Source organism: Bombina bombina, chromosome 1 (assembly GCF_027579735.1).
Source record: "Bombina bombina isolate aBomBom1 chromosome 1, aBomBom1.pri, whole genome shotgun sequence".
Taxonomy (NCBI): domain Eukaryota; kingdom Metazoa; phylum Chordata; class Amphibia; order Anura; family Bombinatoridae; genus Bombina; species Bombina bombina.
The window spans coordinates 1,381,764,057-1,381,904,767 of NC_069499.1; the positions used below are offsets into that span (position 1 = coordinate 1,381,764,057).

Sequence of the window (140,711 nt, forward strand, 5' to 3'; positions counted from 1 at the left end):
TGCCACACTTTGGTTGAAAAGGATCTTTCTAGTTTGCTGTTAGAATAATATCCATATATGCTAGCCATTTTCTCACTTGTAAAGGTATATGGAGAAATATTTAACGAATACCACCATGGCAAGTCGCAGCAAAACTAGCTCTGGCAGAAATAAACCTGGAGCTGACTCCTCAAACGCGGGAGCTAGCACTGATAGCTGCCTAGATAATGTTTCACTTGACGCACACCCCATTGTTAAACAGATATCTTTACTATTTATGCCTAAAATTGATAATTTGCAGAGGGGGGTCGATACCCTCTCAGATGATGTTAAACAGTTCTCCACACGTGTAGCAGAAGCTGAGAATAGAATCTCTGATTTGGAAGATTCTAATGTATCTAACTCAAATAAAATTGAAGCCTTAGAAAGACAAGCCGTCACATTGCAATTAAAATTAGATGACCTAGAAAATAGGTCGAGACGCAATAATGTGCGCCTCTTAGGTCTCCCCGAATCAGTAAAACCAGCAGATATCATCCATTTTGTTGAAAATACACTCCCCACATTACTGAAGATACCTACACAAGACCTCGAGGGTGGGGTGGAACGTGCTCATAGGGTAGGCCCGGAAAGGACTGGCCTAGACAACTTGCCCCAGCCCCGGCCAATTATGATCAAGTTTCTACATTTCCAGACCAAAACAGCATTACTAAGAGCTTACAGAAAAATGGACAATGTGATGTATGAAAATGCACGCTTGCTCCTGTTTCAAGATTTCTCGGCGGATCTTATGAAACGCCGGAGGGAATTTTCACCAATCTGCTCACAACTTCATAGGGAGGGTAGACAAGCCTTCTTACTGTACCCAGCTAGGCTTAAAATTATGACCCCCAGAGGCCCAAAATTTTTTGACAATCCAACTGCGGCTCAAAATTTCTTAGAAGGTGGGGGGGCCCCCCCACACAGCCCACGCCAGAATCATCTAAGAGGGGAGGAGGGTTGAAACTGCAGTAAATAGGAATTCACCTTAGGTTTTCAATCAAGTAGTCTGTTCTGATGGCTACTGAAATAACTGACAATGGGTCCGCAGCTACACGCGGACTTAGAACTTTGAAGTTCAGTTTAAGTTCAGGTTTGAGTTTTATAATGTTATATGTTAACATAGGTTACTTTCTAGGTCCAGGGCACTTAGAACACGTAAGCAAAGGAGTTGGATCAGTTGTGTGGGAAAAGGAGAGGGGGGTAAACTCTTGTAATCCATCGCTCCTAATTCCACCCCAAGCACAGGTTATGTTAGAAAGTACAATGTTGATGAGAGATTTAATATGCTCGCTTGATTATTGGAATGTAACAACCCTTCTGTTAAATGTTTCATGGTTTTTGAACACATATGTATATATGCAGTATTCTCAGATCATAACTCATACAGACATAGTCAGAATGATGGAACCTATTACATCCTGTATGAAAGTTATTACTATTCTCCCGCTACTTTTCCACATGCTTGTTGAACAGTCCACGACTCATTTCAGGGTAATAACTCTTTTATGTTTTTTCAGGGTAAAGCTACTGTTATTTAGTGATACTAATAGAGGCCTGGCGGTGGTTCATAGTGGTGGAAGACTGAACCGGGAGTCTGATCACTACGGTGAGGAATTTTTTTTTTTTTTTTTTTTTTTTTTTCTTTCTTCTTCTTCTTCTCTCCTTCTCTTCTCCCCACCCTCGCACTTGGGACACTATTCACATACTCCTATACAGATACAAAAACAAGATACAGGATCCACTTAAGTATTAAAATTTAACGTCTATTCTTGGAATATTGGGGGCATCCACTCCCCAATAAAAAGAAAAACAATACTCACACTACTTAGGAAAAAGAAAGCAGAGATCGCATTTCTTCAAGAGACGCATCTTTTAGATGTGGAACATGAGAAGTTGAGATCTGACTGGGTAGGGAGGGTTGAATACGCCTCATTTAACTCTGCCAGCAGGGGGGTTGCAATACTTCTAGGCAAAAGACTTGAACATGAAGTTAAAGAAGTGCTTAAAGACCCAGAAGGCAGATATATCATTGTACAAATATGTGCTGCAGAACAAACATATACACTTTGTAACATTTATGCCCCGAACATAAAAGATAGGGGGTTCTGGAATAATATTGTAACAATCCTCTCCCCCTACCTGGGTACACATATTATACTAGGGGGTGATTTTAACCTCACCCCTAATCCTCACTGTGACAGGTTAAGAGGGACACATAGCGGAGAGCCCAGAAGGGTGGCTAAAATCTCAGAAAAATTTGAAAAGGACACTTTTGCTCTACTGGAGAGCTCCCTGGGTGTGGTGGACATATGGAGGCAACTGAACCCTGATGGGAAAGATTATACCTGTGCGTCACGTACCTCACCCTCTATGTCCCGCATAGATATGTTTCTGATCTCAGACTCTCTCATTACACGTACCATAGACACCAAAATAGGGGACGTGGCGGTTTCAGACCATGCACCGATTGCGCTTTTCATAGATAAGAACCCGTCGGTTTGCAATAGACGAACTCTCAAATTCCCAAAATATTTGCTCTATTCTCAGGAATTTCAGAGCCACCTAACTCACTGTTGGGATGACTACCGGGTAAACAATGCACAGCATATGAACACCCCAGAATTATTCTGGGCAACTGCGAAAGTTGTCTTGTCGGGCAACATTGTTGCTTACCTGGCACGTAGGAAAAAGCAATTCACCGAGAAACTAGGGAAGCTGAGAGATCGCCTAGCGGAGAATTACCGCACTTACTGTGCGACTCCCTCTGGCCTCAATTACCGGAATTATATTGACACTAAAAAGGAATATGATGCCTTACTGGCCAATCAAGCCTCACAAGCCCTTCTGCGAACCAGGGGCAAATATTATAGATTCGGGGATAAGTCAGGGAAACTTATGGCGGCGTTAGTGAATATGAGCACATCCTCCAAACATATCACAGCCCTGAAAAGACAGGGAAAACTAGTGAAGGATGCTGATGCAATAGCCGAAGCATTCGCGTCTTATTATACCACTCTTTATACAAGTGAAGGTGCCTCAGACACCGAACTACAAGATAAATTCTGGGACAATATCAACCTCCCACAGATCTCAGACTCTCAATTGGAGAAACTAAATGCCCCCATAGGGGAAGAAGAGATCCAGAGAACGATCATGTACATGGCCCTGGGCAAAGCCTCAGGCCCGGATGGACTGCCGATAGAGTTCTATCGGCTTTTAAAAGATCAGGTCTCTACGACGCTGGCGAGTCTATATACTACCTACTTCGAAGGGGAAAAGACACCGGTGCCAGAATTCTCAGCGGCATATATCACTCTCATACCCAAGCCAGGGAAGGACAGTGTTTTGCCGGAGTCCTACCGGCCTATCTCTTTACTGAACTCCGACTACAAGATACTAACTAAACTTCTGGCTGAGAGACTTAAATTTATATTACCTGATATCATCCACATGGATCAAACAGGATTCATGTACGCAAGATCGTCAGTGGTCAATGTCCGCAGGGTTCTACAAGTTATCCAACACTTTTGGCCCAAAAGGAAGGGCGATGTAGTGAGAGATGAAGAGGAGGCCTTCCTGCTGTCACTTGACGCAGAGAAGGCCTTCGATAGAGTGGAGTGGGACCACCTCCTCTACACCTTGGCTAAGGCTCGCTTCTCCGGCCCATTTCTGACTTTTATCAAAAACTTGTACCGTGCCCCCCTAGCTAACATACTAGTTAACAATATATTCTCGGCGAACATTTATCTACATAGAGGCACCCGACAGGGCTGCCCCTTATCACCCCTCCTCTTTAACATTGCCCTGGAACCGCTGGCTATCAAGTTAAGACAGATTTTTCCTGGCATAGACTTGGCAGGGCATCCACAACATCTGGCGCTATATGCGGACGACATGCTCTTGTTTGTACAGAACCCCCGCACTTATATACCGCATATACTAGAAACCCTCACCGACTTTGGCCGATTTTCAGGCTATAAAGTCAATATGCACAAATCCGAGATCCTGTGGCTTCTCGGAAAAACCAACTCAAATGGGGAGTTTCCGTTCTCGGTGGCTAAACATGACATCACTTACCTTGGCATTAAGATTTCTGCTAACCCAAATAAGCTATACTCTAATAATTTGACACCCATATGCGCAAAACTACAGGCGCAGATGGACAGCTGGAGATGAGAAACTGACAAGAGAAAGGCGACGGCACTACTGATGCTGTGTCTCACTGGTTTTTAAATTTCTTCTCTAAATATGAGAGATACCTATAGTGATTAGGGAGACCGGGTGCTGTACATAGGGAAAGACTAACTCACAAATATCAATTGCCTTAGGCAATTGCAAGAATGTACTTGTGTAGCACTCACCAGCAATTGATCTATTTTGGTCCAATGCTACCTTAGGTAAAGAAGCCCAAAGAGGGGCGATTAAAACTTAACTTTTATTTTGTTAGTTAAAATCTTTACAACACATTAAAATCCACAAACAGTGTGGGGTGAGGGAATGTTGTTCCAAAAAGGAATAGACCATTAGTACATTTTTGGTAAATCCAAGGGAAAGTACCCTCACTAATATGGGGTGCTACAATATACCTCGGGTGTCACCCTTTTATATGTAGGGTCCTGAGTTATATCTCAGGTGTAGCTAATCCCCCAATAGTTGTGTGTAGTCCGCAATGTGGGGAGTGTGATTACTAGTTCTGGTTTGTGTTTTATTTCGGTTTTTATTTTAGAAACCAAAATGTAACGGTCCCGTACAGATCTTTGCCACTCCTTTGTTGAAGGATAGGATAGAATTATCACCAGACTGGCTGTGCTAAGGAGTCTATCAGCGGCTTAGTGATGGATTGGATGGATATGCTTATATTGTGGAGATTATAACTGGGGGGTGACAATATAGCACGTTAATGTAGAGAAATTGTTTAACCCACTTATCTACGAGGGTTAGGAGGTATTCTCCTGTTTATATGTGGGATCAGGTTGATCGTGCTACAGTATTGATCTGATATTACAGATATTCTTAACTGTTGTATAGATAGCCCTGTGGGGTAATTAGAATTATTTATAGTTATCAACATATGTTATTATAATTCCATATAGAGAGCTAAATATACCTATACGTTAAATACGCTGTCAATTTGTACTGAATATCTGTTATAGTGTGCGGTGCTTCTACTCGTTTTGTAATACTTGGTATATAGAGAGCCTGAATGGCGAAAATGAGCGGAGCTTAACTGTCAAAGGACAGTAATAGTATTCAGAAAAAATTAATTTCCTGTAGGTCAGAATAGCTGGTTTCTAAACCGGTGATATCAAAACCTGCCCCTGCTTGATTATCTATATATAGGTTTTCTTAGTATTGCGGATGCACCTTTAAATTCCTTATCGTAAAGTAGGACTTATCAGTATACTTCATCAGTCATTACTGTATATATTAACCCCCCCGTTTTTTTCGGGTTTTGCTCCCCAATATACTATGTAAATGAGATTAGTTTAGCCGGAAGTTTTCAGTAGTCAGCGTTAATGTAGTGGCTAAACAATTATAATAATCTAGATGGTAAGATTCGAGTTGCCGTTTGGCCTTCCCAGCTTATAGTATAAACACACAAATATCAATCCCTTACCATTCAGGGTTGTAGTACCCTCTAACCATAATATATTAATTTCGTTTTGTCTATTTTTGCGGTAGTGATTAGTAAAGTACTAATACTGGCTATTGACAGCTTGTCTGGCTAGAGGATCTCAAGTTCACACACGGTTCACACATGTACCATTTTAAATTATTTTTCTAATTAAACATTCATACACCAAGTCACACTGTTTGAAAAGTTTAAAAAGGAGAAAAGTTCTCCAGCTGCCCTGACATGTTTCGCCACAAAGGCTTTGTCAAAGGTGGGGCGCCCGCCGAACTTGGGGCTTTTTATTGGCTGGCCGGTGGGAGGTACTCCCTCGTCGGCTGTTGTGATTGGTTCCCAGTTTCTCCTATCGTATCTGTAGGAGAGGGGGGTGTGTTGGGAAACGTCATTTCTGTAGCGCTTGTTGTGTGCCTATCTCTGATTCTCAGAGTCCGATCATGGTATTGGGGCATCTTATAGAGGTTATATACCTAAATGAGGTGGGACACAGCAGGGGATATTAGATAATACGCTTGCTGGATTACTGTGACTAACATCATCCAGATAGGCTTGTCTTCCTTTTTTAGGGTATATATTAATGATTGGATCGCCACCAAAATATAAAACAATAACAATAAGATTGGACAAAGTAAATACATTCCCTGCTTTGCTGTGAGATCTCGAGTAACACATAAAGAGGTTGAGGGAACTTAGTGCAGGACCAATTATATGTGTGAGATTGGAATGTGGTGTGGTTATAAGTGGTGATGTCGAGTGCAGGGAAAACAGAGGTGAACAGCAACAGAAAGGGTTAAAAACTAGTGCCAAACGTGAGACTTTTAGTCTAGTGTCCCATTGTTGAACATACTGGTATTCTAAATCCCAGAATGTGAGTGTGATGTAAAGGGTATGTTCATCATGTGTGAGTGGAAGCCCGGAGTCAAATTGTCCTGGGCTGTCTAGATAATTATATAAAGAATAGTGACAACACTATGTAGGTGTGAGCTTCATAAGCCTATGGGGACTTAAATTTTTAGTGTCCTGGGTGTGCTGGCATCATTAAGTGTGCTGGTGAATTGTAAAGTGCAACATTTAGTTTACTTTAAACAGTGAGGGGTAAATGGATATTTATCAAGTTTGTAATTGGGTATAATAGATAATCAAAGTGAGTGGGACCTGTTCATTTCTGGTTCCCATTATGTATTACTATGAAATTCGATGGTTCAATTTCTTTTAAGTTTCAGGTGATTGGTGCGCCATTTTACTCAGGCCTTGTGAGAATTGACGTAAAGTTATGTTGATTCTATTATGTATCATTCTTGAATTATAACCTTTTTTGGAAAAAGTGAATTCAGGTAATATTATGTGTCATTCTCACATCCCAAGGTGTCCCATATGGATCTGTTTAGGTGTGTATCTTTAGGATGGTTTCTGAATTAGTTTATTTTTACAGAAAACAGTAATAATTGTTTTGTTCATTTAATCCCTTAGGATACACACTGTCTAGCAGATATATCCACCTGCACTCTGCTCTTAGCAGGGCTTGTTCTATGTTGCCCCCTCTGATGCCTAAGGATATTTTTTCTATTCCTTGGCACTTTAGCTCTCTTGGATTGGAGAGATGACGTTTAAAGAAATGGTGGGCCACTGAAGTTATGGTTTTCCCATCTTCAAGGTCCTTAGCGGCATTTTTAATGTTCCTTACATGCTCCTGTAGTCTGACTTTGAGCTGGCGGCTGGTCATACCAATATAGATCTTGGGACAGCTGCAAGATAGTGCATATATTATATTGTCTGTTGTGCAGCTGATATAATTCTTGACTTTATGTGTGTGGCCAAACCTATCTTGAATCATATCCGTTCTGCGGATATATTTACAGGAGGAGCAAGTGCCGCAGGGGAAAGATCCTGCCCGGATGGCAGTCCTGGTTTTCCCCACTTGGTAGTGGCTGCGGGATACCCTATCTTTTATGTTCTGGGTTCTCCTGTATCCTATTTGTATCTTATCTCCTACAATTGGCTTCAGATCTGGGTCTAGAGTGAGAATGTGCCAGTGTTTGTTCAGTATGTCATTGACAGCATGCACTTGTGGGGTATAAGTTAGGATTAGTCTAGTTTGTTCATCCTTAGTCTTGGATTTCTTATGGAGTAATTCTGTTCGATTGGTGTGTAATGCCCTGTTTTTGGCTCTTTTGATATTTCTTTTACTGTATCCTCTGTCCTCTAATCGTTGCTCCAGTATTTTTGATTGTTCTTTGAAAAGATGTGTATTGCTACAGTTCCTTCTGATCCTCAGAAATTCCCCAACCGGTAGCGATTTGGTGGTTCCGGGGGCGTGAGAGCTGCTGTTATGTAACAAGCTGTTAGTTGCTGTTTCTTTTCTGTAGAGATTGGTTAGTATTCTTCCCTCCTGGTCTTTGAAGATTGTGAGATCTAGAAAATCTATCTCTTTTTGACTCATTTTGTAAGTTAACTTGATGTTTAGATCATTCTGATTGAGATTACAGAGGAAAGTTTCTAATTCTTGCTTGCTTCCTTCCCACATGAACAGAATGTCATCTATATATCGAATCCAGAACGGTATTTTGTCTGTTTCCGTGGAGTGCCTGTCATTAAATACCACATGTTTTTCCCAGAAACCCAAGAACAGGTTGGCGTAGGTAGGGGCACAGGCCGTGCCCATCGCCGTCCCTTGAACTTGTAAGTAAAACTGGTTGGCAAAGGTGAAGAAATTGTATTTGAGGACAAATTCCAAAAGTTTTAGGATGAACAGGTCGTGATCCTCCTCTTCCGAGGAGCCTTGACTAAGGAAAAATTGAACAGCCCTGAGTCCCTTGTCATGTTCTATGGAGGTGTATAGGGACTCAACGTCCGCTGTGACTAGCCATGTTTCTTTTCCGGCGTTGCTGTTGTCCAATCTTTGTAGGACCTCCATGGTGTCTTTGACATAAGAAGGGAGGGCTTCCACAAATTCTCGTAATCTGTGGTCCACATATCTACTGGCATTTTCTGATAAACATTCGTTGCCAGAGACAATGGGCCTACCCGGCGGATTAGTGATATCTTTGTGAACCTTTGGGATGAGATAAAAGGTAGCGATTTTGGGGTATCTGACTGTTAGGAACTTTTTTTCATCAGTATTTATTATTCCTCTACTACTGCCTTCATTGATTATGTTGTTATAGATCTTGCTATATGTTTCACTTGGATTGTTAAATAGTTTCTGATAGCATTGTCTATTTTTTAGTTGTTTTTCAACTTGTTTCAAGTACATTGGTAAAGGCCAGAGGACAATGTTGCCCCCCTTATCCGCTTCCCTTATTATTATGTCGTCCCATGTCTGGATTTCTTTGAGAGCCAGTTTTTCGGTTTTTGTGAGGTTCTGTTCCGGATAGCCCACTTTTAATTGTGAAATTTCTTCACAGACCACCTGGTTGTATATTTCCAATTGCGTGGATAAGTTATATTTAGGTACAAATGTGGATCTAGCCTTCAAGTTTCGTCTCCAGGATTTGGATTGGGACTCATTATCCTCTAATAAGCTTTCTAGATCTTGTAGGCTCATCCTGTCAGCTTCTGACAAGGTGGGATCAGATTTTTTGGCAAAGAATTTTTTTAGGTTAAGTTTTCGTATATACAGCTGTATGTCTTTAATTATTTCGAATTTATTAAGTTGTCCCGTGGGACAGAAAGATAGACCTTTGGATAGTACAGAGATATGATCTGGAGTTAAGGAGTGCTCTGACAGGTTTATGATTTTTAGTGATTTAATCTCATCTGTGAGAAGGGACTCGGGGCTCTCTGGTGTTGTCTGCCCCTCCGTGGTGTTCCTCTCGGGTAACCTCTTGCCCTGGTTGGTTTTTTGTTTGTACTTCTGGCCTCTTCTGGAGGTTCTGCCTCTTCTGATGTGCCCTCGTCTAAAAAATTCTTTCTCTTATTTCTGGTTGGTAAGGAGAAAGTGGCAGTAGAAGTACTGGGGGTATCTCCATTGTTGTCATTCATTGCATTGTCTTCCCCATCCGTGTCAGAAATGTCACTTTGAATTATATTGGGATGGTTGGTTCTGGGGTTACCTTTATAGAAATTTCTTCTTCTCCACTTATAGATCTTTTTCTCTTTGTAGTCATTAATATCTCTAAAAAGCTTGCCTTGTTTCATGTCTCTTAACTCTTTAATGTATTGGTCTAACTCTTTCTGATATGTTTTATACATCTTTTCAAAATCCGATTGTAGTTCATATTTTTTAAGTTGTGTATATTGCTCTTGAATAGTTGTTTCTAATTTGTCATATTTTTCTTTGTCATGGCGTATTAGGATGTTCATGAGTTTAACGGAGCATTCCGATAAGGCTGTTTCCCAGTCTTCTGTTAATACTGGATTCTCAAATTCAAAGGCCGGGAACAACTGGATTCTTAGTCCTCTAGGGATTAATTTTTGTTGAATATATTTGTCAAAAAATTGTTGATCCCACCACACTTTTTCCTGTTTGAACATATTTTTGTGTACCTCTTTCAGTAGGGTCTCTAGTGATCCAATAGGGGTATAGTCATCCGTAGCACTACTTTTGAACATATTGTCCAAATCAGTGGCTCTTTTAGAGTGTCTATCTGATCTTGGGGAGCAAAACCCGAAAAAAACGGGGGGTTAATATATACAGTAATGACTGATGAAGTATACTGATAAGTCCTACTTTACGATAAGGAATTTAAAGGTGCATCCGCAATACTAAGAAAACCTATATATAGATAATCAAGCAGGGGCAGGTTTTGATATCACCGGTTTAGAAACCAGCTATTCTGACCTACAGGAAATTAATTTTTTCTGAATACTATTACTGTCCTTTGACAGTTAAGCTCCGCTCATTTTCGCCATTCAGGCTCTCTATATACCAAGTATTACAAAACGAGTAGAAGCACCGCACACTATAACAGATATTCAGTACAAATTGACAGCGTATTTAACGTATAGGTATATTTAGCTCTCTATATGGAATTATAATAACATATGTTGATAACTATAAATAATTCTAATTACCCCACAGGGCTATCTATACAACAGTTAAGAATATCTGTAATATCAGATCAATACTGTAGCACGATCAACCTGATCCCACATATAAACAGGAGAATACCTCCTAACCCTCGTAGATAAGTGGGTTAAACAATTTCTCTACATTAACGTGCTATATTGTCACCCCCCAGTTATAATCTCCACAATATAAGCATATCCATCCAATCCATCACTAAGCCGCTGATAGACTCCTTAGCACAGCCAGTCTGGTGATAATTCTATCCTATCCTTCAACAAAGGAGTGGCAAAGATCTGTACGGGACCGTTACATTTTGGTTTCTAAAATAAAAACCGAAATAAAACACAAACCAGAACTAGTAATCACACTCCCCACATTGCGGACTACACACAACTATTGGGGGATTAGCTACACCTGAGATATAACTCAGGACCCTACATATAAAAGGGTGACACCCGAGGTATATTGTAGCACCCCATATTAGTGAGGGTACTTTCCCTTGGATTTACCAAAAATGTACTAATGGTCTATTCCTTTTTGGAACAACATTCCCTCACCCCACACTGTTTGTGGATTTTAATGTGTTGTAAAGATTTTAACTAACAAAATAAAAGTTAAGTTTTAATCGCCCCTCTTTGGGCTTCTTTACCTAAGGTAGCATTGGACCAAAATAGATCAATTGCTGGTGAGTGCTACACAAGTACATTCTTGCAATTGCCTAAGGCAATTGATATTTGTGGGACAGCTGGAGATCCCTTCCTCTGTCACTCTCAGGTAGGATCAATCTTCTTAAAATGGTGATACTTCCCCGCCTTCTATATCCGCTTCTTATGCTTCCCCTACTATTAAGTAAGGCTGATGTCAAAATGCTAAATGCGGCGGCGACCCGCTTCATTTGGAAGGGGGGTAAGCCACGGATCTCGAGGGAAAAACTGAGCATGGGTTTTCTTAATGGAGGCCTGGCTTTGCCAGACTTCAGGCTGTACAATTGGGCAGCTCTGATTCGCCTGGTGCTTGACTGGCAAGTGGGAACTCATCATTATTGCCGGTCCTCTGTGGAACAGGCCACTCTGGGGGATGTCTCCCTGGCATACCTACCACATGTCTCAAACATGAGATCGGTGAGGGCTCTAGGCCTTAATATGTTATTTAGCGAACCACTAAAGGCCTGGCATCAGGCTCATAAGTTCCTCAAGAAATCTTGTCATGCCTCAAGCTACCTGCCTATTATCAAAAATCCAGATTTCCCGGCGGGTTCGGAAACCCAACCTTTCGTGGTCTGGGAGCAGAAAGGACTGACCTCACTTAAACAATTATTAATCCCGCTAACAAAAGAGGTTAAAACCTTTGGTGCTTTACAGAGAGAGTTCGGGATACAGAGAACACATTTCTTTGCCTTTCTGCAGGTACGTCACTACATCAACTCTTTAATTCGGAGCACACCTGAATTTTGGGAGGGCTCCCCCTTCCGCATCTCACAAACACTATACACCATGGGTAGGTTCTCCTTATCGGAAATCTATCAAACACTCATACAACATAGAGCACAGAGCACAAGGGATTCGATACAGACAGGGTGGTCCCGTATGGGAATTGAGGGTATTACTTGGGAAGACATAAGAAGAGGCCTCGAAAGAACCAAATCAGCCACATTGTCCGCCATGTACAGGGAGTCTCAGATACGTTTCCTCCATAGGGCCTATCTCACACCAAGAACATTAGCCAAATGGGCTCCTACGCACCCTAACCAGTGTGTGAAGTGTGCAGCAGAGGCACCTACTCTCTTACATTATATGTGGGAGTGTCCGTCAGTCAGACAGTACTGGAATAAAATACAATATTGGATCAATAAGTCCTTACAGATACACCTCACGCTTAGCCCAGAAACTATTCTATTTTTGAATTGGGAAACACAACATAGGCAACAAGACGCAATATTAAGCCTGGTAATTCTATTAGCTAGAAAATGTATCTTAAAAAAGTGGACAGTAAGGAAGGGCCCTTCCTTTGTGGGCTTTAGGAACCTACTTAGAACACAAATATTCACGGAACAAATGGATGTTAGGATGGATATTCAGAACAGGCTGGGTTTATTCTTGCGCAAATGGCGTAGACTCATACTTACATTCGAGTTGGAGATTCAGAGACTTATTCTGACCCCCTTTAGGGACTCAGTTCTTTTCATAGAAGCGGGACTGAGAGGGGAGTGGGCACATTTATTTTAAAACGACAATTGTCTCATAGGGGACCTGACTCCCCCCCCTCTCCTCCCTCACTTCCCACAGCCTCCCCCCCCCACTTTCCCCTCTTCTCTTTTTTTTTTTTTTTTTTCTCCTCCGCCGGGCCTCAAGGATTTATTTATTTAGGTTATTAGTTAGAATAGGTTACTTAAGTGTTTAGTTGTAGGTATGTTAAAAAGAAAATGGAAAAAGATTATGTCGGGGAAGTGCAATCACTCAGACCAAGTAAATATCATGTAAGATAAGAACGTAGTGTGGTCAAGTGAAGAAAATATTCCACCTCTCATAATGTGACATTGCTATGTTTCATACTGTGTTTAATTTTGGATCTACAATGTAAATCTTGTCACCAGACATGATATCCGCACAAAATGTAATAACTGGAATGTGTGTATTGCTTTACCTGACAACAATAAAAAGATATTTGAAAAAAAAAAAAAATATGAAGATGTAAAGCTCCTGTAATATGTAACAGCACAAACACAAAAGCTAATCAAGTGATTACTCTGCAGTAATCAAATTCAGTACAGCATGGTGGAAACTGGTGCAAATGTATAAACTTAAGAATTTTATTGAACAAACAAAAATACAAGCACAAAAAAATGGTTTATTACTTAAAACGATTGTGATGTGTGAAATATTTGTAGAAAAAAAAATCCATTGGCTTCTGTAATACCAGGACATTATGGTATCATTTATTGTCAGCTGCTGCAGCAACTCGGTACTCATCTCATTCTGTAGTATTTGTAATGTCCCCAACTAGTCCTCCATCATTTTACAGATCAAGGGAGAACAGTACAAAGAAAGAAGCCAAGAGCTTACTCCAGACAGATAAATAAAAGGAGCAATGTGTACTTGTGTGAGGAAGAGGGAATCAAGACACGAGCACGCCAGCAGAGCCAGACTTGGCATTGGACTCATCTCCGCCATCTTTGGGTGGTTGCTTCTGATCATTTTCCCCCATGAGCCGGATGTTATGCTTTTCTCTGTACTCATTCAGCTCTCTCCCCTTTACTTGTAGTTGTGCGCTCAGAGACTCAATGATTTTATTAATCTGTTTAAAGCAGAGACAGGAAGTCAGAAAATCAGCAGAACATTATGTGCCTACATATATAGACAATCATAAAAGAAATAACATTTATCCACTTGTACTACATAGTCTGCTACTTGGACTACCATCCAGCAAAATCTCAGATGCAAAATGATTTTCTGACTTTAATTATAAATCATTATCTATGTTTATAGGATTTGAGTTTTGCCACTCACTGGGTATACAAATATTCTATTCTATTTGTGGGCACCAAATATGAAAACTGATTTCCCATATAAATATTAAGCTTACCATATTGGTTTCAGGAGAGCTCTAACTTCTGAGAATCAGAAATGATCAGTGATCATTAATGGCTATATTTGATAAACTGAATATTAGTTTCAGAAATAGGTTTAAATGATAGAGATAGATCAGCTTGCTGAAGCCTTTGTTGGCAATAACTACTGCATATAATGGAAATGGAAACCAACAGCAATGTGGACAAGAAAGCAAAATATGCAGTTCTTCCCACAAATAACTCCTTGAAGGCAATGTTGCATGTGACAAAATATCATAGCAGCAATGTTGCCATGGCCAGAATGTGTGATTAGCAATGTCACAATGTCACCAGTATGGGGAACTGCCACTCAATAGCATCCATAATAAGTGAGATTTTGGCATGTAATCTCGTGGTCAGTGATCTCCCAGCCTCAACATAGCCACTAAATACCCAGTTAACAGATTTCATCACTGTAAGAAATTATTATTACTGTTATCTGCAGTTTTGGAAAACTTTAGTAATTTGAGATTTTATACACGTATATTTAAGGGACATGAAACCCAACATTTTTCATCCATGATTTAGACCATTTTAAAAATACTTTTCAAATTACTTCTATTATCAAATTGACTTTGTTCTCATGGTATTCTTTATTGAATAAATAACTAGATAGGTAGGCGTGCACATTGCATTGCAGTAAATAACAGGAAATGCTACTGCCACCTACTATTCTCAGAAATGTATAAGTTCTAAAACTGTTGCCATATATTGCTCCAATCACATGCACACTCCTACGCCTTTCTACCTGCTTTTCAACAAAGGATACTAAAAGAATGAAGTTACATTGATAATTTTTTCACATGTTACACTATCGGAATCATGAAAGATCTCTGGGGGGGGGGGGGGTTATGTCCCTTTAAAATATACTCTTAAGTACAAACACTACCTGTAATATATTTCTACGTATTTACAGTAACATTTAAAGGGACAGTCTAGTCAAAATTAAACTTTCATTATTCAGATAGGACTTGTTATTTTAATCAACTTTCCAATTTACTTTTATCATCAAATTTGCTTTGTTCTCTTGGTATTCTAAGTTTAAACTAACCCTAGGTAGGCTCATATGCTAATTTCTAAGCCCTTGAGGACTGCCTCTTATCACATGCTTTTTAAATTGCTTTTCACAACAAGAGACTGATAAGTTCATGTGGACCATATAGATAACACTGTGTTAATGCCCAGGGAGTTATTTAAGATTTAGTAAAACACAATACTAAATGCAACTCAATAGATTTATGTAGTCACAGTCATGTGATCAGGGGGCTGTCAGAAGATGCTTAGATACAAGGTAATCAGAGGTAAAAAGTATATTAATATAACTGTTGGTTATGCAAAACTGGGGAATGGGTAATAAAAGGGATTATGTATCTTTTAAAACCATAAAAATTATATTGTAAACTGTCCCTTTAAATTTTAAATGCATATAAGTACATTTCAAATTTAATTAGAAGGATAATTTGCATCTATGTATATAAAAAAAATTCTTTCAGTAGAAAACATTCTACTAAAAGTGATTGCTGCTTGAGTCATAAATGTTACAGTGGCCATGGCCTGTGGGGCATACATTTCCCAGTCATGCAAGTTCCACGTGATTGACACTGACAATATGCAAGTGTAACCTTCAACCAGAAGCATTTTTTGTAAACAGAAGCATACAGCAAAAATGTTTCTAAAGCACTTAAATTATTTAAATGTATGTCTTCCAATTGACTAATGTACATCTATTTAAGTGATCATTTTGATGTAGAATCCTCAATATGCTACCTGCTCTTTGTTCTTCTCAAGGGCAGGCAGAACTTCCTTTACAGTGCGTTCCACCAGAACACCACCAACCATGCGGTAACACTTCCTGCCCTGATCTACATCCTTCAAAGTGTCAATAACCAACCTAGAGACATAAAAAGGAAAATGTTAGCAATGCTCAAAATTGTCTTTAATTCATAAGCTATATATGTGGTACATATGGGTCCTGGAAAAAAATAATGTATAGTCTAACCAAATATAAGGATGTGGCAGTGCAGTGGAACCTATGTTACACTGCAGGTATCTGAAGGGGAGTTACTGCACATGCGCAAATAAATCAGCTCTGGAATGCGGTACAAACTAGATAACAACTTGGCGGCAGCCATGACTAGAGAGAGGCGGGGAATAACAAAGTTATAAATAATAAAGACATTTACTGTGAGTCAGTGATTACTTTTAGGCAAAATTGCCCCCTGTATGTGCTCTAGGCAATTAAAAGGGACATAATACTCATATGCCAAATCACTTAAAACTGATGCAGTATAACTGTAAAAAACTGACAGGAAAATATCACCTAAGCATCTCTATGTAAAAAAACAGAATTTATGTTTACCTGATAAATTACTTTCTCCAACGGTGTGTCCGGTCCACGGCGTCATCCTTACTTGTGGGATATTCTCCTCCCCAACAGGAAATGGCAAAGAGCCCAGCAAAGCTGGTCACATGATCCCTCCTAGGCTCCGCCTACCCCAGTCATTCGACCGACGTTAAGGAGGAATATTTGCATAGGAGAAACCATATGGTACCGTGGTGACTGTAGTTAAAAAAAATAAATTATCAGACCTGATTAAAAAAACCAGGGCGGGCCGTGGACCGGACACACCGTTGGAGAAAGTAATTTATCAGGTAAACATAAATTCTGTTTTCTCCAACATAGGTGTGTCCGGTCCACGGCGTCATCCTTACTTGTGGGAACCAATACCAAAGCTTTAGGACACGGATGAAGGGAGGGAGCAAATCAGGTCACCTAAATGGAAGGCACCACGGCTTGCAAAACCTTTCTCCCAAAAATAGCCTCAGAAGAAGCAAAAGTATCAAACTTGTAAAATTTGGTAAAAGTGTGCAGTGAAGACCAAGTCGCTGCCCTACATATCTGATCAACAGAAGCCTCGTTCTTGAAGGCCCATGTGGAAGCCACAGCCCTAGTGGAATGAGCTGTGATTCTTTCGGGAGGCTGCCGTCCGGCAGTCTCGTAAGCCAATCTGATGATGCTTTTAATCCAAAAAGAGAGAGAGGTAGAAGTTGCTTTTTGACCTCTCCTTTTACCAGAATAAACAACAAACAAGGAAGATGTTTGTCTAAAATCCTTTGTAGCATCTAAATAGAATTTTAGAGCGCGAACAACATCCAAATTGTGCAACAAACGTTCCTTCTTTGAAACTGGTTTCGGACACAGAGAAGGTACGATAATCTCCTGGTTAATGTTTTTGTTAGAAACAACTTTTGGAAGAAAACCAGGTTTAGTACGTAAAACCACCTTATCTGCATGGAACACCAGATAAGGAGGAGAACACTGCAGAGCAGATAATTCTGAAACTCTTCTAGCAGAAGAGATTGCAACTAAAAACAAAACTTTCCAAGATAATAACTTAATATCAACGGAATGTAAGGGTTCAAACGGAACCCCCTGAAGAACTGAAAGAACTAAATTGAGACTCCAAGGAGGAGTCAAAGGTTTGTAAACAGGCTTAATTCTAACCAGAGCCTGAACAAAGGCTTGAACATCTGGCACAGCTGCCAGCTTTTTGTGAAGTAACACAGACAAGGCAGAAATCTGTCCCTTCAGGGAACTTGCAGATAATCCTTTTTCCAATCCTTCTTGAAGGAAGGATAGAATCTTAGGAATCTTAACCTTGTCCCAAGGGAATCCTTTAGATTCACACCAACAGATATATTTTTTCCAAATTTTGTGGTAAATCTTTCTAGTTACAGGCTTTCTGGCCTGAACAAGAGTATCGATAACAGAATCTGAGAACCCTCGCTTCGATAAGATCAAGCGTTCAATCTCCAAGCAGTCAGCTGGAGTGAAACCAGGTTCGGATGTTCGAACGGACCCTGAACAAGAAGGTCTCGTCTCAAAGGTAGCTTCCAAGGTGGAGCCGATGACATATTCACCAGATCTGCATACCAAGTCCTGCGTGGCCACGCAGGAGCTATCAAGATCACCGACGCCCTCTCCTGATTGATCCTGGCTACCAGCCTGGGGATGAGAGGAAACGGCGGGAACACATAAGCTAGTTTGAAGGTCCAAGGTGCTACTAGTGCATCCACTAGAGCCGCCTTGGGATCCCTGGATCTGGACCCGTAGCAAGGAACTTTGAAGTTCTGACGAGAGGCCATCAGATCCATGTCTGGAATGCCCCACAGCTGAGTGACTTGGGCAAAGATTTCCGGATGGAGTTCCCACTCCCCCGGATGCAATGTCTGACGACTCAGAAAAACCGCTTCCCAATTTTCCACTCCTGGGATGTGGATAGCGGACAGGTGGCAGGAGTGAGACTCCGCCCATAGAATGATTTTGGTCACTTCTTCCATCGCTAGGGAACTCCTTGTTCCCCCCTGATGGTTGATGTACGCAACAGTTGTCATGTTGTCTGATTGAAACCGTATGAACTTGGCCCTCGCTAGCTGAGGCCAAGCCTTGAGAGCATTGAATATCGCTCTCAGTTCCAGAATATTTATCGGTAGAAGAGATTCTTCCCGAGACCAAAGACCCTGAGCTTTCAGGGATCCCCAGACCGCGCCCCAGCCCATCAGACTGGCGTCGGTCGTGACAATGACCCACTCTGGTCTGCGGAATGTCATCCCTTGTGACAGGTTGTCCAGGGACAGCCACCAACGGAGTGAGTCTCTGGTCCTCTGATTTACTTGTATCTTCGGAGACAAGTCTGTATAATCCCCATTCCACTGACTGAGCATGCACAGTTGTAATGGTCTTAGATGAATGCGCGCAAAAGGAACTATGTCCATTGCCGCTACCATCAACCCGATCACTTCCATGCACTGAGCTATGGAAGGAAGAGGAACGGAATGAAGTATCCGACAAGAGTCTAGAAGCTTTGTTTTTCTGGCCTCTGTCAGAAATATCCTCATTTCTAAGGAGTCTATTATTGTTCCCAAGAAGGGAACCCTTGTTGACGGAGATAGAGAACTCTTTTCCACGTTCACTTTCCATCCGTGAGATCTGAGAAAGGCCAGGACGATGTCCGTGTGAGCCTTTGCTTGAGGAAGGGACGACGCTTGAATCAGAATGTCGTCCAAGTAAGGTACTACAGCAATGCCCCTTGGTCTTAGCACAGCTAGAAGGGACCCTAGTACCTTTGTGAAAATCCTTGGAGCAGTGGCTAATCCGAAAGGAAGCGCCACGAACTGGTAATGCTTGTCCAGGAATGCGAACCTTAGGAACCGATGATGTTCCTTGTGGATAGGAATATGTAGATACGCATCCTTTAAATCCACCGTGGTCATGAATTGACCTTCCTGGATGGAAGGAAGAATAGTTCGAATGGTTTCCATCTTGAACGATGGAACCTTGAGAAACTTGTTTAAGATCTTGAGATCTAAGATTGGTCTGAACGTTCCCTCTTTTTTGGGAACTATGAACAGATTGGAGTAGAACCCCATCCCTTGTTCTCTTAATGGAACAGGATGAATCACTCCCATTTTTAACAGGTCTTCTACTCAATGTAAGAATGCCTGTCTTTTTATGTGGTCTGAAGACAACTGAGACCTGTGGAACCTCCCCCTTGGGGGAAGTCCCTTGAATTCCAGAAGATAACCTTGGGAGACTATTTCTAGCGCCCAAGGATCCAGAACATCTCTTGCCCAAGCCTGAGCGAAGAGAGAGAGTCTGCCCCCCACCAGATCCGGTCCCGGATCGGGGGCCAACATTTCATGCAGTCTTGGTAGCAGTGGCAGGTTTCTTGGCCTGCTTTCCCTTGTTCCAGCCTTGCATTGGTCTCCAAGCTGGCTTGGCTTGAGAAGTATTACCCTCTTGCTTAGAGGACGTAGCACCTCGGGCTGGTCCGTTTCTACGAAAGGGACGAAAATTAGGTTTATTTTTTGCCTTGAAAGGCCGATCCTGAGGAAGGGCGTGGCCCTTACCCCCAGTGATATCAGAGATAATCTCTTTCAAGTCAGGGCCAAACAGCGTTTTCCCCTTGAAAGGAATGTTAAGTAGCTTGTTCTTGGAAGACGCATCAGCCGACCAAGATTTCAACCAAAGCGCTCTGCGCGCCACAATAGCAAACCCAGAATTCTTAGCCGCTAACCTAGCCAATTGCAAGGTGGCGTCTAGGGTGAAAGAATTAGCCAATTTGAGAGCATTGATTCTGTCCATAATCTCCTCATAAGGAGGAGAATCACTATCGACCGCCTTTATCAGCTCATCGAACCAGAAACATGCGGCTGTAGCGACAGGGACAATGCATGCAATTGGTTGTAGAAGGTAACCCTGCTGAACAAACATCTTTTTAAGCAAACCTTCTAATTTTTTATCCATAGGATCTTTGAAAGCACAACTATCCTCTATGGGTATAGTGGTGCGTTTGTTTAAACTGGAAACCGCTCCCTCGACCTTGGGGACTGTCTGCCATAAGTCCTTTCTAGGGTCGACCAAAGGAAACAATTTTTTAAATATGGGGGGAGGGACGAAAGGAATACCGGGCCTTTCCCATTCTTTATTAACAATGTCCGCCACCCGCTTGGGTATAGGAAAAGCTTCTGGGAGCCCCGGCACCTCTTGGAACTTGTCCATTTTACATAGTTTCTCTGGGATGACCAACTTGTCACAATCATCCAGAGTGGATAATACCTCCTTAAGCAGAATGCGGAGATGTTCCAACTTAAATTTAAATGCAATCACATCAGGTTCAGCCTGTTGAGAAATGTTCCCTGAATCAGTAATTTCTCCCTCAGACAAAACCTCCCTGGCCCCATCAGACTGGGTTAGGGGCCCTTCAGAGATATTAGTATCAGCGTTGCCATGCTCTTCAGTATCTAAAACAGAGCAGCCGCGCTTACGCTGACAAGTGTTCATTTGGGCTAAAATGTTTTTGACAGAATTATCCATTACAGCCGTTAATTGTTGCATAGTAAGGAGTATTGGCGCGCTAGATGTACTAGGGGCCTCCTGAGTGGGCAAGACTCGTGTAGACGAAGGAGGGAATGATGCAGTACCATGCTTACTCCCCTCACTTGAGGAATCATCTTGGGCATCATTGTCATTATCACATAAATCACATTTATTTAAATGAATAGGAATTCTGGCTTCCCCACATTCAGAACACAGTCTATCTGGTAGTTCAGACATGTTAAACAGGCATAAACTTGATAACAAAGTACAAAAACGTTTTAAAATAAAACCGTTACTCTCACTTTAAATTTTAAACTGAACACACTTTATTACTGCAATTTGCGAAAAAACATGAAGGAATTGTGCAAAATTCACCAAATTTTCACCACAGTGTCTTAAAGCCTTAAAAGTATTGCACACCAAATTTGGAAGCTTTAACCCTTAAAATAACTGAACCGGAGCCGTTTTAAACTTTAACCCCTTTACAGTCCCTGGTATCTGCTTTGCTGAGACCCATCCAAGCCCAAAGGGGAATACGATACCAAATGACGCCTTCAGAAAGTCTTTTCTAAGTATCAGAGCTCCTCACACATGCGACTGCATGCCATGCCTCTCAAAAACAAGTGCGCCACACCGGCGCGAAAATGAGGCTCTGCTTATGCTTTGGGAAAGCCCCTAAGGAATAAGGTGTCTAATACAGTGCCTGCCGATATTCTTATATCAAAAAAACCCAGATAAAATGATTCCTCAAGGCTAAATATGTGTTAATAATGAATCGATTTAGCCCAGAAAAGTCTACAGTCTTAATAAGCCCTTGTGAAGCCCTTATTTACGATCGTAATAAACATGGCTTACCGGATCCCATAGGGAAAATGACAGCTTCCAGCATTACATCGTCTTGTTAGAATGTGTCATACCTCAAGCAGCAAGAGACTGCATACTGTTCCCCCAACTGAAGTTAATTGCTCTCAACAGTCCTGTGTGGAACAGCCATGGATTTTAGTTACGGTTGCTAAAATCATTTTCCTCATACAAACAGAAATCTTCATCTCTTTTCTGTTTCTGAGTAAATAGTACATACCAGCACTATTTCAAAATAACAAACTCTTGATTGAATAATAAAAACTACAGTTAAACACTAAAAAACTCTAAGCCATCTCCGTGGAGATGTTGCCTGTACAACGGCAAAGAGAATGACTGGGGTAGGCGGAGCCTAGGAGGGATCATGTGACCAGCTTTGCTGGGCTCTTTGCCATTTCCTGTTGGGGAGGAGAATATCCCACAAGTAAGGATGACGCCGTGGACCGGACACACCTATGTTGGAGAAAGAAAGATATTTGACCTCACAATTTCCTCAGCTAAGCAGAGTAAGTTCTGTGTAAAAAGTTATACTTAAAGGGACAGTCAACACCAGAATTTTTGTTGTTTAAAAAGATAATCCCTTTTTTTTTTACCAATTCCCCAGTTTTTTGCAAAACCAACACTGTTATATTAATACACGTTTTACTTCTGTGACTAACTTGTATCTAAGCATCTTCTGACCTCCCCTAATCACATGACTTTTAGTTAGTTTGCATATAGTTGCATTTTAGCCAATTAGTGCAGTGTCTGCCACTAGCCACGGGCATGATCACAATGCTATCTATATGGCCTACATGAGCTTGCTCTCCCCTGCTGTGAAAAGTAAATAAAATAGAGGCGGCCTTCAAGGGCTTAGAAATTATCATGTGTCTTCCTAGGTTTGCTTTCAACTAGAATACCAAGAGAACGTTACTTCCCAGCTGCAGGTAAAAAAAAAATAAAAAAAAATGAAGAAATGAACAGCAGCCAATCAGCATCAGCAGTGCTGGGGTCATGAACTCTTTTACTGTGATCTCATGAGATTTCATAGTAAACTTCCCTAAACGGAATAGGGAAATAAGATGAGTGTGCACGAATGCCCGCTCCTTTCGCTGTCCCGGACAGACATACTGATTTGCTGCTTAGAAATCCTTTACAATGGGAGGTGGCTAGAGGAACTTTTGAGGTAAAATATCTTTCTTTTTTACATAGAGATGTTCAGGTGATATTTTTACAGCTATGCTGCATCACTTTCAAGTGTTTCAACATTTGGGTATCGTGGCCCTTTAAGCAGCTGGATGACACATGTATGAGAATGGAGAACATAGAAAGTTGAACGCCTACTGTAGCAGAGACCAAACAAAGATTTGGAGAGTGCACAATGTAGACAATGGAGAGGTTGGGCCCTAAAACCTTTGTGGAGCTGAGGTGTCTATAAGCGAGTGTTTGCCTTATGTATACACTTTCACAATAAACACCATGAAGCTCATTTGACTTCGCGATTTGCTGATTTGAATGTCAGAAAAGAAATCATACATCGAACTTTAACAAAACTTTAAAAAATAAATAATTTGAGATCCTTTTCTCATGTCATTTATTACGTTTGATTCTATTTTTTTTTTTTTTTTTTTTTTTATAAACTGATAAAATGTTTGTTTTCTTGTTCATAATTTAGTGCAAAATTATTTTAGCAGATATTTATTGGAGGTTGCGTCCGACTAACCTACTAGGGGTGGCTGAGACGCGTTTAGAAACACTGGTATAAAGTACAGTTATGTATACTAACACAGCTTTATAATCTGCCATTAAAGAGACAGTCTACACCAGAATTTGTTTTTAATATAGATAATCATTTTATTACCTATTCCCGAACTTTAATTTTGAATTGGCTGTCCCTTTAAAGGGGCATAAAAGCTCAAACAGCAACCAAGCACAAGAGGAGCTCATCTACTAATACAACACCATGTCAATCAGGAGAAATAGCAAACCATGTTGCACATCTAAACCAGCAGCAGCAAGTATCTTCTTTAAACAACAGAAAGGCGATAAGGTATTTGACAAGGAAGATGAGATAGAAGAGGAAGAGATGGAAGACACAGAAATTAACCTCCCAGAAAACAGTAATAAGCCAATAACTAAATCGGATATTAAGAATCTTGTTTCCAAGCAGGACATCACCTCTGTATTCGATAAAATGTGGGAGAAAATGGACGCCCTACAGAGCACGGTTACAAATAGCCTCACAGAAATTAAACAGAACATCTCAGATTTGGGCACTAGAATCGAAACGCTGGAGGAAAAAGAAGAAGCAAGGGAGGAAGATATCACCAACGTCAAACAACAACTAAATGACCATCAACAAGAGCTGGCGGACGTGAATGACAAATTAGAGGACCTAGAAAACAGGAGTCGGAGGTGTAATATCCGACTGAAGGGCATCCCAGAATCGATCACTTCACCAGCTATAGGGGACTATTTACGTCAACTATTCCAAGCCATCACAGGGGAGTCGTCTGAGGAGAAATTCCAACTAGAAAGGGCTCATAGAGCTCTCAGAGCTAAACCTAAAGAGGCAGAACCCCCGAGAGATATAATTGTGAAACTTTTCCGCTTTCAAGAGAAAGAAGAGATTATGTTAGCGGCAAGGAAAAACCCCACCTTCAAATTCAAAGGATCGATTATACAATTCTATCAAGACCTTAGTGTCAAAACCCTCCAGCGGAGATATACCCTGCGTCCGCTGACGCAACTATTAAGGAAAAGCCAGATTACATATAGGTGGGGATTCCCCTTTGCCCTACACGTACTCCATGAAGGCAACAGCTACACTATCAAAGAACAGCAAGACATTCCAGGACTCTGTCAATTACTAAAGTTAGAATGTCCAGAGATTCCAGAAACCTCCCAGGACAACATCAAAGCCAGACCACTACTAACAAAAGGGACTATTCAGAACGGTCGGTGGACGAGAGTCTCTAGGAGGAAACAGAGACCATGAACAATATACAGGACTGGGAAGATTGAAAATGACTTTCTAGAAATATATAGTAGTTTTGCCTTCTCTAAGAGGAGAGAATATGTCATAAGCATTAGAGATAAACTTACTAGCGGTTATTAAGATACAGGAAGTGTTAAAAATACCTTACAGCTAGTAGCTTTAATTAAGAAAGAATTTATGTCAAGAACTGGTAGAAAAACTGAGGGCTGGATCTGTTGATCGTAGAGAAGTAACTATGTAAAATTTACTTAGTCAGATTCATACCCCAGAAAGCTATCAGTATTAGCAAGAAACAAGGACACTCTAACATACTTGATTTGTTTATAGAAATGTTGAGCTCTTAATATTGTAATATGAATCTTATATGCACGCTTAGTTAGATAGGGAGAGTTTAGGAAAACTCAAAGAAAGTTCTCTGAAAGAGAAGTTAAGCTTTCTATCAATAAGTTATTATGTTTAAATTTAATGTTCATTTTTGTTTTTATGTTTCCAAGCTAAACACCGTCAAGCAGTGGTCCAGAAAGTTTCTCCATGCTGGAGGTGGCCTGAAGGGGGCAGGAGTCATTCAGGAAATAAAGAAAGAGGTAATACTGAGCAGGTATGTGAGAGGTGGAAGTAGTGGATGTAATGGGCTCTAAAATACAGATAATCTCACACAACGTAAGGGGGCTGAACACTAATGTGAAGAGGAAAACAGCACTCACTCAATATAGAAACATGAACTCTAAAATAATATTCCTACAGGAGACGCACTTTTCACACAATCAATATCCTACTTACTGGGACAAACATTTTAAACAACACTATCATGCCACATCAAACAAAAAAAAAAGAGGGGTATCAATACTTGTACATGATTCTATCCAATTCGTAAAGGAAGAAGTGATTAGAGACGAGGAGGGCAGATATCTCATACTGAGAGGCACTGTACAGGGTACACAATTAACACTATGCAACATCTATGCACCAAATGAAGGGCAACATGAGTTTTTCAAGAAACTATCACACCTACTAACACAGTGGTCTCAAACACTATTGATAGTGGCAGGAGACTTTAATGTTAATTTAAAAATTCTTCGGGATACTGCCACAAAGTCTTACTAACAAACAAAAACACATCAACTCTATCACCAAGTCAATTAGGGAAGAGCTAGAGGCACACAACATAATGGACACTTGGACGACTTTATATGGCCAAACAAACGACCACACCTACTACTCACCCGCCCACAAAATATACACTAAATTGGAATATATATATATATATATATATATATATATATATATATATATATATATATATATATATATATATATGACAAACATTGATACCTAGTTTAATTTCCTTGTCTATACACTCATCGGTGTGGTCCGACCACTCCATAGTACAGATTCAGCTGCAAGGTTTTACTGACCTCAACAGACAGAAATCCTGGACTTATGACCCCTCGCTACTAAAACACATAGATATCCAAACTAAAGTCTTAAATAATCTAAATGAATATTGGAGGTTGAATGTTGATCCATCCATAAGACCAGTTATCGTGTGGGCAGCTCACAAGCCGTATATTAGGGGATTGATCATTAAAGAGAAAGCTTTGTATATGAAAAGAGTCAGGTCAACGATAGATACACTACAGCAGGAAATAGAGACCTTAGAAAGATCACATCAGGCGACCTTATCCCAAACGGTTTTTACTACCTTGACTACTAAAAGAAAGGAACTCGCTAAGATACTAACCGACAATTCCCTGAGAGCCATAAACAAGTTAAAATCATTCTATTTTTTATATGCCAATAAACCCGATAGGTTTTTAGCCAATAAATTAAGAGAAAAAACAAAATCCTTCACTATCGCTCACTTGCAAAAATTAGACGGCACACTAACTTCTAACCCACAGGAAATTGTAGAAGAGTTTGCCAAATATTATGAAACATTATATGACGGTAAGAAAGTCTGCCACTCACCAATGACTGAAAAGCTTAGAGAACAAATATTAATGAAGGCAAATCTACCTAAATTAAACACAGAAGAGGCAAACTCACTAGAAGCAGATATCACCCTACAAGAAATAGCAACAGCTATAAAAGATCTTAAAAGAGGCAAGGCCCCAGGCCCTGATGGGTTTTCAGGGGATTACTATAAGCTATTTAACACTGATCTGACCGCCCATTTACACAAATTCTGTAATGACATACTGAAGGGCTCCTCGATCCCGACAGAGCTTCTTCAAGCCAAAATAGTTGTTATACCTAAGCCAGGGAAAAACCCAACTATGACACAAAATTACAGACCGATTTCGCTCATTAATCAAGACATAAAAATTCTCACAAAAATTTTGGCAAATAGGCTTAAGCAATATTTACCCACACTAATCCATCCTGATCAGGGGGGCTTTATCAAAGACCGTGAAGCACCTGACAATATAAGACGCACACTAGCTCTAGTAGAATATCTGAACGCTACAAGAACGCCTTCTCTGCTTCTATCTCTGGATGCGGAGAAGGCGTTCGACAGGGTGGATTGGGGATATATGTTGGCGGTTCTGGAACATATGGGATTTGGCAATAGGTTCCTAGATGCGATTAGAAGCATATATTCACGCCCTACTGCAACAATTAGGGCGGCAGGCTATCAGTCAAGAACCATACAGATACTAAATGGAACCCGTCAGGGGTGCCCACTTTCACCATTGCTGTTCGCCTTGTGTGTGGAACCTCTGGCCGCATGCATACGAAATTCCACAGACATACATGGGATCAAATTGAACAAGGGGGATTACAAATTAACATTGTTTGCGGATGATATCCTGCTTTCTCTCACAAAGCCTGTGCTCTCTCTGCCCACCCTCTATCACCTACTAGACGAGTTTTCCAAAATTTCAGGTTTTAAAATTAACTCTGAGAAATGTGAAGCACTCCCCTTACACATACCAAGACATACACAAAAGCTAATAGAAGCTAACTGGGACTTTAAATGGGCTAATAAACCTATCAAATACCTAGGAATATATATCACAAACACATTGGAATCACTGTATAAGGTCAACTACAATCCAATATTTAAGAATGTAAGGAAAGATTTATCCAAAATGGAAAAAAGGCAACTTCTCATGGCTAGGTAGATTGTCGGCTATAAAGATGAACATCCTACCGAAATTGCTATACCTATTTAGAGCTCTACCGATCAAAATTCCATTAAAAAATCTAGATGATCTACAAGCCGAACTCATTTTATTTCTCAGAGGACATAAAAAAGCCAGAATAGCTGCACACATCTTAAAGCAACATAAACAATTAGGAGGACTGGGAGTCCCAGACCTCCGAAATTATTACCAAGCAGCCAGACTAGCACAATGTGCATTACTAAGCAAAAAATGTCAGGGAATGATATGGCCTATGGTGGAGACAGACATTAGGGGTCTGGCGGAGCCAGGGGAACTCCTATGGAATTCCAGCGACACAAACATCGGCCGGCTAGCACAACTTAAAATCACTGACGACACTAAAGCAATGTGGTCTACATTAACTAAGACACTAAAACTAATTTCACCACAGACTATCATTAAACCTATGGGGATGTTACTCCCGACTGACTTCCAAAAACAATTAAGCAAATGGGAGAACAAGGGTTTGTACAGAGTGGCAGATTTCTTAGACGGGGGGAAAGTATTGACGTTTAACCAATTGAAAGACAAAATTTACCCAGACACTTTACATTGGTTCATGTACTTCCAACTCTCGCATGCCATAAACAAGTACAGACAGGGTTCCCCTAACACTAAGAATACTGTTTTGGAACAACTTATAATAACTCCAGGCAGACACAAAAAAATGATCACACATTTATATTTAGCCATTCAAACAGCGAAAAACACAACAAAACCGAGGCTTCATAATAGTTGGGAACAAGACTTAGACATAACCCATAATGAGGATGAATGGAGACAGATTTTCTCTGAGCTCAGTAGAGGACTGATAGGAGCAGACCTGATAGAAAACTCAATTAAAACAGCTTACAGATGGTACCTGACTCCGCTAAAGACCTCACACTACACACCTGAATGCAATAGATTATGCTATAGGGGATGTGCAGAGGTGGGTTCTTATCTACACATGTGGTGGGACTGCCCAAAGATACAACCAATCTGGGATAAATTGCAACAGTTAATTAGGAGAATATTGGTTGATTCATTTACATTATCAATTTCAAAAGCCCTACTGCATACACACATAGATACCCTAAATTCAGCCTCCAATAGATGGATTAATATAGTATGCACAGCTACTAGATTATGCATAGCTAAGAAATGGAAAATGGGAGCCCCGGATTGGAACGAAGTACTAGATAAGATAGAGGATGTTTACAAAATGTCGGAATCGGCAGCATGGATGCAGGGTAATGTAGAAAGCTTTCATAACATCTGGATCTATTGGACCTTGAATAAATAATTATGGGCATAACCAAACATTGAGGCAGTGGGAGACTCGGGTCACTCTTTAAGGTCACAACAAATAAATAAAAAAAATGCATATTTTAATGGGCACTGCTTGACGGAAACGGTTTAAGGTTTTTAGTTATATGAAGTTCAGAAGTTTAAGAGTTAAAGAGGGATTTGGGAGGAGGGGGAGGGGTAAGGAAGGGGGATTTATTTAAATAAACAAAAACAAAATGGGACTGGAGATGGTTTAGTATGTCACATCTTGGTTTATGATTTTGGCTAACCCGAAGTAATGTATGTGTACATTCTACCCTGTCATGATATTTCTGTTGTGAAACTTTAATAAAAAATATTTCAACATAAAGGTGCCTAAAAGTCCCAAAAGAAACTGCTCTAATGTGTTATATGCAAGCAATAGTGCAATAATAAAATGATCTAACTGTAAAGGGCTTAAACACATAGTTAAAGCCAGTTCCAGTGCAGCAATGAACTACCAAAACCTAGCAGAACACATCTGGTGAGCCAATGACAAGAGTCATGTGTGTACAGTTACCAGTCATCAGCTAGATCCTAGCAGTGCATTGCTGCCCCCTAAGCCTATCTAGGTATGCTTCTCAAAACAGATCAATGAAACAATTTAAGTTTGACTTTAAAGTATCTTTAAAGGGACAGTCAAGTCAAAATTAAACTTTCATGATTCAGATAGGGCATGCAAATTTTGAAAAACTTTCCACTTTACTTTTATTATCAAATTTGCTTTGTTCTTTTGGTATTCTTTGTTAAAAGCTAAACTTAGGTAGACTCATACGCTAATTTCAAAAACCCTTAAAGGATGCATCTTCTATCAGTGCATTTTGACAGTTTTTCCACAGACAATGCTAGTTCATGCGTGCCATATAGATAACATTGTGCTCACTACCATGGAGTTATTTAGGAGTCAGCGCTGAATGGCTAAAATTAAATTCTGTCAAAAGAAATGAGATAAAGGGGCAGTCTGCAGAGGCTTAGATACAAGATAATCACAGAGGTAAAAAATGTATTAATATAACAGTGTTGGTTAAATAAAAGGGATCTTTTTTTTTTTAACAATAAAAAAAAGTTCATATAGACTGTCCCTTTAACTTTACATTCAAATGTCCCAGAAAGCCTCAATCAGTTCTTACTCACGTGTGTTCGTTAAGCTCCATCTCCAACTCAGTTAGTTTGGAAGCCAGACTTCTCTGCTCTTGCCTTAGCCGATTAAAACCTGCCACCACCTGTGCAGAAAAAAAAACCCATATATTAAAGGAAAATGTCAATTTACAGCATAGTTTCAGCTCCAGTGTATTAGAAAAATAAACCAAGGGAGGTGGGAGTTGGAATTTTTTTATTTATTTTTTACTTGTTCCATTAATCCACCTTACCCTTTATTGTGTTTATTACCAAAAGTCTCCTGAATAAAATAAAATAAAAATGGTAGTGTCTATTCCAAAACATTTCTTCAGTGTGAAACAAAAATATTAAAAAAAAAAAAACAACACAACTACTTCTACAGGAACCAAAGTAGGATTTCCAATATGCTCAAAATAATTTTAATAGCTTTTACTACATTTTTTTTTCAAGAACTAAAAATTATCCCCAAAAAATAACTCCATGAAACAAAAGACAATGGTTGGTGGATAGGTTTTACTAAAACAATATGTTATTAGACATACTAGGATTTGGGTGTATGCTTTTATCACACACCATTCCATCCATGCTTCGAACGCTATCTGTGATCAAAGAGCAGAATGGCGCTGGAGCAAAAGTCGTTCAAATTTTTTGTTTTCTTTTGGATTTGAATACAATAATGAACATGTGTGCTTTGTGTGTTCTTCATGATCAGAGATAGGACATGGTCATTTGGCTTCAGTTGGTAGCAAGTCATTAGGCATGGTAACAGCAGCCCCTAGTGGTCACTCCTTGACATACATACTGAAATGCTAGGGGTGGAGTGGCATTACTGACAGAATGACAACTGTCATGTATGCATTCTATATTTAATTACTAGATAGTGTGTATGTAAGTGTGTGTATATATATATATATATATATATCTGCACCAGAACACTATAGAAATAATTAAGTCATAAACTGCTAGAAATATAATGGCAATGGGGGAGCACTGCTGCATAACATACATCAAATGTACACACCAGCAGCAGTAATTTAAATACTTGATTGCCAGAAAAGCTCAACTGGCCAGAACACACACAAGCGAAGAGAAGAGTCATACTGCCAAAATAAATGACAAGCAATCAGAGAAAAATAATGTCCAGACCTGGCTACACCACCATGCCTCATCACTGGACAGACATTTAGGGATGATTTAGCAGGTTCCAGAGACGCATTTCTAATTTTGAGCCCTAGTCACATTTAGAGCATGGGATCCCTAGACTAATTCCCCAAAGGTTCTATATCTCTAAATAAGCAAAGTCTCTATAATAATTATGCATTAAAGTTGGTTACTGTATCTGATTGATCTTAAAGGGATACTGAACCCAAATTTTTTCTTTCAGGATTCAGACAAAGCATGAAATTTTAAGCAACTTTCTAATTTACTCCTATTATCAAATTTTCATCATTCTCTTGGTATCTTTATATGAAATGCAAGAATGTAAGTTTAGATGCCGGCCCACTTTTGGTGAACAACCTTGGTTGTTGTTGCTAATTGGTAGATAAATTCATCCACCAATAAAAAAGTGCTTTTCAAAGTACTGAACCAAAAGAGAAGCTTAGATGCCTTCTTTTTCCAATAATGATAGCAAGAGAACAAAGAAAAATTGATAATAGGAGTAAATTAGAAAGTTGCTTAAAATTGCATGCTCTATCTGAATCACGAAAGAAAAAATGTGGGTTCTTTGTCCCTTTAGTTAATACACTATCCATGAGAGTCACAATTGTCATAACCATAACCGTTTCTTCTCGAACCTTCATAATAAGGGACATGATTAAGGATGTAAATCCGAAACATTGTCGCTATTTTTTGATATGTTGGCTTAAATAAAATCCTCAAACATTTTATATTGGTGGTGCAGCTATCTACTTATAGGAATCTGCATTTATTTGGGACTGAGGTGCTGGTCTCTGACAGCTTGCACACCTACATACCTACCTGTAATCCTTCATTAAGGAGTTACCTTGGTGCTGGAACATTTGGGACTTTTCTAAATATTCCATACAAGGAATTATGTGGAGCTCTAACACTTTCATTTTATCTCAATCTATATGTTGATTTAGTAATAATACAAGAAGCCGTTGTATTGAATATGTATTTAACCTAGACGCAATAAAAAACAAATCTGTTTTTAATCAGATCACCCCATATACTGGCTAGCTCGGTACCTGCTCGGCAGCAATCTGTTTAGCGGCCGCTGAAGCCATCACGTTTTCTCGCTGAGCAACTGGCACGACCCTACAAACCGGAAGTTGTCTGACAGCGTGACGTTATTTCCGGCGTTTTGGTACTTGGGAGCCATATTGAGTAAGGGAAGCAGAGAAAGGCTTCTAACCAATGACGTTTGACTTCCAGAAGTTGTTGCGTGCGGTGTACGTCATCGCCAGGCACTGGTGAGTGTCGTCACATATACTGTTTAACTGAGTTCTCTATTCAGGAGTAATTATTATTATTACTATGGTACAGAGATAAACCTTTGAGAAATAACACATAGATGGTAGGGACATGTCCTCCCCATTTACAGAAAAATATTTTAAAAAGTGAGATTACAAAATTGAATGCGCATAGATTTTAATGGGAGATAAAATGAAATGTGACACAGAGACAAACCTTTGAGAAATATCACATAAATGTTTGACACATGCACTCCAGTACAGTAGAATATTCTGAGATTGAATGGGATTCTAGCTTTGTACACTAGCTATGCCTATAGGATTTAATAGAAGAAAATTAATGGTAGCATATAGACAAAACTTTGAGACGTATCATATTGATGCTTGAAATATTTCTTCCCATCAAGCGCTATTGCTATACTGGGCAAAAAAATTGAGACCCACCTGAAGTTAGACACTTTTTCGTTATTCATTATTCAAAATCTAATAGGGATTTCCATGTTAAAGGAATGGTAAAGTCAATGTAATGTGAGATGCAAAAATCTAAACTATATATCAATACAAGTTGAAAAGCTATGTTATTTATTTTTTATTTACTTGCATTATCTTATGTTATCCAACTCCGCCCCATGTTCTTTTTTTTTCTTTTCTTCTCCGTGACGTATGCAGCAGTTCCACCCACTGTATACGTCACTGCCTTAGTGCGTTCCAGATATGGCAAGTAAAAAGCACATGCACAAATTCGGAATTGTCAATGAACAAAGTAAACATTCAATCACAAGATTCAATTTTTACTTTGTTCATGGATAGGGAACAAGAACCCTGTGTAGCTTATCTTACCCCTAGAACAAACTACAGGCCTTACAGTTAAGATTGTTCGGTATACGCATGCGCTAAAAAATTATGAACGAGCATTGTGTAGAAGTAATGGCTTGTTCGTGATTTGCTGAAGGTAATGAATGACGTTGGCGCATGCTCATATCTAACCGCAGCGATAGTGCCCTCCCATAATGACATATGCAAACAAGTCCGTAGACATGTATTTTCATTGGACGCGTCAGATCCATTGATTTCTTCTAGCGTGGGGTGCCGGCAGGGAACGTGAAGAACATTGAAGTAAATTATAGATTTACATATACTTCATTTGGAGAAAATATATATGCTAATTGATTGTGGTACAAACTATTGGTTAATGAGAGATAACAGAACAGAGTTTACCATTCCTTTTAAATAAAAACAAAGAAAAAATATAAAAAATAAGCTTTGTGTCACTTAATGATTACTACCCAACCATAACCTGACTGAGCATAACAAAATAATATCAAAGTTAGGATTCTAACTTGGGGATTTGACCCCTCAGGAGCCCCCTGAATGCACTGTCCCTATCCACTCTCATAGATGATATAGAAAAAGCATGCATCATATAAGCATCTGCCCTATTGAAACTAGTCTTTGTGTCACTTAATGACTATTATTCAAGTAAACCCCAGAGAGAGCACAATCCAATTACATCAAAGTTAGGACCCCGCAAGAGCCCCCTAAATGCACTGCCACTATCCACTCCCATTGGTGATACATACAGCATATAAACATCTGCCTTATAAAAACTAGGCTTTGTGTCACTTAATGACTACTACCCAAGTATACCCCAGGTTGATCAGAATCAAATGACACTAAAGTAAGGACATCATATAAAGAGCTGCCCTTTAAAAACGAGGCTTTGTGTCACTTAATGACTACTACCCACATATACCCCAGACTAAGCAGAATCAAATGACTCCAAAGCTAAGATCCTAACTTGGGGATAGGACCCCACAAGAGCCCCCTAAATGCACTACCCCACACACTCTCATAGGTGATAATGGCAAACACATACATTGTATACATCTGACCTATAAAAACTAGGTTTTGTGTCACTTAGTGACTACTACCCATATATACCACAGACTGAGCCTAATCAAATGACACCAAAGTTAAAGCCTTAAATTGGGGATAGGACCATTAAGAGCCCCCCTGAATGCACTGCCGATATCCACTCTTATAGGTGATATGTACATCATATAAAGAGCTGCCCTTTAAAAACTAGGCTTTGTGTTACTTAATGACTACTACCCACATATACCCCAGACTGGGCAGAATCAAATGACACCAAAGCTAAGACCCTAACTTGGGGATAGAACCCCTCAAGAGCACCCTGAATGCACTCTCCCTATCCACTCTAATTGGTGATAATACAAATCCATACATCATATAAACATCTGCCCTATAAAAACTAGGGTTTGTGTCACTTAGTGACTACTATCCAAGTAGGGCTGCAACTAACGATTATTTCCATAATCGATTAATCGGACGATTATTTTTTCGATTAATCGGATAAAAAGAGAATCAATAATAGTTTTCTATGTTTTAAATAAAATCCACATAATGAGTGTTACAAATATAAACTTCAGACTAAAACTTTACATTAACACAACTGTTTCTTCAATTTTTAAGCAGCAGAGCACAGTTTTATAATTAAACAAAACAAAACCACAAACTGTTTGAAAAGAGGTAGAACTAGAAAGAGTTAGACTATCACTGTTAATAACATTCTGTTATTCACTCTTTCAGAAACTTTGCATTGAAATGCAAACATCTCAACATGTCCACATGCTTCTGGCTAAGGCTGGTTCTCTGTTGGCAGCTATATTTCCTGCAGCAGAGAAAAGGTTGTTGAGGTGTATAAGTAGGGTTTTGCCAATTTCACCAAAGTGGGATATTTATCTTTTTTAGCTCTTCACCAATGCTAAGTGTTTTCTACCTTGGCAAGGGGCCTCTCAATAAAGTAACCCTTAACTTCATTCTAACATAAAAATATCTTGAATATCTATATGCAATGGTAAATAACCAGCTATAAGGTTAGGGGAAATATCTAGTCCACTCTAAAAATAACGGATATATACTTATAAAGGTTTAATCTGGTACATATTATCAAAATTTATTAAAAATATAAAAAAAACAATAAAAAACAAAATCAAAAGCGCTAAGGACTGTATATCAATAACAGGACAAAGCCTTACACATTTATTTATACAGTACATATAATCAGCAATAGCAAGCAATACGCTAATAATTGTGCAAACAGATAATAGTGCACATCAATTTAAATAACTCCCATCAATCTAGGGGCAAGGTGTAAACAACAAGCTCAGCACTATATCATGAAAAGCATAGTTCCAAATCACCTGATTTAATATAAACAATCCAAATGATGACTATTATATCTGGGTTGCACATAAGCCAGGGGTAGTTGTAAACGTATACTGTCCTGAAAAAGTGAAAAGTAGACGTCTGTAGATGTCCTTTAGGCTAAGGACATAACCATAAAACACAATACCATGTGCAGGAGTTCATTGGAGTGAAGCAGCTGGTGTTGTGCACAGACCAACTAATTGCAAACCAACTAATCAATTAATCGATTATGAGATTCGTTGACAACTATTTTCATAATCGATTATTATGGATTATGACGATTAGTTGTTGCAGCTCTATATCCAAGTAAACCCCAGAGAGAGCAGAATCAAATTACATCAAACTTAGGATCCTAACTTGGGGATAGGACCCCTCAAGAGCCCCCTGAATGCACTGTCCCTATCCACTCTCTTAGGTGATAATGTCAAACACATACATTGTATAACATCTGACCTATAAAAACTAGGCTTTGTGTCACTTAGTAACTACTACCCAAGTATACCCCAGACTAAGCAGAATGAAATGACACCAAAGTTAGGACTCTAACTCGGGGATAGGACCCCTCAAGAGCCCACTGAATGCACTGCCCCTTTCCACTTTAATTGGTGATAATGGAAATGCTCACATCATATAAACATCTGCCCTATAAAAACTGTTATTTGTGTCACTAAGTGACTTCTGTCCAAGTAAACCCCAGACTGAGCAGAATCCAATGACATCAAATTTAGGACCCTAAATTGGGGATAGAACCCCGCAAGAGCCCCCTAAATGTACTGCCCCTTTTCACTCCCATAGGTGAAAATGGCAAACACTTACATTGTATAAACATCTGACCTATAAAAACTAGGCTTTGTATCACTTAGTAACTACTACTCAAGTATACCCCAGACTGAGCAGAATCAAATGACACCAAAGAGTGGATAGAGGCAGTGCATTCAGGGGGCTCTTGCGGGGGCATATCCCCAAGTTAGGGTCTTAACTTTGGTGTCATTGGATTATGCTCAGTCTGGGGTACATTTGGATAGTAGTCATTAAGTGATACAAAGCCTAGTTTTTATAGGGCATATGTTTATACAATGTATTTATTTGCATTATCACTTAAGAGAGTGGATAGGGGCATTGCATTCAGGGGGCTCTTGAGGGGTCCTATCTCCAAATTGGAGTCTTAACTTCAGTGTCATTCAATTCTACTCAGTCTGGGGTACATTTGGGTAGTAGTCATTAAGTGATACAAAGCCTAGTTTTTATAGGGCACATGTTTATATGATGTCTTCATTTGCAATGTATGTATTTGCATTATAACCTATGAGAGTGGATACGGGCAGTGCATTCAGGGGGCTCTTGAGGGGTCCTATCCCCAAATTAAAGTCCTAACGCTGGTGTCATTTGATTCTGCTCAGTCTGGGGTATACTTGGGCAGTAGTCAATAAAGGGACAGTCAACACCAGAATTTTTGTTGTTTTAAAAGATAGATAATCCCTTAATTACCAATTCCCCAATTTTGCATAACCAACACAGTTATAATTATACACGTTTTACCTCTGTAATTACCTTGTATCTAAGCCTCAGCAGACTGCCCCCTTATTTCAGTTCTTTTGACAGACTTGCATTTTAGTCAATCAGAGCTGTCTCCATGGTAAATTCACCTGCATGAGCTCAAGGTTATCTATATGAAACATGTGAATTAATGCCCTCTAGTGGTGAAAAACTATCAAAATGCATTTAAATTAGAGGCGGCCTTCAAGGTCTAAGAAATTAGCATATGAACCTTCTAGGTTTAGCTTTCAACTAAGAATACCAAGTGAACAAAAGCAAATTGGTGATAAAAGTAAATTGGAAAGTTGTTTAAAATTACATGCCCTATTTGAAACATGAAAGGTTTTTTTTTGGACTAGACTGTACCTTTAAGTTACACAAAGACCCAGTTTTTATAGGGCAGGTGTTTATACGATGTATGTGTTTGCATTATCACCTAAGAGAGTGGATAGGGGCAGTGCATTTAGGGAGCTTTTGTGGGGACCTATCCCCAACTTAGGTTACTAATTTTGATGTCATTGGATTTTGCTCTCTCTGATGTTTACTTGGATAGTAGTCACTAAGTGACACAAAGTCTACTTTTTATAGGGCAGATGTTTATATGATGTCTTCATTTGCATTATCACCTATGAGAGCTGATAGGGGCAGTGCATTCAGGGGGCTTTTGAGGGGTCCTATCCCCAAGTTAGGGTCTTAACTTTGGTGTCATTTGAGTATGCTCAGTCTGGGATATATTTGGGAAGTAGTTACTAAGTGACACAAAGCCTAGTTTTTATAGGTCAGATGTTTATACAATGTATGCGTTTGCCATTATCACCTATGAGAGTGGATATGGGCAGTGCATTTAGGGGGCTCTTGTGGGTTCCAATCCCCTAAATTTGATGTCATTGGATTCCACTCTCTCTGGGGTTTACTTGGATAGCAGTCATTAAGTGACACAAAGCCTAGTTTTTATAGCGCAGATGTTTATATGATGTCTTCATTTGCATTATCACCTATGAGAGTGGATAGGAGCAGTGCATTTAGAGGGCTCTTGCGAGGTCCTATCTCCAAGTTAGGGTCCTAAGTTTGATGTCATTGGATTCTAAGGCCGATGAGGTAGCTCAGTTGGTAAATGCCCTGACTACAAAAAAATAAAAGCCTGTTTAAAATCCCGGCAGGGCCGACTCAGCCCTTCATCCTTACGAGGTCAATAAATGAGTAGCATTAAATTGGGTAATAATAACAACTATTACTATTCAGCTGCCGATTTGGTTAAAAGGGACACTGATCCTAATTTTTTTCTTTCGTGATTCAGATAGAGCATGCAATTTTAAGCAACTTTATAATTTACTCCTATTAATTTTTCTTCATTCTCTTGCTTTCTTTATTTGAAAAAAAGGCATCTAAGCTTTTTTTTTGTTTTAGAACTCTGGACAGCACTTTTTTTATTGGTGGATGAAAGTATCCACCAATCAGCAAGGACAACCCAGGTTGTTCACCAAAAGTGGGCCGGCATCTAAACTTACATTCTTACATTTCAAATAAAGATACCAAGAGAATAAAGAAAATGTGATAATAGGAGTAAATTAGAAAGGTGCTTAAAATGTCATGCTCTATCTAAATAGTGAAAGAAAAAAATTGGGTTCAGTGTCCTTTAAGTCCGAGAGCGAGCGCTGAAAAAGCACTTTGAGTCCCACTGGGAGAAAGGCGCTATATAAATACTAGTTATTATTATTATTACTCTCTCTGGGGTATACTTGAGTAGTAGTCACTAAGTGACACAAAGCCTAGTTTTTATATGTCATGTTTATACAATGTATGTGTTTGCCATTATCACCTATGAGAGTGGATAGGAGCAGTGCATTTAGGGGGCTCTTGTGGGGTCCTATCCCCAAGTTAGGGTTCTAAGTTTGATGTCTATTTGGATAGTAGTCACTAAGTGACACAAACCCTAGTTTTTATAGGGCAGGTGTTTATACGATCTATGTATTTGCATTATCACCTATGAGAGTGGATAGAGGCAGTGCATTGAGGGCGCTTTTGATGGGTCCTATCCCCAATTTAGGGTCTTAAATTTAGTGTCATTTGATTCTACTCAGTCTGGGGTATACTTGAGTAGTAGTCACTAAGTGACACAAAGCCTAGTTTTTATAGGGCAGGTGCTTATACGATCTATGTATTTGTATTATCACCTATGAGAGTGGATAGGAGCAGTGCATTTAGGGGGCTCTTGTGGGGTCCTATCCCCAAGTTAGGGTTCTAAGTTTGATGTCTATTTGGATAGTAGTCACTAAGTGACACAAAGCCTAGTTTTTATAGGGCAGCTCTTTATATGATGTGTGCATTTGCATTATCACCTATGAGAGTGGATAGAGGCAGTGCATTGAGGGCGCTTTTGATGGGTCCTATCCCCAATTTAGGGTCTTAAATTTAGTGTCATTTGATTCTACTCAGTCTGGGGTATACTTGAGTAGTAGTCACTAAGTGACACAAAGCCTAGTTTTTATAGGGCAGGTGCTTATACGATCTATGTATTTGTATTATCACCTATGAGAGTGGATAGGAGCAGTGCATTTAGGGGGCTCTTGTGGGGTCCTATCCCCAAGTTAGGGTTCTAAGTTTGATGTCTATTTGGATAGTAGTCACTAAGTGACACAAACCCTAGTTTTTATAGGGCAGGTGTTTATACGATCTATGTATTTGCATTATCACCTATGAGAGTGGATAGAGGCAGTGCATTGAGGGCGCTTTTGATGGGTCCTATCCCCAATTTAGGGTCTTAACTTTAGTGTCATTTGATTCTACTCAGTCTGGGGTATACTTGGGTAGTAGTCACTAAGTGACACAAAGCCTAGTTTTTATAGGTCAGATGTTTATACAATGTAAGTGTTTGCCATTATCACCTAAGAGAGTGGATAAGGGCAGTGCATTTAGGGGGCTCTTGAATGGTCCTATCCCCAAGTTAGGGCCTAACTTTGATGTAATTAGATTCTGCTCTCTCTGGGGTTTACTTGGATAATAGTCACTAAGTGACACAAAGGCTAGTTTTTTAGGGCAGATGTTTATATGATGTCTTCATTTGCATTATCACCTATGAGAGTGGATAGGGGCAATTTATTCAGGGGGCTTTTGAGGCGTCCTATCCCCAAGTTAGGGTCTTAACTTTGCTCAGTCTTGGGTATACATGGGTAGTAGTCACTAAGTGACACAAAGCCTAGATTTAATAGGGCAGATGTTTATATGATGCATGTATTTTCAATATCATCTATGAGAGTGGATAGGGGCAGTGCATTCAGGGGGCTTCTGAGGGGTCTAATCCCCAAGTTAGATTCCTAACTTTGATATTATTTTTATATGCTCAGTCAGGGGTATGCTTGGGTAGAAGACATTAAGTGGCACAAAGCTTATTTTTTATATTTTTTTCTTTGTTTGTATTTAACATGGAAATCCCAATTAGATTTTGAATAACGAATAACGGAAAAAGTGTCTAACTTCAGGTGGGTTCCTAGAGAGGCTGAAAAGCAACATTTGAAGACCAGGTTTTGAAAAAGTTGCCTATACCAGCTATATGATTTTCAGCATTAGCATTTTATGGAATTTGCCATATTTGCCATATTTATAGAAAGTGTGGGATAAGCACAATTCTACACAAATCCAAGAAGTGTTTAATGTCCTTTCAATGTGTTTCCAGTGCATAGTTATACTGCCTGCATGATAGTAAATGTATAGGGAATGTCTCCTTTAAATTCTGAAGAATATGCAAATTCAAATGGACTGAGCCTGCAGGAAAAGTAGACCTTATCTTACCACTTTCTTAGACATCCTGACCTAGACAAAGGTTAGTAGTTATGTTTTTTAAATTTTCATTATAGGTGATGATTTTAGTAAGCAAAAACATCTATTTCATTTGCAAGAATAAACCTATATTTGCAGTTTCCAATATATTTAGTACTAAGCAGTTGATATAATTGGGAGTACATTAAAGGGACAGTGTACTGTAAAAATGTTCTACCCTTTAATTTGTTTCCAATTATCCATAAGTAATACAATGTTAATTTTCAGTTGTTCTCTGCAAGGGCTTATTAATAAAAAAACTCGCCGGCATAGAGAGAAACCACGCATGATATTGTAATGCCGGTGTCTCTCCTTCATGCACAGTACTCTGCATAGCTAGATAAACAGCTCACAATGTAAAATCTGTCTTTATAGAATTATTCGAGGAACCTCACAGTACTGATGAGAATTCTTAGATTATCTCGCCAGAGAGGAGAGCTTAAGATCATTCAGTATTGGGCTTAGGGGTATACAGAAAGAGATTAAATTGTGAAGCATGTGTGTACATAGAAAGTGATAAAATACGTATATCTTGTTTCCCTAAAGCTCAACCCATTTTAATGGGTTTGGTTTAAAAGAGTAAAACCAGTTATTTCATATACAAAATAAACCTGAAGGAGCATTTTCTCATACATTTATTCTCTGCAGCTGGTATAGCAAGTCATTGGAAACACTTAAGGGGAAAACAACTTTACAGTACAATATATATATATATATATATATATATATATATATATATATATATATATATATATATATATATATATATATATTGTATATATACAGTTGTATGCAAAAGTTTAGGCACCCCTGACAATTTCCATGATTTTCATTTATAAATAATTGGGTGTTTGGATCAGCAATTTCATTTTGATCTATCAAATAACTGAAGGACAAAGTAATATTTCAGTAGTGAAATGAGGTTTATTGTATTAACAGAAAATGTGCAATATGCATCAAAACGAAATTAGAGGTGCATCAATTTGGGCACCCTTGCCATTTTGTTGATTTGAATACCTGTAACTACCTTTCACTGATTAATTGGAACACACAATTGGTTTGGTGAGTCCATTAAGCCTTGAACTTCATAGACAGGTGCATCCAATCATGAGAAAAGGTATTTAAGGTGGCCAATTGCAAGTTGTTGTTCCCTTTGACTCTCCTCTGAAGAGTGGCAACATGGGGGCCTCAAAACGACTCTCAAATGACCTGAAAACAAAGATTGTTCAACATTATGGTTTAGGGGAAGGCTACAAAAAGCTATTGCAGAGATTTAAGCTGCCAGTGTCCACTGTGAGGAGCATAGTGAGGAAATGGAAGACCACAGGCCAGAAGCGGCAGGCCAAGTAAAATATCTGAGAGGCAAAGGATGGTGAGAACGGTCAAAACAGCCCACAGACCACCTCCAAAGACCTACAACATCATCTTGCTGCAGATGGTGTCACTGTGCATCGTTCAACAATTCAACGCACTTTGCACAAGGAGAAGCTGTATGGGAAAGTGATGTGGAAGAAGCCTTTTCTGCACACACAACACAAACAGAGTCGCATGAGGTATGCAAACGCACATTTGGACAAGCCAGCTTTATTTTGAAAGAAGGTGCTGTGGACTGATGAAACAAAGATTTAGTTATTTGGTCATAACAAGGGGCGTTATGCATGGCGGCAAAAGAACACAGCGTTCCAAGACAAACAGTTGCTACCCACAGTAAAATTTGGTGAATGTTCCATCATGCTGTGGGGCTGTCTGGCCAGTGCTGGTACTGGGAATTTTGTTAAAGTTGAGGGTCACATGGATTCCCCTCAATATCAGCAGATACTTACGAATAATGTTGAGGAATCAGTCACAAAGTTGAAGTTATGCGGGGGCTGGATATTTCAACAATACAACGACCCAAAACACTGGCATTTATGCAGAGGAACAAGTACAATGTTCTGGAATGGCAATCCCAGGCCCAAGACCTGAATATCATTGAAAATCTGTGGGGTGATTTGAAGTGGGCTGTCCATGCTTGGCAACCATCAAACCTAACTGAACTTGAGTTGTTTTGCAAGGAGGAATGGTCCAAAATACCTTCATCCAGAATCCAGACACTCATTACAGGCTATAGGAAGCGTCTAGAGGCTGTTATTTCTGCTAAAGGAGGCTCTAAATATTGATGCAATATTTCTGTTGGGGTGCCCAAATTTATGCACCTGTCTAATTTCGTTTTGATGCATATTGCACATTTTCTGTTAATACAATAAACCTCATTTCACTACTGAAATATTACTGTGTCCTTCAGTTATTTGATAGATCAAAATGAAATTGCTGAACCAAGCACCCAATTATTTATAATTGATAATCATGTAACTTGTCAGGGGTACCTAAACTTTTGTATACAACTGTGTGTGTGTGTGTGTGTATGTATATATATATATATATATATATATATATATATATATATATATATATATATATATATATATATATATATATATAAATTTTGTTTTTTGTTGTTGTTTTGCAGTATATCCAATTACCTGTCAAAAAACATTAAATGCTCCTCAGTAATCCAATATGAGAAATACATGTTCTGCTATAAATACAAAAAACTGTAATACTCAATGCTAGAGGGATGTCCCATTTGATATCTGGGATAGGATATAAATGAACTAATATAGTGGATAGCCTTATTCATCCCTTGTTAAATTAACATTATGAGCGTGGTTTGTAGTGATAATTTAACACCTTGATTGCCTACGTTTGTTGTGGCCAAGCAAATGTTAAGAGACTGCTGCAGGGGGTGTTTGGGGAAATTGGAGGTCAATACATTGCTAAAAGTGTTATACAGCAGCAGTGGTTTAACCTATTGATTACCTGTGCATATCCTGGGCAAGCAAGGAGTTAAATCACTACTAAGAGTGTCCAGTTGATGATTTACACATGCCATTGCTTATTACATAATACTTTAACTGATGGAAGCAGAGGCTAACTTTTGAATTAATCATTTTAGTGAGATAAGAAACTCCTGCATTTCCCTCCTGTTGTCAACAGTAAGTCTGCAGTAAGATGAACATTATGCGTTTCTTATTTAAATTAATAGCTTTAGATTTTCTAGTGATTGATATCTGTATGTTTTTGTATTTTTACCATATAGCTTATGGATGAAACTGATTGTCTTTTCTTTATATTTTTGAAGCACTAGAAACATGACCACTTTGCAAGAGGTTTCCAAACCTCTGATTGCTGTTTGCCAGATGACCTCCACTTCTGACAAGGAAAATAATTTTTCTACTTGCTTGCGGCTAATTCATGAAGCAGCTTCGCGTAAAGCTTGTATGGTGTTCCTCCCTGAAGCCTTTGACTACATCGGGAGCAGTAAAGAGGAGACCCTGAGCTTGGCTGAAACACTGGAAGGTGACCTTATCCAGCGCTACACTAACCTCGCCAGGTATGTACACAGACGAAAGCACCAATGGTGCCATATATCAAAGAAATCATAGACAAATGGGTCATAGATATTCACTGAATTAGTCACAAGGTAGAGAGAACTCCAGTCTGACCTTTCAAACTTTGTAAATGGCTGCACTAGAGTGAACTTTTCTTTATCTTCAATTTGTAGCAAGGACTCAGAGATATGTATTTGTTCCATAATAAAGCAACATTATTTATTGACATCTTGTAGCTCACGTATTGTTGCATCCTGTGACAGAAGCAGTGCACTTTCACACTGTGATGTTACTAACTTTTTGACAGCTGTACTTTACTTCAGTTTAGCTCACACATAATAGAGGGTGAAACTGTTATATTTTTGCAGTTCTTTATGCACAGTTTAAAGTTACATAACAAATATAAACTCTTACTTTGAAGACAGCTGTAGGCACAGGATAAAAAGCAATAGCTGGGTGTGTAGAAACAATGCTACTGTAGTTGTACTCAGCAGTTTAATGCCCCTTAAGTTCCAGAGCAGCAACATCCTACTGGGAGCTAGCTGAACTCATCTGGTGTGCCAATAACGAGATGTGTGTGTAACTACAAATCACCAGTAGTCCATTGCTGCTGCTGAACATATATACATATGCTTTTAAACAAAGGATACCAAGAGAGCAAAGTAAAGTTTATTAAAATAAGTTAATTTAAAAGAGTCTTAAAGGGATAGTTAACATGTTACATAATTCTGCACCACCAATCGGCAAGCGCTACCCGGGTGCTTAACCAAAAATGGTTATGTGAAAAAATGGTTATGTAAAATAATTAAAGCTACTTACAATTGCATGCTTTATCTGAATCATGAAAAAAAAAATGTTTGAGTTTCATATCCCTTTAAGGGCTCCTTTTTTGTAGTAAATTGGATAATAGAAGTAAACCTTAAATTTGTTTAAAATTGTATGCTCTATCTGAATCATAAAAAAAATAAATTAATGTATGCCCCTTTTAAGGTCTTTTTCTCAACTTTTTGCTGTGAATAAGGGGCACATTATTTCTGCAGACACAAATTCACAGTTTTGAGAGCTACAAAACCAAGAATATATTATAATATCTTCAAGATTGAAAAAAGTACAAAATAATCTTGCAGAAACCTATAGGTAACCATGACATTGTGAATGGATTAATGGAACCAATTTACCAAAACAAAAATAAACATTACAGCTATGAATATAAAGCCTCATGCCACATAATTAAAAACAAATCTATGTTCAGGCTGAATAAACTTTGAATTCTAATGAATCCTTAATTAGAAAGCTATCTATAGATAGATTTTTCCTCCAAAAGCATTTTATTTTTTTTTAAAAAAAATCCTATTTAAATAAAAAAAAAAAATCTAATTTAAATAAACCTAGGTTTTAACATGGTAAAAAAAAGTTAAATTACTGGAGGAAACAGAAAAAATATTGGAAGTATATTGTAATGTGTTTTTACTGCATGTAAAAAGACAAGAAGAGACAGATGCGCCACATGGCCCAATATTGTTTGATCCAGAACAGATTGGTAAGCATGTAAGGTGAGCATTTATGAAAGCACCTCAATCAGTGCTGTAGAGACAGTCTGGGATCTATTTCAGTCACCCAGATGACCAACTTCACGCATAGAGTGTGATGTCTGTATAAAAACAGTAAGAGAGACACAAGGTGTCTATATGGCCTAGTATTGTTGGGACAATGGTGAACAAAGACCGAAAGTAAGAATGGTACTCACAATAGTGGTAGCATCTCCATTGATGCTATAAGAGCAAGATGGGGTCAATACAGTCACCCAACAAACTTGGTACAAGGCACTCAGGATAAAACAATGATTCCGAGATCAAACGGCAGTCAGGAAAATCCAAAAGAATCCTCAGCACAGGGGACCAGGTCCCAGAAGGAAGGCAGCAAGTGTTCAAAATAAAAAATTACTTTATTTAAAATATTAAAATCACAGGCAACGTGTTTCTCAGCCAATGGCTGTTTCATCAGGCTTCCCCTCAATTTTTGTTGTTTTTACTGCATGTAATTAAACATTTTATATTAAAAAGTCAAAGTTATTGTCCATTTAAGATTTATTTAGATTTAGTTCCATTATAGGTATAACTTGGGTGTTGGTTGTTAAAAATGATATGCTTGTGGATTTTATGGTAATGCAGTTTATCTAAGTCTTTTTTTATTTGTTTGTGTGTTGGTAGGGAACTAAAGATCTGGCTGTCCCTTGGAGGATTTCATGAGAAAGGACCCAGGTGGGATCAAGACCGTCGAATCTACAATTCTCACCTTGTACTGGATGATACAGGTGAGGTGCAGCTCACAGCATATCTACATCAGTGTCTCCAAATTTTAGGCCTCAAAGTATAGTTACTTTAATTGAGGTTAATCACGAGATGGACGCTCCAGGGTGCACGCCATGATTGGAGGAAGCCGGTTTCGTCATTGCTGAGGTAAGTACAAAGAAGCTGCAGGCGAGATATTGCTGGTCTGGGTTTCTTAAAGAAAAAGGTAAGGATTTAAAAAAAAACTCCCATGAGCCTCTACTCAAATCAATGCACATTTATTCACTTCAGGTGCTAACTATTTTCACAGTGATCACCAGGCTAGTAAAACTTATACTTCTTTAACAGATGGACTTCTAAGCTTTAAAACAATTGGTCTTCGGGGGTCTGTAGGGCTTTTTGTTGACCTAAGTGCCTAGAGAGCCTCTGAATTTAAAAAAAAAAAAGGATTCATTTTTATTTTTTTTAATTGAACTTTATAGCCCCAAGATGCACAGCAGGCAGTTGCCTCTCAAATGGTGGGTCTTAGGGGGTTTCTACGGATTAATGTAGCTGAGATCAAGTGGTTTAAATACACCTCCCCCCCAGCTCCTTTAATCTCTGCAGCAGTCTCGCACTTCTGGGTTTCCTGGCTTGTGTGGTGACTTCATATGCACCCTGATTCTTCTGTCAATACTGGGCAATTTAGCCACCTTGTATCCTGCAGTAAGTGATGGTTGGTTGCACTTAAAGCATTTCGTATAAATTCATATACCAATATTGTAGAGAGATCATTTTTTAACCAAAACATATCTGAGAAGTATTTAATTTGCATTCACAGATACAATCATGTCCGTTTAAAGAGACACTTTTATATAAATGAAGTCCACTTGTCATACCTGCCTCATTGAAAATACCATCCTATACACCGAATCACATAAGATTGCCTGGTTCCCTGAGCTTTCCCTTACTGCAGAAACACTGCATTTGTTTTGACCTCAAAATGATTATGTTTACACTCTAATCTATTAGAAAACCAGTACAAAGTGATTTGCACAATTTTTAAATTTAAGACTACTGTAATACATTTTTTTCCAGTTTACACCAATCCATAATGGCTGTTCGCTGACATTTTTCAATGTTGAATTTCTTGTGCATGGTTGTGTATTTGACATGTAGGGTAAGCCTGGTTACATCTCATGCACCTCCCTCTAATTAAGGGTGCTGCCATTCGAGAACCTAGTTTACACTGCAGGTGTATGAAAGAGAGCTGCTGCACATGTGCAATACAGATTTTTGCAGCATAACTAATTGATTGGATTAAGGCCTAGAATGGATGTTATTATTTTATCATTTCAGTTTGTTTAATTTGATAACCATTTAATTTATTTATATTTCTTTCCTAAGATATGGTGAGTCTACGGCTTGAGTAATTACTGTTGGGAATATCTCTCCTGGCCAGCAGGAGAAGGCAAAGAGCACCACAGTTAAACTGCTAAGTATCACTCCCTCACCCACAACCCCCAGTCATTCTCTTTGCCTTCGGTGCATGGGGGAGGTGAAGTTTCTCAAAGTTCCATCCTTCAAGATGGAGACTATACGCTCCATTCTTCCTTTAGAACAAGATGGTCAGTTCGTGACAACCATAGACCTAAAGGATTCATATCTTCATGTTCCTATTCACAGGGACCATCACAGATTCCTGAGATTTGCCTTTCTGGACAAACATTTCCACTTTGTGACCCTTCCATTTGGTCTAGCCACGGTTCCCAGAATTTTTTCAAAGGTTCTGGGGGCTCTTTTGGCAGTGATCCGTTTTTGTGGAATTGCTGTGGCACCCTACCTGGACGACATATTGGTTCAGGCGCCATCTTTTCAACAAGCAAAATCTCACACAGAGATATGGTTGTCTTTTCTTCGTTCCCACGGTTTTAATGTGAATTTGGAAAAAAGCTCCCTTTCTCCAACATAGGTGTGTCCGGTCCACGGCGTCATCCTTACTTGTGGGATATTCTCCTCCCCAACAGGAAAGGGCAAAGAGCCCAGCAAAGCTGGTCACATGATCCCTCCTAGGCTCCGCCTTCCCCAGTCATTCTCTTTGCCGTTGCACAGGCAACATCTCCACGGAGATGGCTTAGAGTTTTTTTGGTGTTTAAATGTAGTTTTTATTCTTCAATCAAGAGTTTGTTATTTTAAAATAGTGCTGGTATGTACTATTTACTCTGAAACAGAAAAGAGATGAAGATTTCTGTTTGTAAGAGGAAAATGATTTTAGCAACCGTTACTAAAATCGATGGCTGTTTCCACACAGGACTGTTGAGAGGAATTAACTTCAGTTGGGGGAAACAGTGAGCAGACTTTTGCTGCTTGAGGTATGACACATTTCTAACAAGACTTGGTAATGCTGGAAGCTGTCATTTTCCCTATGGGATCCGGTAAGCCATTTTTATTAAATAAGAATAAAGGGCTTCACAAGGGCTTTAAAGACTGGTAGACATTTTTCTGGGCTAAAACGATTGATTTATAAGCATTTTTAATAGTTTATAGCTGTGAGGAGTTATTTTATTCTTGGGAATTATGTTAAAGAAACGGCAGGCACTGTATTGGACACCTTTTTCACTGGGGGCCTTCTCTAATCATAGGCAGAGCCTCATTTTCGCGCCACTAATGCGCAGTTGTTTTTGGGAAGCAAGGCATGCAGATGCATGTGTGAGGAGCTCAGATACATAGAAAAAGCTTTCTGAAGGCGTCATTTGGTATCGTATTCCCCTCTGGGCTTGGTTGGGTCTCAGCAAAGCAGATACCAGGGACTGTATAGGGGTTAAATATAAAAACGGCTCCGGTTATTTTAAGAGTTAAAGCTTTCAAATTTGGTGTGCAATACTTTTAAGGCTTTAAGACACTGTGGTGAAATTTTGGTGAATTTTGAACAATTCCTTCATACTTTTTCACATATTCAGTAATAAAGTGTGTTCAGTTTAAAATTTAAAGTGACAGTAACGGTTTTATTTTAAAACGTTTTTTGTACTTTGTTATCAAGTTTATGCCTGTTTAACATGTCTGAACTATCAGATAGACTATGTTCTGTATGTGAGGAAGCCAAGGTTCCTTCTCATTTAAATAGATGTGATGTATGTGACAAACAATTTAGAGAAAATGATGCCCAAGATGATTACTCAAGTGAGGGGAGTAAGCATGGTACTGCATCATCCCCTCCTTCGTCGTCTACGCCAGTCTTGCCCACACAGGAGGCCCCTAGTACATCTAGTGCGCCAATTCTCCTTACTATGCAACAATTAACGGCTGTAATGGATAATTCTATCAAAAACATTTTAGCCAAAATGCCCACTTATCAGCGAAAGCGCGACTGCTCTGTTTTAGAAAATACTGAAGAGCATGAGGACGCTGATGATAATGGTTCTGACATGCCCCTACACCAGTCTGAGGGGGCCAGGGAGGTTTTGTCTGAGGGAGAAATTTCAGATTCAGGGAAAATTTCTCAACAAGCTGAACCTGATGTGATTACATTCAAATTTAAATTGGAACATCTCCGCGCTCTGCTTAAGGAGGTGTTGTCTACTCTGGATGATTGTGACAATTTGGTCATTCCAGAGAAATTATGTAAGATGGACAAGTTCCTAGAGGTCCCGGGGCCCCCCGAAGCTTTTCCTATACCCAAGCGGGTGGCGGACATTGTAAACAAAGAATGGGAAAGGCCCGGCATTCCTTTTGTCCCTCCCCCTATATTTAAGAAATTGTTTCCTATGGTCGACCCCAGAAAGGACTTATGGCAGACAGTCCCCAAGGTCGAGGGGGCGGCTTCTACTCTAAACAAACGCACTACTATCCCTATAGAAGATAGTTGTGCTTTCAAAGATCCTATGGATAAAAAATTAGAGGGTTTGCTTAAAAAGATGTTTGTTCAGCAAGGTTACCTTCTACAACCAATTTCATGCATTGTTCCTGTCACTACAGCAGCGTGTTTCTGGTTCGATGAACTAGAAAAGTCGCTCAATAAAGATTCTTCTTATGAGGAGATTATGGACAGAGTTCACGCTCTTAAATTGGCTAACTCTTTTACTTTAGACGCCACTTTGCAATTAGCTAGATTAGCGGCGAAAAATTCAGGGTTTGCTATTGTGGCGCGCAGAGCGCTTTGGCTAAAATCTTGGTCAGCGGATGCGTCTTCCAAGAACAAATTGCTTAACATACCTTTCAAGGGGAAAACGCTGTTTGGCCCTGACTTGAAAGAGATTATTTCAGATATCACTGGGGGTAAGGGCCACGCCCTTCCTCAGGATAGGTCTTTTAAGGCTAAAAATAAACCAAATTTTCGTCCCTTTCGCAGAAACGGACCAGCCTCAAGTTCTACATCCTCTAAGCAAGAGGGTAATACTTCTCAAACCAAGCCAGCCTGGAGGCCAATGCAAGGCTGGAACAAAGGTAAGCAGGCTAAGAAACCTGCCACTGCTACCAAGACAGCATGAGATGTTGGCCCCCGATCCGGGACCGGATCTGGTGGGGGGCAGACTTTCTCTCTTCGCTCAGGCTTGGGCAAGAGATGTTATGGATCCTTGGGCGCTAGAAATAGTCTCCCAAGGTTATCTTCTGGAATTCAAGGAGCTACCCCCAAGGGGGAGGTTCCACAGGTCTCAATTGTCTTCAGACCACTTAAAAAGACAGGCATTCTTACATTGTGTAGAAGATCTCTTAAAAATGGGAGTGATTCATCCGGTTCCATTAGGAGAACAAGGGATGGGATTCTACTCCAATCTGTTCATAGTTCCCAAAAAAGAGGGAACATTCAGACCAATCTTAGATCTCAAGATCCTAAACAAATTTCTCAAGGTTCCATCGTTCAAAATGGAAACCATTCGGACAATTCTTCCTACCATCCAGGAAGGTCAATTCATGACCACGGTGGATTTAAAGGATGCGTATCTACATATTCCTATCCACAAGGAACATCATCGGTTCCTAAGGTTCGCCTTTCTGGACAAGCATTACCAGTTTGTGGCACTTCCATTCGGATTAGCCACTGCTCCAAGAATTTTCACAAAGGTACTAGGGTCCCTTCTAGCGGTGCTAAGACCAAGGGGCATTGCAGTAGTACCTTACTTGGACGACATACTGATTCAAGCGTCGTCTCTACCACAAGCAAAGGCTCATACGGACATTGTCCTGGCCTTTCTCAGATCTCACGGGTGGAAAGTGAACGTAGAAAAAAGTTCTCTATCTCCGTCAACAAGAGTTCCCTTCTTGGGAACAATAATAGACTCCTTAGAATTGAGGATTTTTCTGACAGAGGCCAGAAAATCAAAACTTCTAAGCTCTTGTCAAGTACTTCATTCTGTTCTTCTTCCTTCCATAGCGCAGTGCATGGAAGTAATAGGTTTGATGGTCGCGGCAATGGACATAGTTCCTTTTGCGCGAATTCATCTAAGACCATTACAACTGTGCATGCTCAGTCAGTGGAATGGGGATTATACAGACTTGTCTCCGACGATACAAGTAGATCAGAGGACCAGAGATTCACTCCGTTGGTGGCTGACCCTGGACAACCTGTCACAAGGGATGAGCTTCCGCAGACCAGAGTGGGTCATTGTCACGACCGACGCCAGTCTGGTGGGCTGGGGCGCGGTCTGGGAACCCCTGAAAGCTCAGGGTCTTTGGTCTCGGGAAGAATCTCTTCTCCCGATAAATATTCTGGAACTGAGAGCGATATTCAATGCTCTCAAGGCTTGGCCTCAGCTAGCAAAGGCCAAATTCATACGGTTTCAATCAGACAACATGACGACTGTTGCGTATATCAACCATCAGGGGGGAACAAGGAGTTCCCTGGCGATGGAAGAAGTGACCAAAATAATTCAATGGGCGGAGACTCACTCCTGCCACTTGTCTGCAATCCACATCCCAGGAGTGGAAAATTGGGAAGCGGATTTTCTGAGTCGTCAGACATTTCATCCGGGGGAGTGGGAACTCCATCCGGAAATCTTTGCCCAAATAATTCAATTGTGGGGCATTCCAGACATGGATCTGATGGCGTCTCGTCAGAACTTCAAGGTTCCTTGCTACGGGTCCAGATCCAGGGATCCCAAGGCGACTCTAGTGGATGCACTAGTAGCACCTTGGAGCTTCAACCTAGCTTATGTGTTCCCACCGTTTCCTCTCATTCCCAGGCTGGTAGCCAGGATCAAACAGGAGAGGGTATCAGTGATCTTGATAGCTCCTGCGTGGCCACGCAGGACTTGGTATGCAGATCTGGTGAATATGTCATCGGCTCCACCATGGAAGCTACCTTTGAGACAGGACCTTCTTGTTCAAGGTCCGTTCGAACATCCGAATCTGGCCTCACTCCAACTGACTGCTTGGAGATTGAACGCTTGATTTTATCAAAGCGAGGGTTCTCAGATTCTGTCATTGATACTCTTGTTCAGGCCAGAAAGCCTGTAACTAGAAAAATCTACCATAAAATATGGAAAAAATATATCTGTTGGTGTGAATCTAAAGGATTCCCATGGAACAAGATAAAAATTCCTAAGATTCTATCCTTTCTTCAAGAAGGTTTGGAGAAAGGATTATCTGCAAGTTCTTTGAAGGGACAGATTTCTGCTTTATCTGTTTTACTTCACAAAAAGCTGGCGGCTGTGCCAGATGTTCAAGCTTTTGTTCAGGCTCTGGTTAGAATCAAGCCTGTTTACAAACCTTTGACTCCTCCTTGGAGTCTCAATTTAGTTCTTTCAGTTCTTCAGGGGGTTCCGTTTGAACCCCTACATTCCGTTGATATCAAGTTATTATCTTGGAAAGTTTTGTTTTTGGTTGCAATTTCTTCTGCTAGAAGAGTTTCAGAGTTATCTGCTCTGCAGTGTTCTCCTCCTTATCTGGTGTTCCATGCAGATAAGGTGGTTTTGCGTACCAAACCTGGTTTTCTTCCGAAAGTTGTTTCTAACAAAAATATTAACCAGGAGATAGTCGTGCCTTCTTTGTGTCCGAACCCAGTTTCAAAGAAGGAACGTTTGTTGCACAATTTGGATGTAGTTCGTGCTCTAAAATTCTATTTAGAGGCTACAAAGGATTTCAGACAAACATCTTCCTTGTTTGTTGTTTATTCTGGTAAAAGGAGAGGTCAAAAAGCAACTTCTACCTCTCTCTCTTTTTGGCTTAAAAGCATCATCAGATTGGCTTATGAGACTGCCGGACGGCAGCCTCCTGAAAGAATCACAGCTCATTCCACTAGGGCCGTGGCTTCCACATGGGCCTTCAAGAACGAGGCTTCTGTTGATCAGATATGTAAGGCAGCGACTTGGTCTTCACTGCACACTTTTACCAAATTTTACAAATTTGATACTTTTGCTTCTTCTGAGGCTATTTTTGGGAGAAAGGTTTTGCAAGCCGTGGTGCCTTCCATCTAGGTGACCTGATTTGCTCCCTCCCATCATCCGTGTCCTAAAGCTTTGGTATTGGTTCCCACAAGTAAGGATGACGCCGTGGACCGGACACACCTATGTTGGAGAAAACAGAATTTATGTTTACCTGATAAATTACTTTCTCCAACGGTGTGTCCGGTCCACGGCCCGCCCTGGTTTTTTAATCAGGTCTGATGATTTATTTTCTCTAACTACAGTCACCACGGTATCATATGATTTCTCCTATGCAAATATTCCTCCTTTACGTCGGTCGAATGACTGGGGAAGGCGGAGCCTAGGAGGGATCATGTGACCAGCTTTGCTGGGCTCTTTGCCATTTCCTGTTGGGGAGGAGAATATCCCACAAGTAAGGATGACGCCGTGGACCGGACACACCGTTGGAGAAAGTAATTTATCAGGTAAACATAAATTCTGTTTTCCCCTGCTACAAGAGTAGTGTTCTTAGGGACCATAATAGATTTTCTATTGATGAAGATTTTTTTGACAGAGGTCAGGAAAAATAAAATAATTTCCTCTTGCCTCTCTTTTCAGGCTATTGCTCATCCTTCAGTGGCTCAATGTATGGAGGTAATCAGTCTGATGGTGGTTTCCATGGACATCATTCCTTTTGCTCAATTCCATTTGAGAGCTCTCCAGTTGTGCATGCTAAGACAATGGAATGGCGACCATGCGGATCTATCTCAGAGAATAGATTTAGATCAGTCGTTAAGGGACTCTCTCCCGTGGTGAATTTCTCAGGAACATCTGTCTCAGGGCACATGCTTTCGGAGACCTTCCTTGGTGATTGTGACAACAGACGCCAGCCTGCTAGGCTGGGGAGCAGTCTGGAACTCGTTAAAAGCTCAGGGTCGTTGGACTCGGGAGGAATCTGCTCTTCCCAATAACATCTTGGACCCCAAGGCAGAACACTGTGCGATGTGCGATCTCATCGCAGAATCTGTAGTGTGTCTGCAGAAAGACCGGACGTGACAGTAAAAAAAAAAAAAAAATAGCCTGCACTTTTAATTTTTACCTGCAGGTGTCACTGTTCCATTCTATCTCGGTGTAAATATTTACTAAGTTCCTTTGTTTTCAATTTCCTCTCCCTGAACTCAAGTGCGGTACAGGGTAACAGATTGCAGAAAAGGTAAGTCAGGGCTCAAAGGGACATTATACACCCAAGTTTTCTGTGTGCTAAAGTTTTTAATCTATCATGTTATACATGTAAGTGAATTGGTAAACTTATTGGAAGTGTGTGTATATATTTTTTTAATAATAAATATGCCGTTTTTCATATTGCTCTCCCAACCCAAGCTGCTTGCTTAGAGACGATCCTCATACCTGACTTCCCACTCCCTTCTCTGTCTGCGCACCTTCATGCCTGTCATTGACATTCATTGCTATATTATCTAAAGCACTGAATAATAATATGAAAGCAGTCCAGTCTGTCCAGAGTTGTAAAATCTCAGTACCGGCCGATGTATGCAGGGAGTTTTCACTACATTTCCTGTCTGAGCACAGCCTTGGCACCACGCTACAGTGTAGTAGCATTCATCTGCAGTGTTTTGCCTCAATTTTGGATTATTTGCCTGCCACAAGTTTACTGTGGATCGCTAGCTGGACCTGAAGCAACTCTACTTGTTTCACTAGATGAAGACTGCATATGTATGTAACCCCAGTCCATCCTCCATTCCATTTAAACGGCAGTCTCTCGGTGCCAGACAGAACACTGTCTGTGGAGCAGCTCCATATAACACCGGCAATGTGTGTTCTACGCAGCAGCTGCCTATGTCATAAACTCAGATTAGATGAAGACTATATCGTGGGCTCCGTGACACGCTACAGTGTAGCAGCGTTCAGTTGCAATGTTTTTCCTCAATTTAAATTATTTGCCTGCCCACACAAGTTTACTGTGGATTGCTGGCCAAACCTGAAGCAACTCTACTTGTTTCACTAGATGAAGACTATGCTTCACATTCTGGGGCTCCTTGCACAGACCTGCCCCCTCATCAGTGCACAACATGGTGACTCGCAAGATATTATATACCAGAGACCAGGTAATGTACAGCATAAGAATTTCTGAACTGGTATCTGTTTGGCCATTTCAGCATAAAAACCGGAACGCAGCCATTACGAGTCTTGTCGGTATAGCTATACCGCAAGCATTTTAGCCTGTAACGCAACGTCAGTCCCGCACTCAAAAAAAATTACGTTTTTGCGTGGGATTTCCATAGCGCTGCCATTACAGGTTTTGCGGTGAGGCTAAAAAGCTTGCGTTACAGCCTATACTGACACGATCCGCTCCGCAATCTGAGACCAGTAGTTATACGTTTTGCGCCACAAAACTGTTACACAAAACTCATAACTAAAGTGTTACAAAGTACATTAATACCCATAAACTACCTATTAACCCTTAAACCGAGGCCCTCCTGCATCGCAAACACTATATCAAAATTATTTACCACTAATTTGCCGCTCCCGACATCGCCGCCACTAATAACATTTATTAACCCCTATATCGCCGCTCCCCGACATCATCACCACTATAATAAAGTTATTAACCCCTATTCCCTACATCATTCCGCGCTTCAGGTGTTGTCATTGATGTCTATGGGGAAAGCGTGCACGAGCATGTCAATGCAGCGCTTGGATTTTGTGCGGTATGGAGCTCATCGCCACCATATCGCACGCACAAGGAGGCTTTTCAAAAACTTGTAATGGCAGCGCTATGGAGGGTGAAATAACGCAACTTTTGTTGCGTTCGTTTCGCACCCTCTATAACGCAAAACTTGTAATCTAGGTGTAAGTTAGGTTTCCTTGCTAAGGTTGTTTCTAATAGAAATATCAATCAGAAAATTGTTGTTCCCTCTCTGTGTCCTAATCCTTCTTCTTCCAAAGAACATTTGTTACCCAATTTGGATGTTGTACGTGCTCTTAAATTCTACTTACAGACGACTAAGGATTTTCACCAGTCCTCTGCCCTCTTTGTGGGAAACGTAAAGGTGAGAAAGCTACTGCTACCACTCTTTCTTTTTGGTTGCAAAGTATAATTCGTTTGGCTTAGGAGACTGCTGGACAGCAGCCTCCTGAGAGAATTACGGCTCATTCCACAAGAGCTGTTTCCTCTTTTTGGCCTTGCAAAAATGAAGCTTCTGTGGAACAAATTTGCACGTTTTTTTCCAAATTTGATACTTTTGCCTCAACTGAAGCTTCTTTTGGGAGAAAGGTTCTTCAAGCGGTGGTGTTTTCTGTTTAGGACTGCCTGTCTTGTCTCTCCCTATTTATCTGTGTCTTCTAGCTTGGGTATTGGTTCCCAACACTACTCAAGCCGTGGACTCACCATATCTTAGGAAAGAAAAACAGAATTAATGCTTACCTGATAAATTTGTTTCTTTATGGATATGGTGAGTCCACGGCCCCACCCTTTATTTTAATACAGTTGTTCTTTTGACTATAACCTCAGGCACCTCTACACCTTGTGTTACTCCTTTTTCTCCATTTCCCTTCGGTCGAATGACTGGGGTTTGTGGGTAAGGGGGTGATAGCAGTTTAACTGTGGTGCTCTTTGCCTCCTCCTGTTGGCCAGGAGAGATATTCCCAATAGTAATTACTCAAGCCCTGGACTCACCATATCGGGGGAAAAAACAAATATATCAGGTAAGCATAAATTTAGTTTTTTACCTGACGATTGCCTGTACTGTATATGTTTTAATTGTGTATCTGTTTTCTAATATATTTTCCTCATTATGGTTTACACAGGTCACATTGTATCTGTATACCGTAAAACGCACCTTTTTGATGTAGATCTTCAAGGCAAAGTGTCTTTGAAAGAGAGTGATTTCACGATCCCAGGTGAAGGGCTGGTCCGTCCTGTGTCCACTCCAGCAGGAAAGGTAGGATGACCTGAAGGAAACTTAAAGGGACAGTGTGCAGTAAAATTGTTTTTTTCTAACTTCAGAGTACTTGTTAGATCAGCTGCAGAGTTTAAAACGTATGGGACATTGTTCTTTTGGGTATGTTGTTGTGTATGAAATAGTTGTTTCTACTAACTTAAACCACAACCCAATATAGTGGGCTGATCTTGTAGGGAGAGAATACCTCATTATCTGATCTAATTATTTACACAAAGTCCTCCTTATCTTCATTACTGTTTGCTCAAAGGCCAATAATGAAAATGTTAGTACCCCTCTGTCACAGCCCTCATTTGTGGAGCTCTTCTAATATTAAGTTCAGAAATGTTCACTATAGGTGGGTGCCCAATAGGCAAGATCAGCTATTTCAAATGAGAAAATAAAGATGAAGGAGCTGTTTGTAAACTATTTAATACACTCCAGAAGGAAGGAAATATTAGAGTACACTGCCCCTTTAAGGTTCATGAACATCATGTTTAATAACCAAATGATTCACTGAGGAGAGTTGTTTCCTTAAAGAGACACAGAGCTCCCAAACTATTTATATGTTTTCACCTTAAATGTGACATAAACTTTAAAATGCAAATGGGCCCATAAACAGTTTTAAGACGAGGATGGGAAATGGCTTAGCAGGAACGTGGTTAAATATATGTGGCCGTATTGATCTCAGAAACAGAGTGATGTACTTTGTAATTTTTGTCACCTACAACTTAAAATCAATGTACATCAGTTTTCCTTATTGCCATGTTTATAAAGGTAAATCAAGATCTGTAAACTCAGGGATAAATATTTAATAAGAGTAGAGAATGCACAATGCATTTCCTGTACAATAACTCTCTTTACATGCTGGAGACCTTCAATAACTTTTGTATATATGATTCCTAGAATAACATGATAGCTGTGAAGGCTTCTATCAGTCCGTCTTACTTATTCAGTGTTGTGCTGTAAATGAAATCCCTACGTCATCTCAATGTTGCAATTCGATTTCTAATCTCTTAACTAAAAGTAGCATTCTAGGGTTACAGATGGTGCAAGGTATGAGTGTTTTGTCTTCTTTATAGGTTGGTCTAGGTGTATGCTATGACCTGCGCTTTCCTGAAATGTCCTTAGCACTGGTCCAAGAAGGAACACAACTCCTTACCTATCCTTCAGCATTCACAGTCACCACTGGGCTTGCACACTGGGAGGTAAGTCTTCTGTCTAAAGGCATAGGGCTTGATGATGGCAAAAGTATATAAGAAGTTGCATCAGTAATCTTGAGGTCCCTTAAATTTTTTGGAAATGCACATTTTGGCTCGAGAGTCATTTATGAAGGGTTTTAGATTTTCAAGAAGATACACCTACATTAGAATATAATGCTCAAAAACAAAGCCCAAAGATGTCCATGCCAGCAAGTTTTTGATCATCAGGCCCTTAGTAATTATCTCAAGTGTTTTATATCTAAACCCAAAACAGTAAGCTATGTTATTTTTTTATATATATATGCAGCTCTGATAAAAATTAAAGGGGCAGTCTAGTCAAAATGAAACTTTCATGATTCAGATAGGGCATGGAATTTTTAACAATGTTTTAATTTACTTTTATCATCAAATTACCTTTGTTTTCTTGTTCTCTTTGTTGAAGGCTAAACCTATGTAGGCTGATATGCTAATTTCTAAGCCCTTAAAGGCTGCCTCTTATATCCGTGCATTTTTACAGTTTTTCACAGCTAGACAGTGCTAGTTCATGTGTGTCATATAGATAACATTGTTCTCACTCCTGTGGAGTTATTTATGAGTCAGCACTAACTGGGTAAAATGCAAGTTTGTCAAAAGAAATAAGGGGGCACTGCAAAATTATCAGTTTCTCTGGTTTTACTATTTATAGGTATGTGTTTGAGTAAAATGAACATTTTTGTTTTATTCTATAAACAACTGACATTTCTCCCAAATTCCAAACAAAAACATTGTCATTTAGAGCTTGTATTATATTATATTCTAATATATTATATTATGTATACCACTACTATGGACATCACTATCCTCTTGCAATAGGACCAGCTGGATGGCAAAACCAGTGCTAGTAGTAATTGGAATAAAAAAAATAACTTGACCATGCTAAAAGAGTTGAAAAGGAAAGTTTGGAGTGAGGAAAAAAAGGTCCTATAGGGATACAGTGAGCTTTAGGTTGCTTCCATCCTTAAAATTTAAAAAACAGCAGTTCATAAGAACAAGGTCAAGTAGCAGACATTGGGGACAACAAAGCGTCAGAGGGTGAAAACAACTCTCCACTGCTTGGGATGACCGTCAAGTCATTTGAATGTTACTCAACAACCGTAGTGACCTACAAAAAGAATGGCAGTTGGGGTGAAGTGCACGGCGAGGACGATTTGGAAACAGGCTCCTAGGGGCAGGGCTGAAGTCGTGCAAAACTAGAAAAAGGCCCTTCATCAATGAAAAGCAAAGAGCCAGACTGAGGTTTGCAAAAGACCATAAGGATTGGATCAAAGAGGAATGGAGTAAGGTCATCGTCTCTGATGTCTCTGATAAGTCCAATTTTCAGCTTTGCCCAACAGCTGGTTGTCTAATGGTTAGACAGAGACCTGGAGAGGCGTACAAGCCACAGTGTCTCGCACCCACTGTGAAATTTGGCGGAGGATCGGTGATGATCTGAGGGTGCTTTAGCAAGGCTGGAATCAGGCAGCTATATCTTTCTGAAGGACGCATGAATCATGCCGTATACAAAGTGCTCTGACAATGTTCCCAAATGCTGAGGATTGTTTTTTCCAACAACACAATGTTCAATGCCACACAGCCAGAAAAAAATTGGGTTCAGTATTACTTTAAATATTTACAGAACAAAAAATATTTATACAAAATATTTATATATAAAAATATTTTACAATCATAGAATCATCCTGTATCAGATGTATGTTGTATTCACGGCATGTTCTTATATATAAAATTCTAGAGAATAATAAAATATATAGTGATAAAAATGATGGGTGCTTAAGAGAAAATTGTCATTAGATCCTTAAAAAACAGGTTCCATCCCTTATTTGGATCAAACATTCATCAAGACTTAGTTTTGCACAAATATAATATATATCAGACGCTAGCCGAGTCTCAAATTACTTCCACTTCATGTAATTTATGTGTGTCTGGTATTTTGCATAAATACAGGGAGTGCAGAATTATTAGGCAAATGAGTATTTTGACCACATCATCCTCTTTATGCATGTTGTCTTACTCCAAGCTGTATAGGCTCGAAAGCCTACTACCAATTAAGCATATTAGGTGATGTGCATCTCTGTAATGAGAAGGGGTGTGGTCTAATGACATCAACACCCTATATCAGGTGTGCATAATTATTAGGCAACTTCCTTTCCTTTGGCAAAATGGGTCAAAAGAAGGACTTGACAGGCTCAGAAAAGTCAAAAATAGTGAGATATCTTGCAGAGGGATGCAGCACTCTTAAAATTGCAAAGCTTCTGAAGCGTGATCATCGAACAATCAAGCGTTTCATTCAAAATAGTCAACAGGGTCGCAAGAAGCGTGTGGAAAAACCAAGGCGCAAAATAACTGCCCATGAACTGAGAAAAGTCAAGCGTCCAGCTGCCAAGATGCCACTTGCCACCAGTTTGGCCATATTTCAGAGCTGCAACATCACTGGAGTTCCCAAAAGCACAAGGTGCGCAATATTCAGAGACATGGCCAAGGTAAGAAAGGCTGAAAGACGACTACCACTGAACAAGACACACAAGCTGAAACGTCAAGACTGGGCCAAGAAATATCTCAAGACTGATTTTGATGGATGGGCCCGTGGCTGGATTGGTAAAGGGCAGAGAGCTCCAGTCCGACTCAGACGCCAGCAAGGTGGAGGTGGAGTACTGGTTTGGGCTGGTATCATCAAAGATGAGCTTGTGGGGCCTTTTCAGGTTGAGGATGGAGTCAAACTCAACTCCCAGTCCTACTGCCAGTTTCTGAAAGACACCTTCTTCAAGCAGTGGTACAGGAAGAAGTCTGCATCCTTCAAGAAAAACATGATTTTCATGCAGGACAATGCTCAATCACACGCATCCAAGTACTCCACAGCGTGGCTGGCAAGAAAGGGTATAAAAGAAGAAAATCTAATGACATGGCCTCCTTGTTCACCTGATCTGAACCCCATTGAGAAGCTGTGGTCCATCATCAAATGTGAGATTTACAAGGAGGGAAAACAGTACACCTCTCTGAACAGTGTCTGGGAGGCTGTGGTTGCTGCTGCACGCAATGTTGATGGTGAACAGATCAAAACACTGACAGAATCCATGGATGGCAGGCTTTTGAGTGTCCTTGCAAAGAAAGGTGGCTATATTGGTCACTGATTTGTTTTTGTTTTGTTTTTGAATGTCAGAAATGTATATTTGTGAATGTTGAGATGTTATATTGGTTTCACTGGTAAAAATAAATAATTGAAATGGGTATATATTTGTTTTTTGTTAAGTTGCCTAATAATTATGCACAGTAATAGTCACCTGCACACACAGATATCCCCCTAAAATAGCTATAACTAAAAACAAACTAAAAACTACTTCCAAAACTATTCAGCTTTGATATTAATGAGTTTTTTGGGTTCATTGAGAACATGGTTGTTGTTCAATAATAAAATTAATCCTCAAAAATACAACTTGCCTAATAATTCTGCACTCCCTGTATATATTAAGTATTCAGTTACCCTTGTTCCTGTTATACCATATGTATAAAAATATATAGTATAAAGGCACCTTAATATCCTATTCTATTTATTTAACAGTATATTCTGTAAAAAGGAAACAGGGGCGCCACAATGGCCTAGTACTACCAAAGCAAAGGGTTATATGAATGAATCAAGTATCGTACTCACAGTACATTACTTGCGTTATTCATATTACCCTTTGCTTTGGTGGTACTAGACCATTGTGGCGCCTCTGTTTCCTTTTTACAGATCATCTTTCACCAGGATTTGACCGTCCTTTGACAGAGAGCTGCCTCATTTTGGATTATATTGACTTTCTGTTTGTTTTGTATTTGTTTTATTGATGTTATACTATTAGGTAGGAAGCGCCCCTATGGGATTAATTGTGCTTTTATCTCATTTATATTTAATAGTATATTAGTAACTGATTTCATTCCCATTGTTCTTACTAAATGTGAAAGTGTCTGTGCTCTGCAAGCAGTGTGTCCACTCTGTCAAGTCTCTGTCAGGTGACTGATTCTGCCCAGTCTTAGTCTAACTCTATGTCTCAATGAGGTTTCTCACAGTGCACACTCTAATCTAAAAATCACCAGTTCGACAGCAGACTCCAGGGTGGTTTGGTTTAGTAATTTCTACCACTCCTTCACCACATGTGGTTGCTCTATGCAGACTTCATTATGCGGTATCTGATTACAGCGAAACGTTCGCTTCTGCTGCACACACACACACACATATATATATATATAGTATCTAGGGCAGAGCTTTCCAAACTTTTCATGTCGGTGACACACTTTTTAGACCTACATCATTTCGCGACACAGTAATTCAGTTGTACTAGCAAACAGGAGGTTAAGCTCACTTGTTTTAAGAGATACGGACACATACAATGATATAATTATGAAATGTATTTAAGTAACAGTATGTAAGTAAGTGCAAGAATTAAAAAAACAGTTTAATAACACCAATAGCTACTTACTATTTTAATGGGATGTATGAGGTTGATGGGATGAACACAGTTTATGAATATTTGGTGGAATATTAGACACTCGCATTTTTAAGCTTCCCCTTCCTATCCATATATCAAGAGCAGGAACAGCAATGCACTACTGGGAGCTAGTTGCAAAAAAACCCCCACTGACTTCTGACTTCAGCTCAGCATTTAAGCTGCCGCCCTCAGAGCTCGGTGAGTGCGATTGACTACTGCCCGCGCTGCAAACGCACTGCTGTCCCACTCACTGACTACACATGCAGTCACGAGCCAATTAAGGAGACAACACGTGCAGTCAGGAGCCAATGTGCCGCCAAAGCCACCAATGGGAATAGTTTCAGTTCCCACTGAGCTGCGCCAATAGGTTAAGATGATCTGTGACCCCCTAGGTATCAATCACATGTCAACCATGTGATATGCGTAGCAGGCAGGCGGAAAGTAAGAAACCCAAAAACAATTTTTTAAAAAATGTTACATTAAAAAAAAATTATGCTGAAGCAGGGACACACCTACACACTGCTGCCGACACACTAGTGTGTCCCGACACACAGTTTGGAAAGCACTGATCTAGGGGGTTCCAAACTTTAGCGCTTGTAGAAAGGGAGTAACATAAAGGGGAGCACAGTTTTAAGGTGTAACACAAATGTACTGATTTACTGCAAGGTATAAAGAAAAAACTTTTTTGTGGCTCACCTTTTTGCCTTTGAGTCTGAGCAGTCTATGTAGTGTCTTTGCTTCTCCTCTGTAGAGTATGGTAGTATTTAGAAATCAAAGATGATTGGCATCTGTGTGGTGCCAGTAGATGTATTTCTCTTGCAAGGTGTATCCAGTCCACGGATTCATCCATTACTTGTGGGATATTCTCATTCCCTACAGGAAGTGGCAAAGAGAGCACACAGCAGAGCAGTCCATATAGCTCCCCCTCTAGCTCCACCCCCCAGTCATTCTCTTTGCCGGCTCTAAGCACTAGGGTCTCTCTACGGGAGGGTAAAGTGAATGTGGTGTTATGAATTGTAGTTTTATATCTTCAATCAAAAGTTTGTTATTTTTAAATGGTACCGGTTTGTACTATTTACTCTCTGGCAAAAAAAAGATGAAGAATTCTGCTGAGAGGAAGATGATTTTAGCATGTTGCAACTAAAATCCATTGCTGTTCCCACACAGGACTGAGGAGTACCAGAAAACCTCAGTTGGGGGGAACAGTTTGCAGGCTTGACTGCAATGAGGTATGTTCAGTCATTTATTTCTAGACAAGACTGAGATAATGCTAGAAGACTGACAATATCCCCATGTGGGGAGGGTAAGCTATGTTCTGAGACTTAGTAAATAATTGAATGCTTACATAGCAGGGCTAATTATGCTGGTTGACATTTATTCAGGGCAATCGATTATTTGGTTTAAGAAATACTCGTTGGAGACACTTTTAAAGCACTTTGGAGTGTTTTTTCTGGGGTTATTAACCACATGGCTAAAATTTTTTCACTTGGATGTGATTTTTGTAGACCTCACAACTCCGGAGTGGAGTGGGAGGGGTCTAATTTCGCGCCTCAGGTGCGCAGTTAGAATTGAGAGACAAGTTCATGCTGCTTCACATGGAGGGTCCTGCTGCTGTTTGAAGGCCTAAAATAAGCTTTATTCCCCCAAATCTGATCCCTAAGGGCAGGTAGGGCCACAGCAGTAAGCTGTGGCAAGGTGCTGTAGTAATTTAACCGGTTGTTGTCTTTAGGCTGATCCGGTTTGGGCATTAAGGGGTTAATCGTTCTGTAACTTGTGGTGCAATCTTATTAAGGCTTTAAGTACATGCTGTGAAAATTTCAAAAGGATTGCTGCATTTTTCACTGTTTTGTAAAATTGTGTGCTCTTTTTATTCCTTAAAGGCACAGTAACGTTTTTTCAAATTGTGTTTTTTATTTGATTAAAATGATTTCCAAGCCTGCTTGTGTATACTACTAGTCTGTTAAACATGTCTGACACTAAGGAAAATCCTTGTTCAATGTGTTTAGAAGCCATGGTGGAACCTCCTCTCAGAATGTGTCCCAATTGCACTAATATGTCTATACACTTTAAAGATCATATTGTTGCACTTAAAAGTGTGGCCCTAGATGATTCTCAGACTGAAGCTAACAAGGATAGTCCGTCTACCTCTCCCCATGTGTCACAACCAGTTACGCCCGCTCAATCGATGCCTAGTACCTCTAGTGCGTCCCTATTACATTGCAACAACTAGCGGCAGTCATGGATAATTCCCTTGCGGCCTTTTTATCTAAACTGCCAGTTTTCCCTGCAAAGCGCGATAGCTCTGTTTTAAGAACAGATTATGAGCAGTCTGAAGCTTTGGTAGCCTTATCTGATGTGCCCTCACATCGCTCTGAAGTGGGGGCGAGGGATTTGATGTCTGAGGGAGAAATTTCCGATTCAGGAAAGGTTTCTCATCAGGCAGAGTCAGATACATTGGCGTTTAAATTCAAATTAGAACACCTCCGCGTTTTACTCAGGGAGGTATTAGCTACTCTGGATGATTGTGACCCTATGGTGGTCCTAGAGAAATTGTGTAAAATGGACAAGTACCTAGAGGTTCCTGTATACACTGATGCGTTTCCGGTCCCTAAGAGGGTTGCGGATATTGTTACTAGGGAGTGGGATAGACCAGGTGTCCCTTTTGTCCCCCCCCCCCTATTTTTAAGAAAATGTTCCCCATATCTGACCCCATGCGGGACTCGTGGCAAACGGTCCCTAAGGTAGAGGGGGCTATTTCTTCACTTGCTAAACGCACAACCATACCAATTGAAGACAGTTGTGCTTTTAAAGACCCTATGGATAAAAAGTTAGAGGGTTTACTTAAGAAGATTTTTGTTCAACAAGGTTTTCTTCTCCAATCTATTGCCTGCATTATTCCTGTAACTACTGCAGCTGCTTTCTGGTTTGAGGCGCTGGAGGACTCGCTCCAGACGGAGACCTCATACGATGAAATTATGGATAGAATTAAGGCTCTAAAGCTGGCTAATTCTTTTATCACAGATGCCGCTTTGCAATTAGCTAAGTTAGCGGCAAAAAATTCAGGTTTCGCCATTATGGCGCGCAGAGCGCTTTGGCTCAAGTCCTGGTCGGCCGATGTGTCGTCAAAATCCAAATTATTAAATATCCCTTTCAAAGGAAAGACCCTCTTCGGGCCAGAATTGAAAGAGATTATTTCAGAAATCACCGGGGGAAAGGGCCATGCTCTCCCTCAGGACAAGCCCTTTAAGGCTAAAAACAAAGCTAATTTTCGTTCCTTTCGTAATTTCAGGAACGGTCCCGCTTCAGCCTCTACGGCTGCAAAGCAAGATAACGCTTCACAGCCCAAGGCAACCTCGAAGCCTTACCAGGGCTGGAACAAGGGTAAACAGGCCAAAAAGCCTGCAGCTGCCACCAAGACAGCATGAAGGGGTAGCCCCCGATCCGGGACCGGATCTAGTAGGGGGCAGACTCTCTCTCTTCGCTCAGGCCTGGGCAAGAGATGTTCATGATCCCTGGGCATTAGAGATTGTTTCCCAGGGATATCTTCTAGAATTCAAGGACTCCCCTCCAAGGGGAAGGTTCTACATTTCTCGTCTGTCTACAGACCAGACAAAGAAAGAGGCGTTCTTACGCTGTGTAGAAGATCTACATATGATGGGAGTGATATACCCAGTTCCAATGGCAGAACAAGGACTGGGTTTTTACTCAAACCTGTTTGTGGTTCCCAAAAGAAGAAGGAAATTTCAGACCAATCCTGGATCTAAAAATTCTAAACAGATTCCTCATTCAAGATGGAGACCATTCGGACAATCTTACCTATAATCCAGGAAGGTCAATATATGACTACCGTGGATCTAAAGGATGCGTACCTGCACATTCCTATCCACAAAGATCATCATCGGTTTCTCAGGTTTGCTTTTCTAGACAAGCATTATCAGTTCGTGGCTCTTCCATTCGGGTTAGCCACTGCTCCCAGAATTTTTACTGGGGTCCCTTCTGGCGGTTCTAAGACCGCGGGGCATAACAGTGGCGCCTTATTTGGACGACATCTTAATTCAGGCGCCGTCCTTTCAAAGAGCCAAGTCTCACACGGAGATTGTATTGGCCTTTCTGAGGTCTCACGGGTGGAAAGTGAACGTCAAAAAGAGTTCTCTATCCCCACTCACAAGGGTTCCCTTCCTAGGAACTCTGATAGATTCGGTAGAAATGAAAATATTTCTGACGGAGGTCAGAAAGTTAAAACTTTTAACTACTTGCCGAGTTCTTCATTCCATTCCTCGGCCATCTGTAGCTCAGTGCATGGAGGCAATCGGATTAATGGTAGCAGCAATGGACATAGTCCCTTTTGCTCGTATACATCTCAGACCACTGCAACTATGCATGCTCAAACAGTGGAATGGGGATTATGCAGATTTGTCTCCTCAAATTCAGTTGGACCAGGAGACCAGAGATTCTCTTCTCTGGTGGTTGTCTCAGGATCACCTGTCCCAGGGAATATGTTTCCGCAGGCCAGAGTGGATCATTGTAACGACCGACGCCAGTCTGTTAGGCTGGGGTGCGGTCTGGGACTCCCTGAAAGCTCAGGGCTTATGGTCTCGGGAAGAATCTCTTCTCCTGATAAACATTCTGGAACTGAGGGCGATATTCAACGCGCTTCAGGCATGGCCTCAACTAGCTGCGGCCAAATTCATCAGATTTCAGTCGGACAACATCACGACTGTAGCTTACATCAATCATCAGGGGGGAACAAAGAGTTCCCTAGCGATGAAGGAAGTAACCAAAATAATCAGGTGGGCGGAGGATCACTCCTGCCATCTCTCAGCAATTCACATCCCAGGAGTAGACAACTGGGAGGCGGATTTTCTAAGTCGTCAGACTTTTCACCCGGGGGAGTGGGAACTCCACCCGGAGGTATTTGCCCAGCTGACTCGGCTATGGGGCACTCCAGAGTTGGATCTGATGGCGTCTCGTCAGAACACCAAGCTTCCTCTCTACGGATCCAGGTCCCGGGACCCCAAGGCGGTAGTGATAGATGCTCTAGCAGCGCCTTGGTCCTTCAATCTGGCTTATGTTTTCCCACCGTTTCTTCTTCTCCCTCGTCTGGTCGCCAGAATCAAGCAGGAGAAGGCTTCAGTGATTCTGATACGACTGTAGCTTACATCAATCATCAGGGGGGAACAAAGAGTTCTCTAGCGATGAGGGAAGTAACCAAAATAATCAGGTGGGCAGAGGCCCACTCCTGCCATCTCTCAGCAATTCTCATCCCAGGTGTAGACAACTGGGAGGCGGATTTTCTAAGTCGTCAGACTTTTCACCCGGGGGAGTGGGAACTCCACCCGGAGGTATTTGCCCAGCTGACTCAGCTATGGGGCATTCCAGTGTTGGACCTGATGGCGTCCCGTCAGAACACCAAGCTTCCTCTCTACGGATCCAGGTCCCGGGACCCCAAGGCGGCATTGATAGATGCTCTAGTAGCGCCTTGGTCCTTCAATCTGGCTTATGTTTTCCCACCGTTTACTCTTCTCCCTCGCCAGAATCAAGCAGGAGAAGGTGTCTGTGATTTTGATAGCGCCTGCGTGGCCACGCAGGACTTGGTATGCAGACCTAGTGAACATGTCATCTGTCCCACCATGGACACTGCCAATGAGGCAGGATCTTCTAATACAGGTTCCGTTCAAGCATCCAAATCTAGTTTCTCTACGTCTGACTGCTTGGAGATTGAACGCTTAATTCTATCGAAGCGTGGTTTCTCTGAGTCAGTTATAGATACCCTGATTCAGGCTAGAAAGCCTGTCACCAAGAAAATCTACCATAAGATATGGAGGAAATATCTTTCTTGGTGTGAATCCAAGGGTTACTCATGGAGCAAGATTCGGATTCCCAGGATATTGTCCTTTCTCCAAGAAGGATTGGAGAAAGGATTGTCAGCTAGTTCCTTAAAGGGACAGATATCTGCTCTGTCTATCCTTTTACACAAGCGTCTGGCAGAGGTACCAGACGTTCAAGCGTTTGCACAGGCTTTAGTCAGAATCAAGCCTGTCTATAAACCTGTGGCTCCGTCATGGAGTCTAAATCTAGTTCTTTCAGTTTTTCAAGGGGTTCCGTTTGGACCTTTACATTCCATAGATATTAAGTTGTTATCTTGGAAAGTTTTGTTTTTGGTAGCTATCTCTTCTGCTCAAAGAGTTTCAGAATTATCTGAATTATCTATTATTTTGCGTACCAAGCCTGGTTTTCTTCCTAAAGTTGTTTCCAACAAGAATATTAACCAGGAAATAGTTGTTCCTTCTCTGTGTCCTAAACCTTCTTCGAAGAAGGAACGTCTGTTGCACAATCTTGATGTAGTTTGTGCTCTAAAGTTCTATTTACAAGCAACTAAGGATTTCAGACAAACATCTTCCTTATTTGTTATCTATTCTGGTAAAAGGAGAGGTCAAAACGCGACTGCTACCTCTCTTTCCTTTTGGCTGAAAAGCATCATCCGTTTGGCCTATGAGACTTCTGGCCAGCAGCGTCCTGAAACTGTTACTGCTCATTCTACCAGAGCAGTGGCTTCCACATGGGCTTTTAAAAACGAGGCTTCTGTTGAACAGATTTGTAAGGCACCGACTTGGTCTTCACTGCATACTTTTTCAAAATTTTACAAATTCGATACTTTTGCTTCTTCGGAGGCTATTTTTGGGATAAAGGTTTTGCAAGCAGTGGTGCCTTCCGTTTAAGGTACCTGTCTTGTTCCCTCCCTTCAACCGTGTCCTAAAGCTTTGGTATTGGTATCCCACCAGTAATGGATGAATCCGTGGACTGGATACACCTTGCAAGAGAAAACAGAATGTATGCTTACCTGATAAATTACTTTCTCTTGCGGTGTATCCAGTCCACGGCCCACCCTGGCAATTAAGTCAGGCAAAAATTTTTGTTTAAACTACAGTCACCACTGCACCCTATGGTTTCTCCTTTTTCTTCCTAACCTTTGGTCGAATGACTGGGGGGGTGAAGCTATATGGACAGCTATATGGACAGCTCTGCTGTGTGCTCTCTTTGCCACTTCCTGTAGGGAATGAGAATATCCCACAAGTAATGGATGAATCCGTGGACTGGATACACTGCAAGAGAAAGTAATTTATCAGGTAAGCATAAATTCTGTTTTCTTTTCAAGAAATAAAATATCCCTGTTGGAAAGGGGTTAAGTGACAGGCTTCCCCTCTCAGGGGTATGGTAGATGCCTTCCAATAAAATAAATAAATAAAGCAAATGCCAATGATTAGTGCAAATAAAATCTCCTTTATTTTAGCACAAAACACACCGGTGTTTGTGCTGGTGAATTAAGTCTCTGGGTGTTGTTGAGTTAAAACTTTGTGGTATTTAACTTCCAAAACAGGCTGTGATGGTTGTTGCCTTGATTTTGCACAAACAGTGTACAGGATTCCTTGAAGATCCTTGTCTCCGGATGGTTTTGAGTTTAAGGTTTATGCAAAATTTTGGGGTATTTACCTTCCCAAACAGGCTGTGATGGTTGTTGCCCTGATCTTGCATAAACAGTATAGAGGATTCCTTGATGATCGCTCTTGGTTTCTCTTTTTGTAAAAAGTAAAAAGTTCTGTTTTTTTACTTTGAAGAAAATAACGATTCCTGAAGGTTCCTGTGTAAATTGTAGAAGAGGTGAGGTGTTTTGTAACCTCCACAGGTCTTTCCTGTCTTAGGATGGCGTTGGATACACTTGTGCTTGACAAGTGATCTGGAGTGTTGCGGTCTCGCCGGACCGGAAGTGACGTCACACGTGGGCGTGCCCTTACACGTTTCGTGAAACTGTCTTTACTTCGTCAGAGGGATGCCCACAGATCTGTTTGGGAAGGTAAATACCCCAAAATTTTGCATAAACCTTAAACTCAACACCATACGGAGACAAGGATCTTCAAGGAATTCTCTACACTGTTTGTGCAAATTCAAGGCAACAACCATCACAGCCTGTTTGGGAAGTTAAATACCCCAAATTTTTGCACAAAATTTTAACTCAACAACACCCAGAGACTTAATTCACCAGCACAAACACTGGTGTGTTTTGTGCTAAAATAAAGGAGATTTTATTTGCACTAATCATTGGCATTTGCTTCATTTATTTATTTTATTGAAAGGCATCTACCATACCCCTGAGAGGGGAAGCCTGTCACTTAACCCCTTTCCAACAGGGATATTTTATTTCTTGAAAAGAAATACCTCTACTGGCACCACAGAGAAGCCAATCATCTTTGATTTCTAAATACTACCATACTCTACAGAGGAGAAGCAAAGACACTACATAGACTGCTCAGACTCAAAGGCAAAAAGGTGAGCCACAAAAAAGTTTTTTCTTTATACCTTGCAGTAAATCAGTACATTTGTGTTACACCTTAAAACTGTGCTCCCCTTTATGTTACTCCCTTTCTACAAGCGCTAAAGTTTGGAACCCCCTAGATACTATCCATATTTGTTTGTTCCATTTTGATGATAGTGGAATCACCAGACTAAGCTGCTCAGAAACACATCAGGAAGAACTGTATATTTAAGCAAATGAATTTTTTGCATTAAAACACAGCACAAGCCTAAACAATTTTACCTTTTTATATATATACTGATTCTAGGCAGGCATACACTGGCTAAGGCGGCCATTTTATCTAGTGACAGCCTTAGCCAGTGTATTATTTATTTTAGTGATATGTTTGTGATGTGAGTAAAAAAATACAGGTTATTTTACTTAGTAGATATCAGGGTGGATAAAAAATCTATTATTTAAAATAAAATAAAAAAAATATTTTTTTTTTAATTGAATAGGATTTTTTTTTTTTTAAATAAAATGCTTTTTGAGGAAAAATCTAAAGATAGTTTCTATTAAAGATATTAATATAGATTTTTTTTTAATTATATAGCAAGATGATGTATATTCATGACTGTAATGTTTAATTTTTTGGGAAATTAATCCCATTAATCCAATCACAATTTCCTGCTCTCTCCCAGAGGTTTTCTGTCAGATTATTTTTCTATCTTAAAGATATTATCACATATTATTGGTTTTGTAGTTCTCAAAACTGTGAACTGTGAAAATTGTTAAAAATGTCATGTTCTTTCTGAATCGTGAAAGTTTAATTTTGACTTTACTGTCCCTTTAATGCCATTGCTCCCCTGCAAATCTATGTATAAACAATCAACCCATACTAAGTTTCAAGAAGCTCACTGAATAGAAGATTGTTTGGAGTGCAATAGATCTGCACAAGAACCTAAGTGTGAGGAGGGAGGGGCAAGCATTAAAAATGAAATAGAATATTATTTTAGTTAAACGATTTCAATTGTTATTATTAAGGTACTCATTATTTTTCTCCCTCCAGTAAAGTACAGCTGAAAGGTTGATCAAATATGAATGATTAACCTATCAAACTGGAGATAGTTCACCTCCCAATTATTTAAATGATCTATCTATGCATATTTAATGCTATATAACCAAATCAGTAATGGTCTGATATAACCGGAAAATTAATCTGAAAAATTATTATTCTAAAAATGAAAATCATAATTTAAATCAAATCCACCCTGGCAAATATGCAGAGAAAAGCTAGACCCAAGAGGACATGTTTATCTCGATCTTTTGCTGCATGAGAGGGCAGTAGTGATTGTGTTTCTAAATAGTTTATGTTAAAATATAACTACAGTTGCTTTGTACCTTTATAGAGAATATTTCTGTATTCTAGGTTCTCCTGCGAGCTCGTGCAGTGGAAAATCAATGCTACGTTGTTGCTGCAGCACAGACGGGTAGTCACAACCAAAGACGAACTTCATATGGTCATGCCATGGTAGTGGACCCATGGGGTTTGGTTACTGCACAGTGCCAGGAGGGGGAAGGCTTGTGTTATGCAGAGATCAACCTTCCCTATCTAAATCGTATTCGACAGGAAATGCCTGTGCAATGTCACAGAAGGACAGATTTGTATGGTAAAATTACCATGAAGACTTCTAGTTGATTCTTCTTTGTTTTTGTGGGTTTTGTCTCAGCAAGAAATAACATTCAACAACTGTATTAATAAATAAAAAAATTCTAATTAGTTGCCACTATTGACAATTATTATAAAATATTAAACAGTTAAAATTCAGACTCCAATAAAATATAATTAACAAATTAAACAGATTATAGACACCAGTAATATCATTGTGTAAATGGAAATCATTTTAGTACAAAGAACAACACAAACACTTCAGTCATTTAATGTAGTGAAATCATTTTGCAAATTGTACATATTTTTAATATACTTGAAAAAAGCACTTTTGTTTTCCTTATTTAACAATGGTTCTGGAAAGTGAAAATAGGCAATCTTGGCTTTCTCAAGTTCCTTTAAGAGACATTAGAACAGGAAGCCCAGAACCTCAACATTCCACCTCCTAGTACATTAGTTGGCCTGTGGACAGGTTGGACAGTTACCAGATCCTTTTTGTCCATCACTGCTGTCAATAGCATACCTCCACACTTCCAGAACTGGGAAGTCTAGGCTACATCATGGAGACTTGTGGATGGGATTGTGGCTATTTTATGCATCGGCCAATAATCAGCAGGGATGAAGGTGCTGACATCCACTAGTCAGGAGTGGAGTTTAGGCAGGTTGTGGACAGAGTTGTGGTTTAACGTTGTAAACCAGGACACTTCTAAAAAAGGGAAAGCTGCAGGAGGGACAACTGGAAACAGCTCCCAAGCCATGACAGTCCAACAATATGTTAGATTGCTGAGAGCTCTGCAATAACCTTATGGCTGATGCCATCATATACTCCAACAAGTGCAACCAGCATTATCAGTTGAAGCAGCAGTGTGAATGAGTATTGGGGTTGCTGCTTGTTGTTTATTAAGGTGGTAACATACTGCTTGGGGCAAACAGACAGTAACAGATTTTCATATGGGATATGGTGCAAATATTGTAGTTTTATTGTAGACAACAGAGAAAGAATGGCACGGTTGACTCCAATGCTCATTCCAGATGACTATCCTGTCAGCAAAGTTGTAGAGGCACAGGATTGCCAAGTTGCTAATCATGCTTTTGCTTTATTTAATATTGAGTAGACCAGTAATTCTCCCCTTTCATATTTAAACTTTAGTGACATTCTTATACATTTCTTTAGGAGGAATGGTGTCAGGCTGAATACGAGGGTCAGCACTGTAAATATGACTATCTTGAGTGATTGAACATGTGCAAGCTAGAAAGGCAGGACCAGTATAGAAGCCTGATTGGCTTGGGGTATGAGCCAAGATTTAGAACATCTCTGTATACTGGAATTCATTTAAATTATGTTGGCTCATCCTAGTTAGTACTCACCAAAAATTTAACAATTTTCCAAAGTGGTGCAAAGTAAGGGTAGGTAACTAAATTGTTGCATTTATTAACTCGGGTAAATAAAATGTATGAGGATAAAGAACCATAGGAAGTACTCTCTTTTTAAAAGCTATCAACTTCTGTTTTGTGTACGTTCAACACATAGGGCGCCATCCGATAAACGGCGTAGTTTGCGGCGCAAGCGAGGGAACCCGCGTCGCCCGCAGTTTCAGCTCGCAACTCGAGCTATCCCATATATGGCGCCGTCAGATGCTAAAGTGCCGTAAGTCTGACAAACCAGCGATGTCCAGAAATCTGCGCAAGTACAAATTTCTGGCGTCGCCAGTAACTTACGGCACGTTAGAAACTGCCGGCGCCTACAAAACCTGACTAAAGTCTAAATCACCCGCACTGTCTAACACGCCTCCCTAACATAGCCCGACACGTCTAACCCTCTATCCGCTATCCCCCCTCACTATCCTAACAATAAAATATGTATTAACCCCTAAACCGCCGCTGCCTAATAAATTTATAAACCCCTAAACCGCCGCCAGCTATATTAAATCTATAACCCCCTAAAGTGAGCCCCTAACACCGCCGCCATCTACCTTACCTACCCCCTAAAGTGAGCCCCTACCCCGCCGCTATCTATTTTAAAATTATTAACCCCTAATCTAATCCCCCTACCCCGCCGCCATCTATATTAAATTATTTAACCCCTAAAATACTAAACTATCCCTACCACTAAACCTAAGTCTAACCCTAGAAATAGCCCTGAAAAGGGCTTTTTGCGTGGCATTGCCCCAAAGTAACAGCTCTTTTGCCAGCCCTTAAAAGGGCTTTTTGCGGGGCATGCCCCAAAGAATTCAGCTCTTTTGCCAGCCCTTAAAAGGGCTTTTGGCGGGGCTTTGTCACAAAGTAAACTGCTCTTTTGCCTACAATCTACATCCCCCTACACCGCGGCCACCTATAATAAATGTATTAACCCCTAATCTAATCCCCCTACACCGCCGCCACCTATATTAAACACATTAACCCCTTTATCCAAGCGGCAGCAAAGTCTTCTTCTATCCGGCAGCATCTTCCATCAAACGGCATCTTCAATCTTCATTCGTTGCTCCTCCGACGATTGGATGATTGGTTCAGCCAATCGGATTGAACTTGAATCTGATTGGCTGATTCAATCAGCCAATCAGATTTTTCTACCTTAATTCCGATTGGCTGATAGAATCCTATCAGCCAATCGGAATTCGACGGACGCCATCTTGGATGACGTCATTTAACGGTACCTTATTCGTCGTTCAGTCGTCGGCCGGGATGGATGCTCCGCGTCGGAGGAGCGACGAATGAAGATTGAAGATGCCGTTTGATGGAAGATGCTGCCGGATAGAAGAAGACTTTGCTGCCGCTTGGATAAAGACATCGCCCGGATCGGATGAGCAGTTCGGCCCGGTGTGGTGAAGACAAGGTAGGGAGATTTTCAGGGGGGTAGTGTTAGGTTTATTTAAGGGGGGTTTGGGTTAGATTAGGGCTATGTGTGTGGGTGGTGGGTTGTAATGTTGGGGGGTGGTATTGTGTTTTTTTTTCAGGCAAAAGAGCAGTTTTCTTTGGGGCATGCCCCCAAAAAAGGCCCTTTTAAGGGCTGGTAAGGTAAAAGAGCTTTGAACTTTTTTTAATTTAGAATAGGGTAGGGAATTTTTTTTATTTTGGGGGGCTTTATTATTTTATTAGGGGGCTTAGAATAGGTGTAATTAGCTTAAAAATCTTGTAATCTTTTTTTTTATTTTTTGTAATTTAGTGTTTTTTTTTTTTGTAATTTAGTTTAGTTTAGTTTAATTGTATTTTTAGATAGATATTTGTAGTTTATTTAATTTATTGATAGTGTAGGTGTATTTGTAACTTAGGTTAGGATTTATTTTACAGGTAATTGGGTAATTATTTTAACTAGGTAGCTATTAAATAGGTAATAACTATTTAATAGCTATTATACCTAGTTAAAATAATTAACAATTTACCTGTAAAATAAATATAAACCCTAACATAGCTACAATGTAATTATTAATTATATTGTAGCTATCTTAGGGTTTATTTTATAGGTAAGTATTTAGATTTAAATAGGAATATTTTAGTTTATAATATAAATTAGATTTATTTAATAAGAATTTAGTTAGGGGTGTTAGGGTTAGATAGAGTTAATATAGTTAATATAAATACTATAGTAACTATATTAACTATATTAACCCTAATATAATTAAGGTTAATATATATAATGTAATAACTATATTAACTATAATATACTTAGGGTTAATATAGATAATATAGCTGGCGGCGGGGTAGGTAGATTAAATTAGGGGTTAATAATTTTAATATAGATGGCGGCGGTGTAAGGGGCTTATATTAGGGGTTAATACCATTAATATAGGTGCGGCGGTGTAGGGAGGGCAGGTTATAGGGCAAAAGAGCTGTTAACTTTGGGGCAAAGCCCCGCAAAAGGCCCTTTTAATGGCTGGTAATAGAGTTTATTACTTTATGGATATTAGATTAGGGGTTAATAATATTAATATAGCTGGCGGCGGTGTAAGGGGTCAGATTAGGGGATAGATCAGGTAGATGGCGGCGGTTTTAGGGGCTCACAGTAGGGGGTTAGTTTATGTAGATGGCGGCGGTTTAGGGGTTAAATACTTTATTAGGGATTGTGGCGGGGGATCGCGGTTGACAGGTAGATAGACATTGCGCATGCGTTAGGTGTTAGGTTTTATTTAAATTTAATACAGAATATAAGTGCGCAAAGTTGATGCTAAAGTATACAATTAAAAAAGGGGATTTTTGAATGTAAACTCAGATTCTGAAAGTTTAACCATGTGCAAAAATTCATATATATTCTGATGCAGAGAGATTTTATAGGTCCTCACACCAAAGGGTTAAAATTAATTCCCATATAATTCGATTTAAATTAAATTGGTGGTGAATACAAACATGAAACAAAACACATATGATTAAAATGTATATTGTATTTTATAATGCTTAAAAACATGAAATGAACAATTTGAAAATACTCTTTCTAAAAATATAGTTATAAATCTAATATTTATTAATACAAATTGGTAGTGACCGGCCCTAACTTATAAAACACATCTAAATTAATAACAAATACATCTAAATTAATAACAAATAAATTGATAAAAGGACTAATATGATCACAAAATAAGATATAAGTTTTAGGACTCAAATGGAAACTTTGTAATTAGCCCCAAAAAGGAAAGTCCCAATCGATGTCCTTCCCAAGCTTTCCACAAAAGCACAATGCACGATGATAGGCAAGAAAAGTCTTCTGATTCCTCCCAGCTGGTCCTGAACAGCGTCTAGGTGGGAGACAGAAGCGTCCACTTGAAACTGGTGTATATAGTTTATACAACAAACAAATATCGGTACTTACACATAGGTACCGAAAGATCAGCGCCGCGCCCGACTCTCATCAAACACAGGTGTCCCGGTGTGTATAGGATCCACACAGGCTCTTCTCACAGCCTTAACACCAGCTTACTGATTAACGTAGACTGGTCAGTCCAGTTTTTTCCTTAACCAAACGAAGCCAAAACTAGTCAAACAATTAGAAATTGTTTAGAAATTAGAATTGGGGCTTTTCTAATTGTTTGACTAGTTTTGGCTTCGTTTGGTTAAGGAAAAAACTGGACTGACCAGTCTGTTTACACTACGAGAGCGAGTTAGGATTGCATATTCCTTATATGAGTGCGTGTGAGTATCGGACACAGCCTTGGGAGTCTACGTTAATCAGTAAGCTGGTGTTAAGGCTGTGAGAAGAGCCTGTGTGGATCCTATACACACCGGGACACCTGTGTTTGATGAGAGTCGGGCGCGGCGCTGATCTTTCAGTACCTATGTGTAAGTACCGATATTTGTTTGTTGTATAAACTATATACACCAATTTCAAGTGGACGCTTCTGTCTCCCACCTAGACGCTGTTCAGGACCAGCTGGGAGAAATCAGAAGACTTTTCTTGCCTATCATCGTGCATTGTGCTTTTGTGGAAAGCTTGGGAAGGACATCGATTGGGACTTTCCTTTTTGGGACTAATTACAAAGTTTCCATTTGAGTCCTAAAACTTATATCTTATTTTGTGATCATATTAGTCCTTTTATCAATTTATTTTTATTAATTTAGATGTATTTGTTATTAATTTAGATGTGTTTTATAAGTTAGGGCCGGTCACTACCAATTTGTATTAATAAATATTAGATTTATAACTATATTTTTAGAAAAAGTATTTTCAAATTGTTCATTTCATGTTTTTAAGCATTATAAAATACAATATACATTTTAATCATATGTGTTTTGTTTCATGTTTGTATTCACCACCAATTTAATTTAAATCGAATTATATGGGAATTAATTTTAACCCTTTGGTGTGAGGACCTATAAAATCTCTCTGCATCAGAATATATATGAATTTTTGCACATGGTTAAACTTTCAGAATCTGAGTTTACATTCAAAAATCCCCTTTTTTTAATTGTATACGTTAGCATCAACTTTGCGCACTTATATTCTGTATTAAATTTAAATCTTTGTCTTTTTGGAAGTAATATTGGGAATCTTCCTTATATATAGGTGCTTGTATTCAATTCATTTTGCGCTGGTCTCTAATTGTTTTATTTTCTTCTAGTGTTAGGTTTTATTTAGCAGATCGCATTTGACAGGTAGATAGACATTGCGCATGCGTTAGGTGTTAGGTTTTATTTAGCAGATCGCGGTTGACAGTTAGATAGACATTGCGCATGTGTTAGGTGTTAGGTTTATTTAGCAGCTAGTTTAGAGAGTTACGGGGCTCCAATAGTCAGCGTAAGGCTTCTTACGGCTGCTTTTTGTGGCGAGGTGAAAATGGAGTAAGATTTCTCCATTTTCGCCACGTAAGTCCTTACGCTGTATATTGCGCGGGTTTGGTATACCTGCCTATGGCCCAAAAAACTATGGGCGACGGCAGAAATATACGCGCGTAACTTCTAGGTTATGCCGTATATAGGATACCAAACCCGCGCAAATATTGGCGTCGCCAGCTTTTGCGGGCGACGATTTTTATCGGATCGACCCCATAATGTTAGAGGAAAGTATAACATGCCTGCCTGAGAGCAGCTTTACACAATTCAGATAGATTAGTATCATACTCAGCTGGCCTACATTAAGTGAATGTTATAGTAGTGTGAGCCTTAACTCCTTTACGGACTAAAACCTTTTTGGACATAGTAAGAAAACATTTACCAATCTACTTTGAAAGTGTAGTCTAAGCAGGAGCATTTCCTTTTATGTTTTTATTAACGACAAAGATTTTACCAGACAGTCTGAAATCTGCAGTTCTGTTTCGGTAAAACTGTAAACATCTCATTAAATCTATAATGTGGACAAAGGATTATCTTTCACAAAATAATGTTCTTTGCATGAAGGTCTGAGACAGCTTTAGATAAAAAAAAAATAGGAAGAACAACTTTATCTATTTCAAATGTCAGATGAGGTTCCTTAGAGGGACATTAAACACTTTGAGATATTAATATAAAATGTTTAATTATTTGTAGTAAAACAAAAGTGCAGACACAGCTGTAATCCCTACAGTCATTGGTTGCACACTCTAGTAAGACATTTATAACTGTTCTTAATTTGCCTTAGCAGAAAAAAGAAACCTAAGTTACAATATGGCGGCACCCACTGCTTTATGGACATTAGAATGTTACCATTATTTTTTCAATATTTCAAAAAATAATGTAATTTAAAAAAATACATATATATATTATTCTCAGGCTAATAGCTGATATAAATACATTTTTTTATCAATTATTTATTTAGGACTAGATTACAAGTGAGACGCAAATGGTTTTGCGCTAGCATAATCGTGTTTTTGCAAGGCGTTTTCATTGCGCTGATATTACAAGTGGAGCAAAATTGCGCTTGCACAATTGCCATTTATGCTCTAATCCTTACTGCTATCTCAGAGCTCTGGTTAACTGTTTTCCGAAACAAAAAAGTTGCACAAAACACTTCAAAAATACACAACAAAGTACTGTTACAGTCCTATTAAAATTATTTTTAAAAATATTGCACAAAAAAGTTATATGGGCCCAAAGATATGAGCTCTCGAGTGTTAGAATAAAAAAGGCAGGCAAACGACTTTAACCCCTTAATGACAACTGACGTACCAGGTATGTCATGCATTAATAAGCAGTTAATTAAAATAGATGTACCTGGTACGTCAGTTGTCTAAAAGAGTGTTGGAAGCGATTGCGATCGCTTCTAGCAGCTCTGAGGGTATTGCAGTGATGCCTCGATATGGCCCTCTCTGCACCGGAGCGTCGTTGGTGGGTGGGAGCAAAGAAGGGAGGCGGGTGAGCGGCCTGCAATGGGCCTGTGATGTGGAGGGGGGCCGGATCGGAGGCGGGAGGGTCAGGGGGCGCGTACGGGGCGGGAGCGGGTGGGAACCGCTACACTACAGAATAATGGAATCCAAAATTAGGAGAAAAGGGGGGGATTTTCATTTCTAAAACAATCGAAGGGTTCTGGGAGGGGGGGGGAGCTACACTACAGAAAAGGGCAAACAAATAATGAAACCATTTTTTTTTTACTAAACTGGGTACTGGCAGACAGCTGCCAGTACCCAAGATGGCACCCATTAAGCTAGAGGGGGAGGGTTAGAGAACTGTTTGATGAGGGATCCGTGAGGTTGGGGGCTAAGGGGGGATTCTACACAGCAGCATAAATATGCTTAAAAAACCCCCAAATATACCTTTTATTTTAGTACTGGCAGACTTTCTGCCAGTACTTAAGATGGCGGGAACAATTGTGGGGTGGGGGAGGGAAGAGAGCTATTTGGGAGAAATCAGGGGGTCTGATGTTTCAGGTGGGAGGCTGATCTCTACACTAAAGCTAAAATTAACCCTGCAAGCTCCCTACAACCTACCTAATTAACCCCTTTACTGCTAGCCATAATACACATGTGATGCGCAGAGGCATTTAGCGGCCTTCTAATTATCAAAAAGCAACGCCAAAGCCATATAAGTCTGCTATTTCTGAACAAAGGGGATCCCAGAGAAGCATTTACAACTATTCGTGCCATAATTGCACAAGCTGTTTGTAAATAATTTCAGTGAGAAACCTAAAGTTTGTGAAAAAGGAAACAATTTTTTCTTATTTGATCTCATTTGGCTGTGAAATGGTGGCATGAAATATACCAAAATGGGCCTAGATCAATACTTTGGGTTGTCTACTACACTACACTAAAGCTAAAATTAACCCTACAAGTTCCCTACAAGCTCCCTAATTAACCCCTGCACTGCTGGGCATAATGCATGTGTGATGCGCAGCGGCATTTAGTAGCCTTCTAATTACCAAAAAGCAACGCCAAAGCCATATAAGTCTGCTATTTCTGAACAAAGGGGATCCCAGAGAAGCGTTTACAACCATTTTTGCCATAATTGCACAAGCTGTTTGTAAATGATTTCAGTAAGAAACCTAAAATTGTGAAAAATGTAAAGTTTTTTTTTTTATTTGAACGTATTTGGCGGTGAAATAGTGGCATGAAATATATAAAAATGGGCCTAGATCAATACTTTGGGTTGTTTACTACACTACACTAAAGCTAAAATTACCCCAAAAAGCTCCGTACATGCTCCCTGCTGGGCATAATACACGTATGTGCGCAGTGGCATTTAGCGGCCTTCTAATTACCAAAAAGCAACGCCAAAGATATATATGTTGCTATTTCTGAACAAAGGGGATCCAGAGAAGCATTTACAACCATTTATGTCATAATTGCACAAGCTGTTGTTTGTAAATAATTTCAGTGAGAAACCGAAAGTTTGTGAAAAAATTTGTGAAAAAGTGAACGATTTTTTGTATTTGATTTAATTTGGTGGTGAAATGGTGGCATGAAATATACCAAAATGGGCCTAGATCAATACTTTGCGATGTCTTCTAAAAAAAAATATATGCATATCAGTGTCCCAATGTAACTATTGCTAATTTTGAAAAAAAGTAGTATGGAAATAGCAAAGTGCTACTTGTATTTATGGCCCTATAACTTGCAAAACAAAACAAAGAACATGTAAACATTGGGTATTTCTAAACTTAGGACAAAATTTAGAAACTATTTAGCATGGGTGTTTTTTGGTGGTTGCAGATGTGTAACAGATTTTGGGGCTAAAAGTTAGAAAAAGTGTTTTTTCATTTTTTCCTCATATTTTATAAAAAAAATTTTTATAGTAAATTATAAGATATGATGAAAATAATGGTATCTTTAGAAAGTCCATTTAATGGCGAGAAAAACAGTTTATAATGTGTGTGGGTACAGTAAATGAGTAAGAGGAAAATTACAGCTAAACACAAACACCGCAAAAATGTAAAAATAGCCTTCGTCCCAACGGACAGAAAATGGAAAAGTACTGTTGTCATTAAGGGGTGAACATTGAGACACAAACATATACATGTCTAAAGATGTATTTGTTTGTGTGTGTGTATATATATATATATATATATATATATATATTAATGTATTTATGTGTATATATGTATTTACAGTCATATATACACATATAAAAACATTAATATATATGTACACATATATAGACATATATATAAGTGCATTATAGCCTTTTGTCATTAAGTAGCTGAAAACATGATAACATATTTATCCAATACTCGTACTTAAAGGGACAGTCTAGTCTTTCATGATTCAGATAGGGCATTCGATTTTAAACAACTTTCCAATTTACTTTTATTATCAAATTTGCTTTGTTCCCTTGGTGGTATTTTTGAAAAGCTAAACCTAGGCAGGCTCACACTGATTTCTAAACCGTTGAAAACCGCCTCTTAGCTCAGAGCATTTTGAAAGTTTTTCACAGTTAGACAGTACTAGTTCATGTGTGTCATATAGATACACAGCAATAACTGTGCTCACTCCCGTGGAGTTATTTAGGAGTCTGCGCTGCTTGTCTAAACTGCATGTCTGTCAAAAGCACTGAGATAAGTGGGCAGTCTGTAGAGGCTTAGATACAAGGTAATCACAGAGGTAAAACATAACTTAATATAACATTTGCTAATGCGAATATGCTATGTTGTTTGCACGACGGGTGTTTTTTTTTTTTTTTTTCAAGGATTCTTTTTTCTCCATTGACTTCTATGGGGAATTCGAAAATGCGATGGAGTTTGCGTGATCTTGGGTGTTAATTCCCCCCCACACACACACTTTTTCTCCATTGATTTCTATGGGGGAATACATGCACGCAAACATGGAAAAATGTTAGTTTTTTTGGCGCTATTCAGGTTATCACTAGTTCAAAAAGCTTAACACAAGCAGAGTTTTTGCGATTGCGGGGAAAAAATATACTGTGCCACTTGTAATCTAGCCCTTAGTGTTTAATGTCCCTTTACTACACAGTGCTTGTACCTTAGAGGCTTGTTTTGTAGTTGTAGTAGCCACAAGAAAGTTATAAATGCATCCAAGAAAAGCAATAAATCCTGAGATTTAGGAAAGATATAAGCCAAAGCCTGAAATAATTGATAATTAAATGATTTTGAGCCTGGTGCTATAAATGATACTGATATTACTGAGACTTGAGATGTAAGTCTTGTGGCTTGTAGGTATTCATCATGTAAAAAATGATGATTGTAAATTTCTCTTTGAAAAATTATGCTGCACCGTCCATGTATAAAGGGTGTCCCAAATTCTATAATAAGCAAAGGATGTTGAAGATTCCCTCACTTTAGACATGATCTGAATTAATACCTCTGGAATATGCAACTTACAGAGATGCAACTATTTTGTAGTCAGGCAGCTAGTTGCAACCAGGAAGAACAGGAATCTTCTACAGAGATTTCAAAGCTAACCTTTTTATTATTTTTATTATTATCATTTATTTGTATAGCGCCGCCAAATTCCGTAGCGCTGGGTACAATGATAGGGGGTATACAATGACAATTTAGTAGAGAATAGGGACTTCTGTGCTAAAACAAACAACTGCTATCCCTTCATATTTTCTTTCTGAGTTCTAAAAATGAATGTTGGAATCACTGCAATTCTAGGAAACGCAAAGTCCAGTTTTGCATCCCACTTATGCAGAAGAACATCTGTGGCTAGTTTATAGTAATATTAATGAAGAATTGAGGTACTTGCTTGTTATTATCTGAAGCCAACAGATCTGTCTTTGGCATTCCTCAACACAAACTCTGTTCTGTGCAGTGTTAATTTTGACGGCAAGTTTCAATTTAGTCTTAGTTTTAGTCTTTTGACTAAAATGCCATTTTAGTTTTAGTCATATTTTAGTCATCTGAATTGTTTTAGTTTTAGTCTAGTTTTAGTTGACTGAATCTCCAATACATTTTAGTCGACTAAATCTCCAGTAGATTTTAGTCAACTAAAATCTAAGGGGTTTAGTTAAAGTGTAATGCATTATTTAAGCATTTCTCTATCATTTGCAAACTGATTACATACTCCAGGAGTAAACATAACACCTGTTAATATTTATGGTATTAAGGTTTAAACATGCAATACAGACACAGATTTAGCCGTTGTGATATATAACATCTTTATTAAACTTAAAATGAAATAAAACCAAGTTTCATAAACAAACAAAAGTGCAACTATAAAATATAAAAAACAAAACTGTATTGGCTGTATTGCACATATTACCCAATATAAAAACTTTAACAGTTCTCTGTTAATAATTAAAACAAGTATCAAGAAACTCAACACAACAAAAAGTTTCTGCAGCTAGCACAGGCACAGCATAACTTAAACCCATATTCGTGGTTTATGCTTATTTCTATAGGAATTGATTGTTCACAGATTCAAAAACGTTTCGGCAACAATATTAGCACTGCTCTAGAACTTCCAAACTTATTATAAACTCCTGGAGTAAAGGTTTATTAACCTGTTTTTATTTATGGTATTAAGGTTTGAACATGCAATACAGATTTAACAGATTTAACTGTTGTGGTATATAACATGTCTTTATCTTAAAATTTAATAAAATTAAGTTTCGTAAATTTTACAAAAGAGCAGTAATTGAATATGGATTGATTATAACAACTTGCATAAAATGTTTTTGTCAGCAAATTTTGATTTAGTTTTAGTCATAGTCTTTTGACTAAAATGTCATTTTAGTTTTAGTCGTATTTTAGTCATTAGAATTTCTTTAGTTTTATAGTCATTTTAGTCGACGAAATTAACACTGGTTCTGTGCAGTAACCATTCTGTTGAAAGTATTTGATGTCTGCTGTGAGTGCATCTGATGAGAGTTCTTAAAGCAATGATGATCTACTGCCACAAGATGTACCAAACTGGGTGTATACTTCACCTCTTAATAAAGAAGCTAAGATGTTTTGGAGTTTTAGTTCTCTTCCTCAAGACCATTTAAATAACCTGAATAGTAGAAGATAGAGAATTTTTAAAACCAAAAAATGGGAATTACGAATCTGCCCTAGATTTCACGCTCCTAGCATAATCTTTATTATGCTGGAAAATATGCACCTAACTAAACTTTTACAGAGGTGTGTCCTGAAACCAATGCAGACTTCTCAATTGCTGGGCTATATAGACCTGCTTCTTTGTTAAATCAGGATTATAAAATTCAGACATTAATCGTTGCTAATAGGTTGATACAAGAGCTTATTCAGTTTATCAGTTTGGATCAAACTGGATTTATGAAGGTTCATTCTTCTGTCCAGAATTTTAGAAAGCCCTGCTAATAACTCTATCATGCTACTAATTCATTTGGATTCTATTCACAATGAAATTGATTTTCTGCTTGCATTAAATGGTAAAATAATGTTATTTAGGAATATAATAGCAACTGACATACAACAGTAAAGTTATGTCATTATTCATTATTATACACAGCACTTAATTATTGAAAGTTCTTAAATTTAGGAACTTTTGTTTTATCTATGATTTCAACATTCAGGCAATGCAATACAATCACTTTATATCAGTTGCTTAAAACAAACTATTGGATCTTGTTTAGCATGAAGGGTATGTATTGCATAGCCTATAACTGGTATATTAATATCACCATCAATGTTGTTAATATTGTAAAAGTATCATATTTCTGATATTGACTTCTATTATAATACGTATATGTTCTAAATAAAAATAAATATAAAAAAGCTCTAACTAGACTAGGCTGCAAAGTTATCAAAATTCAGTTTTTTGCTTTGTCATTAAGGGGTATGGAGTGTAGATTGATGCGAAAAATAAATTAAACCAACAAAATGTGAAAAATTGAGGGATCTGAATGCAGTGTATGTATGTGTGTTTGTGTGTATGTATGTATATATATATATATATATATATATATATATATATATATATATATATATATAAATAAAAGGAAAAAGGGGATAAACCAGTATAGACCACTTTCAATAACTTAAGGTCCAATAATAGATTGTGTACCAATTGTAGCCGGTATAACAAACAGTTTCTTTATAGACACACCACAACCATCCGTTCAGTTACCCCACATTGACACATGTCCCAAAGCAATCCACAATATGTAGAGACCAATGTACACCAACCTCCAAAAGCAAGTGCTGACAGAGCCGCTTCAGGTGGGACCCAGCCGGCTGGAATTAACCCCAAACGCTATATTGCGTTTACCGTAAGCTAGGTTCACTCACCACAGTAAGGCCGCACGCTTCCTCGCTGCTCCACAAGAGGAGAGGTACATCCCTGGTGTCTTGGACAAAGTTCCGTAATCACGTAGTAGACGATCCTGTGTCTCAACTAGCCAAAGGGGGTGGAGGTGTGTCAAGTTGAAAGATGCCGGTATATTTCAACCCAACACAGCAAAAAACTGCTAACGATATACACAGCTACGATAGTGCATGTGCCAACGATCTGTCCTGCTGGTGTATAGCAAATTACTGAAGAAAGTTCGGACAGTCCTTGGTTAAAAAACAAACTTTATTTACCAAATTAAAACAGGAACAGGTAGCATCCAGAGAGTAGGCATACCACCTAGACTGGCTTACGCGTTTCAGCGTTTGCCGTAATCATAGCCATAGGTGTTAGGACTCCTCCCAATCCTTATATAACACAAACTTAAAAACAATTGGTTAAACATAATAGATAAAACCAAAAGCACTGGAAACCAAAAGAAAAAGACCAATGGCACTACTATATATTAGGGCCGACTATTGCCTATTAGTAACTGCTGGTAAATTCCCAGGATGGTGCTGTGTATAGAGAGAATACTGAGTAGAGACAGCAGTTGGATAGACACACTATCCAACGAAAAGTATACACTAAATAGCACTCCAAAGTCCTGATCAATATAAGGCACAAAAACAAGACAACGTCTTGTAATGAGTCAATAAAGGGGGGGGGGGGGGTCAGATAGGGTAAAAGTAAAATATAACTTTTATTAATAGTATTAAAAACAACCTAAACATACAAACACATACAATTAAAACTACGAATTGGAGGTGGTCAGCGTGTGTGTAATAGTGGATGCTAAGATAATAGCACCACTGGGGTCCAAAAAGTGTGAAAATGGGGCCTATTACTGTTGGAACAACAAATAATAAATATATATAAATGTTGTACAAAGTATATCCAGAGTAATAGTAAGTGGCTCAGCTAGTTAAATATATTTATTATGCGTGGGAAAGTCTGACAAGTTATGAGCAGTCTAATAAGTGCCAAGGTAAAATAGGCACCAAATAAAGTGTTCAGTCAAAAAATGAGTCAACTGTTTTCATTAAACCCAAATTCAACAATAGTTGAATAATTCGTAAATATACGTATGCTTAGATCTAGAAATAGAACCACATGTGTAGGTCTAAGCAAAACTGGTGATTTATATTGAGCCTATGACAAAAGGAAGTGAACTAAAACTACACAATAATTGCCGGATCAGTATAAAGGTAGGGTTATATGCTTATATGACTACTGGAATAAGCTGTCCCATGGGATTGTTAAATTAAGCTAGTATTAAAGTTTGTAAAGATTTTATCAAACTTGGGTAGGTAAAATGCTTACCAGTTGTAATGAACCTCCTAGATAAATTATTCACAGAAGTAAGTCTAAAAAACCTACGAAATGGAGCAAAATATGTAAGGAACAGTATATGCTACTATTCGTGAGGAGATTATATAGGTAGCAATGCAGTAATAGTTGTATCCTTAAAATGGATTATAGTAGGTTAAATACATGTATCAAAGAGGTACCAAAGACTCTTGGTATAGCTGAAAATATACAGCTGAATGCTTATCAGCATATGTGAAATACCTCCTCCAAATATCTAAATCTGATAAATATGGGAAAAGCTGCTTCCATTAAGCATAAATCACACCAGTTGCCCACCATAAATGTTAGATTAAAATATTATATAGATAACCTTAGTTAAATGTCTGCTTCTGATAGCGTAGTCTTAGTTAAAGGCAAGGTGTGTTGTCCCAAAACCTTGGTAAAAATACAGTTTACAAGTAGTTAATTAGTATATTTTTATATACTGCAGCTCAACGATATTTACTAAATGATGGCCAAGGAAGTTGTCTTATGGGTTAATGATATGCTTGGACAGTAATGAGAGTTGTCTTGTGAGTTAATGATGTGATTCAACAGTAATGTGACTTGTTTTTTTAAAACCACAATTCCTGTAGCAGCAATGAACACAACGTTGTAGCTAGGTGGAAGTAAGATTTCCTGATAATGAAATAGTATATTGGTATTGCTACAGCTGCACCGGGATTTGCTAGATAATTAGCTGTGCTATATAGATTCAGCTGGTCATTGTCGCTAAGATATAGTTTAACACTTGATAATAGTCAGTTATTCATACATTTATCTTAGTATGACATATGCTGAGAGTATTATAGTAGCATTTAAACATGGCTAAAGGTTACCATTAGTGAGTACACACTGAGGAACTCGGCATATAGCAGGTTAAATAACCTCTAAGTATAGAGTTTGAATATGGCTTAATGGCGGGTATTACCGCAACCGAGTTATTCAGAAGAGATGAATATGTCAGCTAGGTAGCCAATGAATAGTGCTACAAATTCGTGCCCCAAGAAAAAGTTTAGTAAATAGAACCATATAAAGTAAGGTCACGCTGACCGTGCCTCCAAAGAGCTACCTAAAACACAGGAGTTCACTAGACTCCTCATCATAGCCATAGGTGTTAGGACTCCTCCCAATCCTTATATAACACAAACTTAAAAACAATTGGTTAAACATAATAGATAAAACCAAAAGCACGCCTACTCTTGTAGTGCTGAACCAGTACACTTGACACTATCATATACTATAATTAACTACATAAATTCTCAGTAGTTAAACATTGTGAAATCATAATATAGTCGCAAAATATGACGATTTGAGAAAAGCAAAATAGACGATACATTATAATATGTTGCCTTGTAACTTATAACCTAATATTGGTACCAAAAGGTTTGCTTTATACAGTTGCAGTAATAAACATATCAACATTGTCATAGCAATATTTCATCCTGTTTGCAATGACAACATAGTATATTACCTTATAACTTTGAACCTAATTATAGTACCAAAGGGTTAATTTATTTACAATAAACTTTACAACAAAAATGCAGCAATATTTCTATCTACTTTGCAATAAATGGTATTTTTCAACAAATAGTACTCATATATGTATATGAGGACTGGATATAGATTGAAACTCACAGGACATACCATAGCTAACTATATACCATTATTAAAAAGGCTAATATGAAGATATATGCGAATTTAACAATGAACAACATAATATCATAGTACGATGGGCTGTTCTATATATAGTAAATTGTAAATAGCATGTTAAAATGGTCTATAATGAATGGAATTTCAAAAATAGATATTAACATATGCAGAAAGTGATATTTATAAGATGTATGATACACTAAAAGAGCAAGATGGATACAATGGATAGCTATATATAATAGAATAACTATCACAAATGTATATACTATTCCCAAAAATTGATGAGGTCATATTTGGAATTAAGACCTCTTGGGATACGTGTCCCCAATTTAAATATCCAATACATCTCCCGTTTGGCCAGAATCTGCTCTAAATCTCCCCCCCCCCCCCCCTTTTTGGAGGTTTTACTTTTTCAATGGAACACCATCTCCGTGAATCTATTTTGCCACCATGTTGTGTGGCAAAATGTTGCACTAATGGTGTGGTTAATTTGCTTTGTGATAATGTGGAGAAATGTTCACGGATACGTGAATTAACATCCCTTCCAGTGAGACCCACATATTGAAGTTGGCAAAGTGTGCACTCAAGGAGATATATAACAGAATCAGCTGTACAGTTTAGACAGGATTGTATGTCAAATGTCTCTCCTGTCACATAAGAAGTAAAATTCCTTGTGATTAAAACAAAATCACAAGGCTTACACTTCCTATGTCCACATCTGAACATACCAAGATGCCTTAGCCATGAACTAGTAGGATTACTGTGTATTGGCCTGAGCTGTGTAGGTGCCAACAAAGACCCCAGAGTGTGGCTTTTGCGATATGAACATCTGATACCCTTTTTAACTGTCTCATTTATTCCATCATCGGCTGCAAGGAGGGCAAAATGTTTCTTAATGATTGAACAGATTTGTGTATACTGAGAACTGTAACCTGTTACAAAATATACAGCATCATCAGTTGAAAATTTACTAGTTAATCTATTGTCTGAAATTAACGTTTTTCTGACAATGGTTGTGATATACCTTTAAAGTATATCCCTCCCATCTGCTTCCTTTTGCTATTTAAGCTTCCTTTGCTCACTTGCTAACTGCCTGATAATTGAAGTGATACCTGATACAGTTCTTGCGTTAGGTTTTTGCTAATATTTATTTCTCAGGTCACCTTTTGGTTTATTGCTAAAGATTTGTTGCTCTCCAAACTTTTTACCTTCTATTAAGAAGAATTTGCTCATTGCTCTTTGAGAGATTCACTTTAAGTAATTTCCCTCTGCACAAACTGCATCCCTGCAGTCGGAGATTCAAAGAACTGATCAGCTGGACGTCGGCTCATTGAAACGAAACCGGAAGTCAGTCACGCTCACACTTTCGGCTCAGCCTCACTCGCAAGCAGCCAGGTAACGCTCACACACGCCAGACCCCTCACAAACTGTGACCAAACGGACTAAGGTACTTATGTGACTTCATTCTGCTACTGCAAGTTTTGTGATACGCTTTATACCAGTTTATTCCTGTCACTGTCTCAGTTAACCGTCATACTACAGGTCTGAGCTTAAGCGTTACATTGTATATAACTTTTGCTTATCCTTGCTTTTATTTGAGTGTATTTTACAAAGTGTGAGTGTGTGAAGATTGAGTGGACATATAATTATAACGGACATCTTAGACATAATATCTAGAGGAATTACAACTTGTTTAAGAACTCTGCTTAACCTCTCTAATTGGAGAAAACCTCTCAGCTGAATATACTTCCCTCACCTCAGCATATTGAAGGTGTCAGCTTCATTTTGTGGTTAGCTTTTAAAGAATTATATACCTGATCCTAGAAATCAACCACTATTAGTTATTTGAGGCAGATTACAAAAGAGCAACAAACACTTATTCTAAAAAACTGCAGATACATTCTAGAACACACAAAAACCATCAGGTGTTATCAGGCCCAATACTCTGCTTGTAATAACATGGATCCAAATGAAATTAAAAATGAGTTCACCAACATCCATCAAAAATTAGACTATTTGGCCCATAGATTAACAGAAATTCAAGCGGAGAACACTTCTCTAAGAGCTCTTATAAGAGTGTTTAACCCCTATAGTGCTAGAAACATCTGAACCGCAAATCCAACCACCCACCCCTTTTTCAGGCAAACGTGCAGCCTTTAGGGACTTTAGAAATGCATGCAATTTACATTTTTCCCTCAAACCCAGGACTTACCATAGTGAGAGAATAAAAGTATGCACCACAATTTTTTATCTATTAGGTGAACCCAGAACATGGGCTAATAGGCTGTTTGAATCCAATGATCCTATATTAGATTCCTTACAGGATTTTTTCTATGCCATGTCAACCTTAGACACAAACACCCAGATTAATGCAGAATCCAGGTTAAAGGGAAGAGAATGGTCGAGGAATACATCACAGATTTTCAGATGTGGGCTTCAGACTCACAATGGAATGAGGTCAGTCTCAGAAATCAATTCCGGCTGGGACTATCTGAGAACCTTAAGGATGAACTATAATGTCTAGAGATGCCTGAGACCCTACCAGCTCTTACTAAATTGTGTATAACTCTGGATCGAAGATTGAGAGAGAGAGAAAGGCAGAAAAAATGGCTTATGATAATACCCCAAAACGTACCTATTCCACACCTTCAACTCAAGACAAATATCCTTCAACTTCTGTCCCTATGGAGATTGGAACAATTAGAGGACCACTTACTTCAGAAGAGAAGACTAGGAGGAGAATGTCAAACCTGTGTTTGTATTGTGCAAATAAGGATCACACCGTAAGCGGTTGTCTATTACTAGCCAAACAGAAAAAGGGTAAGAAAGTCACACTTAAACACATAATATCACCAAGTCAAATCAACTAATCCTAGCTCTCTCTTTACAGTGGGATCAACACAGTCTACTGACTAACGCTTTAATACAGTGATTTTTTTTTTGCTGTGGCACACTTTTTTACATTAAAAAATCCTGTGGCACACCACCATCCCAAAATTTTACAAAATCACACATTGGTTGAAAAACACTGCTTTAATAGACTCTGGGGCATCTGGTATATATATTGACACAGAATTTGTAGATGCAAATAAAATTCCCACGGTGTGCAAATCAAATCCTGTGTTTGTCAAATTAATTGATGGTACTTTCATCCAAAAAGGACCAATCACACATCGTACCATACCCCTTCTAACAACCACTTCTTTGGGACACACTGAATATTTATCATTTGACATAATACCAATAGCCCAACACTCAGTTATTTTAGGCTACTCATGGTTAGAAACCCATAATCCATTAATTGATTGGACACTACATACTCTAACACTCAATTCAACGTATTGTACCAAAACATGTTATCCACATTGTACTCTATCTAGTTTGGAACAGGGTATACCTGAAGTTTATCAGGATCTGGCAGATGTGTTTAATCTAAAGGAAGCTGAGAATCTTCCTCCCCATAGGGTGTTTGATTGCCCTATAGACACTATTCCTGGTTCGCAAATACCACACGGAAAAATTTATCCAATGAATCAAAAAGAGCTCCAAGATCTACGAGCTTATTTGGATGACAATTTAAAAAAGGGTTTTATATCCCATTCAACTTCTCCAGCAGCTGCTGGGATCTTCTTTGTTAAAAACAAAGATGGTACGTTACGCCCTATAATTGATTACAGAGCTTTAAACATGATAACAATAAAAAAACGATACCCTCTACCCTTGATTCCTGAGATTCTAGAACGACTAACCGGTGCCAACATTTTCTCAAAACTAGATCTAAAAGGTGCATATAATCTGATCCGCATAAAAAAGGTGATGAATGGAAGACCGCGTTCAGGACCAGATACGGTCTATATCAATATAACGTAATGCCTTTCAGATTATGTAATGCTCCGGCAACTTTCCAGCATTTTATAAATGAGATTTTCCATGATCTGATTGATGTTTGTGTTATCATATACTTGGATGATATCCTAATTTATTCCAAAAATCTCAGTGACCATGAAAAACATGTACGCTGGGTGCTGACATGACTCAGACAAAACAAGTTATATGCCAAATTAGAGAAATGCATATTTCATGTAACTCAGATCAAGTTCCTAGGTTATATCATTTCACCCAACAAGATTGAGATGGACCCACAAAAGATCAACACCATCATAGACTGGCCCAAACCTACAACTATACGGGCACTTCAAAGATTCCTAGGACTTTTCCTCTATCGTGAAACCGCTCACTCAATCAACTAGTAAGAAACATAGGTTCACGTGGACGGAGGAATCCCAGGCTGCTTTTACGAAACTAAAACAATTGTTTACCACTACACCAATACTAACTCTACCAAACTATGACCAACCATTCATTTTGGAAGTGGATGCTTCTAATACAGGAATTGGTGCAGTACTATCACAACTAGACAAACAAACAAAACTGATGCATCCCATAGCATTCTATTCTTAAATCTTTTTACCGGCGGAAAGCAATTACACTGTTGGTGATAAAGAATTGCTAGCCATAAAACGAGCTCTAGAACACTGGAGACACTTATTAGAGGGCACTAAGGAACCTTTTCTGATATATACCAATCACAAGAACTTGGAATATCTAAAAAAAAAACAAGATCCTCTCATCCCGTCAAGTTTGCTGGGCACTTTTTCTGGATCGATTCAATTTCCATATAACATACAGACCAGGAACCGCTAATATAAAAGCTGATGCCTTATCCAGACAACATGAACTCCATCTAACTCCAAATAATCCGTCCCCGATGATACCGGAAGAAAATTTTTTGGGGACACTCACAAATCTAGAAATAGAAATCCTATCGGCACTTAAAAAGGAAACCAACTTTCCCGATAGTTGTGAAAAAGATACCACAACTGGGTTGTTTTATCACAAAGGAAAGTTATACATTCCCCACTCACTTAGGAATCTTATTTTAACATATACCCATGATAGTTTGTTGTCGGGTCATACAGGTATTCAGAAAACAACTGAATTGACCAGGAGATATTTCTGGCGACCCAAGATGGAGCATATTATAGGTAACTACATAAACAGTTGTGATACTTGCGCCAGGAATAAGGTAGAACACAAGAAACCAATTGGATATTTAACGTCTATGCCAATCCCTGATAAGCCTTGGAATACTATTTCCATGGATTTTATTGTTGAGTTGCCAGCATCGCAACGCCATAACACCATCTTTGTTGTAATAGATCATTTAACTAAACTGGCACACTTCACTCCACTAAAAGCATTACCAAGTGCTAAGGTAACAGCCAAAGCATTCATTAGGTCTATTGTACGACTACATGGTTTACAAACCACTATAATCACAGATCGCGGGACTCAATTCACTTCCGCTTTCTGGAGATCCCTTTGTAAGTTATTAAAGATAGACACTAGGTATTCAACTTAATTTCATCCTCAGACTAATGGGTTAACCGAAGGCCTAAATCAAGCATTAGAACAATACCTCAGGTGTTACATAACACACCTGCAGGATGATTGGGTCACATATCTTCCTATGGCGGAATTCTCTTATAACAATTCCATCTCTGCCTCAACTAAAATGACACAATTTTTTGCCACCTATGGCTACCACCCAACTTCTATCACCATATCAAACACAACAGTAAATTCCCCAAGTGCTTCAGCCTACCTCACTACTTTCTAAGACCGGTTAGATAACCTCAAAACCCATCTTACTGAAGCAAAAAACAGACAGAAACATTATTATGACCAAAAACATAGACCAACATCTGATTATAAAATAGGTGATCAAGTTCTCCTATCCACTAAATACCTCCGTTTACAAACACCAAGTAAAAAGCTAGCTAACCAATTCACAGGACCTTTTTCCATTGACAAGGTTATCAATCCTAATGCTGTCAAACTGAACCTACCATCTCATTACAAGATACATAATACCTTTCATGTCTCCTTACTGAAACCTTATGTAACAGACCGTCAAAGCTTGAATCTGGCACCTCCACCCCCTGTACTCCTTGACAATCAAGAAGAGTTTGAGGTAGAGAGGATTTTGGACTCCCGCATCAGGAGACGAAGATTGGAATATCTAATCCAGTGGAGGGGTTATGGTCCTGAGGAGAATTCTTGGCAGTCCCATTCTGAGATTCATGCCCCTGTACTCCTGAAACATTTTCATCGACGTTACCCTTTCAAGCCTCATCCAGGAACACCAGGGGTGCTCCCTTAATGGGGGGGGGGAGATGTGATATACCTTTAAGGTATATCCCTCCCATCTGCTTCCTTTTGCTATTTAAGCTTCCTTTGCTCACTTGCTAACTGCCTGATAATTGAAGTGAGACCTGATACAGCTTCTTGCATTAGGTTTTTGCTAATATTTATTTCTCAGGTCACCTTTTGGTTCATTGCTAAAGATTTGTTGCTCTCCAAACTTTTTACCTTCTATAAAGAAGAATTTGCTCATTGCTCTTTGAGAGATTCACTTTAGGTCATTTCCCTCTTGCACAAACTGCATCCCTGCAGTCGGAGATTCAAAGAACTGATCAGCTGGACGTCGGCTCGTTGAAACGAAACCGGAAGTCAGTCAAGCTCACACTTTCGGCTCAGCCTCACTCGCAAGCAGCCTGGTAACGCTCAGACACGCCGGACCCCTCACGAACTGTGACCAAACGGACTAAGGTACTTATGTGACTTCATTCTGCTACTGCAAGTTTTGTGATACGCTTTATACCAGTTTATTCCTGTCACTGTCTCAGTTAACCGCCATACTACAGGTCTGAGCTTAAGCGTTACATTGTATATAACTTTTGCTTATCCTTGCTTTTATTTGTGTGTATTTTACAAAGTGTGAGTGTATGAAGATTGAGTGGACATATAATTATAACGGACATCTTAGACAGAATATCTAGAGGAATTACAACTTGTTTAAGAACTCTGCTTAACCTCTCTAATTGGAGGAAACCTCTCAGGTGTGTTACAATGGTGTCCACTTCATTACGTGCCCTTTTAATCTCTCTTCATGGATATTTCCTCTCCAACAACCTCCTTTCAAGATCATCAGCCGCCATAGAATAGTCAGAAGAAACACTGCAGTTACGTTTTATTCTTGAAAACTGGCCTTTGGCGGCATGAAGGAGGGTGTTGCCCAAGATGGGCTTACGGTACACCCCCGAGACAATATTAAAAAATAGTGAGATATCTTGCAGAGGGATGCAGCACTCTTAAAATTGCAAAGCTTCTGAAGCGTGATCATCGAACAATCAAGCGTTTCATTCAAAATAGTCAACAGGGTCGCAAGAAGCGTGTGGAAAAACCAAGGCGCAAAATAACTGCCCATGAACTGAGAAAAGTCAAGCGTGCAGCTGCCAAGATGCCACTTGCCACCAGTTTGGCCATATTTCAGAGCTGCAACATCACTGGAGTGCCCAAAAGCACAAGGTGTGCAATACTCAGAGACATGGCCAAGGCAAGAAAGGCTGAAAGACGACCACCACTGAACAAGACACAAAAGCTGAAACGTCAAGACTGGGCCAAGAAATATCTCAAGACTGATTTTTCTAAGGTTTTATGGACTGATGAAATGAGAGTGAGTCTTGATGGGCTAGATGGATGGGCCCGTGGCTGGATTGGTAAAGGGCAGAGAGCTCCAGTCCGACTCAGACGCCAGCAAGGTGGAGGTAGAGTACTGGTTTGGGCTGGTATCATCAAAGATGAGCTTGTGGGGCCTTTTCGGGTTGAGGATGGAGTCAAGCTCAACTCCCAGTCCTACTGCCAGTTTCTGGAAGACACCTTCTTCAAGCAGTGGTACAGGAAGAAGTCTGCATCCTTCAAGAAAAACATGATTTTCATGCAGGACAATGCTCCATCACACGCGTCCAAGTACTCCACAGCGTGGCTGGCAAGAAAGGGTATAAAAGAAGAAAATCTAATGACATGGCCTCCTTGTTCACCTGATCTGAACCCCATTGAGAACCTGTGGTCCATCATCAAATGTGAGATTTACAAGGAGGGAAAACAGTACACCTCTCTGAACAGTGTCTGGGAGGCTGTGGTTGCTGCTGCACGCAATGTTGATGGTGAACAGATGAAAACACTGACAGAATCCATGGATGGCAGGCTTTTGAGTGTCCTTGCAAAGAAAGGTGGCTATATTGGTCACTGATTTGTTTTTGTTTTGTTTTTGAATGTCAGAAATGTATATTTGTGAATGTTGAGATGTTATATTGGTTTCACTGGTACAAAATAAATAATTGAAATGGGTATATATTTGTTTTTTGTTAAGTTGCCTAATAATTATGCACAGTAATAGTCACCTGCACACACAGATATCCCCCTAAAATAGCTAAAACTAAAAACAAACTAAAAACTACTTCCAAAAATATTCAGCTTTGATATTAATTAGTTTTTTGGGTTCATTGAGAACATGGTTGTTGTTCAATAATAAAATTAATCCTCAAAAATACAACTTGCCTAATAATTCTGCACTCCCTGTATATATACACACAGTATATATACAGTACTGTGCAAAAGTCTTAGGCCACCATTAGATTTGTTGTTTTTTGCAATGACTATCCTAATATAGAAAACCAGGGTTGGTTACTCTGTTTTTTTTTTTTAATCTACAGGTCTATGTCAGTGAAGATTCTGTCACACCTGTTGTTGTACCTGCCCTACAGCGGATCCACAGGTAAGTGCTTTTACCTTCTAGGTGAGAAGGATGCAGCACTTAGGAGTTCCTTGTTTACAAAAAAAATGATATTTAAAGAACAAAGTGGACCCTTATGGGACTGAATATCCCTTTTAAGATTGGGGGATTTGTGGGCAGCAGTTCTTGGCACTGTTCTGTCATAAGAAGGTTTTTTTTTTTGGCTATGAGGATTTGTTTGCACAGTTTCCTTTATTTTTTAATTTAGGGTGATATCTCTTTAAGGAGTTTGTTGGCGGTTCTTTTTACCGCATCTCACTTTTGACTTTTGTGATGTGACCGCTCAGTTTACTTCCTGAGTGCTGAGCGGTTTGTTTCTAGTTGGCTGTTTGGAAGCCGGATTACAAGGGGACAGAGCGGATTTTCTGGTGTTGTATGTTTTTTTCTGCCTGTCGCTTCTCTCTGATGCTTGCAGCTTTCTAGGATCTGCAGTTTAAACAGGATTGTTATAGCTGCTGGCGTGGATTTGATTCCTGGTTACCGGTTATTTGAATCTCTCCAGCATGGATGGGGTGTAGAGGTGTCGGTTATAATAATTTTATATTTATGTAAAAAAAAAATCAAATTATTTATATAGAAATTAGAGTATAAGGAAGAAAAAAGGGGATATTTAATCTGCTATGGATACCGATCCTAAGCTTTCTCTGTCCTTTGACAAATGTCTTTATTGTGCAGATGCCCAGGTTATACCTCCTGTGCAATATTGTTCCCCTTGTCTTAATGAGGTTTTATTATCTAAGGATAAGGATTCCCTATCGGAGCCTTCTTTTTCTCAGGATAATGCTGTTCAGGGTTTGTCTCAGCCTTCTTCTAACATGTAGTGTCCTGCGGTTCCCCTCAGTCAGTCGCTGGGAGTGTTTGTTTGCCTAAAGGTTTTACCTAGTTCTGGTAAAAGAAAGAGGAAATCTAAGAACATTTCTATGGGTTCTGATGCCACCAAGACTAATTTGGTTAGTCTTTTTCAGTTATCTATCGAGGATCATTCTTTGCAGCTTCTGAGAGCGAGATCTGATTCTAAATCTGCGGTTCTTAGTACAGTAGATTCTGAGGAGGTTAATTTTAGATTTAAACTGGAGTGTCTCCGTTTACTTTTGAAGGAGGTTTAAGCTACTTTGGATGACTCTGAAACAATTGCAAAGGTGCCTAAAAAGGCTAATAAACTGAACAGAGTCTTTGATGTCAAACCTAAATCTGTGGAGGTTTTCCCTGTTCCAGATCGCATGTCTGACATTATATCTCAGGAATAGGAGAAGCCGGGGGTTCCCTTTAACCCGTCTCCTGTGTTTAAAAATATGTTTCCTGTGGCTGATTCAGTGCAAGATCTTTGGCGCACTGTTCCTAGAGTAGAGGGCGCTATATCTACCTTAGCCAAGAGAACTACTATTCCTCTTGAGGATAGTTCCTCTTTTAGAGACCCTATGGATAAGAAACTGGAGGGTTATTTAAGATGTTTCTTCATCAGGGTTTGCAATGGCAACCAGTTGCTAGTATTGCGACAGTTGCTGGTGCAGCCTCTTATTAGTGTGACTTATTGTCTGATCTAATCTCAGAGGAGTCTACTATAGAGGAGATCCAAAATAGGACCAAGGCTCTAAAGCTGGCTGATACTTTTATCTGTGATGCCAGTATGCAAGTAGCCAGGCTGGGAGACAAAATTTATAGTTTTGCGATTCTAGCCCGCAGAGCCCTTTGGTTAAAATCTTGGTCTGCTGATATGACTTCTAAATCCAAGATTCTATCTCTACCTTTTAAGGGTAAGACTTTATTTGGTCCTGGTCTGGCGGAAATCATTTCCACGGTTACTGGTGATAAAGGAGTTTTTTTACCACAAGATAAGAAGAATAGGTCCAAGGGTCGTCAGTCTTCTAATTTTTATTCCTCTCGTAACTGGACAGAAATCTTCCTCGTCTTCTAAACCTGAGCAAGCGAAGACCTCTTGGAGACCTAGCCAGCCCTGGAATAAGGGTAAGAAATCCAGAAAGCCTTCCGCTGACGCTAAATCAGCATGAAGGGGCCGCCCCTGATCCAGTTCTGGGGCAGGCTTTCCTTTCAACAGGGTTGGATTCGCAACGTTCCTGACCCTTGGGCAGTGGATAATGTCTCCCAGGGATACAAGATAATATTCAAATCTTGTCCCCCCAGAGACAGATTTCTACTATCAAGATTATCTGTAAACCAGGTAAAGAGAGAGGCCTTCTTTAACTGTGTAAATGATCTGTCTTCTCTGGGAGTGATTGTCCCAGTTCCTCTATCAGAACAGGGTCAGGGATTTTATTCAAATCTTTTTGTGGTCCCCAAAAAGGAGGGTACTTTTCGACCCATTCTAGACCTCAAGTCTCTCAACAAGTTCCTCAAGGTTCCGTCCTTCCAAATGGAGACTATTCGTTCTATTCTCCTTCTGGATTAGGAGGGTCAATTTAAGTCCACCATAGACCTGAAGGATGTGTATCTTCATGTGCCTATCCACAAGGAACATTTCAAGTTCTTGAGGTTTGCCTTTTTGGATAAACATTTCCTCTGTCTGTCCTCCCTATAAATATCCTAGAATTGAGAGCAATTTTCAATGCTTAACAGCATGGCCTTAACAGAGTTTAGTCCGGTTTATCAGATTTCAATAGGACAGGTTTACTTTGGTGGCCTATATCAACCACCAAGGAGGAATTCTGAGCTTATTAGCTATGAAGGAGGTGACTCACATTCTTCAATTGTCATCTCTCTGCCATTCATATCCCAGGGGTAGGCAACTGGGAAGCGGATTATCTGAGCAGACAAACTTTTCACCCAGGGGAATGGGCTCTCCATCCAGAAGTATTCTCAATGTTAACCCTCAAGTGGGGAGTTCCAGAGCTGGATCTGATGGCATCTCATTTTCATGCCAAGCTTCCAAGGTACGGTGCAAGATCAAGAGATCCTCAAGCAGCTCTGGTCGACGCACTGGCAGTGCCATGGGACTTTGGTCTAATTTTTCTATTCCCTCTGGTTGCCCTCCTTCCTCGGGTGATAGCCAGTATCAAGCAGGAGCAGGCTTCGGTAATTCTTATAGCTCCAGCGTGGCCTCGCAGAACTTGGTTTGTGGACCTAGTGAAGATGTTGTCATTCCCCCCTGTGGAAATTTCCTCTGAGAAAGGATCTTCTTCTTCAAGGTTCCTTCCTCCATCTGAACTTAGTTTCTCTGAAGCTGACTGCTTGGAGATTGAATGGTTAGTCTTGTCCAGATGAGGATTTTCTGTGAAGGTTATTGAGACTATGATTCAGGCTTGTAAGCCTGTTACACGCAAGATTTATTATAAGGTAAGGTGTAAATACCTTCATAGGTGTGGATCTAGGGATTAATTCTCCGTATTCTGTCCTTTCTTCAGGAGGGTCTGGAGAAAGGTTTATCAGTCAGTACTCTAAAGGGTCAGATTTTGGCTCTGTCGATTCTTTTGCAGAAGCGTCTGGCAATTTTGCCAGATGTTCAATCCTACTTGAGCCTTTAAAAAGTATGCTTCTATGGAACAGATTTGCAAGGCAGCCACTTGGTCATCATTGTATATTTTTTACAAATTTTCCAAATTTCATGTTTTTGCCTCAGCTGAGGCTTCTTTTAGGAGGAAGGTTCTTCAAGTGGTGGTGCCTTCTGTTTAGGTTCGCCTGTCTTGTGTATCCCTCCCTTCCATTCTGTGGACTATTGGGTATTGGTTCCCAATAGTAATTGAATGGATTTGTGGACTCTCCATACCATTGGAAAGAAAATATAATGTATGCTTACCTGATAAATTATTTTCTTTCCTGGCATGGAGAGTCCTTATGTTAATTTTAAGACCGCATTTGTCATTTTTTAAACCTAAGGCACCTCTATACCCTTTGTGTCTTCTTCTCTTTCCATGATTCCTCTACTTAAGGACTGAGGATTGTGGAAAGTGGGAGGATACTTGAAGCTTTGCTGGGGTGTTCTTTGCCTCCACCAGGTGGCAAGGAGTTGAATTCCCACTAGTAATTGAATGGATTTGTGGACTCTCCCTGCCAGGAAAGAAAATAATTTATCAGGTAAGCATAAATTATATTTTTTGTTTGCTAAAAATAACTTAACTCATAAAGCCCTTCTGTAACTGGGACCTTGTAGACATTGTGGTGACAGGTTTTAACCCTGGAATATTGAGAACGTCCTTTATTGTGTAAAATTAGCATTTCAATGGGACCTTGTAAATCCTGTGCTATACACCTCTTAAAAAGAAAACTAGATTTTATTTACATTGAAAGTCTATTAAGATTTATTTTTTTGTTTTAACTGTTATCTGCTTTGGGGGAAAACTATATTTCTGTTGTTAAGTGTATCCAGTCCACGGATCATCCATTACTTATGGGATATTCTCCTTCCCAACAGGAAGTTGCAAGAGGATCACCCACAGCAGAGCTGCTATATAGCTCCTCCCCTCACTGCCATATCCAGTCATTCTCATGCAACTCTCAACTAAGATGGAGGTAGTAAGAGGACTGTGGTGTTTTAGACTTAGTTTATTTCTTCAATCAAAAGTTTGTTATTTTTAAATGGTACCGGAGTGTACTGTTTATCTCAGGCAGTATTTGGAAGAAGAATCTGCCTGCATTTTTTATGATCTTAGCAGAAGTAACTAAGATCCTTTGCTGTTCTCACATATTCTGAGGAGTGAGGTAACTTCAGAGGGGGAATAGCGTGCAGGTTTTCCTGCAATAAGGTATGTGCAGTTAAAATATTTTTCTAGGGATGGAATTTGCTAGAAAATGCTGCTGATACCGAAGTAATGTAAGTAAAGCCTTAAATGCAGTGATAGCGACTGGTATCAGGCTTATTAATAGAGATACATACTCTTATAAAAGTGTATTTTAAAACGTTTGCTGGCATGTTTAATCGTTTTTTTATATATGTTTGGTGATAAAACTTATTGGGGCCTAGTTTTTTCCACATGGCTGGCTTGAATTTTGCCTAGAAACAGTTCCTGGAGGCTTTCCACTGTTGTAATATGAGTGGGAGGGGCCTTTTTTAGTGCTTTTCTGTGCAGCTAAAAATACTGACAGAAACATTCAGCTTCCCTCTGCATGATACAGGACATCTCTGAAGGGCTCAAAAGGCTTCAAAGTCGTGTTTGAGGAGGGTAACAATCACAGTAGACTGTGGCAGTTGTGACTGTGTTTAAAAAACGTTTTTGTCATTTATTATTCTGTTTTTGTTATTAAGGGGTTAATCATCCATTTGCAAGTGGGTGCAATGCTCTGCTGACTTGTTACATACACTGTAAAAATTTCGTTAGTGTAACTGCCTTTTTTCACTGTTATTTCAAATTTGGACAAAATTTGTGTTTCTTAAAGGCGCAGTAACGTTTTTTATATTGCTTGTAAACTTGTTTTAAGTGTTTTCCAAGCTTGCTAGTCTCATTGCTAGTCTGTTTAAACATGTCTGATACAGAGGAACCTACTTGTTCATTATGTTTGAAAGCCATGGTGGAGCCCCATAGGAGAATGTGTACTAAATGTATTGATTTCACCTTAAACAGTAAAGATCAGTCTTTATCTATAAAAGAATTATCACCAGAGGGTTCTGTCGAGGGGGAAGATATGCCGACTAACTCTCCCCACGTGTCAGACCCTTCGCCTCCCGCTCAGGGGATGCACGCTAATATGGCGCCAATCAGGGACGCCCATAGCGATTACCTTGCAGGACATGGCTGCAATCATGAATAATACCCTGTCAGAGGTATTATCTAGATTGCCTGAATTAAGAGGCAAGCGCGATAGCTCTGGGGTTAGGAGAGATACAGAGCGCGCAAATGCTGTAAGAGCCATGTCTGATACTGCGTCACAGTATGCAGAACATGAGGACGGAGAGCTTCATTCTGTGGGTGACATCTCTGACTCGGGGAAACCTGATTCAGAGATTTCTAATTTTAAATTTAAGCTTGAGAACCTCCGTGTATTGCTAGGGGAGGTATTAGCTGCTCTGAATGACTGTAACACAGTTGCAATTCCAGAGAAATTGTGTAGGCTGGATAGATACTATGCTGTGCCGGTGTGTACTGACGTTTTTCCTATACCTAAAAGGCTTACAGAAATTATTAGCAAGGAGTGGGATAGACCCGGTGTGCCCTTTTCCCCACCTCCTATATTTAGAAAAATGTTTCCAATAGACGCCACTACACGGGACTTATGGCAGACGGTCCCTAAGGTGGAGGGAGCAGTTTCTACTTTAGCAAAGCGTACCACTATCCCGGTTGAGGACAGTTGTGCTTTTTCAGATGCAATGGATAAAAAATTAGAGGGTTACCTTAAGAAAATGTTTATTCAACAAGGTTTTATTTTGCAGCCCCTTGCATGCATTGTGCCTGTCACTGCTGTGGCGGCATTCTGGTTTGAGGCCCTGGAAGAGGCCATCCATACAGCTCCATTGGAGGAAATTATTGACAAGCTTAAAACGCTTAAGCTAGCTAACTCATTTGTTTCTGATGCCATTGTTCATTTGACTAAACTAACGTCTAAGAATTCCGGCTTCGCCATCCAGGCGCGTAGGGCGCTATGGCTTAAATCCTGGTCAGCTGACGTGACTTCAAAGTCTAAATTACTCAACATTCCTTTCAAGGGGCAGACCTTATTCGGGCCTGGCTTGAAGGAAATTATTGCTGACATTACTGGAGGCAAGGGTCATACCCTTCCTCAGGACAGGGCCAAATCAAAGGCCAAACAGTCTAATTTTCGTGCCTTTCGAAATTTCAAGGTAGGAGCAGCATCAACTTCCTCCGCTTCAAAACAAGAGGGAACTGTTGCTCATTCCAGACAGGCCTGGAAACCTAACCAGTCCTGGAACAAGGGCAAGCAGGCCAGAAAACCTGCTGCTGCCCCTAAGACAGCATGAAGGAACGGCCCCCTATCCGGAAATGGATCTAGTGGGGGGCAGACTTTCTCTCTTTGCCCAGGCGTGGGCAAGAGATGTTCAGGATCCCTGGGCGTTGGAGATCATATCTCAGGGATATCTTCTGGACTTCAAAGCTTCTCCTCCACAAGGGAGATTTCATCTTTCAAGGTTATCAGCAAACCAGATAAAGAAAGAGGCATTCCTAAGCTGTGTGCAAGACCTCCTAGTAATGGGAGTGATCCATCCAGTTCCACGGACGGAACAGGGACAGGGGTTTTATTCAAATCTGTTTGTGGTTCCCAAGAAAGAGGGAACCTTCAGACCAATATTGGATCTAAAGATCTTAAACAAATTCCTCAGAGTTCCATCATTCAAAATGGAAACTATTTGGACCATCCTACCCATGATCCAAGAGGGTCAGTACATGACCACAGTGGACTTAAAGGATGCCTACCTTCACATACCGATTCACAAAGATCATCATCGGTTCCTAAGGTTTGCCTTTCTAGACAGGTATTACCAATTTGTAGCTCTTCCCTTCGGGTTGGCCACAGCCCCGAGAATCTTTACAAAGGTTCTGGGCTCACTTCTGGCGGTTCTAAGACCGCGAGGCATAGTGGTGGCTCCGTATCTAGACGACATCCTGATACAGGCGTCAAGCTTTCAAATTGCCAAGTCTCATACAGAGATAGTTCTGGCATTTCTGCGGTTGCATGGGTGGAAAGTGAACGTGGAAAAGAATTCTCTATCCCCACTCACAAGAGTCACCTTCCTAGGGACTCTTATAGATTCTGTAGAGATGAAAATTTACCTGACGGAGTCCAGGTTATCAAAACTTCTAAATGCTTGCCGTGTCCTTCATTCCATTCCACGTCCGTCAGTGGCTCAGTGCATGGAAGTAATCGGCTTAATGGTAGCGGCAATGGACATAGTGCCATTTGCGCGCCTGCATCTCAGACCGCTGCAATTATGCATACTAAGTCAGTGGAATGGGGATTACTCAGATTTGTCCCCTCTACTAAATCTGGATCAAGAGACCAGAGATTCTCTTCTCTGGTGGCTATCTCAGGTCCATCTGTCCATGGGTATGACCTTTCGCAGGCCAGATTGGACGATTGTAACAACAGATGCCAGCCTTCTAGGTTGGGGCGCAGTCTGGAGCTCCCTGAAGGCTCAGGGATCGTGGACTCAGGAGGAGAAACTCCTCCCAATAAATATTCTGGAGTTAAGAGCAATATTCAATGCTCTTCTAGCTTGGCCTCAGTTAGCAACCCTGAGGTTCATCAGATTTCAGTCGGACAACATCACGACTGTGGCTTACATCAACCATCAAGGGGGAACCAGGAGTTCCCTAGCGATGTTAGAAGTCTCAAAGATAATTCGCTGGGCAGAGTCTCACTCTTGCCATCTGTCAGCGATCCACATCCCAGGCGTAGAGAACTGGGAGGCGGATTTTCTAAGTCGTCAGACTTTTCATCCGGGGGAGTGGGAACTCCATCCAGAGGTGTTTGCTCAACTGATCCATCGTTGGGGCAAACCAGAACTGGATCTCATGGCGTCTCGCCAGAACGCCAAGCTTCCTTGTTACGGATCGAGGTCCAGGGACCCGGGAGCGACGCTGATAGATGCTCTAGCAGCTCCTTGGTTCTTCAACCTGGCTTATGTGTTTCCACCGTTTCCTCTGCTCCCTCGACTGATTGCCAAAATCAAGCAGGAAAGAGCATCGGTGATTCTGATAGCGCCTGCGTGGCCACGCAGGACCTGGAATGCAGACCTAGTGGACATGTCATCCTTTCCACCATGGACTCTGCCTCTGAGGCAGGACCTTCTAATACAAGGTCCTTTCAATCATCCAAATCTAATTTCTCTGAGACTGACTGCATGGAGATTGAACGCTTGATCCTATCAAGGCGTGGCTTCTCCGAGTCAGTCATTGATACCTTAATACAGGCACGAAAGCCTGTCACCAAGATATGGTGTAAATATTTTTATTGGTGTGAATCCAAGAATTACTCATGGAGTAAGGTTAGGATTCCTAGGATACTGTCCTTTCTCCAAGAGGGTTTGGACAAAGGATTATCAGCTAGTTCTTTAAAAGGACAGATTTCTGCTCTGTCTATTCTTTTGCACAAGCGTCTGGCAGAGGTTCCAGACGTCCAGGCTTTTTGTCAGGCTTTGGTTAGAATTAAGCCTGTGTTTAAAACTGTTGCTCCCCCGTGGAGCTTAAACTTGGTTCTTAAAGTTCTTCAAGGAGTTCCGTTTGAACCCCTTCATTCCATTGATATTAAAATTTTATCTTGGAAAGTTCTGTTTTTGATGACTATTTCCTCGGCTCGAAGAGTCTCTGAGCTATCTGCCTTACAATGTGATTCAAAATGTATAGAGGGAGAGAGAGAGCGCTGAAAAGATCACCTCAAAGTACACAGGTTGATATCAAAAATATCAGATTGAGCTCGCATTCTATTGGCTGATCGGAACAGCCAATAGAATGCGAGCTCAATCTGATTGGCTGATTGGATCAGCCAATCGGATTGAACTTGATTCTGATTGGCTGATTCCATCAGCCAATCAGAATATTCCTACCTTAATTCCGATTGGCTGATAGAATCCTATCAGCCAATCAGAATTCAAGGGACGCCATCTTGGATGACGTCCCTTAAAGGAACCGTCATTCGTCAGGAGACAACGGAAGAAGAGGATGGATCCGCGTCGCCTGCTTCAAGATGGACCCGCTCCGCACCGGATGCAAGAAGATCGAAGATGCCGCTTGGAGAAGATGTTTGCCGGTCCGGATGTCCTCTTCTTGCCGGATAGGAGGAAGACTTTGGAGCCTCTTCTGGACCTCTTCAGCCACCGGATGATGGATCGCCAACCCCCGCTTGGGTTGGATGAAGATGTTGGAGCCAGGACGGATCGGTGATACCTGGATGGTGAAGACAAGGTAGGAAGATCTTCAGGGGCTTAGTGTTAGGTTTATTTAAGGGGGGTTTGGGTTAGATTAGGGGTATGTGGGTGGTGGGTTGTAATGTTGGGGGGGGGGTATTGTATGTGTTTTTTTTACAGGCAAAAGAGCTGAAATTCTTGGGGCATGCCCCGCAAAGGGCCCTGTTCAGGGCTGGTAAGGTAAAAGAGCTTTTAACTTTTTTAATTTAGAATAGGGTAGGGAGTTTTTTATTTTGTGGGTCTTTGTTATTTTATTAGGGGGCTTAGAGTAGGTGTAATTAGTTTAAAATTGTTGTAATAATTTTCTGATGTTTGTAAATATTTTTTTATTTTTTGTAACTTAGTTCTTTTTTATTTTTTGTACTTTAGCTAGTTTATTTAATTGTATTTATTTGTAGGAATTGTGTTTAATTAATTTATTGATAGTGTAGTGTTAGGTTAATTGTAGGTAATTGTAGGTAGTTTATTTAATTAATTTATTGATAGGGTAGTGTTAGGTTTAATTATATCTTAGGTTAGGATTTATTTTACAGGTAAATTTGTTATTATTTTAACTAGGTAACTATTAAATAGCTATTGTACCTGGTTAAAATAATTACAAAGTTGCCTGTAAAATAAATATTAATCCTAAAATAGCTATAATATAATTATAATTTATATTGTAGCTATATTAGGATTTATTTTACAGGTAAGTATTTAGCTTTAAATAGGAATAAGTTATTTAATAAGAGTTAATTAATTTCGTTAGATGTAAATTATATTTAAGTTAGGGGGGTGTTAGTGTTAGGGTTAGACTTAGCTTTAGGGGTTAATCCATTTATTATAGTAGCGATGAGCTCCGGTCGTCAGATTAGGGGTTAATAATTGAAGTTAGGTGTCGGCGATGTTAGGGAGGGCAGATTAGGGGTTAATACTATTTATGATAGGGTTAGTGAGGCGGGTTAGGGGTTAATAACTTTATTATAGTAGCGGTGCGGTCCGCTCGGCAGATTAGGGGTTAATAAGTGTAGGCAGGTGTCGGCGACGTTGTGGGGGGCAGATTAGGGTTAATAAATATAATATAGGGGTCGGCGATGTTAGGGCAGCAGATTAGGGGTACATAGGGATAACGTAGGTTGCGGCGGTTTACGGAGCGACAGATTAGGGGTTAAAAAAAATATGCAGGGGTCAGCGATAGCGGGAGTGGCAGATTAGGGGTTAATAAGTGTAAGGTTAGGGGTGTTTAGACTCGGGGTACATGTTAGAGTGTTAGGTGCAGACGTAGGAAGTGTTTCCCCATAGGAAACAATGGGGCTGCGTTAGGAGCTGAACGCTGCTTTTTTGCAGGTGTTAGGTTTTTTTTCAGCTCAAACAGCCCCATTGTTTCCTATGGGGATATCGTGCACGAGCACGTTTTTGAGGCTGGCCGCGTCCGTAAGCAACTCTGGTATCGAGAGTTGCATTTGCGGTAAAAATGCTCTACGCTCCTTTTTTGGAGCCTAACGCAGCATTTGTTTGAACTCTCGATACCAGAGTTAAATTTATGGTGCGGCCAGAAAAAAGCCCGCGGAGCGTTAACAGCCCTTCTACCGCCAAACTCCAAATCTAGGCCTATGTTAATTATCTTCCTGCGCTAAAGGCCAGTGTTAGTGGTTCTAAAGCTAAAACTATTGAGGTGAAACGGAAAATGGAAATAACCACTCTAGACAGTAAATATTATATATAAACAAATATTTTTTATTTGATATTTTTTAAAAAATTTTTTTACATTAAACATTTTTCATATGCCAAAATCTTTACCTGTGCACAGAAAAGAACTTTTTACAAACTTTGCTCCATTTTCAGTTCAATCATAATCATGTTCTAATATTTATATGGTTATTTTTTATTTTCATATACTAAGGCTTGCTAACATTCTCTAAAACCTAAGCTCAATTAAGTTTGCTTTTTTGCACAACGTGCAGAAAACTGTCTATCATATGCAACAAGGTGTTTTCATACCCACATCTCCTTTTTAATCGCTATTTAGCTTACACATTTTAGCTTACACATTTTAACCCCATATTTTCATGTTTCTCCAATCCACTGTGTAAACTAACTATATCTGCTGTGTATACTAACTAAATTTGTTGTGTATATTAACTATATTAACTATATTAACTATACTAACTATATGTGCTGTGTATACTAACTATATCCTCTGTTCAGTATACTCACTACATCAACTGTTTATCTTTTTGCCTCTGTCATTTTTTGCTGAAAATAAGAAAATTTTATACATCAGCTTTTTAATATAAATTCATAATTTTTTAAGAACCAGAGAGTACTTTTAATAAAAATTTTTAAAAAATATCAAATAAAAAATATTTGTTTATATATAATATTTACTGTCTAGAGTGGTTATTTCCATTTTCCGTTTCACCTCAATAGTTTTAGCTTTAGAACCACTAACACTGGCCTTTAGCGCAGGAAGATAATTAACATAGACTTACAATGTGATTCTCCTTATCTGATTTTTCATGCAGATAATGTAGTTCTGCTTACCAAACCTGGGTTTTTACCTAAGGTGGTTTCTAACAAGAATATCAATCAAGAGATTGTTGTTCCATCATTGTGTCCTTCTTCGAAGAAGGAACGTCTCTTACATAATCTGGACGTAGTCCGTGCCTTGAAGTTTTACTTACAAGCTACTAAAGATTTTCGCCAAACATCTGCCCTGTTTGTCGTTTACTCTGGACAGAGGAGAGGTCAAAAAGCTTCGGCAACCTCTCTTTCCTTTTGGCTTCGGAGCATAATTCGCTTAGCCTATGAGACTGCTGGACAGCAGCCCCCTGAAAGGATTACAGCTCATCCTACTAGAGCTGTGGCTTCCACCTGGGCCTTTAAAAATGAGGCCTCTGTTGAACAGATTTGCAAGGCTGCGACTTGGTCTTCGCTTCACACCTTTTCAAAATTTTACAAATTTGATACTTTTGCTTCTTCGGAGGCTGTTTTTGGGAGAAAGGTTCTTCAGGCAGTGGTTCCTTCCATTTAATCCTGCCTTGTCCCTCCCATCATCCGTGTACTTTAGCTTTGGTATTGGTATCCCATAAGTAATGGATGGTCCGTGGACTGGATAAACTTAACAAGAGAAAACATAATTTATGCTTACCTGATAAATGTATTTATTTATTTGTAGTGTATCCAGTCCACGGCCCGCCCTGTCCTTTTAAGGCAGGTCTAAATTTTAATTAAACTACAGTCACCACTGCACCCTATAGTTTCTCCTTTCTCGTCTTGTTTCGGTCGAATGACTGGATATGGCAGTGAGGGGAGGAGCTATATAGCAGCTCTGCTGTGGGTGATCCTCTTGCAACTTCCTGTTGGGAAGGAGAATATCCCATAAGTAATGGATGATCTGTGGACTGGATACACTACAAGAGAAATAAATTTATCAGGTAAGCATAAATTATGTTTTCACAGGAGGTCTGTGACTATCTTAACAATTAAATCCATAAATATAATTGTCCATTCCTCATCCCAGAAGCAAAGAACCCTAACTGTGTTAGAGGTACTAACACAGGTAAAAATATTAATAATAAAATAAAATGTATGATAGCACAGGCAGTGATTTCAACAATCAGGGGACTAACACACATAATTGGAGACTTGATAGAACAAAATAAAGATCTGAAATTCAAGTTAGATCAAACACAGACTGACAGAGATTGTATTAAATATCCTCTTTAACTAACAACATACAGGTAGGTAAATTACAACGTCACTTAAAATTTAATAAAACACAACAGAAAGGAAAGCACAGCTAAAATTGAGTTACAGATAACAACAAGAAAAAATCAATTAGTGATATCTCTGGGAACAATGCAGATTGTGATTACTTACTGACACAAAGGAGAGAGCCCAAACCATAAAATAATATGCCAATGGGTCTAAAAAAAAAAAAAAAGCCCAAATTCTGTTCCATCTGAGAATTTTAACACCCTGAAAGTTCCTACAGGTTTTTCAGAGCAAACTAAGCCAATGTTTGTTGCAGATAAAGAACATTTTCATACAAATAGGTTTAATAGCTTTTCACACTGGTTTTACAAGGGAGCTGAAAAAGCAGTAGGAATGAACATGCAGGAATGGACAGAATTGCTTCAAGATGCCATGGGTCCCTATGCCAACAGGTTATTGGGGATCAACTCAAGCATATCTTATCAGGCTGGGAGAATAGTTAAAACCTTTTTCAATTTTACTAGTCTAGAAAAAGAGATTAGTGAAATTACCATGAGACCTCTAGATGGGCCTTTTGAAATAGCAAAAAAATTAAAAAATATTCTGGTGTGTGCTGTGTCAGCCACATACCCAAATGATCTGGGGGTCACCAGCTCACATACAGAGGGTACTTGATGCTCTCCCTAGAAAATGTCAGGAGTTTGTGAAGCTGTTTGATCCAAACTCAACAAACTTAGAGATGGTGCTTACTATAGCTGAGAAGTGTTGGACTGATCACCCAGTAATGAAACAGTCAATGGAAAACAATCTGAAAAATCACAGACAAGAATCAGAGAGGAGTAACAGGAGAAATGTTAGTGAATATCAGAAATGTAGAGAATCAAATACAGTCAACTAGAGACTGGAGAGACAGGAATTTAAATGGTGATATAAGCAGAAGAGAAAATAAGTATAAAAATTGGAGGCTGAGGACAGATTAGAGAAGCAATAAGGCCAAATTAAATTATTTGGAACTCAAGCAACAAAACAGGAGAATGAGAGAAGAAATTGAGTTTCTAAAGAAACAGCTGACAGAGCTGGAGTGCTCAATCTGAATAATTAATTTTTTGTTTTTGTTTCAAGTCTGTATTGCAGGAAGAAAATTAATGAAAACAAAGGGGCTTCCCTCCTTTCCTTCCACCAATAACACATATTCTAGATTGTTTTTCAGGTGTCATCAAGAATGATCTAACCAACAATCTATGATTGTGGAGTTGGACAAATTAGATAAGTATATAATGTATCACAATGGAGATGTAAAATAGGTAATTAGGCCAAAACAATATATGGCATAAAGGGATAAATAAATAATCATATAGACCAAGCAACATAAGTTAAAGTATGGGGGCGAGTGGGATGATGCAATGATAGAAGCACATCCCAACTTGAAGTTAAAGGGACAGTCTACACCAGAATTGTTATTGTTTACAAAGATAGATAATCCCTTTATTACCCATTCCCCAGTTTTGCATAACCATTTATATTAATATGTTTTACCTCTGTGATTACCTTGTATCTAAGCCTCTGCAGACTGCCCTCTTATATCAGTGCTTTTGACAGACATGCAGTTTAGCCAATCAGTGCAGACTCCTAAATAACTCCACGAGAGTGAGCTCAATGTTATCTATATGACACACATGAACTAGTACTGTCTAACTGTGAAAAACTTTCAAAATGCTAAGAGGCGGTTTTCAACGGTTTAAAAATCAGTTTGAGCCTAGCTAGGTTTAGATTTTCAAAAATACCACCAAGGGAACAAAGCAAATTTGATGATAAAAGTAAATTGGAAAGTTGTTTAAAATTGCATGCCCTATATGATTCATGCAAGTTTAATTTTGAATAGACTGTCCCTTTAATAACTGTGAATGTGGTTTCTACTGCAGATGAAGTGTTGTAGTGTGAAGTATATATGCCTGGCTTTAATCTCTTTTCAATACTTTGAGTGTTCTGTAAAAAAACCAAGTGGTTCAAAGATCGGCGATTGGTAAAGCACGAGCAAGAATCAGATTATTATTATTATCGTTTTTTGGTAGAGCGCTAACCAGATGCCAAAGATGACAAAGAACTTTAGTGAACCATTATAACTTTTGTTTCACTGGCACAATTCACACTTTCGGTTAGATTATGAGTTTTGCCTTATGAGTGAAAAAGCCTCATAACAATGCTTTTTCACTACCGCTAGTATTACGAGTTTTGCAGGTATATCTGTACGGCACACTTTTTTGGCCGTAACGCAACGTAACTACCGCAGCTTTCAAAAAGTCCTTTTTCAATGGGACTTCCACAGCGCCGGTATTACGAGTTTTCCTGTCTGGCCAAAAGTGAGCGGTACAGCCTATACCGTCAAGAGCCATACCGTAAACTGAAAGTCAGTAGTTATGGCTTTTATGTTACAAAGCTGTACTATAAAACTCATAACTAAAGTGCTACAAAGTACACTAACACCCATAAACTACCTATTAACCCCCAAACCGAGGCCCTCCCTCATCGCAAACACTAAAATAAAATTATTAACCCCTAATCTGCCGCTCCGGACATCGTTGCCACTATAATAAACATATTAACCCCTAAACCGCTGTACTCCCGCATCGCAAACACTAGTTAAATATTAACCCCTAATTACACCTAACCTTACACTACAATTAAATAAATTACATTAATTAAATACAAATAACTAAATTACAAAAAAAATAAACACTAAATTACCCAAAATAAAAAAGAAATGATCAAATATTTAAACTTATTACACCTAATCTAATAGCCCTATCCAAAAAGCCCCCCCAAAATAAAAAAAAACCCTAGCCTAAACTAAACTGCCAATAGCCCTTAAAAGGGCCTTTTGCGGAGCATTGCCCCAAATAAATCAGCTCTTTTACCTTTAAAAAAAAATACAAACAACCCCCAACAGTAAAACCCACCACCCACACAACCAAACCCCCCAAATAAAATCCTATCTAAAAAAAAATAAGTTCCCCATTGCCCTGAAAACGGCATTTGGATGGGCATTGCCCTTAAAAGGGCATTTAGCTCTTTTTCAGCCCAAACCCTAAGCTAAAAATAAAACCCACCCAATAACCCTTAAAAAAAACCTAACACTAACCCCAAAGATCCACTTACAGTTTTTGAAGACCGGACATCCATCCTCAACGAAGCCGGGAGAAGTCTTCATCCAAGCGGGCAGAAGTCCTCAACGAAGCCGGGAGAAGTCTTCATCCAAGCGGCAAGAAGTGTTCCTCCAGGCGGGCAGAAGTTTTCATCCAGACGGCATCTTCTATCTTCATCCTTCTGACGCGGAGCGGCTCCATCTTCAAGACATACGGCGTGGAGCATCCTCTTCTGACGACGGCTACTGAAGAATGAAGGTTCCTTTAAGGGACGTCATCCAAGATGGCGTCCCTTGAATTCCGATTGGCTGATAGAATTCTGTCAGCTAATCGGAATTAAAGTTGAAAAAATCCTATTGGCTGATCCAATCAGCCAATAGGATTGAGCTTGCATTCTATTGGCTGTTCCAATAAATTATCTGTGATTATTTTATTTATGAAGATAAAATGATGATGCTGGAGTCGCAATGAAAGTCAACTATTAGCTTTATTTCTCCATAAAACAGGTAAATACAATGGTAAGCCCTTCAGAATGTAGTTAAGCTTACGCGTTTCGGCTTTCAGGCCGTAATCATAGCTCACTGAAACCCTCATAATTGCTGGGCTTTAAAAAGGGTGTAAAAACAATTGATTGGCTGAAGGGCAATGACCAGATTAACTCCTTGTTAACTGTTTAACCTCTAATATACATGTGTAAATTCATTATTTTTGTGCTATTTACCCATTTATTCTTATTTGTTATTACCTTGGGACTTAATTAAGTATGATAAATAGTTAGTTAGCAGTGTTGCACATATTGCGGTTGTGGTAGCTAGAGTTGCCCTGTGTTAATTGGACTGTTTTGTTGTAAAATATATGTATATACCTGTAAATATTCAACTTATTACAACATATGTATTGGTTTCTATTAAAACTTTTTGAAAACATTATGGACGGACCTGTTAAGTGTTTAATAACTTGTATTGGTTTAGTGTTTTGGGTTTTTTACCATATAATTATATTTAGTTAGTATTAAATTAAAAATCCATCACCGATAATAAAAACAGACATGAGACCTCCCCTCACATTGTCAAACAGTTAAATCCTTTTTACTCTGTATATAACAGCGGGTATTAGGTCGCATTGTGATTTAACTCCCAGGTGAATTAGTTGATTAAATAGCAGCTATTAACACATAATAAAGTTTCCATAATTACTAGGCTAAGTATGAAAAGTCTCGTAATAAATGGTGGAATTAGTCAGCTACATGTGTATGTCCATTGGTTATGACTTACCTCAAATTTGGTGTACCTACTAATAGCGTGTGGGTGTGTGAGTGCAAGAAATGGCTGCACTTACCTCAGGTGCACCCACTCTACCATGCATACTGGCTTCTGAAAAGACTGCTTCCAGTAGAGAGACCACCCAGTATTGTTTGTGTCACAGCAGATAATCTACTTGTGGAGTATATCGACAACCCAACAGGAGGAGGCTAAAGGACCGCTCCCTTTGACACCTGTAGCAGGCTTGTGACTAATTCCTTCACTGGGAGTGATTGTGTCGCTACCTAATTCTCCAATTTCCCCTCTGTATCTCAGTAGCAGCTCTCTTGAGAGGAAAAAAAGTTCCTCAAATGAATCTGAGGACCCATCTCAACAAAGAATCTGGAGTACCGCAATTCTTCACCTTAGAAGAGACTAGAATACCAAAGAGGTGGGAGGGATTAAGTAGTCTGAGAGCTTTGGGAATCTTTGCCTTTTCTAGTTGCCAGGAATTGAATCCAAGGAATAATGGCTTGTGGAATCTCACCACCTTATGAAAGAAAAGTGACCCATGGTCATGTGATCACTGTGACAACCAGTCATAGTGATCACGTAAAAAATGGCTTGTCTTGGCCCCTTCTGTTCCGGTGAACACAAAGTAATAAGTGTCAAATTTATTTTAATAAGTGTTTTTATACACTTTATACAGGGAGTGCAGAATTATTAGGCAAATGAGTATTTTGACTACATCATCCTCTTTATGCATGTTGTCTTACTCCAAGCTGTATAGGCTCGAAAGCCTACTACCAATTAAGCATATTAGGTGATGTGCATCTCTGTAATGAGAAGGGGTGTGGTCTAATGACATCTACACCCTATATCAGGTGTGCATAATTATTAGGCAACTTCCTTTCCTTTGGCAAAATGGGTCAAAAGAAGGACTTGACAGGCTCAGAAAAGTCAAAAATAGTGAGATATCTTGCAGAGGGATGCAGCACTCTTACAATTGCAAAGCTTCTGAAGCGTGATCATCGAACAATCAAGCGTTTCATTCAAAATAGTCAACAGGGTTGCAAGAAGCGTGTGGAAAAACCAAGGCGCAAAATAACTGCCCATGAACTGAGAAAAGTCAAGCGTGCAGCTGCCAAGATGCCACTTGCCACCAGTTTGGCCATATTTCAGAGCTGCAACATCACTGGAGTGCCCAAAAGCACAAGGTGTGCAATACTCAGAGACATGGCCAAGGTAAGAAAGGCTGAAAGACGACCACCACTGAACAAGACACACCAGCTGAAACGTCAAGACTGGGCCAAGAAATATCTCAAGACTGATTTTTCTAAGGTTTTATGGACTGATGAAATGAGAGTGAGTCTTGATGGGCCAGATGGATGGGCCCGTGGCTGGATTGGTAAAGGGCAGAGAGCTCCAGTCCGACTCAGGCGCCAGCAAGGTGGAGGTGGAGTACTGGTTTGGGCTGGTATCATCAAAGATGAGCTTGTGGGGCCTTTTCGGGTTGAGGATGGAGTCAAGCTCAACTCCCAGTCCTACTGCCAGTTTCTGGAAGACACCTTCTTCAAGCAGTGGTACAGGAAGAAGTCTGCATCCTTCAAGAAAAACATGATTTTCATGCAGGACAATGCTCCATCACACGCGTCCAAGTACTCCACAGCGTGGCTGGCAAGAAAGGGTATAAAAGAAGAAAATCTAATGACATGGCCTCCTTGTTCATCTGATCTGAACCCCATTGAGAACCTGTGGTCCATCATCAAATGTGAGATTTACAAGGAGGGAAAACAGTACACCTCTCTGAACAGTGTCTGGGAGGCTGTGGTTGCTGCTGCACGCAATGTTGATGGTGAACAGATCAAAACACTGACAGAATCCATGGATGGCAGGCTTTTGAGTGTCCTTGCAAAGAAAGGTGGCTATATTGGTCACTGATTTGTTTTTGTTTTGTTTTTGAATGTCAGAAATGTATATTTGTGAATGTTGAGATGTTATATTGGTTTCACTGGTAAAAATAAATAATTGAAATGGGTATATATTTGTTTTTTGTTAAGTTGCCTAATAATTATGCACAGTAATAGTCACCTGCACACACAGATATCCCCCTAAAATAGCTAAAACTAAAAACAAACTAAAAACTACTTCCAAAAATATTCAGCTTTGATATTAATGAGTTTTTTGGGTTCATTGAGAACATGGTTGTTGTTCAATAATAAAATTAATCCTCAAAAATACAACTTGCCTAATAATTCTGCACTCCCTGTATATATATATATATATATATATATATATATATATATATATATATATATATATATATATATATATATATATATATTATTTTTTTTTGTGTGTAAAGCTAATCTTTGTTTGACTGTTAAATTATCTTTAACTGGAAAATGAACTTTTTTTTTTAAAAAAAAAAGGCTTTATTGTTAATTCAAGCTTACATCTGGATAACACAAAAATCCAATACAATATATATGGTTACAGCTCATCAGTTTTTAAACACATACATGTTCGGTTGTTCATGTCCATTTTATGGTTACCTCTGCGTAAGTTCGTTGTAAGTCTATATCTTCATTAAAGAGGTTAGCGCTATTGTGTTTTGATCTCAGTCCTTTAGTTTAGCAATTAACTTTTCAATCTTAAAAAGAAAATATAAAAGAGAAAGAAAAAAAAAAGCAGAAGAAAATAGGAAAGTCCCCTTCTTGAGGGGGCTCAGTCTGCCATGCTCTCCTTGACAATGGGAATAAAAGTTCTCTCATTGGTCTCCCTCTCTTGGGTTTTTGATCAGCGAAATCAGGTACAATCAATGTTACTGTTATTAAGGCCTGTCTGCATCTCATCCCACAAGAATCTAACCTCTGCAAGAGTATTTAATTTATTTCTCTTCAGATATCCGTATTCTTCCAGAACCAGTATCTCTGTTACTTTCTCTGTCCAAGCAGAGATCGTTGGGAGGGTTCTGGTTCTTCCAGTGTAGAGCCACTAATGCTTTTGCACCTGTCATCCCTAGGTGTAATAATGTGCGTCTGAGCTTACAAGTGATGTTCGTGGTGTCATTGAGTAGGGCTAGGTTAGGTGTTAGTGTAAAATCATTTGACAAGATCACTTTGTAGTGCCTCTCTATTTCTACCCAGAATTGTGTAAGTTTCTTGCAATTCCACCACATGTGGAGGTAACTTCCTCTCTCCTCGCACCCCCTCCAACATCTGTCACTAGCATTTGGGTATATAGAGTGTGACCTAGAAGGGGTAAGGTACCATCTCATAATTACTTTAAAATTCATTTCTATTAACTGTGGAGACGTGGAAATCTTTTTGGTGTGCCTAAAAATTCTTGCCCAGTCATCTCTTGTCATGTCTAGGCCCAACTCCTCCTGCCATTTGGAGGTGTACGTTGGTAGGGTTGCTGCTTGATCTGATTGTATGAGCCGCCTTGAGATGGAGAGGGTATGCCTAATCTCTTCTGTGTTTGCGCATAGTGTTTCATATGGGTTTTAATTCCCTTAAAAGTTCATGCTTATGTGGAGATGTGTGTATGAAGTGTGCTAGTTGAGAGTATTTCAACCAGGTGGCGTATCTGCCTTCCGAAATTTCTGTCAGATTTTCTCTTTTGTCTAGCCTCCCCTCTTTCATAAACTTCTTTAATGGTGTTGTGTATCCCCATTCTTGTAGCCTTTGTTGGCCTCTATCTAGTCCTCCTATTAGTTCTGCGTTTATCGGTATAGGGAATAAGGGCGAGCGTGCTACCGAAATGTGTTTCCGTCATGTGAGAATACTATCCCATGTATCAAAGGTGTGCTTGTGTATAGTGAGGTCTGTGCATTGGGGAGGTCTTAACTCTTTTGGTACCCAACAGAGTGTCCCTACCTCCGGGACTCTCAGTATATGGGAGTCTATTGCAACCCATGCCTTTGTTTCCCTAGATCTGTGCCAGTCTAAAATCCTTTACAGTTTGACTGCCTCGTGATAATTAGCTATGTGAGGTAACCCCAATCCCCCATTCTCTATGCTCCTGTACATGTTCCCCCTATTTATTCTGGGTTTGCTCTTGTTCCAGACGAAAAAAGAGTTAATTTGCTTTTGCAGCTGGGGCATATACCATTTTGGGATAGGGATGGGGAGAGCCTGGATAAGATATAATATTCTGGGCAGTGTCGTCATTTTTAATACTTTGTATGCCGTCCCCACCATGTGATTGGTTTTGTGGCCCAGGTGCGTAGATCTTTTTGGATGTTGTGCACTTTATATATTTTTTTAATACATTTTATTTTAATTGCTTATTCACCCCTACATCTTATTTTCTGCCCTTGGCGATAAAAGGGTTAAACGTGTTAATACTTCTAGATAAATACCCTGAGATTTCTAAATTCTACAAATATATTTTGTGTAGCAGTTTTTTAATTGGGTAGCAGCTATTTAGCTTACAGTCCAAGCGTAGCGAATTTTAGTGTTAAACCAATAATTCCATCTTTTATAGTATTCAGCCTATATATGCTATTAATTACTTGGAAACAGACATATGGGGTATTCCTAAAATCAAGGTAACATAATGAATCTATTTGGTGGTATTTTTCTTTAGCTATAGTAGTTTTGTAGCAATTGTTATAAAGAAAACTGCAAAAAATGTTTCCCCACCCCATTTTAAATTCCTATTTATTGTTATTTTATATAACCATATAGGTATCACTAGAAAGGCTTGTTTGTCTGAAGAAAAAAACGTGTATAATATTAATGAATGCATTTAACTAGAGAGTGGACAATTCCGATTATCCTAGCTTGTGAAGGTATAGTCTAGATTTTATTAAAGACACAGAGACGAGTATTTTGCATATCTTTCTTTATACTACTCAATGCAGCATTTTTAAAGTGATGATACAGAAGTGAATAAAACATTAAAACAATACAGATAAAACATGGTAAACATAAGTAGCCAATGAAATGGGTACTTTAGTGAAAACAGAAAATATGGACCAATAGGATGTGTCATAGCTTCCATAAACTGTCCACTACGTAATGTTAATAATGAGAAACAATAAGGGAGGGTACATGCAGAGGTGGGAAAATACTCGTCTCTGTGTCTTTAATAAAATCTAGATTATACCTTCACAGGCTAGGATAATCAGAATTTTATTACAAGACCAGAGACTCCTATTTTGCTAGTTTAAAGCAAATATTAAATAAGTAAATTGTTAGCTGGATGAAGAATGAGTTTTGAAATAAAACTGTTTGAAAATAGAGTCCGAAGACCAATCAGCAGAAAATAAAATTTGTTGTAAAGAGCCGCTTTAAGAAAGGCTTTAGAAGCAGCGGAACCTCTAACGGAGAGAGCAGAAAAAATTGAAATATCAATACCAGCTTCTTTCATAACCCATTTCACCCAGCGGGAAATAGAAGTATTAGTGACAGGAGCATGAGGAGGAACAAAAGAAATAAAAAGTTGATTAGAAGATGAAGATCTGAAAGGAGAAGTTCTAGATTCATACTCTTTGAGACATTTAACCACACAAAGGGAAGGTTCAGAAGGTAAGTAAGGGTACAAAATAGAAGAAGAAAAAGTTTTTGTTCTACGAGTTAAGAAAAAGGTGACACCTTCAGGAGAGAAAACCTTAGAATTAAAATCTAAAGCACCAACATCCGAAACCCTACGAAAAGAAATAAGACATAGTAAGGTAACTAATTTAGCGGAAAGTTGTTTTAGGGAAAGAAGGTTAGTATAAGGCCAAGATTTGAAAAGAGAAAAGATCTTATCTACGTCCCAGAAAGAATTATATTTAGGAGTAGGAGGACGTTTCAGTCTAATGGCTTTTAAAAGTCTATAAATAAGGGGATGTTGTCCAACAGGAAAATAAGGAGTGTTTAGCCGAAATAGCAGATCGATATAAATTGATAGATCTGTAGGCTAAACCTGATTCAAAAAGAGAGGTCAAGAAATTGATAATATGATTTATATCAGCTGAAAGGGGATCCAAGTTCCTAGCCAAGGACCAGCAAGACCATTTTGTCCATGCGTAAAAATAAGATTTTTCGGTTGCCTGGAGCCCAAGATTCTTGCATGAGAGATTTAGCTCCATCAGAAGTCCTTCGAGATGACAGGAATCCCCCAAATTGACCAAGCGATGAGTCTTGAAGAATGAGTTTGTGAAAATCTCCTTTTGGATTGGATAACAGATGAGGAAGATGAGGAAGGAGAATAGGAAGTTTGAATGACATTTCCAGAAGAGAAGGGTACCACGGTTGAGTTGGCCAAAAGGGGGTTATTAGCAGGAGAGAAATCTTGTCCCTGCGAACCACAGAAATTGTTCTCGAAATCATCAAAAGAAAGGAGGGAAGGCGTATGCTCCTTGAGGAGGCCAGAGTTGGAGAAAGGCATCTAATTGCAGCTGCTTCTGGATCCGGTCTCCAACTGGTAATAAGAGAGAATTTGAAAATTTAGACGAGATGCAAAAAGATCTAGATTGAAGGGACCTCTGAGGTGAGACAGAGAAAGAAAAAACTTTCCTGTCGAGTCTCCCAGTTGCTGTAATCCATCAGAAAACGGGAACCCCAGTCTGCCACTGTGTTTGAGAGACCCAGAATGTATTCTGCTTTCACAGAACTATTCCTGTCTAAACACAAGTGGATGAATTCTTTGGTAATATTGGAAAGATCTCTGGATTTCGTACCTCCCAAACGGTTCAGATAACGAACTGCAGAGATATTGTCCACGCAAAGTAAAATGGTAACTGGAGAAAAGTTTTTTTACAAAACTCTTGACAGTGCAAGAACCTGCTAGAAGTTCTAGACAATTGATATGGAATCACTTTTCTGACAGAGACCATTTTCCTCCTGTGATGGAAGGACCGCACTGAGCACCCCAGCCAGACCTGCTGGCGTCTGATTCGATGATAAGGTCTGGGGAATTGCCAAAAATAGCCTCTCCCATTCCATGCTTCCATGTGAGAGAGCCACCAGGAGAGTTCCTCCTTGGCTTCTGGTGAGAGTTGAATTAAATGAGAGTAAGAGAATCTTTCTGTAAATGGCAAATTTTGAGACGTTGTAATTCTCGGTAGTGTAGAGGAGCAGGAAATATAGCCTGAATAGAGGATTAAAGTAACCCTACTATCCTGGCTATATTCCTGATAGGAATAAATTGAGCTGAGAGGGTACGAGATATTTCTTTCTTGATGTTCTTTATTTTGTCTGGAGGTAAGCTTGAGGGTAGATTTGGAAGTGTCTATGGAGAAACCCAGAAAAATTAGAGATTGGTGTAGGAGTTAGAACAGATTTCTGTTTGTTTATTATAAAACCTAGATTCTCCAGAAGATGGATGGTAAGGGATAATTGGTTTTGAAGAGAAAAAACTCTGGTTCATAATCAGAATGTCGTCTAAATAAATAATTAAACGGACACCTCTGACTCTCAACCAGGCCATAACTGGTTTTAACAATTTTGTAAAAATCCAAGGAGCCGAAGAAAGACCAAAAGGAAGTCAAGTAAAGCTCCACAATTGGTCTTTCCAAGGAAAAGTTAGGAATTTCCGATGTTCCGGGGCAATTGGAACAGTCAGGTAAGCATCTGTAAGGTCTAAACAAATTAACCAGTCGTTTCTCTGAGACAGTCCTCTTAAACAGATGAATTCCTTCCATCTTGAAATGATGATAGGAAACAAAGGAGTTTAATTCTCTTAAATTTTTGACAGGACGGAATTGTCCGTTTTTCTTTTTTACAAGGAAAAGATTGGTGATTAATAAATCCTGAGAAAATTCTGAGTTTTGTATTGCTTGTTTTTGAAAAAGACTTAAAACTTCTGATTGAACAAGATTTTGATCCTCTATTGAAATTTGAATGGGACGAGGTCTTAAGACCTGAACAGGAGGGGAAGAAAACTCTATCAGAACACCTTGAACTGATTGAAGAATCCAAGGGTCTGATGTTATTAGATTCCAATTTTGAACAAAGATGGAGAGTCTGCCACCAAGATTTTCTGGGAAAGAAGGAAGAAAAGAAGAAAAAGTGGACTTATTTGTAGGGGGGCGAGATCTTGCCTCTGGAACGCTGACCCCTTTGGAACCATGGTCTGGATCGGGATGGGAAGAACTGTGGAGGTGGAAGGATCTTGAAAGGATCTATGGAAGGGTTGTTGAAACTGCTGTTGATGCAGAAATTGAGGTCTTGTCTGGTAGTTGTGCGGCCAGGAAAGCAACCTCTGCCTTTCCCGGCCCTGTCCATAGAAACTATTAGGGTAGAAAATTTTACAAACTGAAGTTCTGACTTTATTGAGATTAGAGAAAGTGTTAATATAGTTATTAAGGTCTTTTAGGAAAATATCCCCAAAAAGAAGACCATTAGCATCAGAGTCTAGCTCGTTATTAGCATTGTCACAAATCTTGCGATCGATTTTTCGTAGAATGTTTTTTTCTACTTTCGATGATCATTGCTGAATAGCATTTCCAACAAATGAAAGGATTCTTTGAACCCATTCCCTTACTAAAAAGGGATCTAGAGGGGAATTTTCTAATACAGCCTGCTCAGATATTTCAAAAGTTTGGAAATTGGGCCAACTGAGTCTAAAAGTTTATCTTGGCATGTTTTCCATGTCCAATCCATGCCCTTCTTGACTTTATAGCCAGGGGAAACCAATAAACTTTATAATTTTGGGGTCCATTTCAGGAGTTATGCAGGAATTCTTAGGAAGGAGAGGGCGAGGGCATTCATCTCTCATTTTGTTATGAGAGTCTTTTTTGAGGGGAAATTTTAATTGGAAATCAATAAAAGTGGCTACGTCTAAAGAAGGGCACCATTCTGAAGATCTTGGGTGGTGAAGGTCGTCTGCACAAAATCTTGATTACCAAGACAATCAAAAAAATTAGAATCCTCATTTTTAGAGGATTTAGATTATTTTAAGAGATTTTTTTAGATTTTTGGGTTTGGGAGAATCTGAATCTGAAGATAATTGTCTGATATATCTTCAAAATCGGAGTTAGATTCATTCTTCTGTAGAAGAATCTGAGTTAGAGGATAAGACAACTTTTTTGGATTTTTTCATGGATAAAGTCTCAGACATTTTTGATCCCATTTGTAACCCCTTGGGATTAGGGGAAGGCTTTGCGGATGTTTTTCCTTCCTTTGCCGCCAGAAATTGCAGAGTCAGTTAAAGTCTGACAAGACTTCGAAGTAGTTTTTTTGCTTGCTAAAACAGAGGCAAGTCTTTTCCTTTTAGAAATGACTTTAGGGTTAGGCTGTTGCGATAAAAGTTTAGTCATGTGAGACATCATTTTCCCCATGGAGTTGTCAATCATAGACCGCACAGATTGTGCAGTAAGGGGTTCATTAGGTTCAGATATTTGTGACATGTTAAAACAATAAAATAATATATTTTTTTGCAATAAATAAATATAATTTAAAATAATTTTTGAAAAGAAAATTTTTATATAAATATATAGAACTTCAGTTCAATAAAACCAAATACCACAAAACTTGTAAGAAAAAAACAATATAATAAAAGTTTTGTCTTTTAAAAACAAACTGAATAACAGAGAACTGAAATAAACTAATGTTTATATATAATACAATAAACACCATCTATTGGTGGACAAATGAATAACTGAATAATTTTGCCAGAAAAAATGGATGCAAAATATGCTAGAGTATCCGGTGTAGTGTATCGCAACAGCAGGAGCCCAGCTGATGTGAGGAGATTCAACTACGAGCAGGGCGGAAGAAAAGGAGGCGGGAAAACAAGGGAGGAAGGAGCCTGTGACGAAATCAAGATGGCGAACGGCTGCACAAGCCTTTAACTGATAAGTGAGTAACGCAACTGAGATGACAATAGAAGGTAAAGGGAAACAGTGAAAACACCGGGTAGGGTGGCGGTAGGAGCGGCAGAGGAGTTAAACAGAAAATATATAAAACGATAGAAAAAAGTCAAATAAGGGAATTAGAAAATTACATACAAGAAATAAAAAACTTGTAAATAAAACGGCACAAAAAACAAGGGCAATATGAAATAAAGAACAAAAAACTAAAATAAATATATTTTACAGAAGATAAAATACAGAAAATGTATAAGCTATATATAATGACAATAAGAGTAAAAAAAATTAAAACTTATCCTGCAATGAGCAGCAAATGAAAGAGGAAGTTGGGGCACATATTGGACAGTTTATGGAAGCTATGACACATCCTATTGGTACATATTTTCTGTTTTCACTAAAGTACCCATTTCATTGGCTACTTATGTTTACCATGTTTTATCTGTATTGTTTTAATGTTTTATTCACTTCTGTATCATCACTTTAAAAATGCCTGCATTGAGTAGTATAAAGATAGATATGCAAAATAGGAGTCTCTGGTCTTGTAATAAAATTAAGGTGAAGCCAATAGTGAGCAAGAATGCCAAAATTGTTTGACTCATTTAAGCACAGAAACTAAGGAAAACCTTGCTTATTGAGGAGTTAAATGTATCTATCCTCATTATTATTAGAGACACATTTTTTTATTTCATAATTCAGATAGCGCATGCAATTTTAAACAACTTTCAAATTTACTGATATTATAACATTTTCTTCGTTTGCTTGGTATATTTTGTTAAAAAGCAGGGGCGTCCAAACTTTGCTCTCCAGAGGTTTTGGAACTACATTTCCGATGATGCTCAGCCAGCATTTTATCTAGCTGAGCATCATGGGAAATGTAGTTCCAAAACCTCTGGAGAGCAAAGTTTGGACATCCCTGCTCTAGAGCATGCCCTTCTGGAGCACTATATGACAACAGGTTTGTAAGAATGTTATCCATAAGAGCACTAGATGGCAGCACTATTTCCTGCCATGTAGTGCTGCAGATACCTACCTAGGTATCTCTTCAACTAATAACATGGGAATAAAGCTAATTTTATAATAGAATTTAATTGGAAACTTTTTATAAATAGTATGCTCTGTCTAAATCGCAAAAGAAAATGTTTGGCTTTCATAATCCCTTTAATACTACTATTAAAGTATCCGTAGCCCAAGAAAGTTTTGAGTTGGCTTCACAAAGCAACATGTAACCCCACAATTTATTTCATGATTCAGATAGAACATGCAATTTTAAACATCTTTCTAATTTACTCCTATTATCAAATTGTCTTCATTCTCTTGGTATCTTTATTTGAAAAGCAAGAATGTAAGTTAGATGCCAGCCCATTTTGGTGAACAACCTGGGTTGTTCTTGCTGATTGGTGGATAAATTCACCCACCAATAAAAAAAATGCTGTCCATTGGTCTAAACCAAAAATTGGCTGGCTCCTTAGCTTAGATGCCTTCTTTTTCAAATAAAGATAGCAAGAGAAAACAAAGAAAAATTGATAATAGGAGTAAATTAGAAAGTTGCTTAAATTGTAGGTTCTATCTGAATCACAAAAGAAAAAATTTGGGTTCAGTGTTCCTTTAAACAAATCCAAGTGGGGTTTGATAAGGGAGAAGAGCTCTTAGCCAATTGTGAATGTCTATCCACCAATCTAAATGCTGTTTTAGATGAGCTGGAAATTTGATTTTCAATAAAGATTAAAGGGACAGTCAACACCAGAATTTTTGTTGTTTAAAAAGATAGATAATCCCTTTATTACCCATTCCCCAGTTTTGCATAACCAACACCGTTATAGAAATACACGTTTTACCTTTGTGATTACCTTGTATCTAAGCTTCTGCAAACTGCCCCCTTGTTTCAGTTGTTTTGACAGACTTGCATTTTAGCCAATCAGTGCTCACTCCAGGGTAACTTCACATGCATGAGCTCAATGTTATCTATATGAAACACATGAACTAATGCCCTCTAGTGGTCAAAATGCATTTCGATTAGAGGCAGTCTTCAAGGTCTAAGAAATTAGCATATGAACCTCCTAGGTTTAGCTTTCAACTAAGAATACCAAGAGAACAAAGCAAAATTGGTGATAAAAGTATTTTGGAAAGTTGTTTAAAATTACATTCCCTATTTAAATCATGAACGATTTTTTTGGACTTGACTGTTCCTTTAAGACCTAGGGCCCGATAATCAAAAACTCTCTGCTCTGGTGAGATTAAAGAGACACTAAACCCAAAAAAAAATATTTTGTGATTCAGATAGAGCATGCAAGTTTAAGCAACTTTCTAATTTACTCCTATTATCAAATTTTCTTCATTCTCTTGGTATCTTTATTTGAAAAGCAAGAGTGTAAGTGTAGATGCCGGCCCATTTTTGGTGAACAACCTGGGTTGTTCTTGCTGATTGGTGGATAAATTCACCCACCAATAAACAAGTGCTGTCCAGTGGTCTGAACCAAAAATTGACTGGCTCCTTTAGCTTAAAATTGCATGCTCTATCTGAATCACAAAAGAAAACATTTGGGTTCAGTGTCCCTTTAACTTAGTTTTGTCAGTACTGGGAGGTGGTCCATCAAATAATTTTAGAAAAGCAAATGTGAGCTTTAGGGGTGCTGATCTAGCTATGCAGGGCTCTGGATGTAAAGGAGAGACTTGTATATTACAATATAATGCTCAAAACAAGCTCTCAAATAATGTGTGATTTCTCTCCATGCTGGTGACTTTTTGATCATCAGGCACTTTTCCATTACCTGAGAATTTCTGCAAAACTCTCACAAGCGACCTTGCCCAGTTTACCAACTCAATTATATTCTACTAGAAGGCACATTAAAAGTCTCTCTGATTTTATTTATTATTGCTTTTGGATATCTATGAAAAAGGTATGGAATTGTTGGATCATTTAGAAAAAGCAAATATTCCTTCATCTTTCTAGTGCATTGCTTCCACTAACGTAATCGCATACAAAATGTATAAAAATAAGAAAACTTATTTTCATGAGTTCTTCATTGATTCTCCACAATTTAAATAAGTTAAATCTTTAATTTACTTCAATGTAAGTGGTTATTCAAAGACTTTTTCTCTCTTTACGAAAAAGATAAATTCCTCCGTTCATTGAAGAGTGGGGTTTTTAGAATAGCATTGATCTCTCAACATTGCTAAATATTCTTGTGAACTATTAATGGTTTCACCTGTTCCTCTGGATGACTATTATTAAGATGATGTGGAAGTGCATAATTCTCAAATTTGAGTAACTTTGGTGATAGTTTTCAGAACCCAGGACACTTTGACCAAGTCTACTCAAAAATGTGCAAAGATAGACAATCTTGCTCCCAAATGGTAGAAAACCAGCACTTGATGATCTCTTACTGGGATGAATATCCTGCATGGCCCTCTGGACTGTGTGTGTCTTTTTCTTGTCTGGCATTAGACGATGTAAGTTTATTTGTTTTTCAAGACTCCAACGCTTTGGATTTTACTTTTGGATTTTGGATTTTACTTCAAGCATGAGTTTGTATCAACCAGAGGTCTCTTCTCACCAGATTTAATCTTAGGAGTTTAATCTTAAGGAAAGGCTGCAAAGATGCATAGGGGGGTTTCAGCAATATTGAACACCCTGCCAAACTGCAATGTCGGTCCCCGGTTATGATTTTAAGAGGACATTCAAGTGTTTGATGGGCAGGACCAAAAAGTCTAGATTAATTCCAGCAGAACATCTGTGGAAAAAGTTTGGAATGCCAAATTGATTGCAGACTTCTTATACAGCAACTTTGCAGAAAATGTAAATACATACCTACCAGTAGAAAGCAGTCACAGCAGTCATGTACTGATGTTTGAAAATAAATTATAATTATTTACATTCAAATAGTGACAAAGAGCTAAACTTAAAATGAGAAGAGCTGAATCTTAGCTCATGGGTCAGTGTATGTGGAAAATATCTATTTATGCACTGTAGAACCTTTAATGCCAAGCTTCTTAGATGTCAGGTATTAAAGGTATAATGACTCAGTGCTAACCACTCAGCTTTTGTGTGGTATTAAGGGTTGCAGTGCATAGTATTTTACATACATAACTAATTCTCACATTGTTTACTTAGGCAGTACAGCATTTGCAGATCTCAAACCTGCACAGTGCTATTGACTCCTTATACAGTTGCAATAAAGTTTGAGAACCCTTTTGGAATTACATGGTTTTCTGCATGAAGTACTCTTAAAATATGGTCTGCTCTTCATATAAGTCCCAATTATAGACAAACACAATCTTATTAAACTAACAAGTAGTTGTATGTTCAAATTTTTATTGAAGATATTCAGTCATCATTTACAGTGCAGGCTAAAAAATAGTAATTAAACCATTGAAGTTACTAACTTGTAGATCCTCCTTTAGCAGAAACAACCTGCCACAGCATTTCAATTGGGTCAAAACTCTGCCATTGCCATTCCAAAACATGAATCACTTCTTTTTCAGCCATTCTTTAGTTTATTTACTTGTGTGCTTTGGGTCATAATCTTATTGCATTACCCAACCTCTCTTAACCCAATAAGACGTGTGTGTGTGTATATATATATCTTGCAGTACTTTGCCTGTCGTACTGCAAGACGTATATATTCACTTGAGGAAGATCCAGCACTCTCAGTTGTGAAGTTACAGCAGAGAGGTGAAGCTTCAGGCATCTGCTGCATATGGAACTGGAGCGTGATCGGTGCTCCAGCTCCATATGAGGGCAGATGCCTGATCGTTACAGATGGCGACACTGTGTGTGTCACCTTCTGTAACGATCTTCTGCAGGTGCCGGCGGTAGAAGTTAGGACAGGGGTGGTTTAAAGAGCTGTTGGGGGGGGGGGGGGGGGGGGAGAAACAGGGAGGATTGAAAGGGATCAGGGGATGGGAAGGTAATCTCTACACTAAAGCTAAAATTAACCTTACAGGCCTCCTAATTAACCCCTTCACTGGGAATAATAGAAGTGTGCACCATGATTGCACGAGCAGTATGTAAATAATTTCAGTGAGAAACCCAAAGTTTGTGAAAAAACATAATTTATGTATGAACTTACCTGATAAATTAATTTATTTCATATTGGTAAGAGTCTATGAGCTAGTGACGTATGGGATATACAATCCTACCAGGAGGGGCAAAGTTTCCCAAACCTCAAAATGCCTATAAATACACCCCTCACCACACCCACAATTCAGTTTAACAAATAGCCAAGTAGTGGGGTGATAAAGAAAGGAGTAAAAAGGCATCAACAAAGGAATTTGGAAATAATTGTGCTTTATACAAAAAAAATCATAACCATCATAAAAGGGTGGGCCTCATGGACTCTTACTAATATGAAAGAATTGAATTTATCAGGTAAGTTCTTACATAAATTATGTTTTCTTTCATGTAATTGGCAAGAGTCCATGAGCTAGTGACGTATGAGATAGCAATACCCAAGATGTGGGAACTCCACGCAGAGTCACTAGAGAGGGAGGGATAAAATAAAAACAGACATTTTCCGCTGAAAAAAAATTAATCCACAACCCAAAATATAAGTTTAATCTCATAAATGAAAAGAAAAACTTAAAATATAAGCAGAAGAATCGAACTGAAACAGCTGCCTGAAGAACTTTTCTACCAAAAACTGCTTCCGAAGAAGCAAATACATAAAAACGGTGGAAATTTAGTAAATGTATGCAAAGAAGACCAAGTGTAGCTTTGCAAATCTGATCAACTGAAGCTTCATTCTTAAAAGCCAATGAAGTGGAGACTGAATCTGGTAGAATGAGCTGTAATTCTCTGAGTCTGGGCTTGACCCAACTCCAAATAAGCTTGATGAATCAAAAGCTTTAAACACACAAAGCCAAGGAAACAGCAGAAGCCTTCTGGCCTTTCCTAGAACAAGAAAGATAACAAATAGACTAGAAGTCTTCCTGAAAATATTTAGTAGCTTCAACATAATATTTTCAAAGCTCTTACCACATCCAAAAAATATAAGGATCTCTCCAAAGAATTCTTGGGATTAGGGACACAAGGAAGGAATATCAATTTCTCTATTATGTTGTTAAATTCACAACCTTAGGTAAGAATTTTAAATGAAGTTCGCAAAACCGCCTTATCCTGATAAAAAATTCCGATTATCCTAGCCTTGGTGAAGAAATAATCTAGATTTTATTAAAGAGACAGAGACGAGTATTTTGCATAAGCCTTTTCCTTTACTGCTCAACAGCCATTCAAAAGTAACATAATACAATTTAAAAGTTTAACATAGAAATAACAAATGAATATGGTAACCAATGAGAAACAACCCTGAATGGTTGTGATCCACGGCAAACCAATCAGAAAAGTTAATTCTAGTATAAACAGTCCCAATAATATTCCAACTGCCTCTTTGAACTTTGGTGCTGGAAAAAATGTGGTAAGAATCTTCAGAAATAAGTCCCAAAGACAAAATGAAAAACAATAATAAGAATCCAAAGAAATAAAGAAAAACTTTTTTATGAGCACCATCGGAAAGGAACGAAGGTTGAGGATGAATTCCTGCAGAAGTTGAAGAAGTTTGTGTGTGATAATGTTGATCACAAAGATTATCCTCACATTCCCAAAGGACATTGAAATCCTGTAGAAGAGGAACCAGGAGCTGAAATGGATATAAATAAATTACTTGTTAAATAATAGATTTATAATTATAAAAAATAAGAATTGCCCAAGGGTATGGGAAGGGAGGGAAAATACTCGTCTCTGTCTCTTTAATAAAATCTAGATTATTCCTTCACCAAGGCTAGGGTAATCAGAATTTTATTACAAGGACAGAGACTCCTATTTTGCAAGTTTAAAGCTAGACATAAATTCAATCCAGAAGGCGTTGAGGCAAATAATTAATAGGTATGAAATAAAACTGTCTGAAGACTGAATCAGATGACCAGTCTAACTGCATTAGAATTTCTTGAAGGGAAGCTGATTTACAAAAAGCTTTAGAAGCAGCTGCTCCCCTTACTGAATGAGAAGAGAAAGATTTATCTACACCTGCTTCATTCATGACCCATTTAATCCATCTACTAATAGAAGTAGAAGAAACAGGAGCATGAGGAGGAGAATAAGAAATTAAAAGTTGATTAGAAGAGTAATTTCTAAAGGTAAGATTCTCATATTCTTTTAGGCAAAGAACCACACTCAAGGAAGGACAATCCGAAAAATAGGGATAAAAAATAGAAGACATGGATTTAGTTCTTCTAGAGATGTTAAAGAATGACTCCTTGAGGAGAAAACATTTTGGAAGAAAAAGTCAATGGCTTTAACATCCAAAACTCTAGAAAGTTAATTAAGAGAAAGGAATTCATTAGAGGGTCAAGATTTTTAAATTAACATCCCATAAGGAAGAATACACTATGTGCAGAATTATATAACATTATTTTTTAGGTTTACTGACACTTTAAAGTAAAGCACAATGCAACAATTTAATTAATTCCAGTTAGAAATTACCCAATATAAGTTAAATAACAATTAAAACAAAGTTTAAACATAAAGTAATAATTAATAATGAAAACTAATTCCTGATGGAATACAGGGAATACAGGAAAAAACAGTTTAAGCTAAGTAAATGTGTGAAAAACGTTAGTGTAGCAACAATGTAATAAGTAACAAAACATAAGAGAAGGCTAAAAAGTTGCCAGATCTTCTATGAGGTGAGGGCTGGCTGACAAAGAGAAGCAGGGGCAGGAAACAGGATGACAACACTGAGGAGAAAAGGAAATGACAGCCAGGGGGGAGTGGCTACAATTGCAAGGAGAAGAAAGAAAATGGATTCCAGTCTGGAGGCAGCAGAGAATAGGGAGATACAACATAAAAATGAAGGAGCAGACAGAAGCTCCAAGAGACAAAAAGGGGACAATTAAAAACTGGAAGGTAAAGCAAAAGGAATGATATAGCATGAAAAAGAAAAAAAACAAACAAACTGAGTAATAATAAATAAGTTAACAAGGGAAACAATAGAAATAAAATAAGTTCTAAAGAACAAAAACAAGAGAGAGAAAATGAGAAAAAAAGAGAAAAATGTAAAATAATAATCTAAATAACACAGAAAAAAATTGAAGCTTTATTCCAAAACACACTGCAATCACAATATTTTTGACACACTGCAAAATACTTATCTTTGAGAGCAGCAAAGTGAAAAGAAGCAGTTGGAATATTATTGGGACTGTTTATACTAGAATGAACTTTTCTGATTGGTCTGCCCTGGATCACACCATTCAGGGTTGTTTCTCATTGGTTACCATATTCATTTATGTTATTTCTATGTTAAAACCTTTAAATTATATTATGTTACTTTGAATGGCTGTTGAGCAGTAAAGGAAAAGGCTTATGCAAAATAGGAGTCTCTGTCCTTGTAATAAAATCAGAAAAGGAGATCACAAGAAAGAGCGGATAATTCAGAAACTCTTCTAGTAGAAGAAATGGCCAAAAGGAACAACACTTTCCAAGAAAGTAGTTTAATGTCCAAAGAATGCATAGGCTCAAAAGGAGGAGCCTGTAAAGCCATGAAAACCAAATTAAGACTCCAAGGAGGAGAGATTGATTTAATGACAGGCTTGATACGAACGAAAGCCTGTACAAAACAGTGAATATCAGGAAGTTTAGCAATCTTTCTGTGAAATGAAACAGAAAGAGCAGAGATTTGTCCCTTCAAGGAACTTGCAGACAAACCCTTATTCGAACCATCCTGAAAAACTGTAAAATTCTAGGAATTCTGAAAGAATGCCAAGAGAATTTATGAGAACACCATGAAATATAAATCTTCCAAACTCGATAATAAATCTTTATAGAAACAGATTTACGAGCCTGTAACATAGTATTAATCGCCGAGTCAGAGAAACCTCTATGACTAAGTACTAGGCGTTCAATTTCCATACCTTCAAATTTAATGATTTGAGATCCTGATGGAAAAACGGACCTTGAGACAGAAGGTCCAGCCTTAATGGAAGTGGCCAAGGTTGGCTAATGGACATACGAACAAGATTCGCATACCAAAACCTGTGAGGCCATGCTGGAGCCACCAGCAACACAAACAATTGCTCCATGATGATTTTGGAGATCACTCTTGGAAGAACTAGAGGCGGAAAAATATAAAGCATGTTGATAACACCAACGAAGTGTCAACGTATCCACTGCTTCCGCCTGCGGATCCATGGACCTGGACAGGTACCTGGGTAGTTTCTTGTTTAGATGGGAAGCCATCAGATTTATTTCTGGAAGACCCCACATCTGAACAATCTGAGAAAACACATCTGGATGGAGGCGACCACTCCCCTGGATGTAAGGTCTGACGGCTGAGATAATCCCGCTTCCAATTATCTTACCTGGGATATGCACCGCAGAGATTAGACAGGAGCTGGATTCCGCCCAAGCAAGTATCCGAGATACTTCTTTCATAGCTTGGGGACTGTGAGTCCCACCCTGATGATTGACACATGCCACAGTTATAGTGATATTGTCTGTCTGAAAACAAATGAATGGTTCTCTCTTCAACAGAGGCCAAATCTGAAGAGCCTTGAAAATCGCACTGGAGGTCCAAAATATTGATTGGTAATCTCGCCTCTTGAGATTTCCAAACTCCTTGTGCTGTCAGAGATCCCCAAACAGCTCCCCAACCTGAAAGACTCGCATCTGTTGTGATCACAGTCCAGGTTGGATGAACAAAAGAGGCCCCTTGAACTATACGATGGTGATCTAACCACCAAGTCAGAGATAGTCGAACATTGGGATTTAAGGATATTAATTTTGATATCCTTGTATAATCCCTGCACCATTGGTTCAGCATACAAAGCTAAAGAGGTCTCATGTGAAAACGAGCAAAGGGGATTGCGTCCGATGCTGCAGTCATGAGACCTAAAACTTCCATGCACATAGCTACTGAAAAGAATAACTGAGACTGAAGGTTCAGACAGGCTGCAACCAATTTTAAACGTCTCTTGTCTGTTAGAGACAGAGTCATGGACCCTGAATCTATCTGGAAACCTAAAAAGGTGACCCTTGTCTGAGGAATCAAATAACTTTTTGGTAAATTGATCCTCCAACCATGTTTTCAAGAAACAACACTAGTTGATTAGTGTGAGATTCTGCAGAACGTAAAGACTGAGCTAGTACCAAGATATCGTCCAAATAAGGAATCACCGCAATACCCCGCTCTCTGATTACTGAGAGTAGGGCCACTGAGAAACCTTTGAAAATATTCTTGGAGCTGTCGTTAGGCTAAAAGGAAGAGCAACAAATTGGTAATGCTTGTCTAGAAAAGAGAATCTCAGAAACTGATAATGATCTGGATGAATCGGATATGAAGATATGCATCCTGCAAGTCTATTATGGACATATAATGTCTTTGCTGAACAAAAGACAGAATAGTCCTTATAGTCACCATTTTGAAGTTGGTACTCTTACATAACGATTCAAAATTTCAGATCCAGAAACTGGTTTGAATGAATTTTCTTTCTTTGGGACAATAAATAGATTTGAATAAAACCCCAAACCCTGTTCCTGAAACGGAACTGGGCATGATTACCCCTGAAAACTCCAGGTCTGAAACACACTTCAGGAAAGCCTGAGCCTTTACTGGATTTTCTGGGATGCGTGAGAGAAAACTATCTTCTCACAGGAGGTCTTACTCTGTATCCTATTCGGTACCCCTGAGAGACAATACTCAGAATCCATTGATTTTGGGACAGAATTTATCCAAACATCCTTGAAAAAATCTTAATCTGCCCCCTACCAGCTGAGCTGGAATGAGGGCCGCATCTTCATGCGGACTTGGGGGCTGGCTTTGGTTTCTTAAATTGGCTTGGATTTATTCCAATTTGAGGAAGTTTTCCAATTGGAAAACAGATTCCTTGGGGGAAGGATTAGCTTTCTGTTCCTTATTTTGTCGAAAGGAACGAAAACGGTTAGAAGCTTTAGATGTACCCTTAGGTCTTTTATGCTGAGGCAAAAAACTCCCTTCCCCCCAGTGACAGTTGAAATAATCGAATCCAACTGAGAACCAAATAACTTATTACCTTGGAAAGAAAGAGATAGCAATCTGGACTTAGAAGCCACAAAGCTCTTCTAGTTAAAATAGTTAAAGACATAGATTTAACATCAATTTTGATGATATCAAAAATGGCATCACAAATAATATGACTAGCATGTTGAAGCAAGCGAACAATGCTAGACAAATCAGAATCCAATTCTTGTTGCGCTAAATTTTCCAAACAAAAAGTTGATGCAGCTGCAACATCAGCCAAATAAATTGCAGGCCTGAAAAGATGACCCGATATAAATAGGCTTTCTTAAATAAGATTCAAGTTTCCTATCTAACGGATCTTTAAAAGAAGTACTATCTTCCATAGTAATAGTAGTACGTTTAGCAAGAGTAGAGATAGCCCCATCAACTTTGGGGATCTTTTCCCAAAACTCCAATGTAACTGCTGGCAAAGGATACAATTTTTTAAACCTTGAAGAAGGAATAAAGAAGTACCCAGGCCTATTCCATTCCTTAGAAATCATATCATAAATAGCATCAGGAACTGGAAAAACCTCTGGAGTAACTACAGGAGGTTTATAAACAGAATTTAAACGTTTACTAGTTTTAATATCAAGAAGACTAGTATCCTCACTATCCAATGTAATCAACACTTCTTTTAACAAAGAACGAATATACTCAATTTTAAATAAATAAGTAGATTTGTTAGTGTCAATATCTGAGGAAGGATCTTCTGAATCAGATAGATCATCATCAGAGGAGGATAATTCAGTATGTTATCGGTCATTTGAAATTTCATCAACTTTATGAGAAGTTTTAAAAGACCTTTTACGTTATTAGAAGGCGGGGATGGCAGACAAAGCCTTCTGAATAGAATCATCAATAAAATTATTATTTATTTTTTAAGATTTTTATTGAGGTTATGCGGAAACAATACAACTTATGGAAAATAATATGGTACAGAACATATATAAATGGTACATTTCACATATACTTCCATCTTAACAGAAAAGATTTACAACATAGGCAATACTATGGAAGAGCCTGGAACCTCTTTTTCTATAATTATGCAAACTACTCACAAACTCCAAGGTACAAGATGTTTCCTCATTGAACACTGGGACAATACCTGCACCTCTTGGTACTTGTTGTAAACTCTAAAGGGAGGAAAGTGAATAATTGAAAGAAATCTAGAATAGGTTGACATTTAGTATATCCCAAGATATTAACACTGAGAGCGCCAGTCAACCGCTTAAATATTATGCTAAGTATGCAAGTATTATGCAATAATTAAAATGCGATATATAACTTAGAAGATAACCATTCAAATGGTATCAAAAATGAAGGTTCTATTTATAGATTCCAAACAATACAGTATGGTGACTAAGTGTGGTATAATATCTAGGATGCGGTATAGGAAAGAGAAACCGCGTGGTTATCCCTCCCAAATAGGGGGGTATATTATTGGGGGAGGGGAGAATTTAGGTATAACAAGCGGGATATAACAAATGTGCACCTTAGATTGGTAGCTTGGTAGTTGCATGCTTAATGGTTACATAAGAAGCCCTGATAGAGCCCATATTGTGTGCATGTATAAAACCTGTCCCAAAGGTCCAAATTATATATGAGAGCCTACACTCCTCTAAAACCATGCGAGAGGGGATCTTGCTGCCCCGGCCGCTGGCAGGTCGCCCCCCATATAATAAGGTTATTAATATTAGTGTAGAGACATGCCAATGAAATAAAATGAGACGTGTAACTTAAGCCTCTGCAGTAGACTCTCTGCGGCAGTATAAAGGGCATGTGAGGAGTTTCTAGAGTGCAGTGTTGGCAGAGTACTCACAAATGCATGCACGTTTAGAGGAAACCAACAAGATATATGTAAGAATAAACAGGGGGTTAATACTAATCAAGTGGAGTTATATGTAAGATGAGTTTCCAAGTGACTAGTAGAGTTAACTACCTATGTGGTGGA

The 140,711-nt window shown here is 39.1% G+C and overlaps 2 protein-coding genes across 3 annotated transcripts; one reads left to right on the forward strand and one right to left on the reverse strand.

Annotated features, from left to right (window-relative positions):
* Positions 1 to 13,453: 13,453 nt before the first annotated feature.
* Positions 13,454 to 32,880, reverse strand: PFDN2 (prefoldin subunit 2). The gene is made up of 4 exons (XM_053695587.1): positions 32,788 to 32,880; positions 30,593 to 30,681; positions 16,033 to 16,156; positions 13,454 to 13,952 (listed from the first exon to the last, which is right to left on the reverse strand). Exons 1-4 carry the CDS (start codon positions 32,824 to 32,826, stop codon positions 13,773 to 13,775), a joined length of 432 nt encoding a protein of 143 aa, XP_053551562.1. The 5' UTR covers positions 32,827 to 32,880; the 3' UTR covers positions 13,454 to 13,772.
* A 29-nt stretch (positions 32,881 to 32,909) lies between these two features.
* Positions 32,910 to 74,363, forward strand: NIT1 (nitrilase 1). Of its 2 annotated transcripts, none has more exons than XM_053695600.1 (6): positions 32,910 to 33,012; positions 44,777 to 45,028; positions 47,237 to 47,340; positions 58,462 to 58,595; positions 59,675 to 59,800; positions 74,013 to 74,363. In XM_053695600.1, exons 1-6 carry the CDS (start codon positions 32,957 to 32,959, stop codon positions 74,280 to 74,282), a joined length of 942 nt encoding a protein of 313 aa, XP_053551575.1. In that variant the 5' UTR covers positions 32,910 to 32,956; the 3' UTR covers positions 74,283 to 74,363. The 2 variants fall into 2 exon arrangements, with proteins under 2 accessions (XP_053551575.1, XP_053551583.1); XM_053695608.1 differs by lacking the exon at positions 32,910 to 33,012 and adding an exon at positions 41,547 to 41,599.
* Positions 74,364 to 140,711: the final 66,348 nt, after the last annotated feature.

Coding starts and splice junctions, on each gene's coding strand:
- PFDN2 (XM_053695587.1), bottom strand. CDS start 32,826: ATGGCTTCAGCGGCCGCTAAACAGATTGCTGCCGAGCAG. Junction 30,682..32,787: donor AACAGATTGCTGCCGAGCAG/GTACCGAGCTAG, acceptor TTTTCTGCACAG/GTGGTGGCAGGTTTTAATCG. Junction 16,157..30,592: donor ATGGAGCTTAACGAACACAC/GTGAGTAAGAAC, acceptor TTATGTCTCTAG/GTTGGTTATTGACACTTTGA.
- NIT1 (XM_053695600.1), top strand. CDS start 32,957: ATGACGTTTGACTTCCAGAAGTTGTTGCGTGCGGTGTACGTCATCGCC. Junction 33,013..44,776: donor TACGTCATCGCCAGGCACTG/GTGAGTGTCGTC, acceptor ATATTTTTGAAG/CACTAGAAACATGACCACTT. Junction 58,596..59,674: donor TGTCCACTCCAGCAGGAAAG/GTAGGATGACCT, acceptor TCTTCTTTATAG/GTTGGTCTAGGTGTATGCTA.